This window comes from Pipistrellus kuhlii, unplaced genomic scaffold (genome assembly GCF_014108245.1).
Source record: "Pipistrellus kuhlii isolate mPipKuh1 unplaced genomic scaffold, mPipKuh1.p scaffold_m20_p_8, whole genome shotgun sequence".
Classification (NCBI taxonomy): Eukaryota; Metazoa; Chordata; class Mammalia; order Chiroptera; family Vespertilionidae; genus Pipistrellus; species Pipistrellus kuhlii.
Genome location: NW_023425584.1, coordinates 59,696,816 through 59,840,994, shown reverse-complemented (window position 1 = coordinate 59,840,994; position 144,179 = coordinate 59,696,816). Strand labels below are relative to the sequence as shown.

Genomic DNA, 144,179 nt, shown 5'->3' with positions numbered 1-144,179 from the left:
GCCCTCACCCAGGCTGTCCACATCCCCATGGCCCAATCCCTGTAAATGGGCAGCCGAACAACCCTCGAGGGGTCCCAGATTGGAGAGAGCACAGGCTGGGCTGAGGAACATCACCCCTACTCCCTGTCCATGAATTTTGTGCACCAGGCCTCTAATACACACACACACACACACATACACACACACACTGAGTGGCCAGATTATTATACCTTCAGAGATCATAATAATCTGGCCACTCAGTGTATTTTATTAATTCTGAGACACAATTCTTTCATGTTTTAATATTTCTGAAATCATGTAGCCTTACAATCAATGCTATCTTACAGTCACTTAGGCTTGGCAGAAGTTCAAATATAGTTGCCACTACTGCTTCAGCGAGAGAATATATACAAAAGAGACATCATCAAAACTTGCATAATGAGTACTATTGACAACGATAGAGGAGGAGTGCTGTTGTAATCAAAAGAAAGCTCTAACTGCTCCCAAAAAAGTCAAGTGACATGGAATTAGGACATGGACATTGACCATTTGGAAAACCAAGCCAAGAAGAATGGCAGATTAGTGTTCTAAAGAGCCATCTTGAGAAAGTACAGCATTTAGGCTTATTTTATGTGTGGAGGAGGGGGGCATGGAAGGGGTTGGAGGTTAGGAGGCGATTAGTGACCACAGACATCTGGACACCATTAAGGGTCCAAGGGGGATGGTGAGACTTCTTTACTTTTGGTCAACAAACTCCAGGTTTTCATGATCCCAGTCAAGATGTTCCTATAAATCTTTTGATAAACAATCGTTATTTTTGTACATGCCTTCCTTACCTTCTAAGGGAGGTAGTTTTGAGCAGGGAGTTATTTAGTAGTCCCTAAGCTTTTTTGATTCCTCTAATGATTAGCATATCTACCTGCAGGACTAAGCAGAAGTTGCCAATGAGGTTTGCCAACTGGAAGGCTCTAGCAAGATGGAGTCAGAAAGAGTGATTATTTTATTCAGTTACACTCCTAACCCTAGAAACTGATGTTTGTTTGGAGAGATAGAAGCAGAAGTTAATTAGACCTAATTAGAGACAGTTCCACGGGAGAGTTTACCCTTCATTAAATTTGTTCAGGGTCATGCACTGCATCACTACATTCTGGTCAATGGAGGACTGCATATTCCACAGTGATCTCATAAGATTACGGTGGGAGCTGAAAAGTGATATCATAGCGTACTATGTCCTAACATCTTAGCATACCACATAACACAAATACTGTACTTACCACCGTGTCATGGTTGCTACAGTTTTCAATACAGCACCATGCTGCATAGATTTGTAGCCTAGGAGCTGTAGGGAAACAGAATTTGTCACTTCAAAAGATTTGTCTGTTTATCAAAAGAATTATTTTAGGCTGGTTACTTTTAAGAAACAGCATATTTGGGGGAAGCTCTGAAAACCAAGTAGACGTTATCCTTAGTAAAAGACACTTAAATCTGTAAGGAAAACCTTCATTTGCTAGGGTGTGTCTCTTGCCATACCAAGAAGTGGGGGGTGTCCCTATCTCTAGAAACTCTTATCCGTGTAGATGGTCACAATTTAAAGCAACATCCTTATTGTTTGCTTTTTCCAACATCTTTTTTGTCTTCAGCTAAAGATAGTATTTATGGTGGTGGGATCAGACATTTTGGCTATTTACACAGTTTTCTGGATATCTCCCATATATACAAGAGGTAAACATGCCATTAAACTTCTGTTTTGCTCCTGTTAATCTGTCTTTTATATGGAGTGATCTCAACCAAGAACTCAGAAGGAAGAACAACAATTATTTTCCTCCCCTGCAGAGAAATAGGGCTATACCATATTGCCCATGTGTGTAGTGGGCTACACCATCTAGGTTTGTATAAGTGCATTCTATGATGTTCCCACAATGACAAAATCACCTAATTACACAGTTCTCATTAGGTGATGACGTATCCCCATCATTAAGCAGCACACGACTGTGAAACTGACCAGAATTCTGAAGACACTGGCTCTTTGGTCAATACATAATATATTCATGACCCACTGTACAACATTAAGTGGAAAAACAAGGACATTGATGACTTAAATCCAAAGTGATTTCAGAACAGTCAGACCTTGTTTATGATGTAGTTCTAGGAATATATGTTTCAACTATTTTTGTTTACAATTTCCAGTTTTTGTACACGTGATAAAACCTGCGTTTGTCCAAAGAACTCTTTCAATCAGATACAATTTTCAAAAAAAAAAAAAAATCTGTGACAAGAATGCCTTTTGGCATTGTTTAATCGGCAGCATTGATTCTCACTTAGTGAGTGATATATAACATAGTGTTGCAGCCTACAATCGATGATATTTTAGAAATACAGGAAAGTGGGGGGAAAATGAGAACCTTGAGTTCTAACTAAAAGTGATAATAGTGGAGAAGAGGACTGTGCACAAAGCTGTGAAGCTAAGTTAAGAGAGCTTCAAGAGAAAAGTTCATATTGTTTCAGAACAATACATGAATGGAAAAATGAACATTTCCCAAGAAATATTGGATGTCTACTTATAAAGCTTATTTGTTGATCTTTCCCGAATTTATTATACTTGGATAAATAGTAGATTGGCAAGAGACAGCAGGACCACTAAAGGAGAGTTGACATGCTCATCATTGGTTTTTGCAAGGATGTATTTATTTCAAAGACTTAAAATTACTTCTCAAAACTAGATCCCTTTTACTCATGCTCATTGCAAGAGACTGACTCCCCAGGGGAGGAGATCAAAGTTCAAGAGGTTGACATTTGTACAAGTTGATAGGGAGCTAAATTGGATGGGTAAAAGAAGCCCAGAAGGCATCCATGTTAACACAGTTCCTTGCCAGTGAAGTAGCAAAAATAGGAGGAAAATACAATCATATAAGAAGACTTTTTTTCCATCAACCCTAATACCCACCTATCTCCACAGTAGCTGGGATTCAATGAAGGAGGAAGGGGCTTAAGAAAACAGAAGCCGCTCCATTCAAGCCCCGCTATCAACGGGTTAAGCTATTGCTTGAGGATAAAGAAAGAGATGAAATTGGAGTTTTCAACTGGATTGAACTTATGATAACTGGAAATGAAAGAAAGGCTATGGAGTCTGCCTCAAATACTATTAAGAGGCTTTGAATTAGAAATTTGACAGAGCACAGTTGAAGGATGTGATTGGAAAAGATAAAAGTTCAGACTGCACCATTATTCAGTTACATTTGTGTGTCAAACATTTTAAAAATGTAATAAATTGTCCTCATATTCCCTTTCCTAAAAAAAGGCATAAAAAAAGAGGAGAGATTTGCAAAATCTATACTCTCATCCAGTTGAACTCTAACGATTTCACATAATCTCAGCTCCTAACCTAATTCATCAAGTACTTTGAATACAATGCTGCAATGCTTTTCTGGGCTGTATTTTCAGACAATGCTACTAATTATAGTGTTTGTAACAGCCTACTAATCTAACATTCTTGTTGAAATGTCAATAGCACCGCTCTTAATAATCTTTTCCCCAATAGTTTGTGCTTCTGTTAACTTACTTTGAATGATGTTAAAATTCATTCTTATTGTCAGATTTTAATTCTGCTTACATAAAGTTTTTTTTTTTAATTTGTGCTGAAAGATTGTGAAAACTGTATGTGTGTATTCAATCCAATTTGTTTGAATATGATGTAATAATTCATCAGGAGCCATAAAATAACTTTATAAAATTTTACATTGTGAAAACTATTGATGGCTGGGAAGTTTTTATACCATACAGAGTAAATGTAATGATTTCTAGCTAAACAGGTGATCTCGTTGATCAAAACTAATATGACAAACCAGAGCATATTGATGGGAGACTGTCAGCATCTAGAAGATACCTCCTGTGTTCTGTGACATAATAGCCTCCTTAAAGGTCTGATGTTTGGAGACATGGAAATGGCAGCTAGAAAGCTTCCATCATTTGCCATATGTCTAGGAACCATAGGAACAAAACTTTAAATCCACTAAGAGGATTAACACTCATGACAATGATATGGAATTTTTGGACTGGAATCCGATACTTTGTCCTATGGAGTCGAGGAATGAATCCAAGGGTAGAAGGTAGTATAGCCAAGGTGGAGATTTATTGAAGAACAAGTACAAACTCACACGTGAGAGGGAAAGAGTCCCACAGAATGGACTTCCAAGTGGGGACGGTGAAAGGGTCCCACCAACTTTCTGTTTCCATGGTCTATAAAGGTTGTAGTTCCTGTATCCTGATATCCTCTCTAATTGGTCAATATTTCCTTTCTAATTGGTTACTATAATGACACCTGAGGCCCTACTCCCTCATTGTTCTCTTATACCTTCTGGGGTTTTTTCCCTTCTTTATTTTGTAAATATAGACCTTTTTTGCCTACTTCCAGTTCCTTTGTCTTATGGAAATATACCTGTTGCTGCTTCCTTGTGTTATGGAAATGTAACTGCACCTGGATTCCTTCTGTTATGGAAATGTACCTTCTCACCTCTGTAGCCCTATATTTTTTTCCATGGACCACAATTCTAAAAATTCCCGAAAACTGCCTATTTCAACAGATTCCTATTTCAACAACATTCATAATGATCTTATGCAGGTGTGAAGCATGGGAGGAGGGAGAATGTAGTCCTATCCAAACTAGATGATAGTAATAGATAAAAGGGCCTTCAGTGGAAAACTGAGTTAATGATCGGTCTGGATAAGGTTTAGGCTCAGGCTGAGACCTGATGTCAATAAAACAACATGTTTACAAAGGACGCCCATGTTTAACTGATGCTGGCCTGTGTTTTGCTGGAGAATCTTTTCACTCTGTGAAGGAGATGTCACAGGAACGTACCACATCTCCTGGGACTCCGTTCCTCTTCCCATCGCATCTCTCTAGCTGACAGATCTGAGCTCTAGAAGAGAAAGGATTGTCACTACCAGTTTGTCAGAGAAGTAAACATGTAGGTCATTAGGAAGGAAGGGAGGAAAAATTCTGCAGATAGTGCAGATGCCCAGGCACCTGTGGCCCGAAGTAAAGTGTGCCCTGTTCACCAGCTTGGGGTATTTTGAAACTCCCAGAGATAAGCAAGACACATTGCTGAGACACAGCTACTATCCATGTTGGGGACATTTAACCCAGTGATACATGTATACCAATTTCTAACAGAAATTAATCTCATTCAGACTTTAATTGGGGGCCTCATAGGTGTCTGGCATGATAGTTTATATTGTGCAGGAGGAACAAGCTTTCCTCTCTCAAAGTTCTTCTGGATGGTCTAATAAATAGACCTGAGACAGATTAGCAAGAGAAAATAACCAAATTTAATATATATACATGTGTGTGTGTGTGTGTGTGTGTGTGTGTGTGTGTGTGTGTGTGTATGGAACCCCACATAGTCAGAGACCTCCACGTGCACAAGAGGTTCAGAGACAGAAAGGAAACATGTAAAGCAATGCATTGTGGGGGCTTCAAAGGGCCATTGCAGGATGATGAGAAGGGCAGATGTTTAGCAAATAAACACTTGCCTGCCATGTAGATAGGTAAAAATCATTTCTGGTGGGCCAGAATCATTGTGGGCCAGGGTCCTAATAGAAATTCTCCAAGATTGTTAAGGTGGGGGGCAGGCAGAAGTTTATCTTGAGCCCACAGGGCTTTTGTCTCCCTTAGCTCAAAATAAGCTACACCAGAGAGGTACATCCTGGAGTGGCTCCTTCTGAACCCCTACATCATAATGACAAAAAAAAAAATAGTATAGACAGAATCAGAAATCCAACTCACTCAGAATGTCAAATGCCCTTGGTAAATAACTGATGCAGTACAAGTGTGTTTCCCAATTCAAAATGATAAAAGTGATTAAGTAGGAATAGAATGAATGAAGGGACCTCACCACCCAACCAGCTCTGACCTAATCCCAGTAAATTAATTTTCCATGTGTTTGCATTCAATTAGCTACAAGTATAAAAGTAAATGATGTAAACTTCATGCTTTTACTTGTAAGAGTAACTATTTTATTACTGAATATGTGAAAAATCATTTTTGTAATATGCATGCTACGAATCACATGGCTCCAAAAAGAAATAGAGAGAAGCAGAAGTGCAGACAAGTATGAAATATTTTGTAAAAAAGTTTTCAATACTTTTTTCCATGGGTGTTTAAGTGTTAGAAACAAACTTGCTGATATTTGTGTTCCTCTATGTTTTACTAGAAATCCATTCCTGAATTTTTTTCTTAAACAACTCTTTATTAGTGGTGCTTAATGGCTAATATAATTATAATCAGGCTCCATAATATTTTCTTGCCTTTGAGTGACTTTCTGTGCATTTTTGACAAGTGAATCTCAATGAGTAAGTAGTTGTTACTGTGGTTAACAGTAAATGCCTGAATTGTATGACATTGATTATTCCTGTGCTTTATCAACCTCATTCATTGTCAATTTAAAAAAACCTGCTTTAGAGTTAAGAAATTGTTTCGCATCACATGAAATATAATATTTATTAATCTGAATGATGTAACACACACTAAGAGCACTTGTGGGGGAAATATGAAAACTAACATATTAGGCCATATGGGAGGTTTCACACTTGCTTCTTACATGCAAGCACAAGAGCATGAACTGAGCTGAAGGGTCTAAGCTTCTCCTGGTGGTAACTGAATCAGGGTGCCTGTGAAATGTATTGTACATGAGTGTATATACACACAAGTGGGTGACAAATACTGTGGATAAATTTAGCCCCCTGACCAAATCATGCTGATATGAAGGCTAAACCTACCAATTGTGAGCATCCATGTGGCTGCAGATACAAAGGTGTTGGCGAATTTCCTTTCAAGATATTTTGGTGTTGCTTTTGCTTCCTGCCAAAGACAAAATGCTTAACTTCAGCATTTTGCTCTATAAGGTTTCTTAAAGATCCATAGTATAAATGAGACAATATATTAAATAATTTCACACCATGCTTTCCTGAATTCTGCTACTTCCCCGTATTTTTCGGACCATAAGACGCACTTTTTTCCCCCCAGAAGTGGGGGGAAAAAGTCCCTGCGTCTTATGGTCCAAATATAGCCTACACATATACTTTAAAAAAAAAGTTTTTTTACTTGCCTGGCTCTGTGTGGTTTCTGTGTGCTTGCCCGGCTCTAAAATGGTTCTAAATGCTGCTGTTTACTTTACAGGGTTGATTACATGTGTTTATGACTGTGATGTTGGGTTTTAATGCACATAAAATATTTTAGGACACTATTTGTTTCAGAATCTTTTTTTCTTCATTTCCCTTCTCTAAAAACTGGTGCGTCTTATGGTCCGGAGCGTCTTATGGTCCGAAAAATACGGTATATTAAATCTACTTGTCAGTCAGCAAGTTCTCAATGGTGCTTGGCATTCTTAGCTATATTTGAAACTGATTCATATAATAACATTCCATAATATTAATATTGTAACAAGGCCTGGACAGGTGCTTTCTTTTTTTCTATTCTACTTTATTTTGCTTTTAAACACCTCCCCCCTCCCCCCCCCCACACACACACAATACATAAGAAAAGTAGTAATCATATAACTTTAAACAACAGGAGCCATATTTCCCAAACCAGAGAGTACATGGCAAGCACTGTGTCTGTAAAAGATTCTCTGACTTCGAGATGTTCTGTCTGGAGAATGTTCTCTCTGAAAGCTTGAAGAGGCTATGACATCATTGAGTTCCTTTCTTTGGAAGAAGAAGAGCAATGCTGCCATCTTGAGTTTAAAAGCTAAAAGACAGCGTTGATATTTTCCTTAAGAGCACAAATTCTAAGTGACCTTAATCACACTGAAAAGGAAGACAAGGACGCCTGGGCTACAAAGAAGTAAAAGGCTCAGCTTCAATTCACTGCCTAACTGTAAAGTTAACTAACAGAGTGTTTACATTTGTGAGAAACACAGTTTGAATGACCGTTTATTGCTGACATTAAATAACTCGTGATTTCCATCATCACTTTGTGTGGACTCAGACTTCCTGCCAATGGAGACAGCTTGTCACTGATGAAAGAGGATGAGAACTTAAGGAAATGGTGGCAGAGGCTGTGATCTCCACACTCATTTAAAAGCCCTGGAATGCCGACTGCTGATGCCACTGAGGTTGAAAGAGTAAAAAAGCCCACAGATGCTGACCATGCACAAGTGCTCCTCCGTTCATGGTAGCTGGCTCCCAACCCCCCTCTGAGGTTCAAATAACACACTTGGGGTAGGACCAGTGCTTGCTGTGGGAAAGACCACACAGAACTTTGCCCTGCCTTCCAGACTCTATTCCAAAGCCACACATTTCCACAAAGCTCCAGGACTCGCCAGGAGCCATTTGAATAAGTTCTTCCACAATAACTCTCCCAGTCAAATATCAGCTAAACCATGGGCCAGGTTATCATGGGAACAGGCCATAAGACTGCACAGTCTGAGGAAACTCAGCCATATCTGCTTCACCCAGTTTGGACATTTCTAGATAGACATGCAAAAAAACTAACATGATTCAAGGAGAAAATTGTGTCTAGATTTCTTTTCTCTAGCTCTGGTTTCATTGAGGTGTACATCTACCGTGGGTATCAAGTGTCTTTGAGTGTCACAGAGCCAAACTTCAGAACCAGAACTGTGCCCCACCACTGCCCCCAAAGCACACAAAAATCCCGATTTTGGGCTCCACTGACCTTGAAAATACAGAGAGAATTTTGCACTCACATTTAGGCAGCTATATGCCAAATGACAGAGGAGAACATATGAGTTAAAAGAATAATCATGGTCCTGAGACAGTAGAACAAGATGCTACACATCTCTGCTGCTCTACCAATAAAGCCTTGGAAAGAGGTATTTTTGTCTCAATCAAAGGAATAGGTCCATCTGGCTTATTATGTAAGGAACAATGTAAGGCATGAGGGACAGTGCATGATCATCTGGGACAATCTATTATACTAGCAGTATATGCATCCTACTAGGCCAGTGGTTGGCAAACTCAACAGAGCCAAATATCAACAGTACAATGATTGAAATTTCTTTTGAGAGCCAAATTTTTTAAACTTAAACTTCTTCTAACACCACTTGTCTTCAAAATAGACTAACCCAGGCTGTGGTATTTTGTGGAAGAGCCACATGCAAGGGGCCAAAGAGCCGCATGTGACTCAAGAGCTGCAGTTTGCTGATTATGGTAGTAGGCAATAAACAGCCAGGCACATCACCCTATGATAGGCATTTTAGAAGCAAAAATCTCTTTGCAAAATTAAAAAGATAGGAAGAACACACACATACACACACACAGACACAGACACACGCATGCACATGCCCGCACGCACATGCACACACAAAATACAAGTATAGGATTTACCACTTGTGACACTTTTTTGACCAATGGTGTGTTAAGATAGAGTGGGGATGTAGGATATGGAAAATCTTAAAAGTTACCATGAAAGGACATAAAATATTGAGGTAAAAATACCCAAAATGTGAAAACCTAGGGGAAATTATTTTTTTAGGACTCAAGAAGAGCATGACATTGTGTCTGCATTGAGTTTACATTTCTGTGTGATTTCACAAGCAATTTCAGTGATGTAAGCTCTTTGCCCACCTCATTAAAATGAGGCTAAGACTTCAGTATGCGTTACAGCATAATGACTACATTCTATTTGTACAGGTTCAAAGTTTCTGGTTTATAATTTGTGTTTTAGCTCAGAGTAAACAGAATGAAACAATGAATTAATGAAAACACCCTTGAGGGGGTGTCCAACTGCTCAGGCTGAGTCTCTATTTATAAGAAACAATGACTAACACCTTCTTGGGGAAACTAACTACCTAACAATGTTGGATGACAAATGCAAAGAAAAATGTACAATTCCATCCCTAAAATAAAGGTAGTGATAACACCCTGTTTTATATAGGGGTTAAATTAAAGCATTTATAAGTGTTATTTTATGTTAAAATATTTTTCATACCTGGAAGCATAAATAGCTCCATGTTCATTTTCAATGTTTTAATCACATACATATCCATTTTTATAATTCACTAGCTATATAAGGTTTAAAAATGACTGAACAGTACTTTCACTCTGAGAACAAATAGTATAAAAAGGTATAGATTTCTGGTCCTCCATTAGGAGAGCTTGTCAAGCAAGTCTGAATAGTCAGCACAGATTTGTCAAAGCTTATCATCTATACATTTAAAAGCCTAAGTGACCAATACTACTGAACGACCAAAAGGAATGGAACTACTGGTCGACCAGTTGCTCTGATGCACACTGATCACCAGGGACAGAGGCTCAATGCAGGAGCTGCCCCCTGTGTAGTCAGTGCACTACCACAGCCAACTTCTCATGGCTAGCCAACCTCCCACTGTCCCTCCCCACATTAGACAGACCCCATTCAGTGACCAGCAGGCCCCAGCTGGCAGCCAGCAGGCCCCAGCCGGCCCACTTCCGATTGGGACTAGGCAAGACAGCCTCAATAGGCCCTGATCACATGCACAAATTTTGTGCACTGGGCCTCTAGTGGAATATATAAACCTATGGGTCTTTAGAAGTTGTTCATTAGAAGTTGTCATTGCCCTGATATGAGTTAAATTGTGTCCCTTCTCAAATATATGTTTAAGTGTTAAGCTGTAGTACCTCTAAAATAGCCTTATTTGGATAAAAGGTCACTGCATACATATTTCATTAAGATGAGGTGGTACTGCAATAGGGTGGGCCTATAATCCTGATCAGTGGGTGTCCAAATAAGAAGAGGAGAAAGAACGCAGACATATGAGGGGAGGATAACACGTGGCAATGGAGGCAGATGTGAAGTGCTGTGGCTGCAAGCCAAGGAATGCCTAGGATTGCCAGAAAACAACCAGAAGTTACAAAGAAGCAAGAAAGGATTGTCTCCTACAAGTGTCAGAAGAACTATTATAGGTTTAAATATTTTATATTTTAATCCATTACAATTTATTCCCCCATGCCCTCTTCTACCTTTACCCACCTCCTACCCTCTACCCACAATCACCGCACTCTTTGTTGTTCATGTCCATGAGTTCTTTCCTTTTTTCTCAATCCTTCCACCCACTTAGCCCCATCCCCACCGAGCTGTCAGCTACTGTCTATGAGTCTCTCCCTATTTTACTCTTTGTTCAGTTTGTTCATTATATTCCACATATGAGTGAAATCATATGATACTTGTCTTTGCCTGGCTTATTTCATTTAGCATAATGTTCTCCAGGTCCATCCATGCTGTCCCAAAGGTCAACATTTATTTTACAGTAGAGAAGTATTCCGTTGTTACTACAATTTTTATTGTAATGAAACTTATTCATTTGAGGCCATCTTCAAAAGGATCTCTAACATTTTGTGAGATGGCCTCAGTAGTCTGATGGCTCCCTTATTTTCTGGTGTTGCAGATGTTCCAGGTTCATCTTGTACAAATTGGAGCAGAATCAGCCTTCTCCAAAATTCTTTCTTTCTTTCCATAGGAAATCAGATTTAAAGGCCATAATTTGCATACCAAGGAAGCTCATTACTGCTCAGTTGCCTCATTATTTGTAGGTCTTATCAGTGGACAGAGTTAGAAGATAGTTCATGAGACTAGTATATTCATTTCCAATTCAAATTTAGCACTATAACATCTTCTACTGCTTAACATCTTTTGTATTATATCTGTATTTCACTTTTTTCACACCAAGAATTCTTATTATTAAGGACAAGTGAAATGGCAATTAGAATATTCCATATGCACTCATTTGCTTTAGGCTGTAATACATACAGAACCATATTAAATTTACCAGTCTAACACTATTTTGATTAATAAAAACAGCTAAATTTTTTAAAATGCTATCTCAGTTTTTTAGTATTTATTTTACATCTCTATCATCAGATGTATTGCTATTATGAACTATAGTCTCTCTCTTTTACCCTTCTTTCATTCTTAATTCTACAATTAACTATACAATAAAGCAATGACAACCACTGATCACAGTGGATGACTTAGGTCATTTTAATCATGTGAAGCTCATTTGCTAGTAGATTCCTTAGAAAAGTCCCCATAGAAAAATATTCTAGGTTGTTGACTATTGACATTTACTGCATTTTAATGACCTTTCCTATCTTTTCTAAATCATTTATGCTGCATATATATTTGTGTTCCCATTTTCTTTGCTTGAGAATCCTAAATATATTACTCAATTTTTATATAACAACGTATTGTTGAAAATCTTGTGTAATTTTAATTTTTTAAATATAAATCACATATTCTCTTTACCTAGACACTCAAAGGGTTTTTGGCTTTTTCGTTAAAGTCTGCTAATTTTACTAACTTAGGCTTAGTGTTAGTTTTTCCATATGCTTATTTAATATGTTGCTTTAAGTCCTCCTTCCCTTCCCCCATTTTTTTCAGAATAGATTTTGTCCTCCTAATGAATATTTTTAGATTTTTGTTTTGTTTTGTTTTTGTTTTATTTAGAGATTTTGAATCTTCTTTGAGTAAAACTAATACTTTCCACTTTTTAAAAAAATTCTTTGTATGACTTGCTTTTCTTTATCTTCAGCTTTAAAGGTTCTTTTTATCTTCCATTTCTGAAAATATTTATGATTTCTCTGTGTTTCTACTTTATTCTTAATTTATAAATTTTTTTCTAATTATTTCTTAAATTTTATCATCTCAGTTTTGACTTTGTAATTCTGATTTATGTTGTTCTTCATATCTTCTGTCTTTGTTGAGCATCTCAGCTTGTTAGAAATCCTTTTGGGGGATTGTTTTTTTGAAGCTATAAGAAAGTAATGCTCCTTTTAAAACTTTTCTATTACAGTGACAAATTGAGCTTTGTCTTTGATTTTTATATATATATATATTCTCTGTTGTTTCCTTTATGTGGGTTTCTTTTTTCTGCGCTTGAGAAGGAAGTTTGGCTCACATAGCCTTTCCAGCTTCACATAAATGTTAAAAACAAACAAACAAAAAAAAAACATATAAAGTATTGTGTTCTGAGCTTCCCCAGCTCTGTAACCTGCTCCTCCCTTTACCTGGACCATCTGCTTCTTTTGTGCCTGTTGTCCCCGTCCTCTCTCCGTGCGCAGGCCTGCCCTGAGAGGCATGTCTGGGGCTCAGTGTCACCAGTTCCTGGAAGCTAGATTGTGCCTGTCCCTCTATGGCTGATATGCCCTGCATTTACCCACTAGCACAATGAACCCCTTGTATTGCAGTGACTGTCCATTACATATTAAGGAGTCTCCACTTATTATCATCTGTCAGATGTTGGATCATTTCCCTTTGCTTTCTCCGGAGCAGATAAGAAAACATATAGGTATTGTAACTGTTAGTGGTTATTTAGGGAATATATAGCTTTTTTGTAAAAGTTGGGTTTTTCTCTCTAATGACTTGACACAGTTTAACATGGGCATTCAGGAAGGTCCAAAAATATGCTGCTGATGCCACTGTGCTCTTACCAGTTACTTCCAGATTTTTTTTTAAAACTGTTCATTCCTTTTGTCCCTCCAAACCCTCTTTGGTTTGCCTGTTTAATTGTACTTCATCCTAGTATCTATATAAAGCTTAAATGATGCTTAACAGGGTTTCTCTTAGGCGGTTTTGTAAGATCGAATTTTGTATAAGTGTGTGAAAGCTCAGATTTTATTTCCTGTTGAAAAGTTTCCTGTTTTCTCTCATTTCTAGTTGTGAATCTACTAAAGTAAATGCCTGTCCTTAATTAGCATCAGTGTAGCTGTATGGAAATTTTTCTTCTCTATATTCTCTTCCCATCAATTTGGAGGCAAATGTTTATATTAGGAAAAGTCCAGCTTCTTTAGGGCATTTTTAAAATTCCTTTATTAGCCAAAATCGGTTTGGCTTAGTGGTAGAGCGTCGGTATGCATGTACCTTGGTTGCGGGCACATCCCTGGTAGGGGGTGTGCAAGAGACAGCTGGTCAATGTTTCTCGCTCATCGACGTTTCTGGCTTTCTATCTCTCTCCCTTCCTCTCTGTAAAAAATCAATAAAATATATTTTAAAAATAAAAATAAAAAATAAAATTTCTTTATTAAGTCATTTGCAAACCCAGTATTTAAGATTTGCTATAAAATTGGAACTTGTTTGACATTTTTTCATTTTCATATCTATTTGTCACATTGTGAAAATGTCATTATAGGGTGTAAGTGTTAACAAAAAAAAAGGAGGTAAAGAAATAAATGTGATAAAATTGTCATCAAAAGGAAAAAGATAAAGAAACAAAAACTTATAAATAAGATTAGAAATGTGATTTTATTAGTAATATATTGATGACAACATGATATATCAATAAACCTGTTTTTGCACAAATATTCGAGTCTCTGTAATACACATCCATAAATATTATATATTTTTCATTGATTTTTATTTAATATATATATATATATATATATATATATATTACTTCAGAGAGGAAGTGGGGAAGAGAAATAAAAACAACATTGACGAGAGAGAATCATTGATCAGCTACCTTCTGTACACCCTACAATGGGGATCCAGCCTGCAACCCGGATCAGCACTCAACACTGAGCCACTCAGCCAGTCTATTTCATTGATTTTTTTAGCGAGAGAGAAGAAGGAAGTGGGAGAGATAGAGAGAGAAAGATCATGCAATAGCAAAATATCTATTAGCTACCTCTTGCACAACCCCAACCTGGGATCAAACTGGCAACCTGGACATGTACCCGGACTGGGAATTGAACCAGAAATCCTTCAGTACATAGAATGATGCCCAATGAACTGAGCCACACTTGGCAAGTCATCCATAAATATTTAATAATTCTTATGGTAAAAATTATACTTCATTGATCAGTTGTTAAGCATAAAATTTTCTCTGTGAAAAAGTATCCCTAAAGTGATATTTCATTTTTGATGACCTGTGATTTATAATACCAATGGGGCTTCTAGTTTGTGTAAACATCTGTAATGGCTAGCATGTGTTTTTTTTTAATTGATTTTTTTATATTTCAAAACATCTAAGTTTGGAGTTCCGCTTGTTACAATTCATTTCCTTCCTACAAAATGTGCATCATATGGATCTTGAAAAGCACAACTTATAAAAAATTTGCAATTTAGAAAACTGATAAAATATTCATAAATGTACTAACAAGATCTCCAGAGTAAAACTCTAAAGCCTCAGAGAACAGGGGGATTGGGAAGTTTGTGCTGAATCGGTATCTGCCTGTATCAATCCTTCATTTGCTAATCTTCTACGTCTTCCACTTGTCAGTGATTATTTCCGCTCTTCTCTGTAACTACTCCCTTAGTGCCTTCCTCTCGGAGTTATACAACCTGACTGCTTTACTAATTCATTACAACTTGATGTGTTTTATTTTGTATTATAACTTCTATAACAGTAAGCATGGATGTTCATAATTTCTGGGAGAGAGAAGCAATGTTCTAATGATAAGACACATTGATAAAAAGCTGAAGACTTATAAGTGAACTGAAAAATCCAAATTTGGATGCATATTTAAATAAAGTGCACCAGATCCCTTCCTAATTCAGTAGTCTTCGTGTTCTGTTTTAGATGGTTGGATTTAATTATGTAAATCAGGCCCAAGTTTATTTATAGTTCTACATTCATCATATTTGGCTTCTCTTAATTTTTTCCAGGTGAATCAAAATCAGTGCACAGTATTTTGGCAGAGGTAAGAGGCTCCTGTTGCTGAATTCCCCATTCTCTCAGGCCAGTTTATACTTTAAATGCTCATGATATTATCCTATGTCTACCCCATGTCTGCCAACTACTTGAAAAGCCAAATTGAGGAGGTTGTAATTAAATCATAATTAGAACTTCTGAAAATAATAGAAGAATGATTCCCAAACATGTTATAAAGCTATTTAGCACACACAGTAATGAAAGATTCCCATTTCACCCATTACCACAGGATTCTTATCTCGATGTAGTGTGAACACAAACTTCCTACCAGTGGACTCTATGGGCTCTGAGTTGGCCATCAGCAAAATATTCCACATCTTCAACATACTCAGATCTCTGAACATCTTACTGCCCTACCCCAAACCAGATTACTTTCTAGGGGCATAATTTACCCTGTAATACTATCAAGATGTGACACAGTTTTCCCCTCTAATAATCTTCTCACCACAGGATAAAAGTTAGTTATATGTAAACTCATTGATTAATCATCATATGTTAGGCATTTACATCTATTAAATTCACTTAATCCCTAAAACAATTCTATGAGATAGCAACTATATTCCTAACAAGTGATGAGGAAAGTGGGATCCCAAAAGCTTAAGTTGGCTCACCCAAGGTCACCACATCTGCTAAGTAGCAGAAGTTAATTTGATTCCAAATCCAAAATATTAATTTCTTTGCTTTCATGCCTCCCCAACACAGTAGATATCCTCACTGAACTTTAGTGTATATTCTAGAACATTAACTTTCCCTTTTACCTCAACAGCATAAAGCCCAAACTAATAGGCAATATCACTCTTTCTCTGTTAAGGTCAACTGTCTCCTTGTCACCATCCCTTATACATTGCAGAACTAGATTCACCAATCAACATTCATGTCATCATTCTGGGTGATTCCTATAACCATGTAAAAGATCAATCCAGTTCCACTCAATGACTTATTCCTGATTTTTGCATGTTTCCCACCTATAACCTCCTATCTTCCCAATGAGCTTGCCCTAGTCATCCACTGGAACAACTCCTTCATCCCTCCCATAAATATCACTAATCACTTGATCCCTCCCATAAATATCACTTTGTCTTTCTGCTTTCTCATCACCTGAATCTCTACTCAACCTTCAGCATTAATCAGGACTACATTTCCCTAGTCAATTCATCCTTCTATTCTTCAGATGGTTATTATCCCCTCTTTTCAATTTTTCAACATCCACTCTTCATTCTCTCTTTTATAGCATGACTTTGCCTTTTATTTCCTGAGAAAATAGAATCACTTTGAATAGATTTCTGAATCTTCCTACCACTACATACATGAACTGGCCTATATTTATACCCCTTTATTTAATTTTGATTATTATAACAGTGCTTGAAATTCATGCAGCAGGGGGAGGAGAGGTCCCTCAGCCCAGTCTGCACCCTCTCCAATCTGGGACCCCTCAAGAGAATGTTTGACTGCCTCTCGCAATCCAGGCCCACTGGCTCCTAACCACTCACCTGTCTGCCTGCTTGATCACCATTACCTCTCTACCTGCCCGCCTAATCACCCCTAACCACCTCTGCTTGCCTGCCTGATTGCCCCTAACTGCTCCCCTACCAGCCTGATTACCCCTAACTGCTCCCCTGCTGACCTGATCTCCCCTACCGCCTCTGCCTCATCCCACACCGGTACCCAGGATTCCCTCCACTGGCCAGTCACAGGCAACTGGGACTTGGGCTTCCCTCCCTCTGGCCAGCCTCAGGCACCCAGGACCTGGGCCAACTGCAGCCACAGGGGATCTTAGGTTGGTGGCTTCACTCGGGTCACAGCCCCTGGCGCCCTGAACTATGGGGCATGCATATTGTCCATCTCCTGGGCTGGGCTGCAGGCGCAGATACAGCTGCTGGTGCCTGGGACTGCAGGGTGTGTGGCTGGTCCCTCTCCAGAGCCACAGGAACAGATGCAGCCACTGGCACCTGGAACCACAGGGCAGGCTGCTTATCCCTCTCCCAGGCTGCAGCCCCAGACATTGGTACCCAGGATCTTGGGGGGCGGCTTGTCCCTCCCCTGGCCTGCAGCCTGGCTAGTCCTCATCCCTCTCTCACAAGCTAATTTGTGCTTGGCTGGTCCCCATTTCTCTCTCCCCAATGTTAAGTGTCTGAACAGTTATGGCATGAAGGTGTGAGGGCCTGACAACCATTTGCATATTAGCTCTTTATTATATAGGATTATGCATTCAACTTACTCTTGTTGAAGGCCCACATCTTTGTGCACAAGACCTTCCATCTCCTTCTAGCCATTCTAGCAAGGCCTGTGTGCCTAGGAGTCTAGTCCATTGAAGATACTCTGATTAGGATTCAATTACATATTTTTCTAGTCCCAAAATCACCTTCTGTCTTCCCAGTCCCTTTGAGCCCAACCCCAATGGTCAGTCCTCCTTTGATCCCACCTCTCTCTAGCACTGTGCTCAGGAAATTATCCTACTTTAAAAGCACTTCACTTTTCAGAGACTTTCTGAATTTTCCCACTTTTCAAACTTTCTCAGTCTTTTTTAATGGATTTTAATGTAAGCAGCCATATTGTAAATAAGAAGGGAAGCTTCAGAAAGTATTTCAAAAACCATATAAATATTACATGCCCACTTTTTTATTATTTAGAAGACAGCTGTTTTTCAAAGGCTGAGGCTGGAGAGGAGTATTTTCACTGAAATGTATACCAAAATGTCATCTGCACCGAAATGGGAGAAAACTTCCCCATCACTGGTGATTAGTGTACACATCACCCATGAATTCAATGTATATATTCATTTTCCCAGAGATTGCACTGAACTGTTGTCAGATATATAATATTCAGGCTTCATAATGTGTACAGGAAACAAATTAAAATCCATTTTCATGAAGACTGTGGAAAAAAGCAGAATGTCATAACTCATTTTTGCAATGAACCTAACAGGCAAGTACTGCATTAGGCTGTGTGATGGAAAATTATGTCTATTCCATGAACTTAAGCTTCCAAAGTGTTAAGTCAAGATCTATGGGAAATATGCAGTGTCTGCACGTGCAGAGGGAACAAGGGGAATGTGAAAGAAACACAGTATGCTTCTCTGAAATGTTTGCAAGAATTTAAAACTTACTCCTCCTCAGTTGAAAGGCAGAGTTTATTTGAAGGAAGCTGCACGTATTTCTGAGATCCCTTCCTGAAGACGCCTTTTATGTACCTGGATAAAAAGCCCATGTTCCCAAGGCTATGCCATTTTAGTTTAAGAAAGAAAGTGTTTGTTGTTGAGTTGGTGCATACTATTTAAAAATTAGATTTGATTTTGAAACATAAAAGATATTCTTTTTTCTCTCTTCATCTTCCTTGAACTTGTGTATTTCTCCTCCTGGGAGCTGGCCTCACATGGAAAAACCCTGGTTGGGTGGAGTGAAGTTGTGTCAGCAGCTTTGTTTGCAGCTCACACACTGACACGGGGTGGCTTGGTATTAAATCCATATTTAATCGCTCATTCCCAAGACGGATGCATGAGCCAAACCAACAAAGGAGGAGCACATATTCCTGCTGTAAATAGCTTCGGACAGATTGCTCTTGAGTAGAACATCAAGGTCAACTCATCATTGTTGACTTCATTTTCTGTTTTCTGGGGAAAATTTATACGATACTAATTGCTTTTTAAATTACACAAAGTGTGGTCCAACCATTCAGATTAGATTTGTGCCTTCTCTGATTCTCTTGCATGAACTGTTTCAAGGCCATGGTGTTTTCCATTTTTGCAATGAACCTGAAAATTAGAGGCAAGTACTGCATTAGGCTGTGATGATGACTGTGTTACCTATACTTCTCTATTTGAACTGATAGTTTATCTGCATTCCAAATCATTTAGTAAAATGTATTCCCATGAAGCCATTACCATGATTTTCATTAAAAAGAGGTTTGCTTTCTAGGAGTCAGGGGTTTTCAAAGGCATGTCATCGTGGGACTCTCAGGCTGGAACCCTACTAGGGGCAATGAGGACCCCTCTCTAATAACAGAACTCTTCTTTTTGGGGGCCAGTGCATGCAGCCTTCTTCAGTCATCACTTGGCACACCCCCTTATATCTAGTTGGGAGTGAGGTGTATGGAGAAATCTGTATATTTTGGAAACAGGTCAGATCAAGATGTGTGCTTTGCATATTATCTCACTCTTCTTCTCCCCCAGCTCCATGGAACATTATTCTTGTGCTTCTGAACACTCTTTCCTTTTACACCCTTTTTGGAATATTTTTCTCATAATAGACTTATTACTTCTGGCTTATGCAAGAAAACCAATCCTAGTTTTTTATTGATTTTTTACAGGGAGGAAGGGAGAGGGATAGAGAGTTAGAAACATCTATGAGAGAGAAACATCGATCAGCTGCCTCCTGCATACTCCCTACTGGGGATGTGCCCACAACCAAGGTGCATGCCCTTGACCGGAATCGAACCTGGGAACTTTCAGTTCATAAGCCGATGCTCTATCCACTGAGCCAAGCTGGTTTCAGCCCAATCCTATTTTTAAGAAGGGCATTTAGGCAGCCGCCATTTTATTTATTTATTTTTTAAAATATATTTTATTGATTTTTCACAGAGAGGAAGAGAGAGGGATAGAGTTAGAAACATCGATGAGAGAGAATCATCGATCAGCTGCCTCCTGCACACTCCCTCCCTGGAATGTGCCCGCAACCAAGGTACATGCCCTAGACCGGAATTGAATCCGGGACCCCCCAGTCCACAGGCTGACGCCCTATCCATTGAGCCAAATTGGCAGCCCAATCCTATTTTTAACACTAATACCAAATTGCTTTTTCTTTTATCCTTTGAGTCATTTTCCTGAAGTGGATGAGATATAAGCCCATATGCCCATAACATTTTGAGCATGGTCCATTTAATACCTATTTTTATTTGTTTTGGTTTTACAAATGAATGATTTAGCTTTGTTTATTCCCAGGAAATAAGTCTAGTCACAACTACCAAATACTTTGCATCTTTTAGCAATGAAACTAAAGGTTATAGTCACATTCCTACATATGAATATGAAAACCTATGCTGTGAATCACCTCAGACATCTTAAAAAATAAAAATAACATCATGGATGGGATTTTAAATTACAAAAACCTATATAATAGTCATAACAAATCTGAATAACTTCGAAATACATTACCTTTGTAGTTTGTGTAATGTTTTAAGTAAAAAAACAAACAAAAAAACACAAAAGTTTTATATCCAAATTCTCAGTCATCTATACTAATAAAAGGGTAATATGCTAATTAGACCAGATGTCTTCCAGATGACCTTCTGGACATCCTTTCAGACAAAGCCATGGTGGTTGGGCTGAGGCAAAGATGGTTAGGGATGACCAAGCCGGCAGGGGAGAGCAGTTAAGGGGATCAGGCCGGCAGGGGAGAGCCATCAGGGGGATCAGGCTAGCAGGAAAGAGCAGCTTGAGCAATCAGATTGGCAGGATAGAGCAGCTAGGGCGATTAGGCCAGCAAAAGAGAGTGGTTAGGGAGGTCAGGATGGCAGGCAGTGAGAGGTTAGGAACTAGCGGTTTCTGATTGTGAGAGGTATGTCTGACTGCCAGTTTGGGTCTGATCCACAGGGATCCCAGGTTGGAGAGGCTGCAGGCCTGGCTGAGGGACCCTCCTTCCCATGCATGAATGTTGTGCACAGGGCCTCTAGTTTTTAATAAAAGGTATATCAACATAATATCATTATTTCATCTTTAGCTCACAAGTAAAATTCATACCACATTTCCTAATATGAAATTAAATTTTGGCAGTCAATAAATAATATCACACAACATAATAAATCTTGAATGGTTCACTTTAATTAAGCATTACATGAAAATACACTAGATAAAAAAGCAGATATTAAATACATCTCCTTAAATAATTCTTAACATCCCAAGTTCAACAACTAAGAATTGTGTTCACGCAAGTCAACATTCTACAATCACTTGTAACATATACAATATAATTTAAAATAATCAAATCACCTGGAATTTTAAAGTACGAGAATTCAGAGGTCTCTGAGAGTTAAGCATTTTTCATTCTGTGAGCCAATGTACTTAGGAGGCAGGAATATTGATAAGTTTGCTTTGTGTAGAATGAAAGCATATGGATTTAATTACTTTTACATGTAGCACTCCTGAAATCAGAGCCAAGATTAAACGAGGAAAATATGTATCCTATACTAGTTTACTCTTGAGAACTATTTTGACTAGCATGCAACTTTTCCTATTTTGTGAAATTCCTTTTCTCTACTGTTTAGTCCATGACCCAGGACTTAAACTTTAGTATTTCTTCACACTATACATGGTAGGGTAGGTGCCCTGCTTTGATCTGGTGGATAGTTATGGAGATGGTGGAAAAATAAGGGCACATCTGAGAGGATAAAATTCAACCGATAATGACCAGTTATGAAAATTAGTCTGGACGTTTTATCAGATTATCAAAATTATAAATGGTGGGCGGAAGCCTGATGCAGATTTCTTATAGTGGCTGTGTGAGCTCGGGCAAGTCAGTCTGTGGGAATCAGTATTTTTAATTTAGAGAAAAAGTTTGGGTCATGATTATTAAATTATTAACACTCCTTTTAGATGAATACTTACATCACTCTAAATTGCATACCTACTTTCAGATACTGCTTTGGCAACAGTGAAAAATATCTGTTTCAATACGATTTAAAAGAGTAAATGCACTACTAACACTTGAAAAATATGATGCTCTATAAACCACTAGAATATTGTTATCCCTGAACAGTTTATTTCTTTCATTTAGAAAACCTTAACCTCCTTCTGATCTAAAATGCTGTGTTGTTTACTTATGTAACACTATTATTTTCTTGATTATTGAAACTTAAATTCTGCATAAAAATTACTTTTTATTACTAATACTTAAATTTCTAGGGAAATGTTTTTGGTAATATTTTCAAATATTCATTAAATTTCTATTTCCTTTACTTTGAAGTGTCAGCATTCTTTAAGTGATACAATTTAATAATCTGAAATCTATAGGCTTATCCTATGTTAATTTAAAATTCCCTGATAAATTAATGAAAATTTAATCAACAAATTTCTACATCAATGATTTTCAATCTTTTTTATCTCGTGGCACAGATAAACTAATTACTAAAATTCCTCAGTACACCAAAAAAAAATATATGTTTTGCCAATCTAACAAAAACATTTTTTTTTAATTCATTCACACTGGATGGCTGTCATAGTGTTGGCTCTTGTCATTTTTTTATTTAACAATCTAAGGCACATGTGTCAAACACAAGGCCCGCGGGCCAAATCCGTCCCGCCAGGCCTTGCAATGTGGCCCGCACCGCGCTGTCATCACTGCACTCTGCTGCGTTTCCATCACAATGATAGTTTATGACTGTTCAGTAAACCATTCGGCCCGTGATTTAGGCTGGATTTTAGATTTTGGCCTCTTCTCTGATTGAGTTCGACACCCCTAATCTAAGGGAAAAGAGGTCAGTGTCCGTGACTAAATAGGGAACATGTTTTAAAAATTCTTGTAGCATACCAGTTAAAAACCACTGATATACATTGATATTTGAGACTTTTGAAGGAAATATGGGGTAACCATATCCTTTAAATAGATGAATATATTCAGGAGTCTGTGGACAGGCTTGGTTATCTCCTTGAAATCTCATAAGGTAAAGAGTACTATATTTTTGCCTAGCTCCCAAAAGTCAGCTTTATTTCTGCTACAGGAGAAGAGTTGACTTCATTCAACTAGATAATTCAATCAGCACTGGTTGCTATAAGCAGGAATGAATATATATATATATATATATATATATATATATATATATATATATATATATATTTTAACCAAAGTAAAAGTATTCTTTTGAAGGAAATTGCTTGTTAGATCTTTGCAAACATCTCAATTTCCCTTTATATCCTACCTCACAAGCAATGCTAAGGAATTAGATTTTTTTTAGGAGGTCCCTAAGTACAGGTCACCTCCATATTCTCTTTTGAGTGCTATGACCTAGACTGACCAGGAAAGCAAAGATTTCTTCTTATATATGTCAAATAGCCATTATCAACCCTATCTATATTAACCTCATATATATTCGAAATAGGGAAATATAGGGCTCATGGTAGTCAATAATAAAAAAAATGGACATCTATTAAGCCATATGTGCCATATAATTTACATTAATTAACTTCACTCAATTCTGACAACTTAGATGTGATAATGGTAACCCAATGAATGTGATAATGTAGAAGAAAATGATCAGGAAGCTGAAATATATATTAATGTGAAATCTATGACACATTTATGATGTCATAGCCATAAAAGTAGCTATCCTTTTTTTCTATTTTTCCTTTTACTTCCTGGAATTTGCAAATATCTTTTTAGCTTGAACAGCGAATTTGATACAATAAGCACTTAGCAATCTATTCTGGTAGGCACTGTGTTTGGTACTATGGGGGACACACAGATAAGGCCCTAAATTCCATGTTGATAATACATGTTGCTGGTAATAGTGTCAATTTCATGAAGTAGTCTCCTAGTTCAGGCTATATAAAAATGTTGTTTATTTGTCTGTAGCACTGATGTGACCTTAGAAAGGAATCCATGACATTTTTCTTACCTTGCACATTCACTGTACCGAGATTAATTCTCAGACTGACTATCTTTCTGAGTGACTATCTCAACGCCTATGTTCCATAACTGCTGGGCTTTCTAATATTCTAATACTAAATACAAAGCATTTGACTAAATCCTTAAATGCTATGAATTCTGTTTTTATTTTATAGATGTCTACAGCTATTTCTTAAGTGAAAGATAATCTCTGGATAATAATAGGTGATTGTAGGATCTGAGAGGTAAAACGTGTGTGTAAGAGATTGATATATAATTTTCCCCTTGAGAAAATTCTCTGGGGCCACAGGAGAGCATGAAATGGGTATGAGGCTTTTGGAGGGCGGCCCACTTCATCAGCTCTATCAAATCAATTCAGTCACATGCTCAGAGTGTGGCAACTTACTTGATTTCTCTGAGTCTCAGTATTTTTATCTGCAAAATGGGACTAATAACTACCCTGATGAGTTGTTGTAAAGATGGAAATAACATTTGTAAAGATCCAGCAGAGAGAATAAAATAGGTGCTTAATAAATAGTAACTGCTTTTCTCATCCATTATTGCATTATACATTGGCTAAAGAAGCATTTCAACTCCAAGAGTGTTCACTTGGTCTGTGATAAACTATCTGACCAGTTCAAGTATGAATCCAATTAGTACAGGGATATGCAGAGATCTAATAAGTTAAAGCTGATTGGACTTTTTCTACAAATTACCTTCCTACACAGCTGTTTTCCAAATATAAGCTGTAAGACTCTGGGTTAAAGAACAAAAAGAGCCTTTATCACCTTTATGGCTTTAGTTTGGAAAAGAATCTATAGTAATAATAGAGAGATATGCACATTATCTGTTACACTGTCACATCACGAACAGATCAGCAGACTGTGGCCCCACCCTCTGCTCAGGCAGCTCCAAGGGCCGGGGTAGGATAGGATACAATAGGAGGAGACAAGACAGGAGAGGGGAGGAAGGCAGGTCTGCATGCAGACAGGCAGAGAGAAGAAACAGAAATACAGAAAGTGAATAAGAAAAAGACGCAGGAATGGAAAAGGGAAGGAAACATGGCGCTGCACGCAGGAGGTGGTGACTGCATGGGAGAGTGGGAGAGCAAGGGGGAGTAGGTGTGCCTGGCGAAGGGTGCAGCGGGGCCCCACTCCCCAATCCAGACGCAGAAGGAAGGCAGAGCTGTTGGCAGGGAGGCGCCCATGAGCCCGGGACAGAATGGTGGACAGTCGGAGGCCTTCTGGGTGCAGGCGCTCCTGCTTGGCAGCAGCAGCAGCGCCCAGGCTACTAGGGCCTCAGCCACCCAGGCAGGGAATGGGAGCAGGACAGTGGAGGGGAGGTCAGGCAAGCGGGGGAGCGGTGAACACCTGGCTGGGGCTGAGCCCTGGGCTGGGGGTTAACGCCCCCCTGAATGGAGCTTTAAGAAGGAAGGAAGGGAGGGAAGAACCGTATAAAGGAGTCAGTAGAGAGCAGAGTTAGAAAAGGAAGAGGGTGTGTGTGTGAACTGTAGGAGCTTTAATTAAAATGAAGGATAGTCGTGTACTGGGGACAGATTTTAAAAGTAAGTGAAAAGAACAAAGATAAATGATGGTGAATAATTAGGCAGGTGGATAGATAGATATTAAAACAGTTGAAGTAAGTAGCGAAGTATATATGAGAAAGATAGGATGGGAGAGAAAGAGGGAGAGAAGAAAAGTTTTAAAGAGGAGCTGGTAGAGCTTAAAAGAAGAATGGGAAGAAGGAAGAAATGGGGCAGGGAGCAAAGCAGGTCCGAGGGAGGAAGGAAAAAAAAATTAAGGTGGGAAGGAAGGAAAAGGGAAGGGAGGGAAGGGGTAAAGATAAAGGAAAGGAGGAATGTGGGGAAGGAAGGAGGGTAGGAGAAAGATGGCAAGAAGGATGATGGAACAGAAGTAGGAAATAAGGAAGAAAGAAAAGTTTATAAATGATGAGTCAGTAGGAAAAAGTGTTCCATAAAGGAGAGAGAAAAATTGTGTGAGAGGAAGAAGCCAGCAAGGAAGTCAAATGCAATTGTATGTGAAGGGGATAAGATTTAAAGAGTTAATAGGCGTGACCAGGCCAGCAGGGGAGGGCAGTTAGGGGTGACTAGCCTGCAGGGTAGGGCAGTTAGGGGTACCAGGCCAGTGGGTTTGGGGGGGGGGTAGTTAGGGGGATCACACAGGCAGGCAGAGTGGTTAGGGCAGGCAGGCAGGTGAGGGGTTAGGAGCCAGAGGTCCTGGATTGCAGGAGGGATGTCCAACTTCCAGTTTAGGCCTGATCACATAGGATGTCAACTGACAGTTGGACATCCCCTGAGGACTCCCGGATTGGAAAGGGTGCAGGTCAGCTGAGGGACTCCCCCCCTCTCCCCCTCAACCCCGTGCAGAATTTCTATAACTAATGTTTAAGTATATCACTACCATGGAATAGATATCTTTTTGGTATCACTGAAACAATAAAGCAACATGAAATTTAAAAAGACAAATTTCAGAGGTCTGCTCATAACAAAGTGCCTGTGATTGTCACATAAGCCTAGAATAGGTAAAGTTCATTCATATTAAAACAAAAGGCAGAATTCTTAAAATGTTTCAATAATTAGCATTCTACTTAACTACTCCTCAGTTGACCAAATTACTGAATTACTCCTCAGTTGACCAAAACTCTAGCTTACAAAGTGCAAATGAAACTGCTTTGAGCTAAAGATCAATTTAGAAGAAATAATACTTCCCAGCAACCGTTCATTTAAAAACATGAATCTAGATGTACAATCATATATAAATTCAATTATTTCCATAATTATTGTTTCTAGATGGTTTCCTTTTTCCTATTGGGAACAAACATACTTAAATAACATAAACGGCACAGTGAAAGCGATCACTGATCACCTGACTGTCAGAATCCTCAAGACATGATAAAGGGTATTTTAAAAGGAAGAGCATTCTGATGATTAGAGCTTTTCATTTGAGGCAGTTTATCTGTAGTTCAAAAACCACTTTCAATGTTTTCACTGGTTAAGCCCCAAAGCATACTTTTTATGACCAGCAGAAGCAGCTGGCATTTAATTTAAAATAAACTATTCTAACTATAAATAACTGGATACATAATTTTAAACCTATCGCTAACATTACTGAATTAATAACTAAATACTGTAAGAAGTAGAATTATCAAATCACTTTTGAGAACACAGTTCTGCTTGGAGGACTCCATGGAGGAAGTGCCTCCTTTTCAAGAAAGGAGTGACGTTTCTTTACTTTTCGTTCCATTCTTTCCTGCCTTTCTTTCTTTTCCTAAAGAGAAAAGAGAAAACTATAAATTTATATATATGTATAAACAGAACAAAATAATCCATTATATTTAAATTTCATTTCCCAGTTTAATTGGTTATAAAGAAATAGCAACTAGGGAATATTGCTAATTTATAAGTATACAGTCTACCAATAGGTATTAATGCATCAATTAATTTTTTAAATATTAAAAGTGATATTTAAAAAGAATTATGTAAGCCAGGGAAAAAACCCTGTAATTCCATAACCCAAAGACAATGATTGATTTTAAGTTAGTTCTCAGAAATGAAATTATTGGTTACAAAGGCTGAACAGGCCACGGCAGCAAGGAATACTTCAGACCTTTTACAAACAGTTGAAAATTGAGCCTCATGTTTCTTTGCTTATTTTTAAGCTTGAGCCCTTTTGTAAGTTTTTTTCTCAATTATTTGGGTCATCTTAACTGTATGGGTATCAGCATTTTTAATTTTTAGCAAGTTACATCTCTCTATATATAAAATCCTAAACCACGGGTCAACTGTTCGACTGGTTGCTATAACTTGCACTGACCACCAGGGGGCAATGCTCAATTCAGCGGGAGCGCCACTCAGTTGACTGACAGGACTGGATGCCAAGCTCACAGCTGGCAGCAGTGGCAGGCACAGTGGGGTTGGGATGAGCAGGAGTGACTCAGCGCCCAGCCCAGGCTCAGGCTCCTCGCTTGCCACACTACTACATCCCTCAGGGGATGTGAGACTGCCGGTTTCCCTGGCCTGCAGGTATCAGGCCGAAACCAGCAGTCTGACATCCTCTGAGGGGTTCTGGATTGCTAGGACACAGGCCAGGCTGAGGGACCCCACCAGTGCACGAATCCGTGCACCAGGCCTCTAGTTATCATATAATAAATATTAGCTTTGCAGCAAACATTTTATTTACATTACGTTTAGTCCTTGATTTTTTACAAAAAAATAAGATAAATATTTCAGGCACACACAACAGTTTAAAGAGTGATGTGATCAAAACCTGTGTAGCCTTATGAAATAAAACATGCAGCCAGGGGAAGGAAGGCCCATTCTTGCATGAATCTTCGTGCTTTGGGCATCTGGTATAGAATAAATGCATTAGCAAACAAAACCTACCAGCCATTTTTCATATTCATCAATAGCTTGTTTATCTTTATCTCTTTTCTCAGCTCTTTTCAGTTCTTCTTTCCTTTTCTCACTGATTTTCTCTTTTCCCTTTTCTTTGAAAAAAGCTTCCTTTTTTTCATTCCTATGTAGGATAGTATAAAACACTGGAAAGTTAAAGGAGAACATATAATAAAGATTTCCTAATATATCTTGGAAATAATGAGATTGAAATGCACTAGTAAATTTCAAGTAAATAATTTTTAGAAATCCTAGAGTGCTCTCAATTCAAATAGGTCAGAATATTATTTTGGATTACCATTTTTCCACAGCAGTTTGGTTGTCTTTCTTTTTCTCAGCAATAGTTTCCTCCTCCTTCTGTTTCTTTGCTCTTTCATATTCTTTTTCCTTTTTATTTTTCTCTTTAAGATATTCCATCTTTTTTTCCTTCCATCTTTCAAAAGCCTGAAAAAGTCCAGAATGAATTTCTGATTTATTAAAAATCAGTAAAAACACAGTCAATCACTAATTTAGATTTCAAATATTTAAAATAAATTAATATATTCAAAGCTGTCTAGTACATGTTGTGCTTCTTTTCTCACAGCACTTTCTTCTTCAGTTTTTTTCTTGTTTTTGTCCTCAAGCCTTTTTTTTGCAGCTATTTTCTTAGCTTCCTTTTCCTTCATAGCCTTCCAGGCCTCAAATGATGCTAAGGCTTCTTCTCTCTTAGCAGCTCTTTTCTATTTTGGAGAAAAAGTGGATAGTTATATATGCATGTACAAATAGCTAGACAAATATAAATACACCCCCAATTATATTTAGCTTTACTTTCCTAGATATGCATCATATATAGAAATTATGTTTCAGAGCAGATAATTTATTTAGAATGGTTTATACAAATTAATTTATGAAAAATATATTCTGAATTATTTGTATTTTAAAATGTCCTTTACAAAAATACATTTTATCAGCTATTGATCTATTACTATTCATGGGAAGGAAAACAACTTTTTGTTCAAAGTGTACATCTGTAATAGGCTCAGTAGTACTGTAAAATGTTCATAATAAAATACTTAAGTAAAAGAAAAATAGCAAAGTGCTAGGCTTATAAAGAAAGTCTGAGTAAGGAAATTTGGCCACAACACACAGTAAGCTGCAGATTTTGCTTTGAGCAGAGTTTTGTTTGACATCAAAGCATAAAATTCTTACTACATAAACATATTCCAATGGTGAACATGTGGCAGACTGGAAAATATGTAGGTGAATGTTGATAGCAAGTATGTTATATTACTTTACTTACTTCCATCTAATCCCAAAATATCCCATGCCTGCCTTAATATTGGTTAACATTAAGTGACATAAAGCTTTATTATGTAGAGAACATAATTTAGTAGTAAAAGGACTACCTAACTCACTGAGTTGTGAAGATTGAATGAGAAGCGTCTGGCACTGACCACAGCAGTAAGATGCTGCAAACGTGGTGACAGGTGTACAGACATGCCCCATTCAAAAGGCTGCTCCACACAGTACTGTGTTTGGGAAATTTCTAAACCTACTTAAGTACTATACAGCATAATGAAATGTTTTTGTTATTGCTGGTTTTTTTTCAGGACTTTTATTTTAGAAGGTGGGAAAGAATTCAGCATGTTGTAGGCTATCAAGTAGGACTTAGAGGCAGAGCATGAAGCACAGGAGAGAATTAAACAAGAGTTCAGCTCCAGTCAATGGGAAGGATATGGATCAAGAGCTCAGGTAGGGCCTGCTCTTAAAGATACGTATGAAATCCAAGTTAGAAAAAGGAAGACTGAAGGTTAATGTTGATGACCCTTTATATTCTTGGCTAAATTGTAAGATTGAAATCAATTTTTAAGAGTGAAGTAGGTAGGTAGTCACAAGCAATAACTAAGTTCATAATCAGTAGTGCCAAAGCTATTCCACACACATAAAAAATAAAAATCTGTGTACCTGCTTTTCATGTAAAACAACTATATTTATATCAAGCTAAAAATGTATACAGCTCCAGAGAAAATCAGAAATCACTTCTTTTATATACAAGTTACTCTGCCATTTAAAAAACAGATGATTTAAAAATACTTAATATTGAGATATTTTACTGACTTAAAAATCTAGAATATTTTTTATTATGTTTCACAATACCTGCTCATTTTCGATCTTTGAATTTTCACTTTCAATCCTTTTAATTCTGTGCTTTTCATGTATTTTTAAATTTTTCTTCTCTAACCATTCCTATGAAAACAAAAATAAAGCTATGATATTCAAAGTTTCCCAAATGAATTTGAGTTCTTATATATTTCTGAATATTAAAAACTATAGAAATCAAAATAGATTTTATGAATTCTATATAAACCAGTATCATTTTTCTTTTTCCAATAATATTCTAATATATAAACATTGCTCAGGTTTTATAAAATAAATATTTCCCAATAAGTTAAGTATTAAATCATCATTTCTGACAGGGTAATTTTATTCCTTGATAAACAGGTAACCTTATGTGATTATTCTTTTTTTAATATATATTTTATTGATTTTTTACAGAGAGGAAGAGAGAGGGAGAGTTAGAAACAGTGATGAGAAAGAAACATCAATCTGCTGCCTCCTGCACATGCCCTACTGGGGATGTGTCCGCAACCAAGATACATGCCCTTGACAGAGTGGAACCTGTGACCCTTGAGTCCGCAGGCTGATATTCTATCTACTGAGCCAAACCGGTTAAGGCTGTGGTTAGTTCTTATAATTATTATTATTGTTGTTATTACTTTTTACCTGATAAACAGCTGCTCTTATGTTATCTGCTTTGTTAGGTTCTTTGTTCTGTTTGTGTGAGGACTTTTGATCCAAGACTTTCAAAGTCCCTAAGTAGTGAGAAGAGGTGGTTTTCAATGGAGTTCTTATAGAACTAGAATTCTTTAAAAATTCAGAGGTCATTAATCTGAAAAATAAATAATAAATAAATAAATAAATAAAGATAAAATATTAAAATTGCACTTCATTGAAAAAGATATGTTAGAATTTGCAAACTATATTCAAACAATAAATTATAATTGATTTGAATATCATGTATGGTCTTTTCTTATTATACAAAGAGACCTATTCAACATATTTAAAATTTTATAACTCCAGTTATATAGCTTCAAAGTGACTGCTCTTTTTGGTATTTGCAATGCGAACATTTTTAACAATGTTCTGTATCACAAATACATTGAAAAAAACCCACAATATTAATAAAGTAGGTTTTAACAGTTTCTTATTTTATTATGTAAACTATTCTAAATATAAAGTTAGAATGGTAACCTCTATTTCAGGGGTTGGTGGGAAAATCTGGCCCATTTTCTATTTTGGTAAAAAAAAAAAAAAAGTGATCATCTGTTTTGGTAAAGAAGCTGACCAAGTCACAGCTACATTCACTCATTTACATCTCGTCTGTGGCTGCTTCCTGGCCTCTGTAGCAGAACTGGGGAGGTACAACCCAGGCTGGATGGTCCACAAAGCACAACATATGTACCACGTGGCAACAACAGCATGCTGACCCCTATTCTAGTTGATTAACTATCATTTGATTAATGATAAAAGATGCCGAAGGTTTGATTAACATTTATGAGTTAGTGTTCATTATCACCATCATCAAAGTTTAACAACTTAGTCCATAGAACCTCAAATTTAAGTATAATTTTTCATGTTTTAGAAAAAAAACAACAACAGAGAAATATAATGCTGGACCTCAGCTTTATTACCACTTTATATCTACTGTCTCAGGAAAATCAGGAGAAACTCTATCCCAGAAGGAAGGTAGAGTATGGAGAATCCTAACCAACTAGGGGTTTCTATCATGAAGAAAGTACTCCCTTTATCTCCTAAGATGAAAATTAAGAGAAAATCAAGTAACAACAAGTGCAATTTACTTTACAGACGTTCAATTAAAACTAGCTTTGTGTAATGTAAACCCAGAAATAAGAGATGATGAGAACTTGATTACCTGCCAGAGGCACTGGATGCTCTATTATTTGCTGACTGTTTACTCTTCTTATTTCCATCTTCAGGTGTTTTCTATTAAACAGAAAAGGCTACAGTTGGATTACTTCCCATAGCTAGCACAGTGAGGCTCAGAAGTCAAACTGTCAGTAGTAAACAAATGTTTCTTAAATTTCCACAGGGTGTCAAGTACTCACTGAAAACAAAGGATGTTACATTTCAGAGAGAGCTGACTATCTATATAAAAGGCTGTTACTGACCATACGTCTGTCCAACCATCTAACCGTCCAGTACATGACACTCACTGCCAATTTAAAAATAAATGTTGACTCGCACATGTGTGATAACATATACCCAACTTCTCATTATTGATGAATACACCATGCATCCAGTCATGCTATAAATGCACAGACAGATTACTAAGAGAAATTATGAATTTGAATGTGGCATTTGGTGGGAAAGTTCTCCTTCTCGGAGGGGATTTTTGACAATGCTTCAGTGTTGTGCTGCATGCTATGCGATCGGCCATAGTACAAATGAGTTTGAAGTACTGCAGTGTCTGAGGATGTTTCTGACAGTTGTCTCTGAAAACAAATATGAGATCAGAGGATTCTGCTTACAGCGAATGGTTTGTAAAACCGGGAGATGGCGAACTTGATGGCAGTTTTTATTTAGGAATGGATGTTATTTTCCCCTGTGAAATGATTTGTATTGGATCTATTATTGAAGCTACCTTTGAAAATAATATATCTTAATATTATTTATATTAAAATATTATTTATATTAAAAATATACCTAAATATACGGTTCTATGTCCTAAAAACGAGCATGTTCATAAATTAAATAAAAAAATTTTGAATATACTTGGAGATTTTCACACCTATTTGAGTGATGATTCCATTGATTCAATGGCTGATGCCAAAAAGGAAAATTTTCCCATGGAATTTCTTAATGCCATGTCATAAACTAAAATTGAAAGTAGGTGCACTCATCATACTACTGAGAAATCTTAATAGTAAGTGGGGTCTTTGTAATAGTACTAGATTTATTATCTCAAGATTGCAACCTAACATAATTGAGGCTGCAGTATTAACAGGATCTGTGGAAGGAGAGGTTGTTCTGATTCCTAGAATTGATTTGTCCCCGTCTGACACTGGCCTCCCATTTAAATTAATTTAAAGACAGTATTCCATGATGCCAGCATTTGCGATGACCATTAATAAATCACAAGGACAAACTCTTGACAGAGTAGGAATATTCCTACCTGAACCCATTTTTGGACATGGTCAGTTATGTTTTGCTTTCTCTTAAGTTCGAAGAGCATGTGACATTAAAGTTGTAAATACTTCATCACAAGGGAAATTAGTCAAGCACTCTGAAAGTGTTTTTACTCTTAATGTGGAATACAAAGAGATATTAGAATAAGTTTAATCAATTTCTCATTCATTATTTATTCCAATGTTGTTTTTATATCATGTTTTTGTTGTTTTTATATCATGATTTGTTATTTTTATATCATTTCATGTTGTTATTGTTTATTAATCAATTTATATATGATTTTCATATATATTTTACTTATTTTCTTTCATCTCTGACACTTCTATTATAAAGGGCAAATATTTTGTATTTTAATTTTAATATATTATATATACTATTTTGGCATGTAATTCTTGCAGTAATGTAATTACTGCACGAATCTTCTAATTAATTTCCTTCCAATGTGCACAAATCTGTGCACTGGGCCACTAGTAAAAAGATAAACAAAGATGACTCATGAAAAGAGTCCAGTGACAGTGACTGGAGCTGAGGAAAGGGAGGGCCTCTCTGAGGGCTAGACATCAGAGCTAAGAAAAATGAACAGTAGAAAGGAGCCACCTGAAAGTCTGTAGGAAGAAGGGTCAGAAGTGCCAAGAGCCTGGGAAGGGAAAGAGTTTGGTAATTTTGAGAAACAGAGAAAGATGAATACTGCTGAAGCCCAGTGAACATTGGGGAGGGAGGAGGAATATGTGGACCATGTGTGTTACAAAAAGAATCCTGGGAAATCCTAGGGAATAGTGAGTTTGCACGTATTCTCAAAATGAGAATCCAACAAAGAGACCTTAGCAGGAGAGTAATTTGATTCCCAAATAAGAAAGATCACTCAGTAGCAAGTAAGAATAAAGCTAAGGATAGATTCAGTTAAAAGAAATATGATCTTGTCATATGTAAATTAACTATTTTCATTTAGAATTACTTCTGTTAGACATTTCTAAGATTCTATCTATAAATTCCAGAATACCATTCTTCCTTTTTAGAAATAACTTCTCTACTCTACACAGACAGATGAGTTGCTAGCATTACAGATATAAACATATCCCTAATCTGGCATTTGTCTTTATTCCTAAGGGAAGTGGTTAAGGACAATATATCTGAAACAAGGCTTAATGAACCTTCTCTATACATTTTAATTAAAAGCTAATAGTCTGAATTATAATAAAGTCCTATTCAAGCACAAGTTTTCAGCTAGCACTGTAATCTTTCCCAATAACAAATATACATAGCCATCAGTCAGTCAACTGCAGCTATAAGTGATAAAGACTAAATTCAGGAGAAATGCAGACTAAAATTGCTATGCCATAAATTTTAAAAGTACCACACTCTGGTGCAATGTAGCATAGGGACAAATAATCCTACACACCACAGATTTGGCTCTAAATATTACAATAAAATGTTTCTGATAATGACCCTGTCCATCCATTTTAACATGCATGGATATTGGTAAACACTTCTTCTTAAAGATTTTCATTAAAAATTGATAAAATGTTTAAAGATGATATTAAAACCTTGGCAATTGTTCCAGGTGGCTGCATTTTTAAATGAAGACCTATAGAAACCTATCCACTTATGTGTATGTATTTCTGATATATATAAAAGTATATTATCATATACTTCTGATAATTTTAATGAAAAATAAGTTTTATTATATTCACTATTATATTTAACTTCCGTGAAGTTAAAATTCTATTGAATTAAGAACCACTTGATAAAACCATAATCAAAGATGAATTTTCCACAGATAATTCAGAAGTATCAAACATGGAAAACAAAATAAAGTTGTATTTTGAGCTTTAAGATATAAAAGGTATAATTTTATTTGAATACCTTTGCAGATTCAATTGCACTGGAAGATCTTAAATTCTGCTGAGATAGTGGTGGGTCAACTGTTAAGTCCTCACTCATTACCAACTTAGCTTTCTCCTTGTTTTCTTCAAGGTCATCAGAAGTCACTTGCCCTTTTTTGGATTTCTCAAGTGCAGAAGTAACAAAGTCTATCAAAAGTGAATTATCTTCATTTTTGTCTGATTTCAAGGAATGATGATTTTCGGTGAATTCTTCATTCTGATCTATTTTGAGACAGAGTAATAGCACTAAAACTCCATTGTGAATTAATAAGGTAGATAAGAGATTCATTTGCTTCCCACTAAAGGTTATTAATTCCTTTTTCTTGCAAAATAAAATATGCAGAAATCTATCATACTCAACTTGAATAAACTTTTTTCCAGTGAACTACAAAAGAGAAAATTGTTACTCAACCAAGTAAAACATCTGACGTTCCAAACGCTTAGAAAATTAGTGAACAGTATGGAATAACTACCTTATACCAAAGACACACCAAAAGTGCTAGTTGATCTATAAACCAAGTAAGTCAGATGGCAATATCAATTGTCTTTAAAAGCCTGTTTCTTGTAAAAAGAGGCACTGCAAGTAAGAGGCACACATACCTACCTTATGCTACTTCCGTTCTTAGTAGAGCAGATGTAAAATTGTGTAAGTGCAGGGAGAACCAAGAATGCATGTCACTCTAGTATAGTCCACCACACAGAGAAAAGCCACCCTAGTCTAAAGAGTTTTATTCCCACTAAGATGCAGTGTTGCCTCGGATACCAAGGGGGCACTAAAGGCAATTTATTTTTGCGTTATTATTATATTATAAACAATAATTTGATATAATCACCTTTTATAGATGTTTTTTCCCCAGATACTGGTGAAAGGAAATCTCCAAAACTTTCTTTAAGGGATGATGATGATAAACTTGTTAACCATGGATCCTGCTTAAAATAAAAGATAATAAAAAAGTACTTATTATGTTAGGTCAGTTCTCAAGATTTATGGAGGACAATTGCATTATTAAAACTATTTCATAAGTCTGACACCTGGATTTTTAGGAGTTTGCTGATGCAACACCAAAAGCTTGTTAAAATAGTGGAGGTTCAGATGTTTTACTTTCAAGCTTCCATGTCTTGATCATTAAAAGGGATCACTACAGCCTTAGCCGATTTGGCTCAGCAGATGGAGCATCAGCCTGTGGACCAGAGAGTTCCCGGTTCGATTCCGGTCAAGGGCACATACTTTGATTGGGAGCTCCTCCCCAGCCCAGCCCTGGTCAGGGCTTATGCAGGAGGCAACCAGTTAATGTGTTTCTCTCACATCGATGTTTCTCTCTCTGTCTTTCCCTCTCTTTCCCACTCTCCCTAAAAGTCAATGAAAAAATATCCTTGGGTGAGGATTAACAAAAAAACAAAAATACACACACACACACAAAAAGGGGTCACTCCAGAGCTATTCTAGTTCTTTAACAAATACCTCTACATTTGTTTTTAGCAATTTTTAAAATTTCTGCTACTCTAAAATCAAATCTCATATGTATTTAAGGTAAAGATTTGATATCTATTTCTCTAATTCTCCATTCTAAGCATAAAGATAAAAATCCTTACTTTGAAACAAATATTAGTAGGTGTCCAAATGAAAGCAATTATAAAACCAAGTACATAGCTACTTACAAATATATAAGATTTTATGCACCTCAGTTTTCTTCAAAATTCTAAAAATTACACTAAATGAAATCATTATATTTGTGTGTCTAAAATAAACATTTCTTTATAGAACAGGAACCCAATCTATAGAGCAACTACTAAAATATAATGCAAATAGGTACAGGCAAAAAAGCAACAGGAATTACAAGGGAAAACAAAAAATATGTGACTGACGCTTATAAAAAGTCAGTAAAGAAGTTATAGAGGAACAGTAAGAACAATATCAATTAAAACAACAACAACAACAGTAAAATAAATACAAAGCAAACAGTAACAAATTAGCTCTATATGTACTTAAGATTAAAATGGACTGAAATAAAATAAAATCTTTAAAAAAAAGTAAATAGACTAAATATTTATGAATGCTCTAATGGACTCATATATGGACTACCACTAAAGGAGATTGTCAAACTTTATAAAAACATGACATTCAACTATTATTACAAAAGAGTCACTTAAAGAAAGAGGCACAAATAGTTTGAAAGAAAAATGATAGAAAAAAATTTACCATGCAAACAATCATCATAAGAAAGTTGACACATCACACAAAACAAACTGCAAGATAAGGAATATCACCAGATAGAAACATTTCATAATGCGAAATAGGGTCAAGACATAGTGTATGATATGTCTAATAACAGAGTCATAAAATACTGGCAAGCTGAAAGGAAGTACAGACAAATTTGCAAGCATAACGGGAGATTTTAACACCTTTAGGCGGTACTAGGAGAATCAACTAGATAAAAGTCAGTGAGAATGGAGAAGATGTGAATGATACTGCCAGGCACCTTGAGCAAAATAAAATTATAGACAATTATATCTAACATCTGCAGAACACATATTATTTTGAAAAAGCAAATGGAACTTTCTCAAGATACACTTAGGCTGGGCCATAATAATAACTTAACAATTTTTTAAAATTTGAAATTATATAAAATATATTCTTTGATCACAATAAAATTACAATAAAATCATTTGTATTGATTTATAATTTATCTAGAGAAGGTCCAAATATTTGGAAATAAAATAATTAGGCACAAAATAACTAATTGGTCAGAAAAAGTTGTCATAAGAGAAATTAGAAAATAGACAAAGAAATTAAAATAAATGGCATAAAAAAATTGGGTACTGCTAAAGCAGCACAGAGGGAAATTTATAGCTTTTAATGGTTTTATTAAGAAGGATGCAAAAGGCTTTTTAAATCAGTGAACACATTTTAAAGGTAAGCAAGTTAAACCCAAAGAAAAATAATAGAGTGAAGATCAGTGAAATTGAAACAAACTATAGAAAAAATTAACAAAGCCAAAGTTGGTTCTTTGAAAAGTTTAATAAAACTGAGCAATGCCTATCAAGATTTAACAAGAAAAATAGAAATTATAAGTTCTATCCTATATAATAAAAGGTTAATATGCAAATTATCCCCTCAACCGGGATTTCAATCGGCCTGCACCCTCCCATGTCCCCTCCCTCTGGTCAGCTCGGCACAATAGATTGGCACTGATCAGGTGGGCCGGCCAGACCCCATCCTTGCACGAATTCGTGCACTGGGACTTTAGTATTAGAAATAAAAGATAGAATGCCAGGATAACACAAATTTCTTAATGGAATTTAGCCAGGCACCATGTAGTTCCATTTCCCTGATCTGCTAAAGCACATTAGGGAGGAGGAATGTTCTTCCATACTCATCCCCTCTGAAATGTGAGGTGGAAGTTTGCTAATGTTAGTGAAGTGTAAAGACGGGAGCCACATGTTCTCCCCTAAAGATGATACATAGTAAACTTCCTGATGAAATCCTGAAAGATCACAATTACTTCCATTTTTTAATGGCCCTGAAAATATAGGACAGTGCCATCAACATTCAATAACTAAAACCAAACATTCAATAACTAAAACCAAATGAAAACACTGACACTGGCTACAATGTCCTTAGTCGGCATGGATAACAAAGGGTCACATAGCAAATCTTATAAACTCAGGGGAGGTGGGCCAAAAGAAACTGCATAGGGTGGTCTGAACATAAATTCCTAACTAAAAGCAGTCACATCCTAAGCCTAGGGCTTCCTTGACAAAGGTCAACCTTTACCTTAGGTGAGCCTATTATCTTTTTGCATCTAAGATAACATACCTTGGAAATGTCAATTCTCAGGGCACACCCACCTCACCAAAGCAAGAGGCCACAAAACCCCTCACTGTTACTTGTTTCCTGAATACCACCTCTGTGTGTAGTAAATGTTAATTGTTAGCTGTCCCAAACCCCGTAATGTAGAAGTATGCCTCTCTCCATTTTACTTTTTATCCAGATTTCCCTGCTTTGCTTTCTCCTATTCCTGAATCATTATACTACCAATGATTTCATGTATCCCTCCTGAGGTTCCTCCTTGGATTCTAATGTATAAAATAAGCTGCAAAACTGGCATTTTCCAGAAAATGTTCTCCATTTGTTGAGATTTTGCTTTGTGGCCACTGTTGTCAGTTTGGCTCAAACAAACACATAAAAATTCTCTACAGGTTTGGCCATTTCCTACACCAATAATGCAAATTATATAATGCAAAAATACATAAATAAAATGTAATACAAAAATAAAAATATAAAGTCTTATAATTAAAGTTATGCAATATTGCATAGATTCAAAAGAGCAACATTTTTTTTTTTTTACATTCTACTTTCTTTGAAATTGGATGCACATTATAATTACTATTGTGTTATGGTTTAATTGGCAGAATTTTATTCTCTCATGGCAGTGCACAATATAATGCTGTATCTTTGCTACATCTTACAATTGATGGCGTTTCAGACTCAATGAAATACAGTATATTAAAATAAACCATAGAATTATGTCTATATCCACTGCTGAAGAAAACATGTAACATACACACATACATGCATAGAAATTTTCTCTCTCGTGATTAGATGCCAAGGCCTGGATTGGAGAACACAGCTTGGCAGTTCAGCAGGAGTACTAACCTCAGGATCAAGGTCTTCAGAGAATGTTTTTTCCTCAGCTTCTGGCTGGCTGTCATTCGGCTCTGGGAGGGATGGAGGTGCAGGATGTGCCTCTAATTCTTCCCGGAGGGCAGCTTCTTTCTCTTCTCCTAGTCCATCTTTTTCTTCCTGGAGCCTGTGCTTTTTCAACATGCTCCTTGGCCGAGGTGAAGGTGTGAAGTGGTTTTCTGCTTTAAGGCTGCTGCTGTTTTCTGCTGAAAAATACAATGTTTTAAGATGGGTGTACAAAACCCCACAATGGCTTCAACAGCACCCCCAGGTGCCACCCACGCTTCCTCCTGTGCCCATGCACCTGGCTGTCTGTCCCCGGGAGTCCAGAGGAAGCCCATGGCCCTTCTTTACACAGAGCTCCAGTGAGCAGAGAGAAGCGACAGTTCATAATCCACATTTTTAAAAATGGCTGCCATCCTGGAAGTAACTTTAGTTTTGTGAGAAGTTAGCTCCTCTACGTTACGAATTCTCATTGCATTAAAATAAATACTAAAAACAAACAACGCCGGGCCCTATACAATGATGGGACTCGTCTCTAGCAAACCTTAATTGAGTCTGGGCCCTGTACATGTGACTCACATCCCTGGACCTCATAACTAGGACTGTGATGGTCCTGTCCAAGGACTTCACAGGTTGGGAAAGGAGTGGAGTCTAAAGAAATACATTTAAGACAAAGGTGAGAGCTGTTACAGGTATGGAGGTAATGTCGGTACAGGGGCTGGGAGTGCTCGATCTCATAGGAGGAAGCAATGAAAAACATTATGATTTGAGCCCTAGCTGGTTTGGCTCAGAAGCTAGAGCCTTGGCCTGTGGACTAAAGGATCCCAGAATGGATTCTGGTCAAAGGCACATGCTTGGGTTGTGGGCTCAATTCCCAGTAGGTAGGGGGGCGTGCAGGAGGCAAAAGATGTTTCTATTCTCTCCCTCTCCCTTCCTCTCTGAAATCAATAAAAATATAGTTTTAAAAATAACTTGATGACTTGAGTTGTTCTTTGAGTTCATGAAATTTCTCAAGCAGTCATTAAAAGAGCTCAGTTATTATTTCAATTACGTCTAGGTTTAAAATAATAATCTAATGCCAGTATACTTTCAGCCTTCAAAACATGATAACAAATTTTTGTATTAATTTTTGCCTAAATTTTACCTGTTCATATATTCATTTTTCCATTGTTCTATCAATGCAGTCTTCTGACAAAATTTCAAAACTAGACTAATTAACACCTTCCTCCTTTCTGCCTATAAATGGACTTACGAATGCTGCTAGAAGAGTCTACAACCATACCAGTTGGTACCAATGTAAATGCTTTATTGTCAACTTTAGCTACATCCTAAATGCTCAATCCAGATTCCAAGAGTCATTCTAGATTGTTCTCTCTGTTCCACCAAATCCAAGCATCACTTAATAGAATTGTGGGGGTGGGGGAGGGGAGATAAGGAGTGGCTCCCTAATACACATCAAGCATGTCAAACTAATGTTATCAGTGATATCTACTCTGTAAAAAATTTAATTTACCAGTACAATATTTAAGGTTGATAGAAAGGAAAGATAATTTTATGCCAGTTAACATCAAGTACTATTTTCCCTGTAAAACAGAAAAGAAGGAAGATCATGGGACACAAAACCCTTAACTTTCCATGCCTATGTTTCTGTGTGGTGGCTAGGGGACCCCAGAGGATGGAACTTTGGCCCACTGTGCCTGGAGCTCAGTGGAATTATGGAGAAACTACAGTAATTCCAGTTCACACCAGGAATTTACTCTCGAAACATTGAGTTTCAGGGGATTTTTCTTAGGGAATAGAGAAACTATATGGAGAATCCTCTTTCTAATGACAAGTCTAGAGGCTTAACAGCAAAAACAACAAAACTCTCTTCTTTCAACTATATATTGTAAATGCAAAACAATATTCTGGCAAATGGGGGCAGGGAAATTATTTTTAAGGACTAGTTCCAGTGCTGCCATAACTTCAATCCCTGGAGTATGAGATGGATTAGAAAGGATTCCATTGCAGTTTCATCCCTAAAAACAAAAGTAAAGTCATAGACTCAGGCAAGGCTGGACCCAGGAGCTTCCGGAGGCACAGGGGTGGATGAGTGAAGGTCCTTCAGCCTTCCATCAGGCACCAGCAAAGATGCTACACTAAATATATCTCTGGAAGTCCAAATTATGGGTTTCCTCCATGGTTCTATTATTTTTATTTATGTGTGTAAAGTTGAAAAGTTAAGTCTGATTATTTCCCCCCTCTTAAATATGAAGGCATTTTGTGCCTGGTTATCTTAAAATAACTTTTTAAGAAATGCAGTTATAGTGATCTAACAAATTACCTGAAGATGTGTTTTTGAGTGAAAGAATTCTGGGTTTAGGTTTCATTTGAAGTTTCTCTTTTTCAGTTTCCTGGTCTTCATTTTGAGACTCAGATAAGAAATTTGCAACCCTGTCTTCACAGTTCCCAGGCGCCATTTCCTCGTCTCTTTTATTAGAGAGGCTTGACTCCTCTGTCATTGGGTCACTATTTGATTTCTTAGTTTTCAAAAAGGACAGTTTAGGAGAATTATTTTCTTCATCATCTGATATCTGGAAATCATTCATTGTTTTCTTCAGTGAATTTTCATCTATGGAGGTGTCAGAATAATCACCTGAGGAAACTGAAAAACAGAAGAAAAAAATGTCTTCAATAGTATATCTTAAAGTTTGGAAGGTTTCATTAATCAAAAGGTTGCCTTAAAGATTATAAATAAACTTAGGCAGTTTTTATTAGTATTTATAAAATACAAATTTCAATTTCATTAATTTATTCAAAACATACTTATCAAGTGTGAATAGTGGTGCCAAGCATTGTCCTTACCCTGAGAAAAATCATCCAAAGTTTCCTCAAAATAACAGAAGGCCATGAGATATTTAGATTATGAACTGTAAAATGTTTATATATATAAACAACTTCATTAGATTTTACTATGAGAACAATAACACAAAATGTTAACTATATGGCAATGATGAAATGAATGATTCATTTAATCATAAGCATTTTTCACTGAATCTTAATGCATAAAACACTGAATTCCAAGTTTAGAATTCTGTATTTTTAATTCTAAATGTTAATATTTTTATATAATCAAAAGAAACCAAATTAAATAATACCAGTATTGAAAACTGAGCCCCTATAACAGCCAAAAAAAATCTAATTTATAAAAAGCATTATAAAAGTGATTTTGATGTGCATGGAAGTTTAGTTCTATGGCCCCTAATTATTAATTCACTGCAGAGGCTCATAGCATTAGTTGATCTTAAAAATGAAACTTAGTTTACTGCTGACAAGCATCCTTTTACTGCAAACCTCCTGCCAGTTAATTTATATTTTCATATTCACATTCAGAAACAACCAAGGATAATCATACAACTTCTTGAAAATTAAGAGTGAATTTTTACTCGATAAAAAGTTGGAAATCTAAACCTAGTGAATTCGTAAATATAATTTTAGCATAGTAATTTTTTTGAGGCATGAACTAACTATAACTAAGGAAACAAAAAGAAGAAAAGTGGTTTCTGTTCCATATTCTCACATACCAATCTCATCACTATCAAAGTCATCTGAGTATTCAGAGCTCCTTTGTCTGGCTGAGCGAGCTGTAATTGCTTTTATTAGCTCATCCTGAAATAAAAGAATTAAAATCAATTTCCACCCAAATATGAGGTATCATATTTAGAATTTTTTAAACGAAAAGTGCTTGCTTAATGATGGCTTTCAAACTCAGGTTTTATTCATCTAATAATATTCACTGAAAGCCAACCTATGCCAGGAACCCAAGTCCCAAGACTCAATGCAGAGCATTACAGATAAGGTTCCTCTCCTCACGGAGCTTACAGCCAAATTGGAGGAGATAAGATTATCAAATAAAGTAATTGAGGAGACTCAGGCAGGATGTATTATAAACTGGCATCTTGAAAGAAACTGGTACTTTTAAAGACCTTTTGTTTCTGAAGATTGCAGTTATGGATATAATCAACACTGCAAATTTAGAGGCGGAGTTCCATGTTGACTGGACAGAGAAAACTTCCATGTTGTTATGCTACAATAAGGAAAAACCATACAACATGTATATGAAAACACCAATTTAAAGTTGCTATTCAACTCTGAAAAGCTAACTTAACTTTTAAGTAAGAACCTATCATTCAGGCTAGTTTGGTAATCTTAAACACACAGAATGGTTTGTAATACCACAGCCCAAATACAACCACCTGCAACATTTTAGAAGCGATGTAAGTCTTACTCCAGCTTTATATAGGACTCGTTCAAAATTTAGTTCAAATCAAATATTCCTAACATAGTGTTTACTTATCAAACCATTTCAAATAATTTACCTGAAAAGTAGTCCTTTTGGTGACTTTTGGACTCTTTGTATATGCCAAAGTTGTGCTAAAAACTTCACCAGACATAGTGTATGGGATTCTCTTTGTTTTCTCCTGTTACCTTTATAAAATGTTTAATAAACAACAGTAATAATTCAACTTCTGATGGTGGCTGAAATATTAAAACAACCAAATGAGACATTTTTGCATGCTCCAAAGCCAAACAAAAGCAAGAAAAGCACCATGTAAACACTGAGGTACGGTACATCTACACTGAATGCAGAGTTCTTGTAAAGATGTATCAAATCATCATAACAAGTTTGTTTTAAAAAATATATTCAAATTGAAGTTATCTTAAAGTAATTTTGCCACAATATTTTAAAGATGAACCAATAAATGAATGTAACCTTATACAATAAAAGACTAATATGTAAATTGACCAAATGGTCCAGGATGCACACAGACCACCAGGGGGCAGATGCTCAATGCAGGAGCTGCCTCCCCTGGTGGTCAGTGAGCCACAGATGGCCAGTGACGTGGTGGTGGGGAGAGCCTCTTCTGCATCTGGGACAGCACTAGGGATGTCCAATACTGCCAGCTTAGGCCCGCTCTCTGAGCCTAAGCATCAGATTGACATCCCCTGAGGGCTCCTGGACTGTGAGAAGGGACAGGCCAGGCTGAGGACCCCCTCCCTAGTTGAGGAACATCTCCCCACTAGTGCACAAATTTCGTGCACCAGGCCTGCAGTATCAGTAGATTAACAGGATAAAATGCTGCCCACTAAACGACAAATATTCTTTTTTACCTGTCTTGCATTAAAAAATTACTGCTAACAAAACAGTCATACTTGGTATTTAAAAGGCTACCAACCAAGAGGATTACCTGCATTAAAAAAAAAAAAAAAAAAAAAAAAAAAAGATAACACCACCAGAAGGAAAGAAAAAGAAAAAAAGCAAAAAAAAAAAAAAAGCTTGTATTGCTAGGGAAAGAGAAAGATCCTAAGGCTAGCCTGCAAATAGCGGCTTTATTTTTTTTCAAGCCACTGTTCCCTCTTACAAGGTGTTAATAGGGTAAGAAAAAAGGAGCCCCGCGGTGGGCTGCTGCATTCAAGTGCGTGTACAGATGGGCCCTTGAGCGTTTCCCATTCGGAGCGGAGGCCGGGCCCGGGAGCCCGCAGCCGCCGGGGAGCGCGCAGGGCGGCCAGGTGGCGCGCAGGTGCCGGCCTCCGCGCTCCGCGCCGCCCGCCGGCGCCGGACCCTCGCCCTCCGGGCTGCCTCCGCCCGTTCCTCCGCGACCCCCCGCCCCCCCCACCTCCAAGCCCCACGCCCTGTACCCGCTCCTGCCGAGGACTCTCCGGGAACCCAGGTCCCAGCGCCTGGCCTCGGGGAGGAGCCTCCTCCCAGGGCCCGGGCCTGGCGCCTCCGAGGCTGGGAACTGGAATGAGCGAGGGGGCGGGGCCAAAAACGGAGGTGGTTGGCGGTTGCTAGGAGACAGCGTCTCCGGAAGGAAGTGGCTTCCCTACCCGCCGGGTCGCTCCGGTACCCAACACCTCCTCAGGGCCCCACGCGTCGCCGGGGCAACCGTCCAGCTGGAGGAAATGACATCATCCCGCTGGGTCCTGGGGGAGGCGGCGCCTTGGCCGCGGGGGCTTCCGTTGTTGCCTAGGAGACGGGACCGGTCCAGCTTCCACTCGCGCGCCCAGAGCATCGATTGAGCCGGTGGCACGAGGGCCTCCATCCGCACCTGCTGCGTGAGCCTTAGTTTTGCCACAAATAGGACGTGAAGCCTGTGACTCGGCCTGGCCGAATGGTGTGCGGACGAATGGGACAGGAGAGCACGGCGATGACGTTTGCAGACGCGGGAGTCTGACTGCAGGTTTGAATCTTGGCGCTCCTTCCCTTGTGCCCCTGTGGTGTCTGAAAGTTAGCATGGCTGTGCCCCAGTTTCCTCTTCTGAAAAATAAATAAATAAATAAAAGGATGGGAGATAATAAGAATGGCCAGCCCTCTGAACTGGGCGTATAAATGAAATAATACAGGTGGAATACTTGCAAGAGTGCCTGGGATTGAATTCAGTCAATATCAGATACGCTCTTCATGCAACTCAGCCACAAAGGTCCTGGACAGAAGTCACCCCTTGTCCACACTGCTTGAAAACTCATTCCAAGTGTTGGTAGTTTTTGTTTGGGGGATCAGTACGGCGGAAGACTTACAGAAGGGAAAAATCAGTATCTTGAGGAAAGACAACTATGACACTGTTTAAATGTGTTCATCAGCATCTCATGAGTGAGGGACACTGGCTATTGTTAGTCAAATTATGCCAGTATGTATTCTTTGATAGTATCACGTAGAGACAGACACATAAATTACTATATCGCAAGAGAAATAGGATTTCTCATTCAAACTCAGAACTTGTCGTCCTAAACAAATTATTTTTGTTACTAGAGTAGTGCCCTTAGTTAAATGCCTTCTACAAATATTGTTCTAGACAAAGATGCATGTTCTGAATGGATACTATCTCTACTCTCTGTATAGTGCTGTCTTGTGCCTAGTATAATTCTGCATACTTAACTCATATCTTTTAATTCAGTCTTTCCAAAATTCTTTAAAAGTGCTGCTTTTTATATCTACACTAGTGACCCAGTGCACAGATTTGTGTACATTAAAAGGAAATTAATTAGAAGGTGGTCTGTAGGACAGGACTAGGCAAGGTGGACAGGACATGCCCTGGAGCCAACCTTCCCCGCGGCCCCCCCTCCCCCTCAGCACACCTGGGGTGGCGCCTTGGCTCAAGACGTCTGCAGAGTGAGTGGGGTCCCTTGGCAGGTGGAGTCCCTCAGCCGGGCCTGCTGGGATCAGGCTGAAACCGGCTCTCTGACATCCCCCAATGGGTCCTGGGGTGCGAGAGGGCGCTCTGCAAAGTTGCTGTCATACAGGGTGTGGAATGCAAATGGAAGTGTGCAGTAAACGATATGATTCACGGTCGGCAGTGCCCCAGCAACAACATAACCCATGGTCAAAGGTGGAATTGCTTGGCCCCGTGAGGAATTGGGCTCCCTCCTCTATGATTTTGGAGTGTGTCACCCAGGAACCGCCACTGACAAGTCACTGCAGCTTGGCAGCTCCTGCGAGAGCGTCTTCCCCCTGGTGGTCAGTGTTTGTCATAGTGGCAGAGGGACACTTAGTGCCTTTTATAAATATAGATTTTACATGAAAAAAAACAGGCGATATGATAACATCTTGAGATTCAGGTAAGTTTGAAAATATATTATTTTCACCTGTGAAATCTCCCAGACAAGACTCGTTTGTTACATAGACCCTTATACTATTGTGGTTTTAAGAAATCTTCATTTTTAATAATGTTTTGTATATACAAAAACCACATTGTTCTTACTTAAGGAGCTGATCTAGTGCTTTATTTCTTTCCTGATCAGTAGCACACGCTGTATAATTTATTTTTATGTGTCATTTATCCCATGTTCATCTCCTCCTTTCATTCACCTGTTTAATATTGCTTGGCCCCTTCCTGCTTTGTGCTCCTTCCTTTTCAGACAAATCTGGTTTTGAGATAGAAAAGAAAAATAACTAATTTACATGTTTTGGCACAAAAACTTTGAGTTTTGGGGGAATGAAGATCTAATATTAAAGAAAGCCCAGGCATCGTTTAGTAGGAAATTTTCTTGTAAAAGGTAATTTATTTCAGGATTTTCAAGGGAAGAAGGGCCAAATCCAATGTTAGTTGATGAGAATAAAACAAAATTTCAACACTATTCACAAAAACTAATTTTTATTTTGCATTACACTCATTTTCAAATTCCATCATCATTATTATCATCATCATCATCCTTTGGGAAGACTTTTTTCCCAGGAGAAGGAAATCTCGCTGCATGCATTAGTAACCACATTCCAGCAGATGGCAGCAAAAGATTTAGTACCTGGGACTATATGGCAGGAAGATACTCATTAATATTTTTGGAATATTTTACTTTCCTTAGTGATTTAAAAATACATTTAAAAATAAACTACTTTAGCCGAAACCGGTTTGGCTCAGCGGTAGAGCGTCGGTCTGCGGACTGAAAGGTACCGGGTTCGATTCCGGTCAGGGGCATGTACGTTGGTTATGGGCACATCCCCGGTAGGGAGTGTGCAAGAGGCAGCTAGTCGATGTTTCTCTCTCATCGACGTTTCTAGCTCTCTATCCCTCTCCCTTCCTCTCTGTAAAAAAATCAATAAAAATATATTTTAAAAAATAAATAAATAAAAATAAAAAATAAACTACTTTAGAAACAATTTCACAGAACTTTTAAAATCATCAGCTTTTTCTTTATATTATAAAGTTAGAAAATTAGTGTTTTAATGTGACAGTAAATATTTTGTATAAATATTTTTGAAAGACTGTATAAGCTGCTTACCTGCCAGTCCATTCCCTACTCCCCAGCTCAGCCGTGATCATTGTTAATAGGTAGGATTCTTTTCCATACTATCTTTCCTGTGCATATAAAAATGTTCACGTTACATGTGTTCTTCTATAACCAGTTTTTTTTTCCACTTGAATATCCTTTTCATGTTAATCAACTACTGAATTGTGCATAATTCTTTGATTATATGATTATGTATATTTAAGAAAACCCTTAATATTACCTGTTAAAAACTAAAAAAATATTTGTTTATATTTTTTTATTTCACAAGTCTGTTTGTTGTCTCCTTTAAATATAACTTCATATATTAGTACAAATAAAAAAATGAAATGTGAAATAAAAATATAAATACTTTTTTTTTTTAGTTTTTAACAGGTAATATTAAGGGTTAAAGGAAGGAAGAATTATTTAAATATAAGGAAGATGTTCTATGGGTAAAAATAAAACTTTTCAAATTTCCTCATTATATAACTATTATTTCTAGCATTAGGAAGAAACTATTCAATATAGTTCTCCTAAGGAAATCCATTAGGTCATAGGAGGTAAGACTAACATAAATTGAAGCTCTTTGTGTTTACAATGGGCTATGATTAATGGTAAGGCATTGCTAAACTTTTGTATGTAACTTTACAGGCACTATATTTGTCCAATCATGGGTTTGATTTTTGGCATTCTATGTATATGTATTATAGTCAAACTTAAAATAAACTTTGATAAAAACTTGGTTATGCAAGTTTCTTAACCTTAAAATAAACTTTTGTAAACCCGGAGTAAATATCTAAGGTGATTCTATTATATCTTGGCCTGGATTCAAACATCAACTTTTTATTTTCTAGCAGCAAGTTCATGCAACCCAGAGCTCACTGATTTTTTTTTTTTTTCTGTTAGAAAGAATGAATAAGGAATATAACCTCTAAAATCTGATACCAATTTTTTCCTGCATTATACATTACAAGATCTCTTTTCCTTCTATAACTAAAGCCCACAAATATTTTTGCTAATTTATTTTCATTTTTTAAACAAATTTTTCCCCTTAAAAAGCCAATATTACACGTGTTAAAGACGTTTTTCCCTGCTAACTGTAAGTGAATCTGGTTTTTGTTTTTGTTATTTGCTGTAGATTGGGAGTGATGTGTGTCTGGGGTTGGTAGGTAATAGATAAAAATCAGTGATGCATATTAAATTATAGGTAGTATAGATTTTGTATTTTTTAAAATATACTTTTATCAATTTCAGAAAGAATGGGAGAGAGAGAGAGGAACATCAATGATGAGAGAGAATCATTGATCAGCTGCCTCTTGTGTGCCCCACTCTGGGGATCCAGCCTGCAACCGGGGCATGTCCCCTGCCCAGGACTCAAACCATGACCTCCTGGTTCATAGGTGGATATTCAACCACTGAGCAGCCACCCAGGTGAGGTTGTTTCTTATAGTTTAAAAAAGAATTGCCATTCTAGTTCTCTACTGGACACTATGTTTTGATTTTGTCCTTCAAAATCTTTGTGTACAAAGATAGATAGAATGACCTAGTTATGGTTTAACCTGTGCAAAGGAATAATCCCTTCTAAAGTCTGAACACTGCTAACCCAGTCTGAGCTTAGGTTAGCATCTTCCTAGGAGATGGGTTGTTCCACTCTTGGTTCATGTTGTGAACTTGTAATTAACCACATGCGGTGACTTTTCTATATGATTCAAAAGATTCTTTGAACCTAAATGTAGGATTTGATATTTTAATGTATTAAATAGCATTGTATGGTTTGGGGCATCTTTTTTCAATCTTTCAATCTACAGAAAACTTTTTCAGTTCTTTTTAATTGCCCAGACTACTATTTTTCATTTTGTATTATCCTGAAATTTAACAAGTACATATGTGCATGTGGCATGTGTTCATACAAGTTGTTTCTAAAAAGTATCACTAGGAGTTTTAATTTATGCATAATCTTGGTTGCCTTTCTAACCAGGTGTAATGAAAGGTGATTTTGCTGTTTTCCTCAGGTGGTGAATATAGACTGCTCTTTTAGAATTGAGAGCCTGAGCAAAAAAGAATCTCCTAGGTTTGTATGAAACCTGAAAACTAGTTTTCCTAAAACCATAATACTGAATCTGTCCACCATTACTGAAATATAAGTCCACTCTGTATGACAATTTTATACTAGAAATTACCTAAACACTTTAAATAACTAATCTTGCAGGTGTCTATATAAGTAATGAAAATGTAAATAATAGTTAAAGAAATATAGAACTCTGTGACTACACAACTGCTTCTGAGCCTGCCTTCTCACTCTATCAGGCAAATCTATATTTTATTATTAACACACACTTCATTTTGGAAGCATCTTTTAAATAGAAATGTCAGTTCTTCTAATCTTCCCACACAGCATCATTCAAAACCCTTCCCCACAATTATGTACTTCACAAAACCTTTCTTAATTGACCAAGTACAATGTGGAAATTGTCTGTGGGAACCTACTTTTATTCCTCCATGTCCTGATTTTAAAATAGAGAGATTTCATCATTATTTTGATTAATTAAATAAAAAAGACTAAAAAGAAAAAGATTTCAAAAACACAAAACTAAATATAATATAAACATTCTTTATGGTCTATTTTTTTTTTATTTTTAGTCTGTTAACTCCTACCTTTGTCACATCAAATATTATAAATGTTTGATCTGTTAGTCAATGTCTTACTCATTATAGGAATACAATCTAAAACACTCATAGCAAGAGAGAAAGAGTCAGTGCCTAGTTCCAAAGGACAGACTGACTCTCTCGTTAGGGGCTAGTGCAGCTGATGACTTTAAGGTGAAGCCAATGCTCATTTACTATTCTGGAAATTATATGGCCATTAGGAATTATGCTAAATCTACTCTGCCTGTGCTAAATAAATAACAAACAAACAAAACCTGGTTGACAGCACATCTTTTCACAACATGGTTTATTGAATACTTTAAATAAATATTTAGTTGAGAAAACAAAAGATTCCTATAAAAATACTAGAGGCCAGATGCACAAAATTCGTGCAAGTGTAGGCCTTCCTTCACCCAGCTGCTGGTACTGGCTTCCCTCCCGCACCCAGGACTTGGGCTTCCCTCCCTCTGGCTGCTGGCAGGCACCCGGGACCGGGCTCACCTCATAGACTAAGACGCCCGGCCTAATTAGCATATCATGCTTTTGTTATTATAGATGACTGCTCACTGACAATGCATTTGGTTACCCAAGAGTTCTGATGGAGATGGACAACAAGACTAACTTTGTTTCAATATCTGCTTAAAAAGCATCTACTTTCAAGTTTTATTATTTAAGAATTCAGTTGAATTATTTAAGTAACTGCAGATGTGGTGGAAATAGCAAGAGAACTAGAAGTGGAGCCTGAAGATGTGACTGAATTGCTATAGTCTCATGATAAAACCTAAAAAGATGTGACTGAATTGCTATAGTCTCATGATAAAACCTAAAAAAAGTAGTTCCTTGAGACAGAATCTAATCCTGTGAGGGCACTGTTAGGATTGTTGAAATGGCAATAAATTCAAAATATTACATAAACTTAGTTGATAAAGCAGTGGCAGGATTTGAGAGGACTCAACTTTGACAGAAGTGCTACTGTGGCTAAAAACTATCAAACAGCATCACATGCTACAGAAAAATCATTTGTGAAAGGAAGAACCAATGGGTGCATCAGATTTTATTGTTTTGTACTATGGTAAGAACTGCCTCAGTTACCCAACCCCCAACAGCTACCACCCTTATCAGTCAGCAGCCATCTACATTGAGGCAGGACACTCTATCAGCTAAAAGGTTATACTTAGTGAAGGCTCAGACAGTAGTTAACATTTCTCAGTAAAGAAAATATTTTAAAATTAATATATTTACATTATTTTCTTAGATATACAACTTTTTCACTCTTAATAAACTGTAGAATAGTATAAATATAATGTCTATACATACACTGGGAAACAAACAAAAAAAGCTTGGTGGCTTGCTTTATTACAATATTCACTTTATTGTGGTGGTCTGGAACCAAACACACAATTTTAGATAAACATCTTGTTTATGAAGATGTGTCACATCTGCTTCTAAAGAAACTGACCTAAGACACTCTCTTCATTGGAGTTGGCCAATCCATACCCTAATGCCCTGTGTTATCATGACTCAGCTAGTTCCTGTGACCTTTTAGCTCCCATTTATGCTATTAATGGCATATAAATCCAGGGTTCAACTTTTCACTTCCATGGAGATAACTATGATCTGAATGGTGGAGTCAGCATGATCATTCTGGGAAGAATTTAGATCCCAAAAGTCTTATAGCATGCTTACATAAATGTTTTCTTTTCTTTTTTCTTTTCTTTTTTTTTATAGAATAGCTTCTACTAAAAAAAAACAATAAAAACATACCTTTACTATGTTATTAAATGTTGAATAGATTATAAATTCAGGAGTCTTAAACAGCATTATCCAAGAGGAATTTATATATATATATATAAAAGGCTAATATGCTAAGTGTCCAACCAACCAACCAGTCGCTATGATGCATACTGACCGCGAGGGGCAGACACTCAATGCAGGAGCTGCCAAGATGCAGTGACTTGGCAGCAGTGGTTCTTGGTGCTGCACCCTAAAACCAGAGAGGAGGGAGCCCGATTTCTCACTGGGCCATGTGATTCCACCTTTGGCTGTAGGTTATGTTTGTTGCTGAGGCACTGTCCGGCCCAATTCTGGTTTACTACACACTTGCATTTGCATTCTACACCCTGTATGACAGCAACTTTGCAGAGTGCCCTCTTGCACTCCGGGAACCCTCGGGATGTCGGAGAGCTAGTTTTTGCCCATCCCCACAGGCCTGGCCAAGGGATGCCATCTGCCATTGGGACCCTGCTCACTATGCAGATGCCAAGGAGGGAGATTGGCTCCAGGGCGTGTCCAGCCTTTCTCACCCAGTCCTGCCTTGCCACCAGCCACTTTTTATTAATTTCTGTTCAATGTATATGAATCAGTGCACCAAGTCACTAGTTTTTTATATAAAAGTAATCATAATAGATGTAAACTAAAAGGCAAGGCAAAAATAGTAGTATACCAGGCACAAATTAAGGTTTGAAAAAGCTCATTCCAAATGGGAAAATATAATAAGCTTTTAGAAGTAGATAAATTTTCTAATATTATAATAACATTTTGTTCATTAATGCATATTTCTAACTTCCATTTGGGCAAGCAGTTTTTTATAGTGTAGAATTTATGATTACATAAGCATTAAAGATTTTATCTACTTGTATGCTATCAGGCAAATCTACCTAAAACATTTGTGGTTTTGATGTGATATGCAGCTATGAAGCTTGATTTCTTTGCAAGTTCTACAATTTGTTTAAGTTTATTTACAGAAGGAACACTAAATTAGCTTGTTATACTCAGAGTCATTCAAGTATGTCCAATTTGCATACCCATAATTTGAATCCCACGCATTCAATTTAATCTTCTTTCCATTGCTTTCTCTGGCTCCCTTCAAAAGATTAAGAATGACATACATATTTTTGGATGTTTCCTACGATATGTCCCAGAAATTTTAATTCAGAATATTTTTTGTCTTTTATTTTAAATCTTTTTCCCCCCCTCTGGAGAATGGTGAGAATCTGAAGGTATGAGCATCTCTAAGGATTTTGCATCTATTCCAAACATGCATGCTTATAGAAGCAACTGTTACAATGTCCATTCTTTTAACACAGGATTCCATTTAGAACTTTAGCATGGATATTGGAGGTACTTTCAAGAGATTTTTATATTTTTATTTGGATATTGCTATGGTTTCTGGACAGCCCTTCGTGTATTTCTGTGGTCAGCCTTTCATATTGTCAGAGAATGCCACTTTATTTTACTGAATAACTGTTTAGACATTTACTCCTCTCTATAAAAATTCTGGTAATTTTAGCCTGAAGCAAAAGGTCTGTTCTTGGAAATATTTCTATTTTAAAAAGAACTTTAACTTTTAAATCAAAGTAACTAATGTATAATATAACAATAAAATAGTATTGAAAAGCTTCTAATAAAATAAAATGGTTCCCTCCTTCTCCCAAACCACCAGTTCTCACCCTCAGTACTTCTAGAGTCAAAGAACATTAACTGAGGGTTTATTAGTAATGATTTCCCACAAAAAATCATCTCTAAAAATATAACTCAACTCCTATACTTTGATTCATAGTTTTAAAACATTTTCTATCTAATTCCTCATGTAACAGACATGATTTAGCTTACTCAGACCCTGCCACCAATATCTAATTGTATTAATTTTGGATTATTCAACTACTTTTCTTTAAATTAAAAAAATAAAACAAAAACCAAATCTCTCTCTCTCTCTCTCTCTCTCTCTCTCTATCTCTATCTCTATCTCTCACTGTAGAAACACATATATTATATAATCTAAAGCCAAAAGAAAAGACATAAAATTGGTTTGTTAGCCCAGTATGGCAACAAGGTCACCAGAAAGATATTGTGTCATTTCTGCTAAGATTTATAATACAGTATCCATTAGCAGCATATTGTTATAGGCAGCACTTCAGATACTTGTTTTGCTTCCTATTTAAATTTTTTTCTGGAAAATTAATAATATTAATAATAACAATAACAACAATAGTTATCATTACAATAGAGTTTAATAATTTCAGCCTTTCTCTAAATTCCTTCTATGCACTTTGAAATTCTTACCATGCTAATAAAATTATTATGCCCATTTTATAGATGAGGAATCAAAAGCACAAAGAGATTATGTCACTTATCTGCTCTAGTTACTATAATTAGCAACTTAACCCTCTCAACATTTAGTGATGAAAAGCAACTGTTGTTTATACTCATGGATTCTGAGTCAGAAATTGGGACAGTTCCCAACAGAGAATGCTTGCTTCTCTCTATTTCAAGAGGCTAATGCTGACACTAAGTTATTCTACTTTTCTTTTGCTATTGACTTGTAGTTTCTTTCCACTGTGCTTGGAAAAGTACTTGAAACTTCTTAAATTTATTAAGACTTGTTTTTGACCATACAAATAATCTATCCTGGAAACTATTTCATGTGCTCCTCAGATGAAAGTATATTCTGCTTGTTTTATACAATATTTTGCACATGTATTTTAAGCCTTTTCCAGAATGTCATGTAGTTTCTAATTGTAGGAGGGAATTAATTTAAAGCCAATTGGAACCAATGTTCCATCATCATCATCTTTTATTAATATTTACTGAGTATCCATTGATATATAATATCTGCTTACATTTGAGCAGTCCAGGTCCCTGTCCCTGGAGAACCTTTGAACTGCATTAAGGAAATGTAGCACATAGGACAAGTACACAGCATATGGTGGGGGCAAGGAAGCTGGATATGTTTGTTAGGCTTTGCCAAACTCTTGCCTATAGGAAAAATGTTCATACAGTAGTTTTGATTCATGAGAAATAGGACTTGAGCAGATGTAGAAAAAATGTTTTAACTCATTTCAGATGTGAGAAGCATAGCTTGGGTGAAATTTTAGGCTATAGAAGAGAAAACTCCATGCAGCAGATAACAAACACATTAACCTGACTCAAAAGACACATGTTTATAGGTCATCAGTTGAGTAGAAAGGAGGCTTTGCCACAATTGGTAGGATGGCCTGGAAAATTAACCTACAAAATGATCTGAGAGAAGGAAATAAAACAGAATTTTAAAAGCAAAGATAATAATAATAATAATTGGCATGAAGGTAGAAAGATGAATTCTCTAAGTCAGAATATAAAAAATGAGAATAAGAGTATTCATTAAACACACACACACTGAAAGAACAGTGTAATTAGAGAAAGGAGGAAACCATATGCAAAAATAAGAAAAAGCCTATCTGAACATCTCATATTTTTAGAGGAAGCTTTTCAGGCAAAACATCAGAATATAATTTCAAGTTCAAAGTGGTTGAAGGCAGAGATGAGATTGTGGAGCATGCATTGAGTGGTTTGGCATGAATTTGCATGTTTTAATTGGCATATCTATAAAAAGGATTCTTCTTAGAGGCAGCACTGGCAGAATTGCTAAGCATTCCGACAATGGAATCAGATTGCCCGAGGTGAAATTCGGTTTCCCAGATCTCAGATATTTGACACTGGGAAAATTGTTTTACCTCTGTGTGCCTTAGCAGTGTATCTACCAGGCAGAAGATTTCAAGGATTAAATTTGTAAATACATGTAAAGCACTACAACAGCATCCGTTACATAGCCAGAAGAGTCATTGATTGCTATTATAACTATTTTGATTAATTTTCCTTTTCCCAATGCATGAAGACATTTTTATACATTTTTTAATATCTACTTTTCTTGACTTGAATCTACTTATTCACTCAACAAGGTAAGAATCCTATGAAATGCCTACCTCTGGGACTATGTAAGATATATAAGTAGATGACAATGGAGAGCTTATATTTAGTGAGCAAAAAAATGACAGTGGCATACAATTTTTATTTTAAATCATGTGATTTTCAATGCCTTTCACGACTGTCCCATCCCTTATCATTCAAACTGGTTAATAGCTTTTTATGTGCACTGCCTCCAGTATAGGTTTGTTTCTTCCTATACAAAGAATAATATAAGAGAATCAAACACTTATCTTTGAACTTGAAAGTCTTAAGCATTGATTAGCAAGACTAAAATCTAAAAGATTCATAGGTTAGGTTTTAATGAATAAACTAGGAGTGGAAAAGAACATAGAACAAGGTGAAACATTTTTACTCTCCTCACATTAACAGAAAATACCATATTTTAATGAAGTCAAGGATAGGACTGGAGCTTGGTGAAGAGAAAGGAGAAAAAGAATTTAGAGCTTTATGAGAAATGCGTCCTTCTATCTTCTTAGGCCACATTCTATGTCCTGCAGGGAAATGAGAGAACAGCAGACATTTAGGGGAGCCCAGAACATAGAGGATTTGTGCCTTTTCTTTCAGAACATGTCTAAGGTCACTGCATCCTCTCAGAGGAGCTAAGCATGGAGCTGCAGTGTGGATTAGCAAGTAAGGTAAGGCGAGACAAAGGGGGAAATAAGTCTGAGAGGGCCTTCTTCAGGCTTTGGGAGTGTTTTCAAAAGTTTCTGATGCTCCCAAGGAGGGCCCAGAGTGAGAGAGCCAGAGAACTGAGCAAGTCTCTGCCACTTGAATGAGGAGGACCCAGTATGTCAGCTAAAAGCAAAGGACATGCAGGGGGGAAAAGGCCAATAGCAGAATAGGTGCCCCATCATGTAACTGTGGAAACATGTGGGAGCAGATGAGGATCCCAGAACTAAGAAGGCCCTCTCCCTACCTCTTCTCTTCTGCCTTAGACCTGTGGTACTATCTGAGCCCCTCCCCAAACTTGATGTTATCCAGAAAGAAGAGGAGGGAGGGGAAGAAAAATAATCCTGCATTGACTACTGAGAGTTAAAGAAAAGACTGATTTTTAAATCTGGAATTGACAGGTTTCTAAATTTGCAAGATTAAAAAAAATCTTGTTTTGTTTTGCTACTGAGAAGAAATGGAAAATCATGAGCAGTGCAGTGTCCAGTTACAGAAAATTACCAATGTGTCTTTTTACATCCAAGTTGTGCACATCACCATCATCCCAGCTACAGTTATGACACTTCAACAGCCTCAGAAGTGGTATGATTAGGCCTCACAATCAGCGATGGAGAAATAGGCTGTTTAGGAAAAGGGCAACATGATCCAGAATGATCAGGAGATGGCAAGTCATGGCAAGTGAATTTCAAGTAGGCAGTTACAGGAGGGAACCCATTTTGAGGTTGAATCAAGCCTCAAGATGTAGGCATGTGTCAAGAGGCATGGTGAACAAAGGAAAACACTTTGGCAATAGTGAAAAAAGTTGTTTGGAACTAAATTTCTGATCTCTGCACAATTGAGAAAAAAACAGTAAGGGACAACAGATAGATTTTACAACTCTTGCAGGGCAGTAACCTGGCTCTTATACCGAAACCAACATTTTTCAGAGAAGTAGCCAAAAACCTACTTACACTCTTCTGTATCTGAATCTGGGTTCAGCCCTAACTGGCTATACAACATGGGACACAAGCATTACCTGTAACATTGTTTTGAAACAAGCTCTGCTACCCTAGAGATAGCTGAGTACTAACCATTCCTGTTCAGCCAGTTTCCTGTGTTCAGCAGAGGCACAGACAAATGATTCGGGACTGGGGTAACCAAGGTTATGTGAAAATGAGATTGGAGGACTTTCTGTCTGATTCTGACTTTCAATTCTAAATAACACTTCAATGCTTCCCCTTCTGTGCTACAAATAAGGATGGTATTTGGCATGTTTGCTTTTCCCAGGAATTTTCTATTTTGAAGATTCCCCCCCTCCTCCCCACCACCAGACTCATGTCCACTTCTGAGTGTCTTTTGCTTAATGTTTTCTCTGTCAAAGTTTCTAATTGTATAGGTGGTTTTGTTTTGTTTTGATTTGTTTTCATTCCTTTCAGAATTCTCTGGCAACTAAGATTTTAGAAGCCAGTTCAAAGCTGTCAACACCATAATGCTAATTTTTGCTCTTTAACAGTCATACATTTAGAACGCTTTATATTTTAGTTATTGAAAAAAAATGAATTTGAGGTAGCAGAATATTAAAGAGGAGACTTGGAAATTCATTATGAATTCAGAGTCCACGTTGAGGGTGTCATCATTTTACCATTAGCACGCTGCTGCAGTATTGAGGACAGAGCTTAGCACAGATGCTGGCTCACTAGTAGACATCCCAGTAAGTGGCACATTCTCGTTCTCTTTTCCCTTTCTCAATGATGATCTATTAATGATGAATATTGAATTAATTTTTGCTAAGAAATTCAACTGACTCTACTTTAAATATCTGGCCATGTTTCACCTTTTCCACTGCTGCCAGGCCACTGTCATGCCTCCCCCGGATTACTATTGCAACAGCCTCCTAAGTGACCTCTCCTAAATGACCCCTCTATTCCACCCTGCTCCAACATGCCGGCCTCTGCATTTCCTGCCTATGCCAAGCACTTTGCTTCCTTAGATTCCCTGCACTGGCCATTATCTCTTTCTGAATCACCTTTCCCACAGATGTTTCTCATGGCTTGCTTCCTTTCTTCCATTTTGTCTTTATCAGTTGTTATCTTCCAACAAAGTTTGCCCTGATTATCTTATCTCAAATTAAAAATAGGTACTTCCCCACACCCCCAACTCATTCCTCTTATAGTATTCTGATTTTTTTCCATAAGAGTTTCATCTTTGAACATATACATGATTTATTTAATTTTTAGATTTATTGTAATTGTCTCTCCACCTCCCAACCCCTCCCCCCCCCCAACAAGAAAGAAATTCTTTTCCTTTATTTTTTATTTTCTTCAAATGAATCCCAAGGGCCCAGAGTACTACCAGGGATAGAATAATCTCTGAGTAAGTGTACAGAATGAATGAAAGATAAATATCTTTTGTATTGAAAAAGATATGAAGAATTGATTTCAGGTTTTGGACATTAAAACTTGTTCCTTTCTTATTATTTCATGATGGTTGAGAGATTGTCTTGCTTAGTTCTATACTGGAATTAAATTATGTGTTAATTTTTTTAATTTTTGTAAGTGGGATAATAATAGAGTGGTCATGATCACACTCAGTTTCATAATGTCTTTCAAATGGGTTCCCTTATCTGTCAGCCTCCCTTCCTAGGGTTAATGTGATTCTGTATGTGGGCTGTGACCAAACCTATTCATTCCACTCAGATATAAAATCGATCTTATGGTCTGATGAAGTTTGCAAATACAGTGTTTTCCGGGTAAAAGAGCCAGTGAAAATGAACATAAAAGACAGCTCTTAAAGCATTTATCACAGAATCAGTTAAGAATCTATATTACGTGAATTTGGGGTCTATTAAACTTTTGTTTTTGCTACACATAAAAATGATTGGAAGATGAAGTGTATCTTAGACATTCTGTAAGACTTCCCAAATAAGCTTAAGTTTGGTACGAGGAGAGAATGACCATTTGGTAGAAATTGTGAAATAGTAAAGGTATGAGTGTGGGTGGACTTGGGAGACATTTGACTCACTAATCCAGGAGCTCTTTGAATAAATCTGCCTTGTACACCAAGACTCTTGGATGTTTACCACATGACAATATTTGTTTCATTTGGGGAAGATGGATTTGGCAGACTCCCCCCGTTGTTTCTTGGCATGGTGTACAGGCCTTGAGGTTATATTCCATTAAGAAAGTATGTCCACTTTACAAGGTAAGGAAATGGAAGTTTGAGATAATCTGAGAATTTATTTTTTTTCTCTATTTAAAAATATGCATATAATTACCTATTAATACTTTTTTTAAAAATAGAAGATTGTAACCAAATGCCTCAAGAACATAGAAAAAGTTATAATTAGATAAAAAAGGGTCAAAGGGTCAAGTGTCTGCCTTACTTTGAGGAGTTGTCACCATGTCTTATCAAAGGAAGTTGGTCACACCTCTCTTTTCTTTTACTTCTCAAAGATAAGTAAGTCTTTGAATTTTGAAATTAAATGAAGAAGTCTCACCAGAAAATGACTGAGAAATTGTGTGACATATGACCACATGATGTATTGTATAAATTTAGTAGAAATTCAGGGGGGGAAATCACACTTTGTTTGAGCTCTATTTCTTTAAGTTCTGAATATTTATTTTACTGCTCTTATAAAGATTCAATTAATTAATAGGGCATGGTAAAAAGAAGAGAGTGCACCTGATTTTGGCAAAGATTTCTAAACAGCAACATTATTATATAAGCACTTGGATTATATGAGTATATTATAAATTACATCTGATTAATAATAAGATTTTAATATATAGCTTAGCTGACTGAGCAAGAATTGGAAATGAGAATGGTAAGGAACAACTATCTTATATAGAGAGCTATGTAATCATTATATATTTGAATTTAGTATGTAATACATTATTGGATAACTTCTGCTATTGGTACTTATTATGTTTAATCTGTATTCTAATGATTATCTCCCTTGAGGCCCACTATGAGACCTCCTCAGAATTACAAAGGTAGTTAGCACGGGAGAAAACATGTTTAAAAAATCATGTTCAACATCAGAATCTTATATATTAATGAAAAAAGTTATCTTTTTAATATTATGAATTATAAAAAGAAAAGCGATCCTGATAACAGTTTGGGTAATGGAAATAGGCAGATAATAGTGTAGTAAAACATTTGGGGTGAGTCATGCAGTAGACAAGGTCAGTCACACCTATTTGTTACTATTATTTTCTTTGTGTGCATGCAAGGCATGATTTTTACAAATAGGTAGCTCAATTGCATATGGCAAGTATCAGTCAGAATATAATCCCAAATCTCTATAAGAGTTTACAATACCCTACAAGATCTGACCTTGGGCTATCTTTCCTACTAGTCTGTGCATCACCTTCTTCCAGCATCACTAGCTTTTACATTGCAGTCCTCTGCCTGGCATCCTCAAGGCTCACTTCATATTTACTTCAGTCAGATTTCTGCTCAGAAGTAAGGCCATCAGAGAGGCCAATTTGACAATTCTTATAGCAAATATTCTCTATTTTTCTTTAGGCACTTATTGCAGTAGCATATTATATATTTAGTTGTTTGTTTGTTTTTCTGTGTGTATCAACAGACTATACAAAAAGAGTGGCACTGTCTTGTTCAGTGTCTTCCAGAGCTTAGAACAGTTCTGGTCCAGGGTAGACACTCAATAGGTAAATAATGAATGATGGATGGATGAATGAGTAATGGAGGAGCCTCTGGTGTTATGGGATACACTGAAAAGAACACTTGCAATATCATCATTCAGATAGCCTGATTATACTTTTTATAATAAAAACTTAAGTTTTTCTCTGAATGTCTGAAAACAAAAATGAAAAACAAATCTTCAAAATATTTTTATGAGATTCAAACCAAATTTAGGCTTACACATATTGCAAAGAATGACATTCAATTAATCTGGTATGATCTATGTCAAACCACTGAGCTAATTCTCATATTTGAACACATTTGAGTTAAAAACAAGGATAAAATACATATATATACACACACACATATATATGTATATGTATATGTATATGTATATGTATATGTATATGTATATGTATATATATACACAAGATTGTTTCCAAAGTAATTATTTGTCTTTTTATGAATATAGACATCCTGAAATGTATATTCAAGTCTACTCAAAGTCTTTAAATAATTAATTGTAGAGTTTTTCAAAATATCAAAATGTTGGAGAAACTTTTAAGAAAATACATTTCTCATAAGAATATTTATTTGTCATGTTTTTCAGACACCAAATTTATGACTTAGCTGATAATACCAAATTTTAATTTAAAAGATACTTATCACCTGTTATTCATTGTTCTGATGAATCTACACATGAAGGAAGCTGTATGTAGCTATTTAATATATGTATATAATTTTTTTTCTAAAGTATTGGGGTCAATTTTTTCAAGTCACATGAGCTAAGTTAGAAAATACATAGAATAGGCCCATGGTGTTCTGGAAATGCTGCTCCCCAGCCCGCATTAGATTTATAGTTAATTAAACTACTTTATTTTGAGAATATCGCAGGAAAGATCAGCTACTTGAAACTTTAAAAATGACAACTGCCAGCATACTTGGACATACTTAGATAAATTGCGAACTTTTCAAGGCATCAAACCTGGGATACTATGAAAAACTAATTGGTCATTGTGCATCTATAGTTGAACATTAAGCAAAATTAGTCATTGTAGGGGAAAAAAAGAATCAGTATTCACTTACTGTGGCTTTAACAGATAAGTCTCTTTAAAATTATTTTTAAGAAATAATTAAATCTTTGTGCTGAATTAAAGTTAATTTATAAATAAAAATACTAATTACAAGCTTGTGAACTGCTAAAAAACATTCACTTTTTTTGGGGGGGAGGGGTGATGTCTCAGAGGAAATTTTATAATTTAATGCTTTATATATATATATATATATATATATATATATATATGATCAAACTTTTAGAAAATCACTTTGAAAAATTTTAGGGTAAAATCTGTCTCAGTTTACTTTAAAAATGGCATTTGACATCAAATTTTCTTATTTTTACCAATATTCATTTGTAAATCTTGTTTTTCTGCACTTTTGGCTGTGAAAATGTATCATTGCAACAGTTTGATGATGAAAGGTGGCTCTGTCTTCAAATTTACTTAGTACTGAAAATATTGTAGCAAGCAACTCATTCTAATTTGTAACTATTTTCTGATTGCAGTAAAAATAAAAAAAATTTCTTTGATAGTAAAATAATGTTTTTCTTTATAAATTTACTAGAGGCCCAATGCACGAAATTTGTGCAAGGGGTTTGGCCCTTGCAGCCCTGGCTGCCTCAGCCAGCCCTTGCAGCACTGGCTTCCTCTGGAATGTTGTCCAGAAGGACGTCAGGAGGTCATTTGGCTGTTCAGTCTAATTAGAATATTAGCTCTTTATTATATAGGATAATTGCTCTGTATATTTTTGAAATTTTAAATATTAAAGGATAAAAGCATATTTTATTATACTAAATTATACAAAAAATTAAAACGAAAAGGACTTTTATGAAACTATTATTTATGAAGTCAAATTCCTCTTGCTTCACTTGCTGCTGTATCATATTTACAGCAGAATCCAATATCTAGAGGTGTTCTGAGCCACTATTACTTGGTATGCAAAAAGTTTAGTCTTTCTTTTTCTGAACTCCGTGCCCATTCTGTCTGCCGTTCCTGGGAAAGGGGCAAGCTCACACATGATGTATTAATGTGAGGGCTTGTCGGAAGCTCCTCACTCCTGCTGCTGGGGGACCCATCGCTTTTATCATCCTTGCAGGACTGACCCCCACCTCCCACTGGCTGCTCTCCCTCCGGGTAGTATTTTTCTCTCTGTTTGGCCTAATAGCTCCTGTTTTTCTCCCACCAGCTCTTAGATACATTTCCCGAAGCAGAGCTGTTGGACATAGTTCTTTCCTTTCTAATGCAGATCTGAGAGGCAGGGGTGGGGCTTGAGGTGCTGAGGTGAAACGGGCCACTGAGGGAGCATGCTGGATAGAGTGTTGGCCAGGCTGGGCAGGTGTAGTCTCACTGTACCTGAAATAAGTCCCCTTCTTCCCACGCCTTGTCTCCCAGACTGGTCACTTCATTCTGTAACTTTACCCTCCCTCCCTTCTTTCTTCCTACCCTTCTTCCCTCCCTCCATTCCTTCCTTCCAGTATATTCTGAGCTTCTATGTGTCAGGCATTATTGATAATAGACCCTATTATCAATGGAAACATATCTGCACCCCAGTGTTAACAGTATTCATGTACTTTCCCACAAGAGTGTGTGTCATCCAGGGCATTAAACTCAGCCTAAATTTTAGAAAGAGGAAGCCTCTCATTTCCTCAACAATTATCAGGAATTCCCATGCTTTGGTCTTTTGCAATCCCAACAGGATATGGAAACAAATCTTTGAGATTAAAAGATGTGTTGCAACAAATCTTTCAAAGTGTCTGAAACACACACAACCTGTTCTTTCAATGGCTCAACAAGTCTATTCATTACCACAAAAAATCTCTAGGGGGCAGTAGGGCTCAATATTGCAGCTTTTAAGGTGTTAAATATTCAAAACCACAGTATGATTTTTGTGCATTGATTAATCTCTATCTGGTTAATGAACCATTTCTAGGAAGAAGGTCACTAAAGGAGAAAGCAAATTGTTTCATTTTATCATTCCCTCTTTTTTTTCTTTCTTTCGTTCTTTCTTTTTCTTTTTCTTTTTCTTTTTCTGGCATTTGACAAATAGATGATCCTCAAGGTGCAGAGTCCTTCTTAGTTCGGGGAGATTTAGAATTGATGGCAGAGGGTACTGGATACAGAGAAAATGCCTTAATTGGAAGTTTGTTTTAAACATGGAACAGAGTGCAGTCTCTCAGAGGGAAGGCGGGGGAGGGTGGGTGCATAATCAACCAAAAACCTTGTATACATGTATGTATAACACATTGACACAGACAATTTGGTGGTGAAGGCCTGGGGCGGTGGGGGGGGGGGGGGGGGTGCGGATGTGGGCTGGAGAGGGTCCGTGGAGGAGGGAGGCATATACTTATAACAATAAAGATTTATTTTTTTAAAAATAAGTCTCATTGAGGAAGCAAAAGGAGAGAAGATAGGAATCCCTAATACTGGTTGAGAAGATGGTTGGCTTTCTCCTCCTGGATTTTAGAGTGTTTAGAGCCTTAAGTGAATCAGAAAAGTTTGTAGGCAAAACAAAAAAAAAAGCAAAAAAAAACTATTTATACATCCAACAACCTGATTGGATCTCCAGGACTTATTCTGAGTAGAAAAAAAAGAAAAAAAAGAAAAAGAAAAACCCACAAAAAACAATCCCAAAGGTGATTCTATTTAAATAGCATTCAAGTATTACATGATCTCACTCATACATGGAATCTAATGAAAAAATAAATTGATGGACAAAATAGATCTAGAGACACAGAAGCATGGAACAGACTGACGAATCTCAGAGGGAAGGCGGTGTGGGTGGGAAGAAAACAACCAAAGAATTTGTTTCTATATATGCACAACCATGGACAAGACAGTAGTGTGGTAAAGGCGGTGGGAGTGAGGCAGGCTGGAAGGAGTCAATGGGGGGAAAAGAGGGAATACAAGTAAGACTTTCAACAATAAAGATTTAAAAATAAATAAATATCATTCATGAAATGACAAAACTGCAGAAATGGAGAATGGATTAGTGGCTATCAAGCACGAAGGAGAGTGTGGGAGTAAGAAGAAAGTGTATATACTAGTAGCTAATAAGTTCAACATTAGAGATCCTTGTGGTGATTGAATCACTACCAATATGCTGTTTGTGATATTGCATTTTTTATACTTTTGTATTCCTCTAGTTTTCCCATTGGTGGGCATTGGATAAGGGGAACATGGCATCTTTTTGTGTTATTTCTTACACTTGCATGTGAATCAACAATGATCTCAAAATTAAAATTTTAAATGAAAATATGTGGAGCTAATTCAGTAGTTTGTTGTTGTTATTTTCCTGTTTTTCAAAAAGTGGCAATGAAAGAATGGATTGGAAGTAGGATACTAAAGGAGGAGGACCAAATAAGAGACCAAAATTAAATGATCAGCCATTAGTTCCTTCCCTCTGAGGAAAACCAGCTCATCCTCAGTAAATATTCACTCCATTCATTTCTTAGTATGTTATTAGAGTAGTGGACTGTAAGTTAGTGGCATAGGTATCTAGAGCTACCAGATACCAAGATACTACTATCCTTTACCAAAAAGAACTAAATCCTTCCTTGTTTAAGGTTTCTTGCTCTGTGGTACTTCAAGACCAGCAAAATGGGAACATTGGTTACAAAACAAAAATGAAATTTATCTTGTCTCATTTTTTTAATAGCAGTAACAAATGGAATGGGACATAAAATGATTTTACTGTAAATATATATGAATGACACAAATATATTTTAAACACTATAGTCTTGCTCTAATCTTAAGGTAAATATTTCAAAGTATAATAGTTAATGTTTGTCTAACTATCTCTGAATTAAAAGAAGAGATGAAGGAAAGGTGTAAGAAAGGCTTGTGATATTTCAGATACATAGTGTATTTCATACATGAAAAACAAATTGGTATGCTATTTGCATATATTGTGACTTCCATTGTATTATTAGTGTATATAGTAGACACTATGGAGTGTGAGATATGATGACTTAATACCATCACTAAGTACATGTTTATTTGAACATAATAGCTACACACGAGGACAATTATGATAGAGTTTTCAATTATACATAATAGCAATGAACAGAGAACTGGCATCAAATGTAGGGAAGGCACCATTTCTTCTTTGATATTCAGAAGTAGTTGTCAAGAATTCTATGTAGAGAATACAGAAAAAAATCACAAAATAAATAATTTACTCATAGCCTAATTACTTTAGAAAACCACTGTTAAACGTTGGTATGTTCCTTTTCCAGTCATTTAAAAAAAAATAGATTTCAAAGAGGAAGTGAGGAGGAGAGAGAGATAGAAACATCAATGATATGAGAGAATCATTGATTAGCTGCTTCCTGCAAGCCCCGCACCGAGAATTGATTCACAACCCGGGTATGTGCCCTGACCAGGAATCAAACCATGATCTCCTGGTTCATAGGGCAACACTCAACCCCTAAACCACGCCAACCAGGCTCTAGTCACTTTTTAAATGCAAATATTTTTCTTTATTTAAAAAATTGATTTATGGCTATAGTCTATGTATCATGTATTTTTTTTTTCAAATAATACATTGTGGCAGATTTAATTCCACCTTCCTTCCCTGTCTTCATGTTATTCCTGTTCACTAAGGGGTGTGGCTCAGTTCTGCTTATTGAGATGTGAGAAGATTCCTGCCAACTATGGAGAATACATGCATATTTATTTTGTGCTAAGAGTCAAGCACACTGGGAGAAAGACTCTTTTCACCAAGTTTGCTACTTGACTCCCTGCCTTTGAATATGGTTTTGATATCTGCCAAAGAAGCTAGACTGTGATTATAAGAGGATGAGTCAAAAAAATGAGCTGTCAGTGTGATGCTCGCAGTAGAGCAAAAATCGTGGACAGCCTGGGTTCTGGATGTCTTTGCTCAGAGCTGAACCAAAGCCCAACAGCAGACATATACCTTGGACAAATAGTTAGTTGGGAAAAATAACCCAAAGTTTGTTGAAGTCACTAGTCATTGGTTATCTGTAACTTGATATTTGAAGCAAGTATGGTCCCAAGCATGACACATTCTATTGGGTAATCTTCATATATGTGGTTATAAATGCCATGGAATGTTTCAGAGAGGATTCACCATAGTTATTTATTTTTCTTTGTCTGCTATCGCTGGACTGGAAGTCTTTAAATTTATAGGTCATATAAGAGGAATCAACTCTGCATACCAATTTCCTGGCCTTATATCGTAATATCAATATTTTTAGGTAACTTTACCAAAGTGAGTTTACCAGTTCTAAAGACATCATAAATTATAAATTTAAATACATTTCAAGTAGTTAAGTTAGATAATTTTATTTGCATATATCTGAAGAAAGAATTAACATTTTCAGGGATATTATATGATTTTCCTAAATCCACAACCAAAACCAGGACTAAAAACTAAGCTTTCAGGTCTTGATTATTTTCTTCTTTCAAATACCCTACATCCAGTCCTCTGTAAGGCCTGGGGAACAGCATGGGAAAAGACGGAGCTATGGAAGATATTAAATATGACAAGCTTTTTTTTAAGACTGTCTACTGCCTTTTTCTTTAACAGCTTCTCCCTTTCTGGTCTCTTTACCTCCATCTGTCAAATATGTTTTGCTAAGGAGGTCCAAGTAGGATCTCTCTGCTCAGGGTAATCTGATCAATTACATCTATCTGAGAGTATTAATCTTGTGGTGTGTTTCTCAATGCTGGACCACAGGATTTTAGGACCATAGGTCCCTGAGATCATTTTAGTGATCCATAGGGTCAAAACTATTTTTATGGTCATTTGCCTTTTTTCTTCTTCATGTTTTATCTGTAGCAATGATGTAAAAACAATGTTAGGTAAAACTGTTGTCATCCTTCTATACTAGTCCTCTCTGTACATTTTACTGCCAAAAAGTGGCTAATTTTTTAAAGTTTCACTTAAAAATGTCCTTAATGAGGCAATAACCATTACTTATTGTATTAGATTTTAATCCTTGAGAACAAGTTTGTTTGTTTTTAAATAGTCTTTGTGACAAAATGAGAGATTGGCATAAAGAAATCTACTGCATACCTGGGACAATAGTTGCTTTTAGGAAAAGCTCTTGTGTGATTAAGTTTTGAACTAAAATAGCTGCTTTTATATCAGAACTACATTTTTACTTGCAAGAATAACTGGTCAACTATGACTTTACACTTAGGCATTTGACAGTTATTTTTTGTGAAAGTTAACAGAGTGAATCAAAGAGTATTTTTATCACTGATAAAATACAGGCAAAAATTAGTTTCAAGCAAAAATTAACTTTGAGGCAAAAATTAGTTGTCTAAAACTTGTCTCAGCACCTGACAGCTTAACAATTTCTCAATACTTAAAGTCGTTCCTAATGAGATTGATGGTGATATTAGTGAATATGATAATCTGATATTGTATATTGAATCTGGAAGATCTTTCAAGTTAGCAAACCAATATTTTTCAAATTATCAGGGTATGGTATTAGAAAGTAAGCATGGAGAAGACCATTCAAAGTGCAAGATAGACAATGGATTTTAATATGTTGGAACAAAAAGTTACTGCTGTGGCTTCAGATCCCATAATGCAGCTAATCTTTCAAAAGATACAACTTGTTAAATTTTGGTGTAGTATCAAGGCAAACATTCACCATTATCTATTAAAACACTCCTCTCTTTCCCAACTTTATCTGTGAGAGGTCATATTTTATTCAACTACTTCAACCAAAACAACACATTAAAATAGTTTAAATATAGAACTAAATATGAGATTGCAGCTGTAATGTATTTGGCCAGACACCAAACACATTTACAAAATGTAAAACAATGCCATCCTTCTCCACAATTTTTGTTTGGAAAAATACACTTTTCATAAAATATGCTTTTTATGATAACATCTAACAGATTTGTTATTATTTTAAAACACATTAAGAAATATTTTTAAATTGCCTCAGCTTTTAATTTCTAACACTGTATATATCCCACATAAACAAAAGTCTTTGGGGATCTCAAAAATTTTTACGAGTGTGTAAAGGACACTGAGTTCAAAAATTATATTTTTGAAAATTGTTCTAGCATATTTGTTCTTCTAAGTAACAGTTGTATTTGCACTGCCTTTTTCATCCAAATAGAGAATTTTAGTGGTCTTTGATATAGCACTGGGAACATGAGGCAATAATAATAATAATAATAATAATAATAATAATTTGTTTTTATTAGAGAACATTTTAGTGCCTCTCTGCAGCATTTTTTCTGCAGAAGCATCAAGTGATTTTTTGTGACAAGAAGCCCCTCTGCCTTGAGGATCTAACAGATGTTCCTGTTGCACTCATTGCTTACAAAAAGGACAATAGAAAAGCTAGAACTGGACTTATATTTATGAGAAATGTTACTGATGGAAAGTGACTTAGCAGATACCAATCCAAGTCATTTGCTATATAAATAAGGGAACAAAGGCCCAGAAATGCTATGTGCCTCCTTTATTTATTTTTTAAAATATATTTTATTGATTTTACAGAGAGGAAGGGGAAGGAATAGAAAGTTAGAAACATGAATCAGCTGTTACCTGCACAACCCCTACTGGGGATTGAGCCCGAAACCAAGGTACATGCTCTTGACCAGACTCAAACCCAGAATCCTTCAACTTGCAGGCTAACGCTCTATCCACTGAGCCAAACCTGTTAGAGCCTATGTGCTTTCTTTAAAGTGACATGACAAGTACATCTCGAACTAGAACCCGGTTTCCCGAACCCCTTTGTCTCCTTCTATTCTATCAGATTTCTCAAAAATAACTTTGTTTCAAAATTGCTTTTTTGCTTTTGACATTATGATGAGGTTGACCTTAATCTCATCTCATTTTAATGACTTCATCTTGCACATGACTTTTTGTGGGTAGAATTAAACACAATTACTGGTAGTCAAGCCTAAATTCCCAAACTATGGTTAACTCAGATGATGAGTAACTGCAGGATGACCTTTGCTGATCAAATACAGAAACAGAAGGCCCCCAGGTTGTGGAGAGTGAGAAGCTGCTCAGTGTATGCGTGCATATCCGTGTGTGTGCAAGTCTGCTGCTGCCTGGGGATTTCACTGTGGGGCTCACTGTGACTTCACATCAGTGGTTGACTCGCAGCTTGTGTGCCTTGACTCTTCACTTTTCCATATCCTTCCTTATTTTTTTTCCCCCATGACATGTTTAAGGCCAGAATGCATTTTCTCTCCAGAAGCTATGTCACGCAAAGCAAGCAAATTATTCTTTCATACTTATGCATTTTTTTTGTCACTGAGAATTTTTCATGTGTTGAAATTTTAATTTTAAAAAATGATCATCACTCATGTAGAAGATTCCTTTCTATATGAATCACTTTCATCTTTGCTGTCTTGTATTGGACTGCTCACCTAGAACAGAGAGATGTAATTGATCATAAAGTAAGTAAAATAAGAAAGTGTGGACAAAATAAAGTACATATGATGCCACAGACGGGAAAAAAAAAGTCGCTCAGAAATATCTCTCTTAGGGTTTATGTGGTCATAGCAGCAGTTCTATACACATGTGAATGCGTGTAACCAGCAGAGAGATGAGTATCGGTGCTCTAAGATGTGAACCTTTTACAATCATATCCTTCTTTTATTAGTGTTGACTATTCAACAGTTTAATTCAAAATACAAACTTAATTTGAAATTAAAATTTCCAATATCTAGTGTGTGTGTGTATGTGCATGTGTGTGGGTGGTGGTGGTGCATGTGGTGTTTATTCTGGAAAATGGCCAGCATTTCACCATATGTTCTCAAGACTCAGTTATTTAAAAAGTTGAAAACAAAATTCTGGAACCTTCAGGTAGTCAAATGATCTTCTTATACTGCAGCTGATAAATCGCTTAGTGCTATTGTGGACCTAACTATATAAAAATAACTAGAACTCCTCCTGCCTTCCCTTGCCAACACACAAATACCCATAGAAACTCAATATTATCCTAGGATAAAAACCAACACATGTTCTCCAAGGTATTTGTATTACTTATATGGCTAAAATTTATTTATTTTTATAACTATCCTTGGTTATTTTTAGTGATCAGCAGGCTCATTCTGTTCTCTACAAGAATTCTCTCTGCAGAGCTTGCTATCTCTGTTTGATGGATTCCTCCATACATTCCCCAAAGTGGAGTTCAATATAAAGTTATTGTATCTGGACCCCATTTTAGAACAATCAATTACCCAAATGACTAATAAGATTTTTTTTTAATTTCTTTATTGATTAAGCAAGGTATTACATATGTGTTAATAGGACTTTTTATAAGTCAGCCTCCCTCAAAGAGTTATCACTAAAGATAGAATTATAGAAAGGTATTAAGGACAAGTTACTAATGTGTTTCTTTCTGTCTTTTCAAATTGATATTTTAAAGCCAGGATCTTGGTGAACACATTTGTTTTATTATTTGGGACAAAAATGATAAATAGAAAAGCCTACTTTGATATCAACAATATCAAAGCCTACTTTGATATCAACAATTATCTCAAATTTTGAGATCATTTCCATGTTATCTAAACATCTCCACAACTTTGCCAGTAATTATGCGTGCCTATGTTTAATATTAATGAGGGTATGATTTATGCAAGAACCACAAAATGATGTAGCCACTCTACTTGGCAGCTGTTTCCAAACCAATGCTCTTTCAGTCAATAACAGGATTGTCTGGGATCTTCAACTTGAAAATAACAGCAACATTAAAATGGACTATATGGTTTTTATCCTCCATTCATTCATTTGATTATTGCTCACTTATTTGGGGATAATTTATTTTTTAAACACTTGAGATTAAATATAAATTAAAAAGAGAAAATATATTGCCTCTGCCCTCAAGGAGGTTGCAGTTCAATAAAATATGAGACCACCCTGGTTAAGGTATTAGTTTGTCAGACTGCTTTGGTAGCTTCTAGTTTACGTTACTGGGAATTGTACTCAGTGTGTCAAAGCTTAGTTTGAATGAGTAGCTTGAAGGAAGAGTAAAGTGGACTGAATGTAGTAGGATTATTTCACAGTTATTACAATATCTGCCCCTCGCAACATTCTCTCTATCATCTGCGTAGCAAAGTTGGGCAGAAGAAACCAAAAGCCAGAGAATACCCCCCCTTTTTTTTTCTTTTCTTTTTTTTTTTTTTACTTTTTAAACATTTCTAGCACAATTGCTAGAGGGTTTATTGCTAGAGCGCAATTGTGAGAACATATAATTTCATGACTAACACTATTGCCTTCGGGAAAACAAGATAACACACCCATAAAAGATCTTGGACATGAGGAAAATTTCAAGCTCTTTGAGGAAAATTTGGTGGTCTTCGATATTTTTGTTTACTGTTCGATAGCCATTCTATCAGTCCCAAACAGGCCCCAGTAGTAAGGGAACATGGACTTAAGTATAGAGAGCTGTGTGGATAGGAATCAGGAATCATGGAGAGGCATGGCCTTGCTCTGAGCCCCATGGTGCATTGCTGCCTCTAGAACCAGGGTGTATTTAGTCCCTCCCCCACCTCCTGCCTCTCCACCTCTTCCCTGTGGCTATCAGTACTCCTTACTGATATTGTTAGGTAAAATGGGCTATTTTGAAGATTTATATCTTGGTGTTTACAGCTCTTCCTGGTCAAAAGGGGGCAAAGGACTGGTTGGATATACATCAATGATTTTGGAAAAAACAAAACAGTAGGCTTCTGAGAGGAAATCCCTCACTGCATATATGCAGTGTCAATATTAGACAAGAAGCACATAAACACCATGACCTCTATTAAGCTTCTAGTCCTTCAAGTGATAGTAGTGATAATGGCCAAGAAGAAGGGGAAAAGTAAGCACTTGGCAAATTAAAAAAAAAGGGGGGGGGGGAAGCATGGAAAACACATGTTTATCTGGATCCCCAACTAAATAGACTTCAGAGAATATAGGATCATTTGAAATGATAGGCAAATTATTATGTGTGTAAATGTGCATTTTCTACTAGAAAGGTTTATAACTTTAATTAACCCCTCCAGGATACCCTGACTCCAAAATGTTTAAAACTACTGTTGCTGATAAAGCAAAGGGTGGATGGTGAGAAAGGATTGTTTCTTTCTTAAATGCAAAGTAAATGTAATAGGACACTAAATGAGAATAAAGAAGAATTATATTCATTATACGTTGTATAAAATATTAATAGTATGTTTATAATTATTTTTCTAAAGTATAAATTCAGTCATTCTGAAGAGATCACTTTTATAGTTTTGATTTTGTCTCTAGGTAAATGTTACCTTCTTTTATTGTTACATAGAGACATAGAAATTTTGTTGGAAACAACTTGGCTATTACAAACAAGACTCTGGTAATAAAAAATGGACAAAATTATGTAAGCAGGTTGTGTTACCCAATTTTTATCTAAAAGAGTTGTTTCTTTCTGGGTGCATTTCTCATTCATAAGAGACAAAAGGAACCAGGCAAAACCTACAAAATAAATTCTTCCCAATTAAATTATGATTAGAAAATATTTCTGTCAATTCAACTAAAAATATCTTTGTATATATGGCTATTTTGTGAAAAATGGCATTTAATTCATTAGTTTCAAGTTAGAATATTCACATTATACATTAAGAGATACGTAAACATTTTTGTTGAATTATAAAAGTACACTTTATCATAGAAGCCATTCACTTTCCTCAAAAATAGTCTGAGGAAACAGGTGTAGGATAGATTATATTCCATTTAAAACATTGCTTGCTTTACTGTTTTTAAATAGGCTTATGTGAAACTGCACCCGCTGGGAAAAATAAAATAAAAATGAATCATACACTCAAAGGGCATTGATCTAAAAATATAGGTCTTGTGAAATGGATAAACATATTCTATTTAGCAAAAGTCATCAAGTGAGAGGATGTTTCAATCCTTCCAAACCATTTAAGCCTCCAAGGTTGTTAATTAATTTATCAGTCACAGAGAAGGCAGCCACTCTAGTGCCAGTCCTCAGGGGGGAGCAGAGCAGATAAAAAGTGATCCTGCTGAGGATGAATAGAGATGAAGGGGCTTAACCTCTCAGCAGGAGAGAGAGGGGAGCATATGTGAAAACTCACAGAGGAGCTGAGCCTTAACACTTGATTTCTAACAGGAAAAGTAGGCCTAGCAGGTCCTCAGAAAATACTTTGCCCAATGATGGGCATGCTGTTCTTCAGGCATGAAACAGGAAACTAACTAATGGCTGCATGACATGCATTTGTTGTCACCAAGAGGGTAAACATAGTTCTCTACAGGAATGAGAAATAAGCATTTCTCATGTTGACTTTCCCCAATTATTATGGAGAGAAAGCAATGTTAAGAGAAGCAGGGGTCTACTTGTAGGGAGGAAGATAACAGAAATGCACTAGTTTGTCTTTTATTAAAAAAACTTTTAACGGAGACCTTAACCAGCACATAACTTTCTCTGATAAGTATATTAGATATATATATTTCAGAGTTCTGATAGCTTGATATAAATAGCTATCTTGCCTAACAAAAGGCTAATGGTATAAATAAACACGTTTATAGTGGTGTTTTAGTGTGAGAAAAAAGAAAGCAAGAAAAAATATTTTAACTCTTTTGATAATACTGCCTACTAATAAATAATTATGTATATATGCAGTGATGTAATCAATATTAGGGACAGTGAGCTGTGTTCATTTTGAGTCCAGGCTGTTTAGGGACATGTTGTCATTGCAGAATTAAAAACAATAATAAAACCAATAAAAGTCAGGATGACATTTATTATCACTATATTCTGGCAATTATAAATATTATCAGTAATAATACTCTTCAATAATAATATTAGTAAAAATACTGTTCCCTGCCCCCCCCAAAATCCTTCTCTATACAAATGTCCTCATGACAGAGTACGTATCTGTATGTGCAAATACAAAACATCTGCACACACTCATGTATGAGGGTTCCACATACATGGAGATCATGCTTTAATGAGAAGTTCATTCACAAGGGAATTGATAAAATGGCCTTCTCAAATATGACCTGGTCTAGGGTTCAACACAAATCTTCCACATTATCATGACTAGCATGTCATTGAAGGAATAACATTTTACAGTTGATCTCTAAATTCTGTGAAGAATCTCCAATTAATAGATGAGAATATCAAGGAGGATTATGGTTGCCAACTAATTTTCCTAATGTCATCCATTTAGTAAACCATAGAGTAGGAAATGTAATTCAAGTCTTATGAATATAATACTTTTATTATAATAAAATATTATTTTAGCATAAAGTGCCTTATTTTCATAAACTCATTAAGTGTTTCTTAAATTAAAATCTTATTTTTTTAAGTTAATGTAGATAGGTATATAAAATTCACCCAACTTTCTTTGACTGAAATTAAGGGAAAAACTAATTTTAAATTAATTTCATTTCAGTTTTTAAGAAATTTTTTTTGCACAATAATATGTGAAGTCTATCAAATTACAGATGCCCCAAAATTTGTTTTTTACCTTATTAAATAAACAATGCAGATATATGTATAACATACTTATAATCATGAATATATACACTTTTGCATATGTGGTTGTATGTATATTTGTGTATATATCTGCTCCCTAATACATACTTAATGCGTCAATAGTAGAAGGGATCTGAATTGTCATTTTTATAGAATTTGTAATGAGTTGAGCTTAAGAGATTTATTTTCTCACACACTATCAGAACATAATTTCTGAAACACCTAATTGACAAACACAAATATCTAAATGTTCAGTAAATTAAAGCAAATGTGTCTGTAATATTGAATTCCTTTTGGTTAAAAATATACCTAATTTAATTAGTTTTAGAATAAGTACTGTGATAATTTTGAGTGCATTAAAAGAAACACTATCTTGCAATAATCATTGCAATGAATAGACTTTATTGAGGTATATAATCAATAGGGAAAATGAGCAACTAAACCATACTCTATTTTATATTATTGAATTCAGTGCTCTGTATAGGGGGCTGTGGGAACATAGGGAGAGACCATGCACATCAAATCAGGTGTAATGAAAAGTGGTCTGAAGTGGGTTATAAAGGTGAGAATTTAGCTAAACAAAGCAAAGGGTGGGTAGAGAAACTGGTGATTGAGAGAGAGGGAAACAACATCATGGATGTTGTGAAGGTATAATGGAGTGTGGTAAGTCTGGGAAAGCAAGTTGGTTAGGGCTGAACCATAGGTTGATGGATCAGTCTTGAGGAGTTGATTTTAGGAGATATAGAAAGTAAGCAGATTTAATGTGTTAAGAAAAGGAATTTGAATTAATTTGAATCTCTGAGGAAATAAGTCCTGAACAAAAATCTATTCTTTCTTCCTAGATCATAGCTTGGCTGTATGTTAGCCTCTCTCAGAGCAGAGTGTACCCATGTCATTGAATTCTAGTGAGAAGTGAACCGTGAGAGGTGCCTCTCCTATCGATGGCTTTATTCTCTTTTCTGCTCTGGCCCACTGAGATAGTGATACTTTGAATACCCACGAGTGCCATATTGTTGACGGTGCCAGAATCTCTATGAACCTAGCTGCTGCCAGCTTAACACTTGATCTAAACTATTACATTACCAACTGGTTATTACAACTGGGCCTAGTTATTAAAGTAGTTTGGACAACCCTAACTAAACTGGGAACACATTGAAATATTTTGACCTGGGTTACATTATAATCAGATTTATATTTTGTAACTGTATCTTTGTCAGCAATGATAGGGTATGAGAGAATCTTTACTATAATAGGCAGATTTGATGAGGACCTGGACTAAGGAAAGGTTCCCTTCCTTCCTTCCTTCCTTCCTTCCTTCCTTTCTTCCTTCTTTCCTTCCTTCCTTCCTTTTTCCTTCCTTCCCTGTCTCCTTTACTTTCTTCCTCCTACTTCTTTTTAAATCTTGGGGATATGAGATGTATTATGCCAAATAAAAAGGCAATGGCACTTAGGATATGTGGGAAATTCACAAACCCAAGACCTTTAGTGGGTAAATCTCTAAGAACTAGTGGTTGATCGGATAAGGTGAATGAAAGACAAAAAAAAAACAACAACAGCAACAACAACACACAAACATCTAGAATGACCCAGAAATATATGGTTGTATAAGTGGTTCAATATTATGTAGGGAATTTACAGAAGCACAGTTAAGAGGAAATTAAGAGGAACAGTAAATAAGTTCAATATTAAGCATATTGACTTTGATTTGGCCAAGGAAGACGTCTAAAAGATAAGTCGATTTGAAGTTCAGAAAGAGGTCTGGGCTGTTGACAACTTTGTACTGTCATTGTGTGAAGTGATAAACTCTGAGTAAGGGGATGTCACAGGCCCTCAGACTAGTGATGGGAAATACTGATTTAAAGATGGACGGAGAAAAGCGATTAACATCAGAGTGAGAAGGAGTGGCCAGAAAGATGGGGAGGAATGCCAAGTAGCCTGGGTGGGATCACCAAAAGCTGAAGAAAAAGAGGATTTCATGGTCCAAAACTCCACAAAAAAATTAAGATAAGGACTGAAAATAATTCATTAGATAATGCGCCAAGGAGATCATTGTTGACTTTGCTAAGAACAGTTGGAAAGAAATGGTGGTGACAGAAGCTTTATCACAGCTTGAGCAATGACTGGATGGAAAAGGATTCCACAGTACAGATAACTGTTTCACACAGCTAGTGACTGGGCAAGAACTACAGAGGAATGTTGGATCAGGAAAGAGATTAAATTTTTGTTTTGAATCAAGAACTTTTCATCATATTTACACTATGATAAGAACAAATCTAAAGATATGGAAGGAAAGATGATATATGATGGCGTGAAGTCCCTAAAGAGATGGGGGAAGGGGTAGATTTAACTTCCCTTTCATGTTACTGAGAGGGAAGAAACTAAGAAGACAGGAGGTCCATGCAGACTATGTAGCAAGACAGTTAAGGGAGACCTCCTATGAATGTTTCTCTTCATGCGGTAAATAAAATGAAATGAATGAGGTGACAATGAAATGATGTAGAAAATGAAACCATAGGTGAGAAAGAAGGTGATGAGGTAGTAGATTGATATTAAGGTTAACAATTGAGGGCAGAAACCTGCTGAGGGCAATGGGAACACACACTGACTAAGACATAATGGAGTTTGCTGGATTGCATCCAGGTCTCAGATAGGGCTTGAAACCATAACTGCAAGGCGCCTATCCTCACTCCTGGGTAGTTTTCTCCAGCCTTGCAAGATAGTGGGGATACACTAGCAGAACCCTCAGAAGATGAATATTCAATCTGGGCTTGAGATTTGTAGGACTTTTTAGGTGAATGAAGAAGACAGCAAAAGAGGTAAATAGTGATGAGTAGGATCTCTGCTAAAATGTGTGGGTGTGGATTATAATTTTGGTCAATAAATTGCTTTATATTGTGTTATCCATAGTGTGGAAATAATGGGTTGGCACAAAGGGCAGAAGTAAAAGCCTGTTTTAATGATTGACTTTGAGTCTATGAAACTTTATTTAAAATATAAAGGAATTGCCCTACCTGGCTTGGCTCAATGGATAGAGCGTCTGCCTTCAGACTGAAGGGTTCCTGGTTTGATTTCAGTCAAGGGCACATGTTGGGGTTGTGGGCTCCATCCCTAGTAGGGGGTGTGCAGGAGGCAATGATTCCTTCTCATCATTGATATTTCTCTCTCTCTCTCTATCTGAAATCCATAAAAACACACACATATATATAAAGAAATTGCCAATGTATTTCTATGTGCTCTAAGTGGGCATACAGTACTTTCTTAAACTAACATTTATCTGCCTAACAGCTCTTCTAAAACATGACAGCTGATTCTGCCCATTAGTGTTGGTTTGGCTTCCTATAAAAAAACAGCCTAAGTTCTTGAACTTGAAATGGTGGGAATGCATTTTTGCTTCTCACATGTCATGGGTTTTATTTAGCTCCATTTTGCTCTCAGGGGAGGCAAAGCACCAGAGGGGATACATACCTATTTGAAAATTTTTATATTGGCTTTCTTAGTAAACATACTTCTCATAATGCAAAATCATTCTATCTGATTTTAAATTACCGAGCACATAATCAAAAGGAGCATGGTGCTAAATGTATACTCAGAATGTACTTTACATTTGAAGAGAGATTCTATTTATTTATTTTTTTTAGTAGTAATAGAAAGTGACATGTCTTTGCCACTAGCTTACTTTTCTGTGTTGCCTCTGTTGCCAATAGCTACAAGGTTGTGTGTTGATCCTAATGGATGGTGACAGATATTGTTAATTAGGTTGACATGAATTCTCTTGACCACCCCTTTGTGAGTAGGTTGTGAGATGGGGATGTTTCTCATAGTCTTAGTTATGTGCTAAAGTAAACATTACATATGTTGTTACTGACTTATGTGAGTCTATTCACATTTTTGGTGTGGGTGCTTAGTGTTTTGCGTGTTTATAAGCGTAATTGAAGTTATACATATGTATATATGTAAGTAGATATGCATGCTTTGGGACTAAAGGACTAACAACAAATTATTATAACTTATGGAAATAAATGAACAGTTATTGAGCATTTCTAAGACAGTTGTAGTGCTAAGTAAGAGATATACAATAAAATTTGGTTCTAAAATAAGCCCAACATTGCAACTTTATTGATGTGGTAGTTAAGACTAAAAGGCAATGTAACTACTCAAAACTACATAATATCTACATACAAAAGCTTAAGTGACCAGCTCACTGGCCGACTGGCCAGTAGCTATGACACTCACTGACCACCAGGGGGCAGATGCTCAATGCAGGAGCTGCCAAGCTGTGGTCACTTGGCAGCAGTAATTCTCGGGATGATGCATCTGGAACCAGAGAGAAGGGAGCCTGATTCCAGGATGTGTCACCTGAGAACTGCCCTCTTGCAATCTGGGACCCCTTGGGGGGATGTCAGAGAGCCGGTTTTGGCCCGATCCATGCACCAGGCCTCTAGTTAGGTATATAAGGGCCAGAGAGGACATTAAAGTCTAGGATGTAAACATACACTCAACTATTCTTTAAAAATTTTTTTAAAAGCTTATAAGATTGATTAAAGTTAACTAAGCAAAGAAAATGTATCCCACATTTTAAGCCATATATATTTTAATTTCATAAGCCATGGTATCAGATAGCAAAACTTTGTTAACACTTATCTGCAGCAAATTACACCATCAATGCAAGCATAATGTAAAGCTATGTTCTTTCTCATTTTTATATTAATTGATTTGTAGTTATATTTGTTACCTATGTTGGCTTTTTATTTAAAGAAATGTGATTAGAAAATTAGGAAATTATACATGAGAATTAAAAGTTAACAACACTTAATATTATCTAATCAATTTAACTGGCTATATTGAAGGCTATAGTGTGGAGTTCTAAGATCTTCAAGAGAAAGTTACTTTCATTCTGAAAGGGAAACTAATAAGAAAGGTTTATCAAAAGAGGAATATTCCATGTTAAACTATAATTTATAACTATAGTGGGCGGTGATTAGGATTAGGTGAGGTCTTGAAGGTAGAGGTTTCAAGAATGGAATAAGTGCCCTTATAAGAGTCAGGAGAAAGTTTACCTTTCCTTTTTGCCATGTGAAGTAAAAAAATAAAGGGGGGGGTGGGGTGGGGGCAAGATATAAAAAGAAGTTGGCAATCTGCAACTTGAAAGAGGGCTCTTACCACTCTTACCAGAACTTGACCATGCCGGTTCCATAACTGTAAGGAAAAAAAGAACTCTGCTGTTTATAACAAGACTACAGCACTTGTTTTAGTAGCTGAAACTGACAAAGAGAAATACTTATAATGTGTTTAAAACAGTGGTTGACACATAAGAAGTGTGCCACTAAATGTGTGATTTATGTTCAATGGTTGGGTTGAAAGGAAAAAGATATATTATTTTTTCTGTATCATTGTTGTTTTATAATATTCTGTAGCAACAAGTTCAGAAACTGGCACGTGTTTATCACTTCTGTTAAATTAAATTTAATAACTTTTATAATTATAAATATGATGTATGGTGAATGATACTTAATATATATGAAGTTTTCTCATTTTTAATGTATTTTAAAATGTGCTTTTATTATATTTAGGTGCTAGGCTTTGGGTTTACCAAGATAAGACCAGGTTCTTTTTGTTTGTTTGTTTGTTTGTTTGTTTGTTTTGTTAATCCTTACCAGAGGATATTTTTTCCACTCCACTCATTTTTAGAAAGGGAGGAAGAGAAGAAGGGAGAACAGGGCCCAGGGTAGGGAGGGAGGGAAAGAGAGAGAGAGAGAGAGAGAGAGAGAGAGAGAGAGAGAGAGAGAGAGACACAGAGAGACAGAGAGACAGACGATGTGCGAGAAACACATCAATTAGTTGCCTCCTGGAAAGAGTTTCTGAACTGTGACCCATGTACCTGCCCTTGACCAAAAATCGAACCTGCAATTCTTTGACCCTTTGGTGCCTGGGGTGACACTGACCACTGAGCAACACCAGTCAGGGCAAGACCAGGTTCCTATATGCAAAGAGCTCACAGCCTAGTTGGGTAGACAGACAAAGAAGTAATTACAAACAAATGCTAAATACACAAATAGAAAACAGAGAAGACACTCCCTGGAAGGCTAGATATTACAATAATTCAGAGCACAGATAAATGAAAAATTACTTCTATAATAGAGATTATATCTGACTTGTATATTTTTGAGCTCTGATTGTGTTTTATTGATTTTTTACAGAGAGGAAAGGAGAAGGATTGAGAGTCAGAAACATTGATGAGAAAGAAACATCAATCACCCTCTTGCATCCCTCCCACTAGGGCACATGCCCTTGACCAGAGGCACATGCCCTTGACCAGAGGCACATGCCCTTGACCAGAGGCACATGCCCTTGACCAGAGGCACATGCCCTTGACCAGAATCGAACCTGGGACCCTTCAGTCTGCAGGCTGACACTCCATCCACTGAGCCAAACCGGTTAGGGCTGAATAATAGTTTCTTGATTGATGTATATTGAATATTACTAATCTGAAATGTATGTGATCTATAATTAAAATTTCAGTGACCATGAAACTAACTTTTTGAGGTTTTACTCAGAATAAATTCCTCCATGCTTTCTTTTAAAAAAACATAATTACATTTGGCTAAAATTTTTTGTTCTTTGTTGAGATTATAGGCATACATTTCATTTTTTTTTTTTTACTAAGCTATTTCCCTCCTTTTAAAACATAATTGCTCCTTAAAAGCTGAGCAGGATTGTTTTACAATCTCTACTCAACCTCCTGAACTAGCGTTAAAGTGCAGATACAAGTGGCATGAAATAGCTTTGATCTCTTTTATTCTGATCCTCTAATAATTGTCCCACTGATGTAAGGAAATAACAGTAGCCAATGCTCTAGTGATAAGCATTTCAGAATTTTTTTTTTTTCTCCTAGGGCCTAAAGGGCATTGAGTTCAACTCAGAGCAGCTGCAGGATTATGGGAATTACAGTCTAGCACTACTATGTTTTCACATATAATTTTGTCTCCAAATAATTTATTCCCTTTGTATAAACATCAAGGATCATCTTTTTATCTTTGGCTCTGAATCTTACTAAAATCATTACATCTTGATTTTTATTAGATTTTATGATCTCTCTGCTCTTTTCTCTTAAGCAGATCTCTTCACTGATATAAAGTTCTCACTTGGGCCTGAATAACAGTAAATACAATAAACCTATCTTGTTTTGAACATTTGTGTTAAAGATCAGTTTTCTAGGATACTTAGTAAAGACACTAAGGAAGAGTTTATTCAAGACAGACTGCTGAAATAAGAGTTTTGCAATATGGGAGATCAGGCTTAAATTCCGAGTAAGGCAAAGTGAGAATTTTCAGTCATGAAGCAGGGGGGAATCAATAATGGCTGGGAAATGACTAAGAAGAAACATTAAGAAAAGGGAGATTCTTAGTGAAGAGAGACCTGGGTGATCAGGAATCTGGGGTTGGAGGTGAGGAATTTGATCTGATACTGAGGGTTTCCAGATATCAGGGTGATGTCTTTTGGCTCATCTGACAGTAGGATTCTTAGGGAAATTGAATTTGAATTTCTATTATCTATGAAATTTTACTATGGCAGCCTGAGCTGACTATACAGGCATATATAAACAATCTATATGGGAAAATGACTGGGCTTGTTTGAAGAGAACAAGGCCAGCCTGGTTAGTGTGGCTTGAAATGGAGGCTGAGTATCAGGTAGGACCGGTTCATGCACAATCTGAGAGCCACTCAGGAATATGGCTCTTAATACAGAGATCATTGGATGATCATTGAAGAGTTCATGACCTGACACATTTGCATTCTAGAAAGATCACTGCCTACTGTGCAGATTGGGGATGAGAGATGAGAAACTGGGCAAGAATGGCTCCCAGGTTTGGACCATTCACAGCTCCATTTACTGGAGAAGGGATACTGAACAAGGAACAGGATTGGAGGGAAGGAAGGAAGACGTGAGTCAGTATTAGACCTACAAACTTGCCTTAATTGTGTCCCTATGCATAACTCTTATAGGCCAGATTTCAGGTGGCATTTTAAGTTCATTTTTAACATGTCAGTTTTAAGATAACCTGAAAACATTCAAGTAACAATTTCTAACAGTTATACTGGTTTGGATTTAGAGAGAGGTCATGAACAAAGATATATATTTGGGAGGTATTTGCTGCTAATAGAAATAGAAAAAAAAAAAGGAGAATATAGAATAGCAAATAAACTCCATACTTTATATACTGTATACTCCATACTTGCCAAATAGAAGTCAATGGGTTGCAGAGGTCAGGAATGGACAAACGAAGATCCCTGCTTTCACTTCCACCCCTTCCATTTCAGCAGAGAACTATTGCTCCTGTGGCTCTTTGATAGAACTGGCCATGTGGAGGTACTGGTGGAAGATTAGAAAGCAGGTAATGGGATAAATCTGGGTACTTCAGCCTGTATTAGTTTCCTATTTTTGCTGTAACAAGTTAGCACAAATTTAGTTACTTAAAATAACTTCATTATCTTACATTTTGGGATGTTAAAAGTCTGAAAAAGGTCTCCCTGAGCTGAATCAAGATGTCAGCAAGGCTGTGTTCCTTCCAGAGAATTGAAGGGGGAATTTGTTTCTTTGCCTTTTCCAGCTTCTAGAAACCTTCTGCATTTCTTGGATCGTGTTCCTTTCCTCATCATTGCAGCTGGAAGCACAGCATCTTCAAATATCTCCCTCTCACTTGAACCCTTGCTTCTGTCTTTACATCTTATTCTCTGACTCTTTTCCTGCTTCTTTTATAAGCACCTTTGTGATTATCTTGGGCCCATCCAGAAAATTGAGGATAATCTCCCCATCTCACGATCCTTAATTAATCACAACAGCAGAGTACCTTTCGGTATATCAGGTAACATATGCATAGGATCTGGGGATTGGGAGGTTGACATTTGTAGGGGCCATTACTCAGACTACCATGCATCACCTGTCACTCATCCATTCATAGCATCATCTCCTGTCAGAATTCTCCTCCTGCTGAGGTCTGAGTTCCTGACATGTAGATTCCAAAGCAGTGTCAGCTCCTGGCAGACAACCTTGGCTTTGAGCTTTGAGAACATGCTGTTCTATCTTTGGTTGGTCCTTCAGAGGTAGAAGATGCTTCCTGATGCTGCTGATATTGGAGTCACCTCATTGCATCTTATTCAGCTTCTCCAGTCTTCCGTTACAATGATTACCATAGACAACATGTAAAAGGCCTCTCATGGAGTCTGTTTTCCTGGCTTGCTGGCACGTGACAGGTGAGGACTGATGGCAGCTTAAATTTGAGTAGTGATGGAGGTGGACACATTTGCTCACATTTTTAAGTAAAATAATAAAATCAAAATGATTACTTTGGGGGAAAGTTTCCCAGGTCAAAAATCCTGCCATATTCAATCATGTTACTTTTTAAAAGTGTTACTTATTCTTCAACCAGGAATCAGGGATATGTTAATTGTGTTTGTGGAAATTAGAGAAAAGATGGCCACAACTTCCTCTCTGTCTTTTATTAGGTAGTTGAGAAAGCATAATTAAAGATTCCATTAAGTACTTTTTGTTATTTGTTTGTTTAAAGCAAGACTTAAATTTGAAGGATGAATTAAAACCATCAGAAAATATTCAAGTAAAGTGGCTTTTAATTTATGGAAGAGATCTATAAATAGTAAATTTAAAGAACACTAAAAATACACTGTGCCAAAGATACATTTCAAATTTAATAAGCCATGTGTTTTCTTTGGGATATGGACAACAACAACAAAAAGCATTCAACATATTTTAAGACCCTTTAAAAGAATTTTATTACAGCTGTTTTAACTTTATCCTGGAAACCTTTGCTTCTTTTCATCATCAAGTTCTTGATGAGTATATTATCTGAAGTTATTAGGAAATGAACTCACTGAAACAATTTGGTGAAACAGGTTCTGACCACTTGAGTTCAATCCCAGTTCTACAGTCATTGACTGTGTGATTTTCAGTTGTTTAAGCATCCTGAGCCTTGGTTCTCATTAATAACACAGGATCGATTTAACTTAATTTAGGAAATTGTTTGGGGATTAATGTAAAATGTCTAAATCTGAGGAGGTGGGCAAAAATATCAGAGATATTATTGGCATGATTTTCTGATAGAAAATTCCAGTATTAAAGCTAAAGGTTAATTCCTAAGTCTCTTTGCATTCTCTATCTAGCATTCTCTTTGTGAACTTTCAGGTGTCCATTAAACATTCCAGTAGAAAAGTAGAGGAGAAAAATAGATAAATACATATGGATTTTAGGGAAGAGATCCAGGTGGAAAATATACAATGAAATAATCACCACAAAGATGGTATTTAAAACTATGAGACTAGATAAGCATGGAAATGAGTACATATTGAAGAAAAATGTTTTAAGAACTAAGCTTGGCAGATTGTGCACCAAGATGGTGACATAAGAGGCTCCTGAACTTCACTCCTGCCAAGAATTCACAGAAGGAAGATATATTCATGGGAAGCATTGCCTCCCTCTGAGAGATGCAGACACTAGCTGGTTGCACCACATCGAAAAACTAAGAGAATGTCCACATTACACAGGTAAAACAGGCTGAATCCGGTATTACTACAGGACTTCACCTATCAAACATATACTCTTGTTAATCCTCACCGGAAGGTGTTTTTCCATTGGTTTTTAAAGAGAGTGGAAGGGAGGGGGAGAGACAGAGAAAGAAACATCTATGTGACAGAGATATCAATTGATTGCCTCCCACACACGCTCTCTAACTAGGGCCAGGAATCCAGCCAACCCTGAGCCAAACTGGCCAGGGCTCAGACATATTCTTGTGATTCCAGAATTTATTTTTTCATCTCTGTCTTATAAGATATAATTGTCAACCTGTATTTTTTTTTTCTTGGTACTTCTAGTGAAACATATCATTGTTTTTTCCCAAACCAGTATTTTTTTTTCTTTAGTATCTAGATGGACTTACCATCCATCCAGTCACCCAAGCAAGAAAGGATGCTGTCATCTTGAATATACTCCCTTTTCACTGGCCATACTTCAGTCTGCCCCTGCCCTCATAAAACAGATTAATTCACTTAGAAACAATCACCGTTATCACTGTTTTCTGCTGTCTCTCCATCTTATTGACATTCTTTAGAAAAACCTCTAATCAGCTTTTATATCCACCTTATCTTAGGCAAAGGCAAATTTTAAAAAGCCAATGGTACTATTCAAATATGTTACTATAATTACTTTTTTTTTCAACCATGAACTGGCCACCCAAGAACAGAACTAAATAAGTCAAAGCAATATCATTAAATAGTATTATGATAGAAATAATAAAGATAATACATTCCTTTTACTTGTCGATCTTTTGTGTGGTAAATATAAGGACGAGTATACAAGTTTGAGACCCTATATCTATCATTTAATTCCTTGTTTATATGAACTCACTTCTTTAAGAATTTATTTCCATGAAATCATCAGTTCCAGATTTAGGATTAAGGGAAGTAAACTGAGATAGGTATTATGACTGGAAACTAGGTGATTTATAGTTTTACTGAATATTTAGAAATGCCATTCTCCCTAAAACTAATTTTTTAATCTAATGCTTTATGAAGATTAAATAAAAGCAGCACTCAGAATGACAGGCACCAAAGAACTGCACAAACATTTCCTTAGTGTTGGCACTAGGAGCACTTACTTTTTTCAAAATATTCGAGGTTGGCGTCATTGGGAATGACTGGAAAGGCTAGAAGGTTTCAGAATGTGGCTTCAGATTTCTCTTCTCATTACCTTGAAATAAAATCAAACATTGCATGAAATGTTCGCACAAATGGACCTTTTAATATTCTGAATTAAAAGCATATAATCTGAGCCTAGAAACTGGCTTTGAAATACTTATTCCAGGAAAATAATTGGCTTATTCTAATTACAAATCTAGAACCCAATTTAAAATAGAAAGAATTTAAACTTCATTACAAGAATCAAAATTTTCTATAGAATTATACATCTTTGTGGCTATATGAAATAAAAGTGTAGTCTCCAGGAAAATTGGAATCCAATGTTAGATGGCACCTTAGTGGCATCTGTTATTGAATGGTAGATTGAAAAGGATGCCCATATAAAGGCATAATACAAAGCATTCACACATAGACTTGAGAAAGAATGAGATATCAAGAATAAGAAAATTTAGTTTACTTTTCAGTCTCTTGTTTTCTCTAAATTTTCTTTTAAATAGGATTGATCAGTCATTCCAGAATTACAATATAACTTTTTATATTTGTAGATTTAATTGTAACACCTAATCCCCATATTCTGGGAATGTTATTTATATGACAAAAGGTTTCTGCAGATGTGATCTTGGATAATCTAAATTAAGACTATCCTGTGATATCTGGGATAATAATCATGCCATTCATTATAAGAGGGAGGAAGGAAAGTCAATAAAGGTGACATGAAGACTGAACCTAGACATTAGAGGGAGGGAGGGGTCCCAGAGCCAAAGAATGCAACAACCTCAAGCAGCTGGAAGAGGCAATGCACACATTCTTCTCAGGATCCTCCAGAAGGTGCTAGCACTGCCATCTCTGGACTTAAAGTCCCAGAAGACTTAGTTCCAACTGTTTACCTTCAGAGAATTGTAGCAATTTGTGATAGGAAATTAACAAAGTATATATTACTTTTAGATGATAAAAAAATGTTATTTTACTATAAATAATAAGTTTTCTATACTTTTCAAGTAATTTTTATTAAATTGAAAAAATTATGAAAATCTCTCTACACATGTCTGTACCTGTTGCCAATTTGACCTACAGTTTAAGATTCACTGGAGAAGCCGAAACCAGTTTGGCTCAATGGATAGAGCGTAGGCTTGGGGACTGAAAGGTCCCCGATTTGATTCCAGTCAAGGGCAAGTACCTTGGTTGTGGGCATGTCCCCAGTAGGGGGTGTGCAAGAGGCAGCTGATCGATGACTCTCTCATCGATGTTTCTAACTCTCTATCTCTCTCCCTTCCTCTCTGTACAAAATCAATAAAATATATTATTAAAAAAAAAAAAAAGATTCACTGGAGAAAATGGTCAAACTGTCCTTCCTACTCTCACACAAATTGATAGGTTATTTAATTTATTTTGGTGGTGGTTGTTAATCTTCACCCGAAATATTTTTCTCTTGAGTTTTAGAGTGAAAAGAAGGGGGAGAAATATATATATAGAGAGAGAGAGAAACATTGATGTGAGAGAGAGAGATATTGATAGGTTACCTCCTGAATCTGGGCCAGGATCAAGCCTGTAACCCAGGTACATGCCATTGACCAGGAATCAAACCCAGTACCCTTCAGTCTGCAGGCTGATGTTCTATCCAATGAGCCTAACCAGATAGAGCCAAACAAATAAGCTTTTAAAGATAAAAGAAACAATATGGCCCAATAACTTGCCATCAAAGCAGTCTTCATAGAACCATAGAACACTAACTTTTTATATCTTAACGTCATCAACAACAACAAAATTATCAGATCATGGGTCATGTTTATACATGTATATAGCTTAGTATTTGTCTGTTCTCCAATTCTTTGCATATTATTCTTCCTTTATGACCCACATCCCTTTGAAAAGGAAAATGGGGGGAGGGAGCGGGCTTGCAACCTAGTTCAGTGTCTGGTAAAACCGTAGTCTTACTTCCCCACTCTGACGGGTGGAGCCGCAGAGCCTAACCCCAGGGCCCGCCACAGCTGGCTTGGCCAGAACTTCGGGGCCCTCAGGAGCCTGTCACAGGAGAAGATATAGAGGCCAGAGCCTCCCCACAAGTTCAGTTCAGGCTTTGGATCTGGAATTCCCCTGGATTGGAGATCTGCTAAATAAAGGTTAAACTTTCCTCCCTCGGAGTGCTGGCTGATCGTTCTCCCACAACATGTTCATATTCTGTGTTAGAAAGTCCTTTATCTGCTATCTCTCCTGTGATATGAGGCGTTTGGGTGTAGAGTCCCACTGAAGCCAGAACCTCCATCTTTGTGTTAAGCCCTCTCTCTCCAAGTGCTTACAGAATAGAATATTATGGGATGGCAAGAACTTTAAGTCTCAAGAGATCCAAATCTCAGTGTGATTTTCCCTGTGAGAATTTAGAGTACTTGTCTCATGTATAACATCTCTCTAGTTCCATGTCTAAAAAACAAATGTGAACTAAATAGGTTTAAGATACCTTCAGGTTCTAAATTTGTTTTGTAAGTAGCCCTTCTTTTGACATTGTTGACACTCTTCTGGAAGCCTTTCTAGATAAACTTTTTCTAGAACTTTTACTACTTTCCCATCGCTTTGAATATGCGTATATTTAAACAAAGAAATGGATTCTGTGTATATATTTATCATTTATAATTGTCTGTGTTTAGTCTCTCCTGTGAGAGCTGGTACCAAAATTATAAGCTTTTATTCTCCTCCTAGCATTTGAGTAAGCATTACTTGCCTTGAAAAGCTAATTTGTTAGTTTTCTCTCTCTCTCTCTCTCTCTCTCTCTCTCTCTCTCTCTCTCTCTCTCTCTCTCTCTTTCTTTTTTAACTAAAGAAAAATTTCTCTAACTTGTTGCCAGGAGAATTTCATATTTCATATGGCAGAAATACGAAATACATATTTTCTGAGAGCAGTTTTACTCCTTTATCAGAGGCTTCATTTTTGAACGTCACTGATCACAGATGTCTCAGTATTCAGGTTGACTGGAGAAGGCTCTGGTCCCCGGTCCATGCTCCCAATGCTTGTAACCTAATGTTCCTAGCACCGTGATAAGCAGTGCAGGAGAGTCTGCAGCTGGAGCTTGCTGAGAGCTGAAAGCTGCCGCCACGCCTTTCACTGATGGAAAAATAAACAGCACTTTCTAGCCTAATGCAGGCAAAACCTGTTTTTCCAGAAACAGTATACCCTGATTAACTTCCATTGCAGTTTTTGTTATGAAATATGTGTGTTTAAAAATATGATCACTTCAGATTATACAAAAGAATATATATATATATATATATATATATACACACAATATATACACACATATATATGTATGTATGTATAAATATAAATATAAATATAATCTCAACATTTTGTCCAGGACTTTTGAATGTCACTTTCTACATATAAGTGGGTCTAATTCTCTTGTTTTTCTACTCAGATTGCCTGAAGAAAAGCCAAAGAAATGGTCTTAATTGCTCTTGAAGGCAATGATGGATGAAGGAAAGACAGGTAAGGAGAAAAAAGAGATTAAAAAAATGTGAGGAAAAAAGGGAGAGATTTGTAACTACTTAAGAATATGTGGTAAGAATGATGCAAGGAGGACATAATCCTATGAAAATAAATGCATTCTGAAAGTCCCATTAATGGGTAGAAAAACATAAATATTATTTAATCCTAGGGAACTGAATAAGATAATTGCAGGAAACTACCACTTTCTGGAAAGCTTTTCTATAGTACTTGTGAATAAATGTCTTATAGCAGTAAGGAAAGGACACCTTAATTTCTCTCCCTAGAAAGTCAACTCAGTGACCCAGTTTCATGGGGATTTAAGAAAGTTAACTTGTAGACATCACAGAGGCCTAATCAGATAAAAATCCAGTAATTTGGGATTCCTCAGTTTCAAAGTCATTATATAAGACAAAAGGCAGATCACTGTTATTAAATTGATTATAACCATTCTAATGGAGAAACATAACCACAGCAAAGAAAGGAATAATCAGAACCTTTATTTTGTGGTTTCAAAATTATTTTTAACAAGAACATCAAAATACATTTAAGACAAACTAACATGAAACCAAGAAAACTTTCAATAGACACTTAAGACATCTGTCATAGGGCACTGGTATTATGATTGAGGACTTATTCGCATAGAGTTTCATTTCAAGTTATATTTGTGAATGACTATCATCTTTTCCTTTCAGCTTATTATTTAGAAGCAGTTCCCTAATGGATATAAGTATCCTTTCTAACCATATCTCCTCTATCAGCACCAGAAACCTAAGACAATATATATTTTGGGGGCAATTTGGTCACAAGACTAACATTAGAATTTTTATTTTTTTTATTTTAAGTCAAAAAGAACCTGGCTATATTTCTACCTTGGGTCTTTGTCTTGCTTGCTGAAGCCATAGAAAATAATTTTAATCACTCTCTTAGTGACTGCCCTTCAGACATTGGAGGGCAGTGGTTCTTTACCTTCCGATTAAATCTACTCACGTATCATAGATTAGATTAAGTATCCCTATCTCTTTCCATCCTTCCCCACTTGGGAATTTTCCAACTTGTCTCTATCTCTCTTTAGAGAACAGCCCTCTTAACAGACAGGGCTCTAAATACTAGATAGAACTGTCAATTTAAGCCTAAACATGGATGACTAAAGCTTGCCATTACATTTGGGGTTTTCTGGAGAGCTTCTTCATTAGAGTAATTTATTTTAAAGATAGAATAAAATGTCTCCAGTTCTTTGTCAGAATCCCCACTGTGTAGAAGTTTCTGTGGCCTACATTAAGTGCTATATATTCATTCATTCATTCATTCTCCTTAATTCCATCTTCCTCTTCAACTACCATTTCAAGCAGTTTATTCAGTGATGGTGAATCTGCAATTTACTTCCGACCATCTATTACAATGAAAATCACAAACCTTTCTGTGGATTAGCAGTAGGAGATCATTATCCTTGATTTCTTTGGCCCTCAATAGAGATTAGTGCACTGTTGGTGCCAGCAAGTGTTAGGCAACATTAAAAAATCGGTTTTAATTATTGAAAATACGTGGGTAAATTCTAAAATAATTACACAATATTGAAATTTAATTCATTGATGTCTGTAAACATAATAAGGATTTGGTTTGGTTTTTAAAGCCTTTTCCTTTGTGTTTTATGGGATTTTAGAAGAATTATTATTTCTCATTATTTTTATGAATCTGTCTCGCTGGTCTGATGCTAAAAACTAAATAATATACTGTAGTATCACGGATGGCTCTGCTGGGCTCTGACTCATTCCCTAAATTAAGAGATGGCTCTGACTGTTTTCTCAAGGGTAAGTTCTGCTTCTACATCTGAAATACAAATTAAGACACTGACTTTAAAAAGATGCTAGGGCATGAAGAACATGTTCAAGGGCGGAAATGTAAAAGAGACAAGCTGTTGTTGATAGATCCAAAATGCAAATGTTGATAGATGCAAGTGCTGGCCTATAGGCAATATGCCCTTCCCAGGAAATACGTGCAAAAAAAAAAAAAAAAAAAAAAGTCCTCTTGGATTCAGGCAGACCCCAAAGAAAAGTTGCAGTTTATGGTTTGCCCTTGCCAGTGTTAGAACAGTGGCTAGAGTGTTGGCCCCTACATTGAAGGGTCTCAGGTTAGATTCCAGGTCAAGGGCATGTACCTGGGTTGCAGATTGGATCCTCAGCCCCAGGTCTGGGCATGTGAGGGAGGCAACCAATCTCCCCCTCCCCACACCCTCACCTCCCGCCTCCATCTTTCTCTCTCTCCCCTTGCTCCATCCTTTCAACTCTCTCCAAAAATCAATGGAAAAAATATCCTCCAATAAGAATTACCATACATACATACATACATACATAAAAGTGTCTTGATTTTAGTCATGCTAATTAAAACATCTTACCTATAGTTTTAATTTACTTTCTTCTGCTTTTGTCTGAGAATTCAAAAGCTATTGTTTGAAAACCAAATTTTACTCACTTTTTTTTTTTGTATTTAAGCATCTCTGTGGTTATAATGTTATCCTTACTTTCTAGGTCCAACCATTTTCACAACAGTCTCTCCAGTTTTTTTTGTCCTCTAACAGATAAATACAAGAGATTTTCTTTGAAAGGACTTGTTGAAAAATATTAGCTGTCTTAATACAATATCAGGGAAGAGTCAGTTTACTGTCAAAATTGCACTCTAGTCCAGTTATTTAGGTGTTTTTATGTTTTGTTATTGTTGCTTGGTTTTTGTTTCTCTGTGATATGAAAAAATTAATTTGCCCCTTTTAAAAACACTGAAGAAATATTTTATCTGACCTAGAGCTTTGCTAATATTTAAATGAATGTGATACCATTTAAAAATATTTGATGGAAGGAAAACACCTTTTCCTTGGAAGGAAGAAAATTATAAGATTAACCAAAGTGATTAATAACAAGGACAGTGACTGTGCATGTTGATGATGGATAGGAGCCAAACATTGATGTGACTCTTCTTGGGAAATAGAAATAAGCATGGCTTTCTGACACTTTTTAGTAGGATAAAAAAGAGAGAAGACTAGTCCAAAAATAGAAGAGCCAGTGATTGCCTTTGGAATGAGTTTTCTAATAATTGCTTAAGAATAAGCTGAAAGTTATTTCTTTCTGAGTCTTGAGAGAAAAATAGAAATAAATTAGACACAAAATTGTGATAAGTGACAATGTGTAAAAGCTACTTAATTATAACTGTGTAAGTTCTAAGACTGATTTTCAAGATACCTCTATCCTTCTAATATTTTTCATCACTCAAAATGGCTTTTCCCCTTAGTACATATTTTATCCATATTTCAAAGGCAGGGTCAGGCAGCACTGTGTATGACTTTATCTCATCCCACATAGGCTTATCCATTTCAAGTTTCCAGAAGAAAGTTTCTGTTCTTGACTATAAGAAATTTTTTATAGAATCCCTAGCCTTCCCTTTGTCATCACATGATTAAGAAAAGGCAAGGATGATAGTGGTTGCACTTGACTTTGGTGAGAATGATCTTAATCACTGTTGAGGTTCTCCATAGGGAACAGAAATGACCATGGTTATCTGACTAGTAGATGCAAGTACTTACTGGTCCTCTCTCTGTGATGGTCCTCAGTGCCCCTCTTAGGTCAACCTTCCCCAATACAAACTACGCAGGGACCAGTTTGATAAAGTAATTCTCAATGACAAGTAAAGCTCTCGGGGAATGGATGGAGTTTTATTAATATATAATCAAATTCCTATTAACTTTAAGTCATTGTGTATGAGGCCGGGATATTTCTAAGGCTGATGGATGTCCCTCTCACAGTGACACTTCTGGAAATGAGTTCTCTAGAAGTATTCGATTCAGTCCTACAAATCCATGGTGAGAGACTGGTTCCTTTGGTCCATAAAATGTCCCTAGGCCACATCAATTCTGTAACCTTTAGAGAATTTGCAAGTGTTCTCTTGGAGAGTGAAGTCTATTCTGTTCTCTGCTATTTCAGTGTATTGATTTATCAGTTTAACCCAAATAAGTAGTGGTTCTTAACTTTTCTGAATGATGGACTCATTTTTAAGGATCTGGTGGAAATTGGAGCTATTTTCTTTGGGAAAAGTACACATAACACACATAGAAAATATTGTACTAAATTTCATATTATTGTGAACTAGCCTAGAATATATCCATGACATGAAAAATTACAACAAAAACTATGCCACAGATATTTCAGAGGCATGGAGAGATTGGGTCTAGAAAAGAGAGTTCTGAGAAGTTTCTCTCATGGAAAATGGAGGACTGATATTTACCTATAAATCATTACTGACTGTCTACCATAAGCACCTGTTTTGACTCTTGGGCATCTATTCCGATAGGACAGTGCCTCTACCTTCCTATTGATAGGTGTTCAACTTTGCCCTTGTATACAGGGAACATATTTCTATGAACATGGCTGGGGAGAAAGGCCAAGGATGAGAGGACATGATTAGATTATGGAAGATGGAGATGAAATTCAAGAGTATGTCACTAAGACTACTGGGAAATTGCACTGAGATCAGCTTCGCAGCTGCGACTCACTCTCAGAAGGAACATGCATTTATAATGTTGGGCTTCAGGTTCCAGGTGAACTATGTTGATTGCAAAATGGCCCCAGTTCCCTACCCCGTTCCCATTTCCTTCTTAATTTATATTCTTTGCATTGTGATTTTGCAGCCTTTCCGTTCATGAACTAGAATCTATTTCTATACTCCTTAATCTGGCTTCAGTTTATAACTTGCTTTGGTCATTTGAATATGGAAGAAATGCTAGTATGCCAGTTTTGAGGCTGAACCTCATCTTCCCACCTCCTTCATCCTTCCCTTCCCTTCCCTTCCCTTCCCTTCCCTTCCCTTCCCTTCCCTTCCCTTCCCTTCCCTTCCCTTCCCTTCCCAACTCATACATTAGGCTAGTTGAATATGGATCTAAACATGCAGGAGGATTGTAAAATTGACTCATCTTCCCTATATATCTTGATGTCAGAATGATGTGATATGGAAAACAGGGAATATCTCCCCCTAGAAATGCAGGCCCAGGCTTGGCAAATTCCAGCATAACATTCATTGAAAATTATTAATTCAGGAATTACATTAGGTCTTGAGAATATAGTAGGAAGCATAGTTCTAAAAGCAGTCATCTTTTGGTAGACCTGAACTTGAATTTACTTCAGACATGCTCTACTAATTTACTTAAACCAATTGGCACACTTCCCTTATTTGGGTATCCTCTATTCCCAACTAGAATTGTGCTTGACTGGACTTTTTGGAATGATTCTATTGGCAGTAATGCTGAATAGGAACTTAGTTTTAGGACTATGACCTCTTCAGAATCTTTACTCTTAACCCCAAAGTGAACTCCAACAAATTTTTTCTGGGCTATGATTTACTTAAATTTTACTAGTTCTTATCTTCTTCCAGGGTTTAGGCACTTTGGTAGGTATGATTTATAGAGGTCAAATGTTGTTGCTTCCAAAACATAAGACTCCTGGGTGGAAGAAACGGAAACACTTCATGCCAAGTTTTCTGATCTTCCATCCAATGCTCTGTCACAGTTATATGATTTAGGAGGAATTATTTGACCTCTTTGATCTGGTTTTATCATTGGAGACATTTTGTTGATGATGATTTGATTGCCTCATACAAAAACAATGCTGTTGAGAACTTTAAAAGTTCTGTTTCACTATAAACAACGATTTTCATTTTTCTTAAATTGAGATTTTTTTTGATCTGCCAAAACAAATGGCACAGGCAGCTGTATTGACTGTCCAGCTCTCACATTAAGCAGAGTTGTTAAACACACAACCACACACACAGGCACACACACAGAGACAAAACTCTGCTTACCACCAAGCACACCTACATTCATTTTTAAATTACATTGTTTTTATCTTGTTTTTTGTGAATGTGAGAAAAAACATAGAAGACTTCAGTTTCCTTGTATCCCTCAGTATCAGATGAGACCACTGGGAGAATGTACCACACACAAAAGAGGCTCTCTTGGTCTATCACTGTTGTGGACTTCTTAAATACAGAATAAAGTTCATTTACAAGCTTTAAAATGGCATAGAGAGGCAGTGAGTATGTTGAAATATTGCTTTCTCTCTGATTATAAATTATTAATATGAAAGCGGGAACAGTAATAAATCTGATTTACTGTGTGTATGAGTCTGGGTTCTCCAGAGAAACGGAACCAATAGGAGATTTATTATAGGAATTGGTTCACATGATTAAGAAGGTCAGCAAATCTTAAGATCTGCTTTCTGTAAGGCGGAGAACCAGGAAAGTTCTTGGTGTGAGTCAAAAAGTCTGAAAACAAGCTCACCCATGTTCAAAGACAGGGAACATAGATGTCTCAGCTCAAGGAGAGAGAGGTAATTTGCTCTTCCCCTGCCTTTTCTTCTATATAAGCCCTCAATGGATTGGGTGATGTCCATCTACACTGGTGAGAGTGATCTTCCTTACTCATTCTACTGTTCAAACACTGATCTCTTCTGGAAGACAGACACATCAAGAAACAATGCTTTACCAGCTATCTGGCTATCCCTTAGCCTAGTCAAGTTGACACATAAAATTAACCATCACCCTACATTCTATTTTGGTCTTGGAAAATGAAAAAGCTTATCCTGTCCCAGATTTCTCATTTGCAGTATGGATTGGGCAAGTCATTACTGGTTTTTTGTTATAGTTGTTTTCTGAACTGAATACCTATACATTGCTAGAAAGTGCCAGGCTTTTGATCTTTATCTGGTATGTTTTTATTTTTGGCTTGAATTAAAGTAAAAAAATATTACTTAAGGCTTTTCCCCCATTATGGTACTTTATACCATTAAAGAATGAAGAGAATAAAGGAAATGCAAAAGAGTATGCAAAGTCCTTACTTAATCTAGATAAACTCAATTTCATGGCAAATGTCATTTTCATATGACCTTTCTTACTGATGAAATAAACCAATTAAAAATTTACCAGATTTTGTTGACATATAAATTTGACTTCATTTTAACTGCAAATCATTGGTTTCTGGGTACTGGGTTCTTTATCATTTAGGTTTCACAGTGTTTTATTGTTCATGAATTAGCTAATTTTGTGCATCATATCATAACATACATAGAACCCATGGTCAAATATCAGAAACTGTATTCTCTGAACATTAGAGAAAAGTTCACGGCTCTATACTTAATGGTTTGTTGTGAATTTATAGTCTTCAAACTTAGCTTAGCACAACTTAGCAATTCTAGAGAGTTGGGCAGAATATTTGGAAGTTCGATATCCTAAAATGGTTGAGAAGTTTAGTATTTAATGTAGGATTTGAGGAAGAGTGGACTTTCAAAAATTTTAGCTTGAGCTCTGGCCTGTATGGTTCAGTTGGTTGAGCGTTACCCTGTGCACCAAAATGTCGCCAGTTCAATTCCTGGTCAAGGCATATGCCCAGGGCACATCTCCACCAGATATTGTTTTTTTTAAAAAACATTTTTAAAAAGGTTTTTGGGCCTGTTCCTTTCCTAGAATTTTGCAAATTACAACCTCAGCTCCCCCCCCCCCCCCCCCCCGTATTAGGACTTGTCTTAATAAAATTTTGTTTTGTTTTGTTTTGTTTTGTTTTATAAATTGAGCTCCTAAGCTTAATAATCTGGATCATAAAATTTGGACAATTTTCTTGAATGCTTAAGTACTTTGTTTACAAAGTTTGTGTGGGTTTCACTTTCTAATTCTGCATTTAAGTTACATAGAATAAAATATTGTCCATATGCTAACCATCTGAATATCTGGTCAAGTATGAAGGGGATAAGTTCATAAGAGAATGAAGGGATGGGTTTGGAGAGGTTGGGAGAGAAACTTATTTAACTAAGACCAATTCACTATTACAAGATCACCAATGTCAAGTGTAGTGATCAAGAGGCCATATGTGTCTTTCTTTACCCTGTCTACTAAAGCCATTTATTTTCCACTGAAAATCCAAGGATAAATAAAACTGCTGCTTCTAAAAGGTGAGAGGTTTTCAAGAATTGTTGAAGGGTGGAGGGAGAAACATAAAACTTAAGTCTTCTAAAGGTAATTTAGGTGATATCCTTAAAACCTGTGCTCTTATGCAGAAAACAAATTATAGTTTAATTTTTCTGTTTTCTAGAGTTTGGACCTTACATACTTGAGCCTCAGTCTTCTCCAATTAATGTTCCCAAACAAGTTCTCAACCAAATTTTTTCTGGCTGAGTTCTCACAACATAGCTCTTGAATATCTTTCTCCTGGAAAATCAGACATCCATACCTCTCTTGCCTTATTTCATTACTGTGGTGTCTATTGAGTGCTAAAATGTCAAGGTTATATTGTTCCTTGTGACAATAGGGCCCTGATGTTGGCAGTCTTTCTCCTTTCTCTTCTTTAAAGGTGTCCTTCTCTCACAGGGTCAGTGAGGTATGACAGAGCCAGTCAGTTTATGTGCATGACAGTTTTTACCTCAGAGGGAGGGATGCTCAAGATAAATGTATATCCAAGAGATAAATGATAGGCACACAGCCTCTAGTTTCTTACTTTGCTTAAGAGCTTTGCATATGTCATCTGGCTGGTTTGGCTCAGCAGTTGAGCATCAGTCTATGAACCAGGAGATCACCAGTTCAATTCCTGGTCAGGGCACATGCCTGGAGGCAGCCAATCAATGATTTCCTCTCATCATTGTGTTTCTATCTCTCCCTCTCCCTCTCCATTTCTCTCTCTGAAATAAATAAAAATATATTTAAATAAATAAAAGCTTTTACATATGTTAAATAATCTCTTCTAGGCGTGCTCTCCTTCTCCCTGTAATCACTGATTCTTTGGTTTCATTTTCTCGCTTGTTCATTTGTACTTTTCATCCTGTCTTATGAGACTCAGTTTTTCTTTAAATTCTTGGGAGAACAAAGTTATAACAAAAGCCTTGAAACCCAGGGCATCCCCTTGACTTCAAAGTGAAGCTGCTTTCCGCAAGCACCGAAATAGTCTTGAGGAATAGAGTCCCTGCCATCTTTCCATCAGCAATTTACTATTAGTCTCCTCTCTATTTAAGAATATAACACACTCATCAGACTTCTTTTGTAAGCTATGCTTCTATTCTCAGTTATCACATTCTGAATATCTTTCATCTCATATTTTATATTATTTTTCCCCCATCTTTCCTAATCACAAAGCTAGTTAGCTCATTGGGGCAGTTATTTTGCTTTATCTTTGAATTTCCAATGCTCAGCACAGGGATAAAGCAAATGAATACAAGTCTTAAAGCTCTCAATTGCTTGTATGTCAGCATCTGTACTCTCTAGTACTAGCATATTCTTTCCACATCATCTTAGAGAACATTTCAGCCTCCCTTTTCTAGAAAGCACCTATGTCTAACTCAAGGTATATTCATGCATATCAATAGTCAATAGACTATATTCCCTGTGGTCTGATATAATCCACTTACACCAACATACCTCATCTTCACTCATAACTCAAATAATTTGGATCCAGCCAGAAGGAATAGCCTCCCTTTCCTTCATTTTCTCTTACTGAACCGCAACTTTAATGTGCACACAGTTCCAAAGTAAAAAATATTGAAACAGAATAAGAAAAAACAAAAACAGCCCAAGAAATGAATCTCTTCAAGAGTGTAAGGAACCGGAGCAATTTCCTAGGAAACTCACAATAGATTAGCCCCAGGATGCTCAACAGAAAATCTTTGTACTCTGGAAATTAAAAATCAGTGGTTGGATTTATTATAAGCCCAAGGTCTGTATCTTGTCACATGAGACAATTCACAAGAAGAGGAATTTAAAAGAATAAAATTGGCTAAGCCAGAAGCATGTTTCACCCGATGTCAACATTCTGTCAATACCCTGCTTAGGTGCGCCTTTATTTTGTATCTGCTTTATCTCTGAACTCTTCCCTTCTTCAGACACCAAGACAAAAACTCAACAGGGTTGTTGAAGCAACTTTTATCTTGACAGCTTTAGTATTTCATCATTATGCCTTTGTTTCCATGGAAAATGTCTTCCCACGCTCTTAACTGAAAATGACTTTCTCATTAAGCCAGAGCTTTTGCCTCTTTTTACATAACAAATGTATACACAACCCACCTGCTTCTGGGTTACTTTCCATCTGTTCTTCAAAACAAATCCTATTGCATATAAAAACAGCATTTTTCTTTTTATGGGAATTATGTCTTCATGTAGATGGAATTTGTAATCAACTTGGGTTGTCTTTTTAGACAACAGACATATTTCAGGAACTTCACGACAATTGATTTACAGAATATCCTGGTGATGAAAGGCTCATTATTCTATTTGTTTTATAAGAAAATATTTCTGATGGATAAAGGGCAATTGAGATTTTATAATATGTAATCACTTTGATTGTAAGTTCAACAAAAGAAGAAGTCTCCTTTTTAAAATTATTTTTATTGTTGGCAGTACTACAGATGTCCATGCTATGTTTTCTCCCACATGCTCCCCACAATCTGGTTCACTTCCTGCCCCGCAGGCCTTCACCACTGTGTTCTTGGGCAATACATATCCTAATATATAAAAAGCCTGTAGCCATCATGACCTAAACAACCTGACGGACAACTAAACAGCAGGCTGTGTGGGTGACCAGGCAGGCAGGGGGTGTTATTGAGAGATGACCAAAGAACTGAACAGCAGTTTGCATGGGGCAACCAGGCCAGCAGGTGGGTTAGTGAGGGACAACCAAACGACTGAACAGCAGACTGCGTGGAGTGACCAGGCCAGCGGGGAGGGGGGAGGGGCTCAGTTGGGGCTGACCAAGATAGAAGCGGGGAAGTGGGGGGCAACAAGGCTGCCAAGGAGTTAGTTGGGGGTGACCAGGCCAGCAGGGGGGTAGTAAGAGGCATCCAGGTTGGCAGTGGGCAGGTGGCAGTTAGGGGCAATCAGATTGGCAGGCAGAGGTGGTTAGGAGTGATCAAGCTGTAAGGGGGGGAGGCAGTTAGGGGCGATCAGGTGAGCAGTTAGGAGTCAGTGGTCCCAGATTGTGAGACAGATGTCTGACTGGGATCTGGCCTAAACCAGCAGTTGGACATCCCCCTAGGAGTCCCAGATTGGAGAGGTTGCAGGCTGGGCTGAGGGGACCCCCCCATGAATGAATTTTGTGAATCAGGCCTCTAGTATGCATATAAGTTCTTTAGTTAGTCTCTTCCTGCCTCCCCCATCCCCTTCCCTGTGAGATTCCCCAGTCTGTTTCTGGGTCTATTTTGTTTGCCAGTTTATTGTGTTAAGTGTATTCTCATTATAAGTGATATCATGTGACACTTAACTTTCTCCGACTGGCTTTTTTTGCTTAGCATACCTTCCAGGACCCTCTTGCTGTCTCAAAAGGTAAGATAGCCTTCTTTTTTTTATAGCTACATAGTGTTCCATTGTGTAAGTGTACCTCAGTTTTGTTTTTATTTATCCCTTCATCTACTGATGGGCACTTGGACTGTTTCCAGATCTTAGCTATTGCAAATAATGCTGCTAGAAACATAGGGGTGCATATTTCCTTTCAAGAAATCCACGCTATTTTCCATAGTGGCTGCATTAATCTGCATTCCCTCTAGCAGTATACTAGGATTCCTTTTTCTCCACATTCTTGCCAGTACTTGTTGTTTGTTATATTACTGATGTTAGTCATTCTGGCAGGTGTAAGATGGTACCTCATTGTTGTTTTAATTTGCTTTTTCCTGATGATCAGTGATGATGAGCATTTTTTCATGTTTCTCTTGACCATTTGTTGTCCTCTTTGGGAAATGTCTCTTTAGGTCCTCTGCCTATTTTTTAATTAGATAGTTTGTCTTCCTTTTGTTGAGTTGCATGAATACTTTATATATTTTAAAAATTAACCATTTATCAGATGTACCATTTATTGACAAATATGTTCTCTCATACAATGTGTTCCCTTTTTTTTATGCTGGTTTCTTTTGCTGTGCAAAAGCTTTTTAGTGTGTGTTGTTCCATTTGTTTATTTCCTTTGTTTCTCTTGCACATGGTGAGTATTAGAGAAAATTCTGCTGCATGAGATGCTTATTATTTTGCTGCCTATATTTTCTTCTAGAATTCTTATGGTTTCATGACTTATATTTAAGTCTTTTATCCACTTTGAGTTTCTAGAATTTTTATGGTCTCATGACTTATGTTTAAGTCTTTTATCCACTTTGAATTAAGTTGGTGGTCTAGTTTTATTTTATTTTTTTGCATGTACCTGTCCACTTTTCCCAACACCATTTATTGAAGAGATGAGACTATCTTTATTCCATTGTACGCTCTTGCTTCCTTTGTCTAGTGTTAACTTAGCATAATTGCTTGGGTCAATTTCTGGTTTTCTGTTCTGTTCCATTAATCTATATGTCTGTTCTTGTGCCAGTATCAAGCTATTTAGATTATAAGGCTTTGTAGTAAAACTTGATATCCGGTACTATGATCCCTCCTACTTTATTCTTCTTTCTCAAGATTGTTGTGGCTATTCAGGGTCTTAGAAATCTCCTTCTTAAATTAGAACCCAAGTGGAGTTGAAAGTCATACAATCCTTGGGGTGTCAGAGCAATTAGGACATTGGGATCTACTGTGTTCTTAGCCTTGTATTCCTACTAGAATTTGAAAAGAAAGCTATTTATACTCTTCCCAACAAATATACATGCATTGGAAAGCTTTCATACTTGTCAGGGTCACTTTGTTCTGCAGGGTCCACAAATCATAACCCTAGTAAAGAATGTTTGATTTAATCTAACTCTTCATTTTTGATGGAAAATAAACTGAAGCTCACAGAAGCTAACAGATTTATTTAGGGTTATAATTATTTATATCTTATAAATCATGTTTTCTTTTAATGAAACAATTTTTTCCATAATAGATTGTGTTTTATTATTTTTAAATATTGGATGTAATATCTGCTTCTTTTATTAATGAATGCATTTATAATTACATTAGATTCAGTCACTTTTATAAAGAAACCAAATCCCCAGAAATTAACTAACTGGTCTTCCAAAAGTTACACAGGAAGAGAAATATTCAGAATATTTTCAAGTGAAGCCTCTTTTATGATATCATCTTGCCTTTATGTTTCAATGATCTTAGAACTGAAACAGTTGTTTCATTATTACTATTACATTTACAATTATTTTACAATAAATAATTTAAAGAGATATCAAAGCCTTTAAGATTATTTCTCCAAAGGCAACATTGGTTTTACTTTTCTTTGATATTATCTATCTTATTTTTTACTACTGGGTCACATAAAACGTTAAGAAAAGAAAAGTATTTGAAAAAATACTAAAAGGAAAATGAGCTGAAAAATTATAATTTCACAGCTTTTTTCTATTCCTTTATGTACAAAGTCTAATAATTCTTGTCTTTCTAACATGAGGTTGTGCAGTGATTTAGGACAACATTCATCATTTTAATGTTCTCACTCAGTTGTAGGGGAAAATAAAACAGCTGAATTTATGCTAAAAATAAACCTCACAGATTTGCTGGATTGCTCGACATTCTAGTTTAAACAACTGTCCTCGCTCTCAGAAAGCTAATCCTGCCTGGCTTTTCACTTTCCCAGGAGATTGTTCTAATAGATTTTTTAAGCTACATGCTGGATAATTGTTTCCACAACTAGCACAGATTGGTTTTCTCCAAATAAAAAGATGAAAATAAAACCTCTATCCAATTAAAATAGAGCTATTAATACCCTGCTGTGCTGGAAAGGAAAAGGCTGCTCTTCAAAAGTCTGCCATTTGTCACAGAAGCATGAATTTTCACAGCAACTGAAAGAATTGGGTGAAAAATTAAAAGTTTATGGAGAATGAGAAAAGCTGACAATTTAGCTTTTGTAAATAGGCACATGTGTAACATTAACATCCCTGAAGGAGGGGTGTCTTCACACTGACTCTGCTGACATTCCACCATGTGGAAGACGCTTCAACAGGGAAAAGCCCGAGTTCACTCCTGTCATTTGGTTATTTGTACCATACACTCAGCAATGGGAAAGATTAGCCCCCTCTGATGGAGTAATTAGATTTAGAATATTTTTTGTTTCCTGCTCTTGAATGACTTTCTGGCATTTAAATGACTTATTGCTTTGTGAACAATGTGCTTTGAAATTTATAGGTAATCTAGCTATTTTTTATATTTAAACTCAAATGGATATTCAAACTTTAGGATTTGAATTGCAGTAAAATAGCTGTTGATGTGATCATGAGTATCCTATTTCAACAGCCCATTTCTTAAACACTTTGGTGTAAGAACACCAAGGGTTTAAGAAAGAAGGCACATTAATATCAGCTCAAATATCATAATGGGTGAAGACATTATGTGACAGTGTTTTTCAAAGACCTGTATTAAAATATTCTCAGTTTTTAAAATTGTTTTTAACATTGATTCTTGAATTCTATTCAAAATACAAAGAATCAGAATATATGAAAACAGGTACCAAGAATATGTAATTTTAACAAACACACCATGGTAATCTTATAAACAAAAAAGGGATGAATGCCATCTAATAAAAGTGATATGTAAATTGACCATCACTCTAACACACAAGATGGCCATCCCCATGTGGACACAAGATGGCTGGCACAAGATGGCCAGCAGGGGAGGGCAGTTGTGGATGATCAGGTCAACAGGGAAGGGCAGTTGGGAGAGACCAAGCCATCAGGGGAGGACAGTTGGGAGGGACCAGACCTGCAGGGGATGGCAGTTGGGGGGAATCAGGTCAGCAAGGGAGAGCAGTTAGGGGCAACCAGGCTGGCAGGGAAGGGAAGTTAGGGGAAATCTGGCCAGCAGGGGAGAAGTTAGGCATCAATCAGGCTGGCAGGGGAGTGGTTAGGAGGTGATCAGGCTGGTAGGCAGAAGTGGTTAGGTGTAATTAGGCATGCAGGCAAGTGGTTGGGAGCCAGCAGTCCTGGATTGTGAGAGGGATGTCCCACGGTCCGTTTAGACCCGATCCCACTGGGTGCAGGCTGGGCTGAGGTATACATACACACCCTGTGCACAAATTTTGTGAACTGGGCCTCAAGTATGAATATAAAATGGCAGAGGGGAAAATATGAGAGAGTCCATAAATGTGCCCACCCTTTTGTGACCTGCACTGAGATGGCAAGTATTTCTTGTTAATGAAGGACCAAAAAATGGGGTCAGCAGTCCTGGAGCAGTGATTCTGTGTATTGTCAGTATGGATTATGAATATGCTAGAAAACAAAAGAAAAATATTGGGATATTTTATCCACTTAGACCTTCAGGAATATTTCATTTTAAATTTACTAAAAATAACAAAGCACATTTCTGATAACTGTATCATTCAAGGAGTGTAAATTACTTTTCAAATTTTAATTGAGGCCTTTTTATTCAAATTTAAAAATTATAAATGAAATCTTAAAAATCACTACTCTGTAGAAACAAATTTTTATTGTATAAAGTTCAAGTGCGCATAGAATGTTCACATGATAGCTCGTGTGCTAGGCCATAAACCTAGTCATAGTACATTTCTAGTAAGTGAACTCAAGAGTATCTTCTAAAAAGACAGATGCCTACTTTACAACACAAAGCCTGATGTATGTTTATATTAATAAATAAAATGTAGTGAGAAAATTATCAGAGGCTATGAAAACTACTGAGTGAAAGGTGGATGGAGAATAGGATATTTACACAGCTTCAAATTATCTGTCCCCAATTACCTACTAGTTGCAAATGGAAACTATTAAATTTAAAGTGGATCTTGACAAATCTCACATTAACCAAGTCACCCAAATTAACATGTTCAATTAAATGGGCAAAACAACACCATGTATCTCTTGTGATGCACAAAGGACAGTGAAAAACAAGACTAGTAGCCATACCATGAGTTGGTGAGAATATGGAGCAAATGGAATTTTTCACTGTTTGTATAAAGTAAATTGTTACAATTACTTTGGAAAATTGCATGGCAGTCTTGTCTAAAGCTGAACATATGAATGCTTACATTATAGCAATTTCACTCCCTCAGTACATACCCACCAAAATATACATACAAAGTAATTTTTTTTTTCATATTGGCCTTAAATTGGAAATAACCCAAATGTCCAAATGGATAAATAAATTTAGAAGCAATTAAATTGTTATACCATGAAGTAGTTAACCACTGTTATCATATATAATATTGTAAAACAGATGAGCCAACATAATGGTAAAAATAGACTCGAACCTGCATTCTATATGAGTTCATTTATATAAAATCTAAAACTCAGCAAAATTAAGCTAGAATATTAGAAAGCAAAATAGCATCCAATTTGGGGAGAAGAAACTTTTCTTGGAGGGAGGTCATGAAGGAAGCTTCTAGGTGCTGATAATATTCCTGTTTTTTATCTAGATGGTGATTACATGGATGTGATCTCTTTGTTATAGTTCATTGAGCTATTCACATAAGATGTGTACACTTCTCTATTGTATGTTACAACATGTAATAAGCAAACATGTAAAATCCATGTTAAAAATTCTATCAAGAGACAAAAAAAATACTAAATAACATGGAAATAAACACTCTTCATGACTGGGATAATGTAGCATTGTAAAAGAGCCATTTTTTCTTAAATAAGTTATAAATTCAGTGCCCTCCTGAAAATATTTTCACAGAAATTTATAAAGGACTAGAAGAAAAAGATTAATACTATAAAATGATACTGGATGAAAATAAAAGCAAATAGATTTGTGATGTTAGGGTTGGGAAGTAGCTCATTGAGAACAAGAGAAAAATGAATAAATGTACAGCATAGATATTTACTCAGAACTTGAATGGCTAGAAAGTGTATGAGATTATGAGTGCTAGCAGTAGTAATTAAAACAGTGAGATAATTCTGTTTGACTCATCAAATGAGACAAAGGTGGAAAGTAAAATTTGGCAAAGACAGAAGAGAACTGGAACTCTCCTGTATGTCTCATGAGGATGCAAACTGGGTTCAGTCTGGAGTTCAATCCAGCCTTTTGGAGTAAAAATAACAGTCTATCCAGAAACAGATTCATTCAGAAAACCATTCCACACACTTCCTCAGGACTTGGTCTGGACAATCATTAAACACATTTGCAATAGAATGGGAGTGATGGTGATGGATAAAGAGCAAAATTAAAGAGAGAGGCCTTACAAAGACCAATAACACCAGAGCACCATGTACAGAGTAGTATAATTAACTCCACTTTCTGCACCTTAGGTGCAGGTGAGAAATGGGAAAATAAATGAAAGATAAAGAAATCATATTTACAAGTTTTATTATTCAACACTTACCTTCTTATAGGGACATTTTTAAGTTAAGAAGTAAATCAAAGTAATGGCCATTTTATTAATTATACTATCTTTGTGTTTCTTCAAGGGGAACAAATAGCTATTAGTATCTTTGAGAACTGGTAATTTTCGCTACACACTTAAAGCTGAAAATTTTTGAACAATGTTATAACTCTTTGGATCTGGCCCTGGACTTCCTTTTGCCAGCTGGCATAGTAGAGTTTTGATTTCTTGAGCTGCGGTAAATTAGGCAAATTGCTCTCTTCCTCAGTTTAACAGCTATGAAATAAGCACAAAATTGAAGGGAAATTTAATCAAATTCATTCACAGAACTTGGCATATAGTAACCTCACAATAAATACTAGTTACAAAATTTAGATTCTGTCAAGAATGTCTTTATTTCTTGGATTCTTCTTAGTATTTTTACTTATATCTTAGATTTATTTATTTATTGATGCTTTTGTGAATTATTCAGATCCCCAAGTTTTCCCTCATTTCTGCACCAATCTTTCCTAATACTTTCTAAGTATTGGTGTGTGTGTGTGTGTGTGTGTGTGTGTGTGTGTTTCATTCTCATAGTTCTTGAAATTTATTTTTCAAGGCATACTTTTTGAAAACCTGATCACAGTACTTTTTTTAAATTATAATTTTATTTATTTGAGAGAAAGAGAAAAGGAGAGAGAGACAGAAACATCAATGAATAGAGAATTCATTGATCGGCTACCTCCTGCATGCCCCACACTGGGCATTGAGCCCACCACCCAGGCACATGCCCCGACCAGGAATCGAACTGTTACCTCCTGGTTCATAGGTCAATGCTCAACCACTGAGCCATGCCGGCCGGGGTACAGTACATTTTTATTGGTAGTAAAAGAATATGGAAGTGGTTTGGTAAGGGCAGCTTTTATTAGGAAATGCAATAATTCCAGGAAATATGTTTTATTACAAAAATTTCAATCAATATTCCTTAATCTGGAAAGTATCCACATAAAACAACAAACCAGATTCCACCATTTTGTAGTCTCTTAACATTTCAAAATGAAAGTAAAAAAAATAAATAAATAAAGCTTATATATACAAGTGGAATCAAAGAAAGCTAATTCTATTAAGTACTGTCCTTTATTTACAGAAGTAAACTTGATAGATGTTCAGGGGTGGGGATTTCACTATTTTTAAAAATAAAAAGAGGTAAACATTTTTACAAGAATGTAATAGGGTAAGGGGTGTGTGTGTGTGTGTGTGTGTGTGTGTGTGTGTTACTTTTTAAAATTAAATGAGTAAACAAGCAAGGGCATACTCAAGCTGCTTAACAAAACCACCCTGAGATGGCTAGCCCAGGCTGCTCCTTCTGCTGATAATGTCATACTGACTGAACTCCTTGGTGCTGTTGAAACCTTTCTGTTTGCAGTGTGTGGGTCTTGCCAGCTTTATACTGTATTTATGGGAGAGCACCACTGGAAATACCTGTTCTAGGACAGGGTTTGTATTGAATGGGCCATTGTGTTTATATATACTCATTTCCCCCAAAATGCTATCTAGATAAAGTGTCTGCTGGGAAATTAACTATGCACTACATTTTTAAAATACACTACTTGCTGTTCTGAAAAACTGCAAACAATGTCATTAGTGTTAGGGTGTTTAAACAGGTGGTATGGATTTCCTTTAAAAATGGGAAAGATAAAACTGCATTTATTCAGACAGTTTTCTTCGTAGGGTTGATTAGTACGTACTTCTTCCTATTTTGTAGAAACTATAACATCCTAAGTTAACCCCAACTTTTAGGTGGATGGATTCATTCTGATAATATGAATCTCTTGCAAGATATACAAGCTCCAAATTATTCTCTTTTCCAGTTCAGTCTGTGCTAAGTATATTATTATTCCATGTGTATTTGAGATTGCCCATTATTCTCCAAATAATAGCAGCATGTGACCTCCTATTACTTCTGCCCAATCTGCTTGCCTCCTTCCATCTATCCATCTATCCATCCATCCATCCATCCATCCATCATCCATATACTGTAACTGAGACTCCATGGTAGAAGGCAGGGCCATGCATTGGCCGACCCACACAAATGGGGAGGCTAAGGAAGGAACATGGGGGCACTGTCAGAGGAGGGTTTTCCAAAGACTTTCACAAAGGAACATAGGACCAAGAAACAAATGTGGGACGAATATCATTTCAGTGCTTTCAGCTGAGAGCTGAGCAGAATTACGACTTGGACTTCAGTTCGGTTCTTATTGAAGTAGCCCCGAAGGAAATCCTGTGGCAGAGGCTTTTCAGGTTTTCAAGAAAGTAACTTTGATTTGGGACGTCTGATATTAGGTGAATTCAAAGGTGAGAAATTGACGTCATTGTGTTTGGTGAGGGAGGTGGGAGCAGCATTTTCAATTCAGAATAAGACTGGTTTGAAAACTAGTGATGAACCTCAGAAGTAGGATGATAAATTTATTTATCATCTGTGTCCACCTAAAGCTGAAAAAGCTCAACAATTCATTAGCAATTCTTCCTTTGTCTTTATATCTCATTATTATGTAATTGTTCCATTTTTCTAAATAATGTTTCCCTAAGTTCTCCATGTTATGGGTTGAATTATGTTTTCCCCAAAGTAATATTGAAGTCTTAACGCCTATTACTTCAGAACATGACCTTATTCGGAAATAGCATCATTGCTGATGTAATTGGTTAAAATGAGGTCATACTGGAGTAGGGTCAGGGTGTCCTTATAAGGTGATGAGGTGAGGACTCAGACACTGAGGGGAGAGGGCCATTGAAGAGGGAGGCGGAGACTGGAGTTATAGCACCACAAGTCAAGGAATGCCTGGAGCCTCCAGAATCTGGTTAGACAAGGAAGGATCCTCTACTCATGCCTGGGAGGTAGTAGAGTCTTGACAACAGGTTGATTTCCAGCTTACTTGCAGGCGTCTTCAAACTATGGCCCGCGGGCCACATGCGGCCCGCAGAGGAGTCTGATCCGGCCCGCCAGGTTTTTTGGGCAGTGAGCGCAGCCGAGGTGTTACAGTAGGAATTAGTAGTTCATATAGTCCGGCCCTCCAGCTCTCTGAGGGACCGTGATCTGGCCCCCACTTTAAAAAGTTTGAGGACCCCTGCATCTAGAGTGAGAGAGAATCAACACCTGTTGCTATTTTGTGGTAGTTTGTTACAACAACCTTAGGAAACAAATACAGTCCTAAGAGCAGGGAATGTCATTAGATTTACTGATGTACTTTACTTCCTGGCTTGGCGATTCCCACAGAGATTGAAGCTCCCTGAGGCCAGAGACTATGCCTGACTCATCTTGGTCTCCTCTAGAGGAAGTCTCCTTCACACAATGGGACCTAAAATATTTCTTGAATAGACATACAAAGTTTTACGTTTTTATAAGAGTCTATTATTTTCCAAATAAATTTATGAGTAGGCTGATGAAGACAGTCCTACCCAGAAAATACTGTTTAAGTCTATTTTACATACCCTCAACAGTTCTATCCCCAGATAGTAGACAACTTTTTATTTATTGCTATTCTTAGAAAATTGAAAAATAATTTAAACAATTCACACTCGGGCTACTCAGATCTGTGAGAATATACAATGTCCTCACAGTTCTTAGCAGGTTCATGTCTAAACTTGGGAAATAAATGTCTATGGTGACTTTATGTTGGGGAACTCAGTTGCTTCCTGAGTGCTTCCCTTTCCCCATCAATGTCTTTCAACAGGAAAGATGACAACCAGCTCTTTATTGTCGTAGCTGCTAATAATCTCAGCGGCACAAGAAGTTCACTTTAAAGGGTTATTGTTTAGTAAAGATAATAAAAAGAACGAACAAAAATTCCCAAGGACACAGCCATCCAGCTGGTGTTACTATGATTCAGAGAACAGAAGCCATGGTGTTGCCATTACCATAAACATGTCTCCTTTTTATTGGCAGATGTTTCCCCTAAATAAACATAATCGGGATTTGGGAAGAATTGCCTTGGCAGCACCAAAAATGGATGAGGAGTCACTAATCCTCTTGTGTCCTAGCTGTTTCTCCAACTGCTCTGGGAAATACATTTATGAGAGTGCGAGTGCGGAAGACAGGCAGCTGAGAACATTGATGAGCCACATGTTGCTTTCACAGCCTCATCCATCGGAGAACATTTGTGTTTTTTCTAATTCCCATATCTACTACAAATGTGCATAAGAACCTCTTCATTCCATATTACTGTATAATCCCTCCCCAAAATGCTGGTATTAAGAGAAAGCTAATATTTCAGTCACCGATAATTTTGAGTTTCTTGTGTTTGCATGATGAGTTTTGAGGTGATATTATTGGTTTAGTTATCAAAAACTAACATAGAGAAATTTGCAAGAAAGAGAGACTCACTCATTTTCCTACATAAAGTAAGATTTACATAAGGAGTCAGTAAGTTATGGGGTAAGTCTGATTAAATCTTCCAGGGCTCAAGGGCAGGGTATAGAGATAATCCACAAAGAGCCAGCACACCTCTTCTCTCTGCCTTTCATCCTTACTCATCCTGCTTTTTTTTCTCAGCAGGCTATCCCTCTGTACTCTTTCACTAGGATAGCCCCAAATGACATCCCTTATTCCCAACTCTTTATACTTTTCTATTTCCAAGGATGCCACCAATTAACATTAAGCTTCTGTGAATCTTAGTCCAATTTGTGAGCAAGCCACTCTGACTAGCTTAGTTCTTGGGCCAGATGTCCATGCAGTCCACATAGGCAAACAGTGCAGCCAAGGCTCAATGCTTTCATGGGCTGGTGGAGAAGAGGCAGATTGAGAGTAGAGTGGACATCTAAAATGGATTTCAGAAAGTGCTCAAAGATGCATAGCAAGAATAATCCTTTCTAGTTGCAAAGTGTTGTAAATATAAGTTGAACAATAACCTGGTCATACCATTTGGTTTATTTATTAATTGTTTTACAATTCCAACATTACACTTTCCAGTATTTAGAAAAAATTTTACATTATGTATGTGAGTAGAATTGTATTATTTCACTTGATAATTAACAGTGATATGCTAGTGGGTGATATTACCTCTGTAAAAATAAAGAAATTCCCATGATGCTTGACCAATAGGATTTTTCTGGTATAGACTTTTCTAGTCTTGCTTCTCTAAAAATCAAAAATTCACAGCTTACTTTACAGTTCCTGAGAAAATTCAAGTCAGTTCTCCTAGATAATTGGTATCTGTTATAAACTAGTCTTCCCCTATTCATTTTTTGTTGTCTTATCAAACTCAATATTATAACTATTAACTAAGGATTTTAACTACTCCTCTGGGAAAATGTTTCACTTGATTAAGCTCTGTTCTCTCCTTGATATCATCTAAAGTAACCAGGCTTTACTTGACTGTGTTTCACTTGATTAAAGTCTGTTCTCTCCTTGATATCATCTAAAGTAACTTAGGCTCTGCAACAATGATTCATATGCTTCCCACAGAGACAAGAACAGATGTACTATACATTTTTTTTTTTATTTCACAGAGATCCAGAGTATTTGAGTATGAAAGTCTAAATGAAAAAGGTCATCTGTCTGCCCTATATCAATAGACTATAAAGGCAACCCAAATATAGAATGTTTATAGAGTAGAAAGTATAATGTATTATGCTTCCTCAAGTATTTATTAGCTCATAGTTCATACTGATAGTTGACAAATAGGAAGAAAGCCTGAATGCTATTCTCGTATACAATGAATATTTTACATGTAATTGTTTCTAATACAGTGCCTAACACCTAAAGAGGTATTTGATATTTGTTGAATAAATATAGGTGGGTAACTTGGAGTGTAACAGGAATAATACAAACAGAATGAGAACACCACACAAACTCCCTATTGAAATCCACCGACATTATCAAATAAGTTAACTAGACAAACTGTGACATCAACGTGGGACTGGAGTTCAAAGTAGGATCCAAGAGTTAGCAGAGCCTGTGTCAGGGAAGGAAGTGCTGGGATATAGACACTCATTCCTGGAACCCTGAATAGTATATTAATAAAAGGAAACAGCTCTACTCACGTCCACCATAGTCACTGCCAAGAAATTTGTGGTTACCTATTAATATTCAAAGGCACAAAATATCTCCAAACAAGATACTTGAAGCCAATTCTTTCATTCTGAGACAATGAGTGTGAGGAACTAGTCCAGAGGTCACCATTTGTGAGCCAAATGAGAAATGACATCAGCAAATAACTTTATTACAGTGAATGGAAGGCAGATGTGAAGAATGATGAGGCACAGATCTTCCAGAAACAAGTCTCAAGTAAAATTTGGCTTGAAGAGCTTTGAAAATGAATCCAGATTATTAATCCTGAAGATGGGACTCAGTGGTGTCAGGCTAACCGAAAATCAAATAGCAACAGAGATGTAATATGATAATTGCAGAAAGCTGGGTCAGGCTCTCCAGGGAGAGACACAAGACAGTGATATTAGTCAGATCTTCTGGTTGATACTTTTATAGAAAAGAGTATACAATGAGTCCAAATATTTTCATATTCGTAGGAATTAGGAGGAACATCTTAGTACTTAATACTTGGTAAAGATGTATCCAGTATTATTTAGATTACCAGTTACTAACAAATATTGTTCAGTTGTTGTGTTGCCAGTCTTACTGACATGATCATTTATCATCCATATTTGTTGTCCTGCTCTGCTGGACTATAATGTTCAGGAGGAAGAAAGTGCAAAATATTTCATGTGTTCCTATCCCTTCAAAATAGATCTAGGTATCCCTCAGCAAATATGGCTAAATTAATCTAAATGGGATAAACCACTCCAGTTCTGATTTGAAGAGGCATTGGGCAGTGGACTGCATTAGAAAGACCATCAGACAAGAGGGCTGGCTTGGCAGCTTTAGTGATTCCCTAACTTTGGGGCTTTAGTCTAGATGATTCCCTCCTCTTTCTTCTTCTTCTCCTCCTCCTCCTCCCCCTCCTCCCTCCTTCTCCTTCTCTTTTTATCTAGAATTTCACTCTGTTAATAGGACATGGAACTTCATTGACTGCTATTTTTAAATACAAATCTACTCATTCAAGATCTGTATATTGTTGAATCACAAGAGGTATTCTAGTGTAGATAAGGAAAATTAAGCTTCATGGCACCTTTCTTACATGAGCCCCTTGAGATCTGGGAGTTAATGGGACGTGTAGCATATTCTAGGTGGGAGGGGAAGTCAGGGAGCAGAACTAAGACAATGGTTTTGGTAAACGGACTAAAAACATTTCAGAAAAAAATCTTTAAGACTCAAAAAATCGTGTGTTTTTTTTTCTGTTGACATTCTAAATTATTATTTACATTCAAATCTAGTTTGTATTAGTAATTTAAAAAAAGAGAAGGTGGGAATTGGTAAGGTATGTACACATATAATACTTTAATTTAAAAAAATGAGAGAAAAAAGGAAACAAGAAAAAATAAAATAAAATAAAATAAAATAAAATAAAATAAAATAAAATAAAAACAAAAAAGAGAGAGAACCAGCTCTCCCAATTGTATAAACTTCAGGTCCCGCAGAACCTGAATGCAGGCCTAGGAACAAGTTTTTATAAATCCTTGGCCTTGACTTGCTCCTTATCTCATGGTTTTCTCATCTCCTACTCCTGTAAATGTTTCTTAAGCCTTTTCCAGATTCTATTTCACCTGAGATCTGGGAAGCCAGAACTGTCTAATATTATATGGCAGTGAGTCATCTGAAAGACCCAAGGCCTTGGCTCATATCTGCCAGTTCCCAAAACCTGAAGATCTGCACTCTATTCTCACTGTTCCCTACACTTTCTCAAGGAAGGTTCCCTGAGTTTGAGAACTGGCCTTTCTATAAAATGGAGAACATATTACGTGTTCTGAACCTCCCAGAATGATTAGTTGAATGTTAACAGCATTCCAGAGCAGTGTTTGCCTTACCACATGCAGATTGATAATTAGTTTGACAACTCTTAGCATGAGGCCTACACCCACTTCTGTAGCATTTCCCAGTCATTGTCTCCCACCTGTCCTGCTTTGTCATTCTTGGCATATAACTGCCAAATTCTGACAGTAGATCAATCTCTTGCTTCTTCCAGCCCATTTTCACACATATTTCAGTAACTGACCCCATCAATTTTACTTTTCAAAAGTGAATATGGAATTGAAGAAATCTAGTTGACAGTCATTTAAGGAATAAGGTGAACAGAAATTGATTGGAACATGATACTTGGTGACATTCTTATGAAATATGATCCTCCCAATATTAAAAATCTGACAATTGCAACATATTCTTTACTTTTCCTCTTTATATCTCTTTTTTTCCTATGTCTGTTATTAAAGCATTTTGTTCTTTGTTCCATTTTTAAGAGGCTATTTAACCTTAAGAGCAAACTTTTTCCATTTCATTTTGCCAAATGATTTATTTTAGTTCAAAGTTCCAAAAGGTCAATTTTCAGTTTGATTTTCAGATTACAAAAGAACTCAGATTGAGAAAATATTTATTTTACATTTAATTTACTAGTATACAGTATTGTAGAACAGTATTATATATGGACATTTTTATTTTATGTAAATTAAAAGATAGATAAAGTCCATAAAATCTTGTTAGAGCAATTAGGAGGATACTTTTGACTCCACTTCTAACTGAATAGTTCTTTTTTTTTATAATTATAGATATAAAATTTGTAAAGTCAAAGCATTGTATTCTTTGGGTGTTTAGGCTGAAATCTTTACAATAGTCAGGAAAAAAGAAACAAAGATTGTTTGGAGGAACCAGTGCCCCTTGACATGGTCCAGAAAGTGCACTGCCAATTATTTCTGGACATCATTGCTACTCTGTTAGGGGGAGCAGTTTGGGGCATTCTGGGTTTATGGAACAAAGGGGTCTAATGTCCCCTGAGGAATGTTTAAGCTTGATTCCTAACCTATCCTAGAGAAACCTACTAAACATATCTGAGACCACAGGGATCCTAATTTTGGTGATTTGTCTTTTGGAGCAGTTAGATGAGATATCAAGATTCTTTAATTAATTTTATAGTCTTCTTTTGTGTTTAAATTACATTAAAAAAAAACAAAAAAAACCAAGACTATGTATCCGATCTGTATCCCACACACATCTTTAGGACAATCTTGGGTCCTGTTCACATAATACTACCAAATATCAATGTATTTGTCATATGTAGTCACTGTTTATCATAAAATAATTGCAAAAATGGCAACAATTATCCATTTCTTTTTCCTGCTCCATAAATCAGGACTTGCCCTATATATATATATATATATATATATATATATATATATATATATATATATATATATATATATATATGGCAGAGCTGGCATTGTGTTGAGCCTAGAGCTCCAGAGGATCCTGCGTGTCTATGCAGAATCTCTCAGAAGACTGCTGCTGCCTTTCTATCATGCTCTAGCTATTCTACTGGTAGAGGAGAGGCCTCATCCATAATAGAGATGGGTCATTTTAGCTCCAGCCATCTTGGACCAGCCAGCTGATCACAGACAACCATGAGCAAGTCCTCCGAGATCAGCCAAATCCAGCCCAGATTAGCAGAACTGCCCAATCAATTTATACAATTATGGGATAAATACATGGTTTTTGTTTTGTTTTAATATACTATATTTTGGGATACTTAATTATAAAGTAATCACTAACTGATACTTTCTCATCTGATCTATTATAACTATATGTCAACAACTGTGTGCTAGTCAACAGAATGTAAAGATAATAATAATCCCAGATTGGTTCCATGATCTTAATTGGTTCCATTAAACTGGTTTGTAGACATCTGCACATTAAAGCATCTATGCCCTATAGTCTAATGTAAGATTGTCAGTCAGCTTCCCCAAATAAGTCAATGTTTTTCTAGTAGATAAAAGGAGATCATTGTTCTGAAGAGAGAGACAGAGACAATAGAGAAACAGAGACACAAAGAATTAAGTGCACTGTGGGACCTGGAGCTAGTTCTGCATGGTTTGACATAGGCACAAAGGAAAAGTGGGAATTCAACTGAGAAGGACTGGAGAGTGACCAAATCATTGAAAACCTTCTCTGTGCCTTACTAAGGAATGATTCCTTAGGACAGTTATTTTCAGTCATCTTCTGTGGCACCCTTGGGATCTGATGCTTTAATGGAATGTAGATGTTAAAGGAGGCTGAGCTGGTAGAAATTGGGTACTCCAATTATACGCCTTCATGATTTTGCCTATCACCCAAACAATAGATACTTCCCACTCAAAGTCACTTTTCTTTATTTCATATGTGGTGGTGAAATAATTTGGGGGGATTGGTGAAGGGAGAAGGATGTTTTACCTTCTCCCTGAGTTATCTACGTGGCATTTCTCTCTCCTTTCAAATTTCTCTATCAGCTGCTTCACAGTTTTGCTTCTTGTTACCACTGAAACTCCTGAGTGACATCCTTTAGCTGGGTACTGATCCCTTGATAGGTCATTGGTGGATTGGTGAGTGTCTGTTGGGCCTCACTTCCTTTTTTTCCATCTCCTTTTCTACTTTGTAACACAATAACAAGAGAATATATGAGAATCCACTTTTGCTAAAATGGTGGGTTAAAGGGAATGTCAAGGGAGAGGCTCTTACATTTTGTCTGGAGTACTGGAGACCAGTCTGATCTCTCTTGTGTTCCATTTAGGCAGAATGAAAATATCTCAGAATATGTGTTTAAAACTGATAATAATTTTGAAATAAAATTCTGCTTTTCTAAAGATATTTTATTCCACACAAAGATTAAAGACTAAATGAAAATAAATTTTAGTCATATATGGAATAAAGGGAAATATAGGTAAAGATTTTTATAACTGTATTTGGGGCATTTTTTTTTACTGAAATACTATATTAAATAAAGAGTCCATGAAGAAAAAAATTCTAAATGTAAGTTTAAAAATAAATTAACTTGAAAGACAAATTTTAAACTGTGTATTTTGAGTCATGAATATCTGATAATTAAATTCTTACTAAATTGATTCCATAGAAAATAATATTAAAGAGAAAGATACCAATGGAAAAATGGGCAAATAATTCAAATAATTGACATGCACACATATATAGGTATATTCATAGGCACTCATGTATAAAACAGATAAAGTAACTAACAAAAATCTCAACAGTGTGTTTATTAAAATACATTTTGAACATAAAATTTATTTTATAGATAAACTAGAGGCCTGCTACATGAATTAATGAATGGGTGAGGTCTGGCTAGACCGCTCTAATGGGGCCCATAGGCCAGGCAAGCAGGTGGGAGGGGCTGCAGGCAGTTGGCTGGCCAGCCCCACCCCTGACTGTGGTGTTGGAGGATGTTGGGGGTGGAGCTGGCCAGGGGGAGGGGCTGCAGATAGTTGGCCAGCCATTCCACCCCCAATTGGGGTGTTGGGGGCCAATCAGGACCTGGATCAGGCTGGTTGGCTGCTGCAGTGCGTGGCATAGTCACCAGTCGTTCTGGTCATTCTGGTTATCCTGCCATTCTGGCAGGTGGGCTTTTATACATAGAGATAATGAGTGATGTGACAAAATGTTTAAAATGCATTAATAAACCACAAAAAAACACATTACAAAGCAATATATACAGTATTATTCTATCTCATTAACAAATATGTGTCATATACTGGTATGTGTTAGAAAAAGGAAAAAACATAAAGTAACATTTTAAGAGTTATTTGTGAATAGTGTAATTGTGGATAATTATTTTTTTCTTTATCAGTTTATCTACTTTATAACTTAATTTTATATTATTTTATATTTCCAAAAACAATACAAAATAAGTGTACTTTTTTTTCTGATTAGACCAGGACGGAACAACTGAAGTTTTGGTAGCAAACAGAATTTGCTATAATTTACGTGGTTGGAGTGTTTGCATTTCTAACGTGATAGGTCAAACAGATGTCACTACTTAAAAATTCCTCTTCATGACACTAAGCAGATTGGTTTCTACGTAACCACTTTCCCAGAGCACTTTTCCCTTAAGAAAACTCTAACCACAACCATCTGCACAACTATGTCCCTCCTTGAACAAAATATTAATCTCATTTGAACATTTTAAAAATTACTCAACACTAATATTACCAAAGAATTGCATAAAAGGTCAGTTCATTAAATATGAAAATACAATTATCAGTACATTATTATTGATATGACATTTAATGTAAAAAGGGAGCTCATGGAATATTTAGTATAAATACTTTGCTGACTTAAGATCTCTTCTAAAGTTTTCTTAACATTAACACCATAATTCCTTTTCGGTTATTTATTAGACTTTAAAAGAAGAGTACTTTATGTTCTCTCTCCTCTCTTTTTTAATAACTTACACACTCCAGAAAATTCAAATGAACATGAAGACATAAACTATAGAACTACAGTTCTACTTGTTAGAATGAAAAAACAATAGAGAAAAAAGTATAACTCTGTACTGCTTTCAAGACAACTCATGACATACCAGCTCAACAACTTTTTTTCTCTCCTCTTGTAGACTGACAATTTCCATAGCTGCTCCAAGATGGATTTCATCTCCAAATGTTTAGAAACACCCTAAAGAAATGAAGAATCCACATGTGACAACATAAATGAAACTGGAGGTCATTATGTGATGTGAAATAAACCAGACACAAAAAGACAAATACTTCATACTTCATGATCTCACTTACATGTGGAATTTAAAAAGTTAAACTTACAGGATGGTGATTGCCAGAGGCTGGGGTTGAGGAAATGGGAAACTATTGGTATAGGGTACAAAATTATTCATTTATGAGTAAGTTCTGGGCAATGTACAGCATGGTGACTATAGTAAGTAATACTATTTTGTATGCTTGAAATTTGCTAAGTGAATAGATTGTAAGTGTTCTACACACACACACACACACACACACACACACACACACACATACCAAGGTAACTCTGGGATGTGTTGATTAATTTATTGTGGTAATGTATATAAAATTATTTGATATACAGTCCCCCCAAATCACATTGTATATCCTCAATGAGTGATTTTCAACCAGTGTGCGGCAAATATTTTTAAAACATACAATATCTGACTGTTTAGTCAGAGGCACTGACTTCTTTTCCCTTAGATTGTCAGATAAATAATAATAATAATAAAATGGCAAAAGCCAGCACAACCATCCAATATAAATGGATTAAAACATTACCATTCTTTTTGCGAGATTGGCAAAAAAAAAAAAAAAAAAATATATATATATATATATATATATATATATATATATATATATATATATATATATATTTCTCTGTGTATTGCAAATTTTAGTGATTATATATATATCACTAAAATTTATAGTGACTAATGTGACTGTCTGACTATCCGACCAGTAGTTATGACATACATTGGCCACCAAGGGGAAGACGCTCAATGAAGGAGCTACTGAGCTGTGGTGACTTGGCAGCGGTGGTTCTTGGATGATGCATCCCTGGAACTAGAGAGGAAGGATCCTAATTCTGGGCTGCATCACCCAAGAAACACCCTCTCGTAATCTGGGACCCCCCAGGGGATGTTGGAGAGCCTGTTAGGGCCCAATCCCTCAGGCCAGGCCAAGGGAACCTACCTGCTGGAGGGACCCCCCACTCACTCCACAGACACCCTTTGAGCTGCAGTGCCACCAAGGGCGGTTGGCTCCAGGGCATGTCTGGCCTGTCTTGCCCAGTCCTACCCCACTGGCCACCTTCTAATTAATTTCCTTTCAATGTGCAAGAATCCATGCACCAGACCACTAGTTAGTTTATGTGTGCCATGATATGAAAAAGGTTTAAATAAGCTGACCTAAATATATGCATTTTTTTAGTCAATCAAACCTCAGTGAACCTGGAAAAATAATAATGAAAAATAAATGAAGAAACAAGGATTTCTCCAAGTATCATGATGACCCTTATAGGGGTGGGTGGTAATATTGTGATGATGAGAAGGGCAAGGAGTGGGAGGGCAGCTTCTGGAATTCCATTAGTTCTGTTTCTTTATGTGAATATCAGTTACACTGGTGTGTTCACTTTTTAAAAATGCATACACTTATGGTGTGTTCCACAGTTTTATGCAATAATAGCCACATTCCTCAGTTTCTATGAAATTAGTTATTTGTTCTGTTTGCAAAGAATAACTTTGAAGAATAACTTTTCTTAACAATAACTTTTGTTAAAACGAATGTGGGAAAATATATTCATTTTACATTCTAAATTTATTGCAATGTTTTCATTGCAAAAGCAAAGTGCTTGGGGATATATTAATAACAACTTTATTAAATATAAGCTTTGCATACTTAGGGGGAAAAATCCACAAACATGAAGAGAATGCCTATGCCTAGATCATGTTGGCAACTAATTAGAGTAGATTTCAACAAATCATATTTAAATGCCTCTGAAGTTGGCATGGCTCATCTAACTAGTTTTCCATAATCTTGGGACCCAATTTTTCTTTTTTAGTGTGAAATTATTAAATTTAAATAAAGTAATTATACCATGAAACTTCAAAATCACAAAAGCTATCAGCAAAATGTCTGCTAAATGGCTTTGGATGTGCTAAGTAAGTATGCCCAAAAGTGCTTTAGACAAGGCTAAAACAAGTCAAAATCAGGACAACTTTTCTAGGAATAGGAAAGGCAAACATAAAGAAAGTCACAGAGACATTCAGGTCACTGTTGATCCAGTATGTTAAGATTCCTAATTTTCCCCAAACCTTAGTTTTCTTATCTGTTGAATGGGCATCCTTATACTAACTTCTTGGTTGATTTGAGATGAGAGAAAGCAATGAGCTTTGCAGTACCACGAAGAGCACCATGAAACCCTTAGAACAGTTATTTGAAAAGTATAACTGTTCTTCAAATGTTATTTCTTTTCCTCAATGTATTTAAATGTGTAAGTGAGAAAGCATTTTAAGCAGATTGATAATTTTAACTCTTATTTATAAATCATTTCTTATTTCCTAATATGACATTTTAAAATCACATCCTAATTTGTGTGATCAATTCAAATGCTGTTGCTATTGTTTATAATCACCAGTTTAAATGTGCAAATTATTTATTCAATATATCATTATGAGTTAGTCCTATTGTCTCATGTCTTCCAAGCAAACATAGTTGTTGTTTTTTTAATTTTGCCTCAGTCCTACAAGTGATTTGAACTTTTATGCCACTGTCTATAAATCATTCATTCAACAAATATTTCTTATTAATAACTTATTATGAGGAAAAATATTGTATGTTTTCATTTAAAATCTTATATATTTTAGTTTCCTCAAAGTGTATTCTTTCTATTGAATTGTATGGAATGAAACTGCATGTGAAACATACAATAGCTTTGTTAACATATTTTTCAAAATGCTAGCACTGTGAGCACGTGTGTCAGCATGGAACAGAGGTCTCTGCAAGGAGTCTTGTGTAACTGTGGCCCGCCTGCCACACCCCTCTGCTCTGACCTCTGGGAGGACAGCTGTGTGGTTGATGCTGTCAATTTATTCCATGTCCATCAACCAGAGTTGAAGTGGCATTTGATGATTTCATTCACTGGGATTCTGTGGGCTTTTGACCTTGAACTTTGCAAACTTGTGACTTATTTTTCTTTTGCAATCTTTGCCAGGTTGTCTTAAAGAAGAATTTCATTTTACTGTCAAAAGAAAATTGCTTTCAGTTCTTTCATGTGTCAAAATCCTGTCATTTCTGCAGGAGTGGCCCGTTGTGACTCAGGCTGTGAGGTTAGGCTTGATTTTATTGTCACTTTCTTTTCTTCCAGCTATAAGAGCACCCCTCCTCTGACTTCTTTATGTGTGTCACAGTGGGTATTGTTACATAATTGCTTTAATGAAGAATGTGAGCTGTTTTATCCTCTTAGGTTCTACTTGTCAGAGATAACTCTGCAACAAAACTTTTCCAATCCCTAAAGGTTTTATTTGACATTCTGGTGGGCTATTTGAAACACTTTATTTAAAATAAATAAATGTATGTTGATTGATTGATTGATTGGTGAGAATCTGGCTCTCTTTTTCTTAGAGTCTATGTGAACTCTAAATCATGGTGAAGAAGGAATATATGAATCTTTCAAACATCTCAGATTTCAGTGAATATAAGATTATCTCATTCTTTTGCAGTGTCTCTATAAAGCTTTTTCTTTGTTCTTCTTAAAGACAATGCATGTGCCTCTGTTGAGAAACACAAAATTAAATCTCAAATCCTTCAAGGAAAGACTGTTTTTTTTTAACTTGTTAGTTATTTAATTCACTTTACATGTGTTAAAATTTTATCAGTACTGTAGCCTTAAAAAATAAAAAATGGAACTGCCTTATGATACAGTGATTCCACTTCTGGGGATTTATCCAAAGAAACTTGAAACCCTAATTCAAAAGAATACACACTCACCTATGTTCATTACAGCATTATTTACAATAACTAACCTTTGGAAGGTGTCCAAGTGTCCATCAGTAGATGAGTGGATAAAAAAGCTGTGGTACATTTACACATGGGATACTACTCTGTTGTAAAAAGGAAGATAATTTTACCCTTTGAGATTGCATGGTTGGACCGGGGGAACATTATGCTAAATAAAATAAGCCAATCAGAGAAAGACAAATACTGTATGATTTCATTCATATATGGAATTTAATGAGCAAACTGAACCACCACACAAAACAGAGACAAAATCATAGCTAGAGAACAGGCAGGCAACTTTAGTTGGGAGAGGAGTTTTGGGGGAGTGTGTGTGGAGGGGACTGAGCAAAAACTAAAAAAAAAAAAAGAGAACTCATGGACATGGATGACAGTGTGGTGATTCTGGGGGCAGTAAATGGGGGTAGAAGAGGGCATAGAGGAGATAAATGGTGATGAAAACAAATAAGTAAAATGTTATTTGCATCAGAATGGAAAATAAAGCTAGTCTCATTTACCCCAGGCACAACCATCTCTTATCTCCACATCTGAGCAGAGCACTATTCTCACTCACACAAAACATTCTCGCAAAGGAAACCCAAGTCATCCCCCAGGCCTACTGTGTCCGGGTACCTCTGCAGCTCTGTCACCATTGCAGAGTCTGAAGGAAGTCGTTGGCAGTCAAACACACAGACCAACATGAGAAGATGCTTATGTCTCTCTGAGGTGTCACACTTCTAAGTCTCTCCTTGCTCAGAGCAAAAGATAAACCATTAGCCTGTTAACTTAGTATATTTTGAGAACCAGGTGGCAATTTCTTGAGTAGGCCTCCATATGTCTTAGTTGGCATAACTTCCAGAGGCTCCATGTTACATCCACCGTGGCAAATTGTGCCATAGAATAACAGTCCTGCATTGAGTCAAGAGACCCCTGCTCTGCTGTTACAGAAAACTGAAGAAGAACAAAGCAATACCAGAGAGAATGAGTTACATTTATTACGTGTGGTTCCAGAGGAAAATGTCTCTCAAATTCTGGGCCCCAACATGCAGGAATTTTCCCTATTTATATGTTTTTACCTTCTTTGTCTCCCAAATATGGAGACAAATTTCTGGCCCGTTTTGCAAGTTCTTAAAGAGCCCTTATGTGCTGATCCTTAAGACCTTAACCAGAGGCCTAGCCTGGCGCCAGCACTGATAACCTTGTCTGGGGAAGGTTTAATGGCCTTGCTGAAATGGGAGTAGTCTTATCAAGCAAGAATTTACAGAAGCCAATTAGCAGGGTTAAAATTTCAAACAGCAGTTTTCATATAAGACGGATGCTTCACTGCCAGGAACCTGAAAACAATTCATCCTCGGAAAAAAAAACTTCATTTTAAAAACATCAGTTAGGTCTCTAAGGTGCTAATATATGATTCTATCGGATTCATCAGTGTCAACATACTAGATAAAGATAATATCATGAAGGGAATATATTGTTCTAGGCTCTTGCAGGGCACTGATCGTTAGAAAAAAGAAAAACCTTTTAAAGAACAGTTTTAGATTTACCTCAAAATTTAAGGTGAGGTAAGGAGATTTATTATATTCTCTCTTCCCCCACAAGGCATAGCCTACCATATTACCAACATAACTTACCAGAATGGTTCATTTTTTATTTTATTTCTTTACCAAGGAGAAAAATACATTGATACATCATTTTTACCAAAATCCATAGTTACATTAGGGTTGACTCTTGCTGTCGTACTATAATTCTATGGGTTTAGGCAAATGTGTGACATGTACCCATAATTGTAATATGTGATATTTTTATTTCCCTTAAAATCCTCTGGACTTTGCATATTTATCTCTCTCCTGCCCCAATCCTGGCAACCACTGATTTTTTTTTTATTGTTTCCATAATTTTGCTTTTTCCAGGCTGTTTTAAAGTTGGAATAATCCTGTATGCAGTCCTCTCAGATTAATTTCTTTTACTCTGCAATAAGCATTTAGGTTTCTCAGTGTCTTTTCATAGCTTAATAACTTATTTCTTTTTAATGCTAAATAACATTCCATTGCCTGGACACACCAGTTTATTTAGTCACTTCAAGTTGTGGCAATTATAAATAAATATTTATTCTACAACTCTTTTTAAATATTTATACTATAAACATATATGGTCAGAATTTTGTGTGGATATCAGTTTTCAGTTCCTTTGGATAAATATCAAAGAGTGTAATTGCTGGATAACATGTTAAGAGTATGTTAGTTTAGTAAGAAACCACCAAACTATCTTCCAAAGTGGCTTTACTGTTTTGCTTTCCCACCAGCAACTGTGAGAGTTCCTGTTGTTCCACATCCTCTCCAGCATTCGATGTTGGCAGTGTTCTGGATATGGCCATTCAAGTGGGTGTGTAGTGGCATCTCATTGTTGTTTTGACATGTATTCTCGGATGACATATTATGTGGCACATATTCATGTGCTTTTCCACATTCCTTACATCTTTGGTGAGGGGTCAAAATCTTTGGTCCATTTTTTAATTGGGTTGTTTTCTTATTGTTGACTTTGTATATTCTAGATAGCAGTCAGTCTTTTGTCATTTGTGTCTTTTGCAAATATTTTTTCCAGTCTGAAACTTGTTTTCTAACTCTCTTCCTATTGTCTTTTTCAGAGCAGAAGATTTTAATTTTAATGATCTAGTTTATCATGTTTTCCTCTCATGGACCATGGCTTTGGTGTTGTGTAATGTTAACCTTACAATCTTCTCTCTTAAATGGGAATGATATTGGGAGATTTGTGTCTCACAGGTATGGCCAGGATGTCCTATGAACATATGTATCACAGTGTAACAGTGGCCAAGTTCATTGGGCATGCATGACACATACTGTACAAGAATAATAGTCTTATATTTAGGAAAAATAACTTCAGCCAAAGCCATAAGTTTCTCTTTTTTAAAATATATTTTATTGATTTTTCTACAGAGAGGAAGAGAGAGAGATAGAGAGTTAAAAACATCTATGAGAGAGAAACATCGATCAGCTGCCTCCAGCACACTCCCTATTGGGGATGTGCCTGCAACCAAAATACATGCCCTTGACCAGAATCGAACCTGGGACCCTTCAGTCTGCAGGCTGACGCTCTATCCACTGAGCCAAACCGGTCAGGGCAAGTCTTAAGTTTCTTGACTCTCCTCAGAGTAAAACAATCTAAGAAACATGGTATTATATCCAGCAAAATAATCACATTCATCCAGAAAAATATAACAATTGCATCCTTGTTTAAAAAAAAAAAAGGGGGGGGGGGAAGAAAATAGAAAATAAATTACTGATTTTAAAAAAGACAATAAAAACAAAGTTTGTCCCTGATCAGTGTGGCTCAGTTGGTTGGAGCATGTCCCAAACACCAGAAAATTACCAGTTTGATTCCTAGTCAGGGAACATACCCAGGTTGTGGAGGTTGTGGGTTAGATCCCCAGTCATGGTGCATGTGGGAGGCAACTAACCAATGTTTTCTCCTAACTTCTCTCTCTCTCTCTCTCTCTCTCTCTCTCTCTCTCTCTCTCTCTCTCTCTCTCAATAATAATAATAATAATAATAATAATAATAATTAAAAAAAAGTTCATTATTGCCAGAATATCAAGGAAAACATTCCCCAGAGAAAGGAAGGGAGAACTACAGTTTAAACCTGATCCAGTGTTGCATTGGAGTTGGACTGCACTGATTCAAGAGTCATTTGTGCTCCTATACTCCCTATTCCCTGTTCAATTACATCATATTGGTAGCTTGAAATCAGCCAAGATCAGGGAGCATTTACACAATAGAAATTGGCAAACATAGGACAGATGTTGTCAGGGCTCCAAAAGAGAAGATGCTGGTTTCAGGCTGAGTTCAGTGACCATCATAACTTTTTTCCTCTGCCAGAGCCTCACTCTCCACATGGGGCTCACCCTTCTCCTTCTCCCTTCTGAGTTATTTTTTACATAAATTTGTTTAAACGCATTTTAATTTTTGACCAAATATCCTAAACACAATTCATATGCCATTGCTCTTAACTTTAATAATTTTCCTTTTTTTCATGGCTTTTGTCATCGGCATATTAATTCAATATGTAGCCATTAAAAAAAAAAAAAAAAAAAAAAAAAAAAAAAAAAGGCAGCCCTAACCGGTTTGGCTCAGTGGTTAGAGCATCCGTCTGCGGACTGAAAGGTCCCAGATTCTATTCCTGTCAAGGGCATGTTCCTGGGTTGTGGGCATTTCCCCAGTAGGAGGTATGCAGAAGGCTGCTGATCGATGATTCTCTCTCGTCGATGTTTCTAACTCTCTATCCTTCTCTCTTCTTCTCTGTAAAAAATCAATAAAATATACTTTTTTTTTTAAATAATAATTAAAAAAAAAAAAAAAGACAATGTCCAGTCATTGTTAAGTGCACTGGTCCCGAAGTCAGATGAGCTGAGCCTGAATCCTGACTCTGCTGACTGGCTGTGATGTTACATGAGTTACTAACACGTCCCTTGTATCAGTATTTCCCAATGGTTTTTGTCTGATAATCAAATGCATACATACCAGTAAACAGTACTGAGAACAGTGCCTCACATACAATGCTAGTTCTTATTTAAGTTTTGTATCTGTACCACCTGTATACAAAGAGATAACGTTAAATTGCTTAGAAAATCTATTTGAGGAGTTACACAGTGTTCTTGAAATTTTATTTGCAAATTCACGCTTTAGTCACTACCTCCTAATTTGCTGTTGATCTGGAAAAAAATGTCTAGCAGAGAGTTTAACTTAGATAAATATTAGTTCTTCACTGCAAATTTAATTAGCATCTCTATGAACTCCTATTTCCTCCATTATACAATGAGGCTATTAATATCGAGCTCACAGCATTGCCTAGAGGGCTCCTTCTGAATCTTTTTAATTCAGGACAAGCATAGAAAACGACCATATCTGAGCAGCTCACTGGCATGAAGGGGCCAGGCTGCCTCCACCTCAATATCCTGACCCACCTGCACTCCACCCCCGGCACCCCAAGGAGAAGCTCTGGCCTAGGAAATCACATGCTGTGGCCATGAGTGCCACAGAGCATGGCACACAGATGACACCGCATTAGTTCCACTTGGTTAGCTCAAATTAATGAGACTGCGCTGTCCTGGATGGAAACTCACAAATAGCACAGAGCTGGGTGGTGTCTGCTGTGGATAATTTTTGTCATTGGGTTTGATTCTAATATGACTCCCCATACACACACACCATTCACATTTTACTTTCTATGAGCTAGGAAATTCAGTTATCAAGTGCTTGAAATTATGAAATTACATCAAGAATGCTAGCAAAGCTAAGAGTGGAGCTATTTCCTGGGGAAGATACAGAAAGCCAGCAGTGTTAAGAAGCAGAAGTCACAAGAAACAGAGGAAACTCTTGTGTTATTTCCCCTCATCATTCAGGAATGCCACTCCAGGGCTGGTTTCATGCACCCTGAGACAGGCTCGTACCTTTTCTGGATGCGCATTGTGAAAAGACCTTGAGCCACTTGGTTCTCTAAAACAGACTCTGTTCAGGAATTAAAATGCCTGGCCCAGTGTAACAGGCTCACCTTGAGTTATGATCTCAGGTTGAGTTACCAACTAAAGTCTCCTCTCCCGTGGCTCCAACAGGAAGCCTGCAGCTGAATGGGCCGCCATTGCCTTCTCTCTTAACTCAGCCTGACAGACATCTCCTTTGTCTCCCATGACTAAGAACTGCAGTTTCAAATTAACCATTTATGATTCCTTTCTCAGCCCCCAGCCATCAGTTTTAAACTCTCCTGGCATCCTTCTCAGGATACTTTTCTGCCTCTCCAAGTGACCTTTATCACAAGGTGTCGGGCAGCCCTTTTATCTTCCCAAGTATGGCCCACAGGCCCGCAGGACACGCATACCTTAGAGCTATAATCAGCACCAGGGTAGTTTCTTTCCCAATTATAACCCTGAACTCTGCCACAGCAGGTCCCCGCTGACAGCTTCTGACCGTTGAGATTTGCCAGCTACAAATTGAGATTTGCCAGGTTCACTTTGCCCCTCCAGTGGAGGGGCCCAGAGCAGTTCTTCTGTGATGGGTGGAAGCCCCCTCACTGGTCTTGAGGGGAACAAAGCCCTCATTTCTTCACCACGCTGTGGGCTGTGATGGGGAGTGGACACAGGGTACTGCTCTCTCCAAAGAAAGCCTCACCCATCTTCTACTGTCCCTACCACTTCAATCTCAAATGTTTTATGTTTTCAGTGCATGCCTCAGAGTTAACACAGAAGGCTTTGCAGCCCTCCATGAGTAAGTTCCTCATGGCTGCTGAGGAACTTACTTGGGAATGTGAGACTGGTTATGGATATAACTTAAATATACTAATAACAGCCGAATTACTAGTTACTTTTAGTAACATAATGGTCTAGACTTGTGACTTTTACATGTGAAATATAAGTGCCTTACTTTTAAACCTTACTTTTTAAAAATCATGGTTCATGTGGAAACTCCTCCAAAGCTAATATTATAATGTTGGGTAAATTCATCAGTAGATAAAAATCATTAGCCAATAGAATTTTAAATTATCCTAAAGAATACAATATCATTTTTAGAGTGTGTGCTATTGGAAATAATGCTTGCAATTGTAGTATGCAAGTTTGGAATTCAAGGCAATTCTGATAGGATAGTAAGGGCCAGATAAATAATTGTTCCTGTTACTCTAATCCTGGGAACTTTGCCAGACTCCAGCTGATTATGCTGCAACCAGGACATCCTGGTGCCTTGGTTGCCCAGCAACCATTCCCCTCCTTTTTTTTTTTTTTTTCTCTTCCAGAGGTGCGGAATACAATGTCATTTAGGATAGAAGTCGGCAGATAAGAAATTCAATCACATTACATCAGCCAGGACTTGTTTGGCGTGACATGGCCTGGGCTTTCATATCAGACAAGTCCAAATTCAAATATTGACCTTGGAAAATATAATTAACCTCCTGGGGTTTGCTTTAAAATTGAATATTACATTTCTGTCACATGCTCAAGTCTTTTAAGCGGATCTGTGCCACTCACAGTCCACTTCTCAGGAAGGCAGTCTTTGCGTGGAGACAGTCACTCATCTAATAGGTCAGTTGGCATGTGCTCCAGGGGAGACCAAATAAAGTGTTTCCAACAATCCAGTGAGGTATTCTTGGAAATCCTCTGCCAAAGGAAGGTGATGATAGCTAGACAATTAACTGATTTTTTTTTTAATTTGAAAAATAGTTACAGAGTGCCTATCCTATGTTGTATAAACTATGTCAGGCAATAGGAACTCAATAGAAAAGATAAACATGATCACTGCCCTCATGCAGGTTATATTCTAATGGATGTGATGGCAGTACATGAGTATATAGGAAATAAGTTGTTTACAGGCTGGAATTATTGCTAGAAAAAGCAAAGCACAAACAAACCAAAAAAAACACACCAAAAAATCAGATTGAGATGGAGCTGAGTAGATAGAAAATAACAAGAGGAGACCTATATCAGTGAGATCCCTGAAGTTCTCTTAAAGTGACATCCTATCTAATAAAAGAGTAATATGCAGCCGAGGCCGGTTTGGCTCAATGGATAGAGCATCGGCTTGGGGACTGAAAGGTCCCGGGTTCGATTCCGGTCAAGGGCATGTACCTTGGTTGCGGGCATATCCCCAGTAGGGGGTGTGCAAGAGGCAGCTGATCGATGATTCTCTCTCATCGATGTTTCTAACTCTCTATCTCTCTCCCTTCCTCTCTGTAAAAAAATCAATAAAATATATTTAAAAAAAAGAGTAATATGCAAATTGACTGTCACACCAAAACATAATATGGCCGCCCCCATGTGGACACAAGATGGCTGCTACAAAATTGCCTGCAGGGGAGGACTGTTGTGGGAAGTTAGGAGTGACCAGGCCTACAGGGGAGGGCAGTTTGGAGCGGGGGGGGGGGGGGGGGGGGACGGACACCCAGGCCTATAGGGGAGGGCAGTTGAGGGAGGCCAGGCCTGCAGGGGAAAGCAGTTGCAGGGGACCAGACCTGCAGGAGAGGGCAGTTGGGGGGGACCAGGCCTGCAGGAAGGACAGTTGGGAGCCAGCAGTCCTGGATTGTGAGAGTGGGATTGGGCCTAAACGGGCAGTCGGACATCCCTCAATGGGTCCCAGATTTAAGAGGGTGCAGCCTGGGCACACACACGCCCATGCATGAATTTTGTGCACCTGGCCTCTAATTTAAGCTATGATCCTAAGGAACCTGCTAAGAAAGGGCCCTGAGTTGGGTAAGGTGGGGTGGGGGTTGGGGGGAGTAGAATGGACCACAGATATTACAGCAAGAGGCAGGGTTGGGATATGACTTAAGGGATTTGTATATTGGTCAGAGTGTGAAAAAAAACAAACAAACAACAACAACAACAAAAAAAACACACACACAGTAAGAAATGATGGATTTAACTGGGTGAGGAGCCCCCAGAACAGAGCCCCAAGAGTTCCCTGTGTGGATGGTGTTCACACATCTCAGCTTTATAAAGGCCTGGTCTGGAGACCTTCCTGTGGCAGTGTAGTGCAAACCAGAGGTAAGTAATCCTGGACTATTCTATTTCTTTCCAAAGCAACCCATGTAAAACACCATAGGAATGTGCTAATAACCAAGGGCATTACCCTATAGTGAAAAGCATGTGACTACAAATTGAGTGCTAATTTCTCAATGTGACTATTCAGTGCTAAATCTCAGCACCAGGTGGGGAACATTCAGCAGTTGCTCAATAAATACCTGAAAAATCTGAGGGTATGAACAACTGAGTGGCCCAGGCACAAAAGAACTACATACCAGTGAGCTATTCATTAAATCCACACACACAGTTCCTAATTAATTATTGTTTGAAATACCCTCATGAAGCCAGGACCAAAGGTCCTATGAAAATTATAACTATTGTTGTTATAAAGTCTACTGTCAGACTTCTTCCATAAACACAGGTCCAGTCTCTTTACCTTAATGCCCTTCTTCTCTTTGTGAAAATATTTGTTGTTTTTTTTATTGTTATTTTCAAACTTATTTATAATAAGCACATATGACAGTTTATTATAGTATGTTAGAAGGAAGAAGAACTGCCTGTGAACCATGCCTCTATCATTAACTCCATGACTTCTGAGGCACAGAAGGGAAGTCTCATGACCAATTAGTATGCATGTCATTTAGAGGAGGCAAATAAAACGATGTGTACTGCTGTAGCAGATTACTGTGCACAGGTGCATCAGCTTTGAGAAGGACATGGACTTTTCCCAGTGGATACAGGCAGATAATATTTTTCAAACCTTTTTCTTTCTTAGGACCTAGAGCCCATTTATCAGGAAACTATGTCAGCCCCATCTCATAATCCTACCATCAGAGTAAACTGAGCATTCACAGTCATAATTCAATTTATTGAATATGTAGATCTTTTTATAATTCTCTCAATAATAACATACTTTAATACTTACGGTTTAAATTTGAAATTATTTCCAAAGCTACCCAAATTAACCCAAATAAATACAAGAAAATAGCAATTGAATGAAAGAAAAGAAAAACATTCACCACCACACTTACCAAATGATGAACATATCACCTTTGTGTAAATGTTTTAGACCTTACTCCATTTGATGTTAACATATTTCATATATTTTTTAAAAATAGATTCCAGAGAAGGTGTAAGGGAGAGAAAACACACACACACACACACACACACACACACACACACACAGACCTTGAGAGAGAGACATATATCTGTTGCCTCCTCCCCAAATGCATCCAGACCAGGGATTTAACCAACCAAAATATAGGCATGTATCCTGACTGGGAATTGAAGTGACCTTCCTGTGTACTGGATGATGCTCCAACCAACTGAGCCACACTGGCAAGGGCATCCTATATAATAAAAACCTATTATGCTAAGTGTCCAGTCATCTCTTCAACCAATCAAAGCTTAAAATGCTAATGATATGCTAAGGCCACTCAACCACTCAATATGATGTGCACTGACTACTAGGGGGCAGATGCTCCAACTGATAGGTTAGCTTGCTGCTGGGGTCCTGCCGATCTGGACTGAGGGAAATGGGCTGAACATGCCATGGTACTCTACTGTGACCCCTCCCTGGCTGGCCAACCTCCTGTGTCCCTCCTTGGCCCTGATTGTGCATTGATGGGTTCCCTTGACCTGGCCTGTGCCCTCTCACAATCCAGGATCCCTCAGGGGATGTTAGAGAGCTGGTTTTGACCTGATCCTACAGGCCAGGCCAAGGAACCCACTGGTGCACGAATTCATGCACCATGCCTCTAGCATTTCATATTTTCAAATGTGATTTGTCATACATGAACTTCATCAACCACTTTTCCACAATGTATCATCATGTAGACAATTATTTTTTGTTGTTAAACCCCAGTCAAGGATATTTTTTCTATTGATTTTTAAAGAAAGTGGAAGGGATTAAGAGAGGGAGAGAGAAAGGGAGAAAGAGAGAGAGAGAGCGAGAGCGAGAGCGCGAGCGCGAGAGAGAGAGAGAGAGAGAGAGAGAGAGAGAGAAATAAAAACATTGATGTGAGCTGAAACTGGTTTGGCTCAGCGGTGGAGCGCTGGTCTGCGGACTGAAGGGTCCCAGGTTCGATTCCGGTAAAGGGCATGTACGTTGGTTGCGGGCACATCCCCTGTAGGGGGTGTGCAAGAGATGGCTGGTCGATGTTTCTCTCTCGTCGACGTTTCTAGCTCTCTAACTCTCTCCCTTCCTCTCTGTAAAAAAATCAATAAAATATATTTTTTTTAAAGGAAAAAAAAGAAACATTGATGTGAAAGAGATGCATTGGTTACTTCCTCCATGCACCCCAACTGGGCCAGGGATGAACTTGCAACCCAGGTATTGTGCTCTTGACCAGGAATCTAATCCAAGAAACTTTGGTGCTCAGCTGACACTCTGACCACTAAGAAGCACAGGCCAGGGATATAGACAATTATCTTACATTTTTTCATAACAGATATACACACGCAATATACCAGAATTTAATTATATCAATTCCTATTTCTTGACAAAGAATGAGTTTTCAACTTTTAATCCTTATAAACAATGCTATGATAAACAACATCCTTAACTAAATTTTGAGCATATTTCTGACCATTTCCTCAAGATATGGGGAAAAACTTATTAATCAAGACTTTAAACATTTATAAACATCTGACATTATTGTTAAGGTGAATCCCAAGCATGCAAAACATTATGCTCCCACCTACACTGTATGACATAACCATATCTGAAGCTAAACCAAGGAGAAGGCATCCTGTAATGTTTAAGAGTAAACAGAGATGAAATTATGCATAATTTTAATTGCTGTGCTCATAGTAATAATTTAATTAGTAATAACCAGAATTTGATTAAAGATAAACATCTCAGAATTACCTTAGAAAAATAGCCTCTCCATTTGGAAAAGGGAGCACAGTGACAAATTCTAACTTTGGAGGATGCTTAATTACAATGTTACTTGACTCAGAAACGTAAATTGCTGTGAAGGATGTTCAGCTGACCATTAAAGGACCCAGTAGAGGCAGGAAATGACACGTTGGGCTTTTGTTTACTTATCCTACAGTCAGTGAGATGAACTGAGTGGCTCTGGTCTGCTCAGTGCTATTCCAGACATAAGAGCAAGTAGAAAAAGTGTAGATACATTTCTATCCTCTGGAATATTATTCAGTTAAGAGAAAAGATGTACACACAAAAAATCAACAGCTACATAAGAAAATATTTGAAAAATAACAATTGAGTTGTACAAGTCAGTATACATTATAGCTAGTCTGGGGGGGAGAAAATCTTGGGTAGTTTAGGGAAATGAATTATGATGAAAAAGCAAAATTTGAATTGGATGTTAAAGGATGGGTGGGATTGGCTAACACATGTGTCAAACACAAGGCCCGCGGGCCAAATCCGTCCCGCCAGGCCTTGCAATGTGGCCCGCACCGCGCTGTCATCACTGCACTCCGCTGCGTTTCCATCACAATGACAGTTTATGACTGTTCAGTAAACCATTCGGCCCGCGATTTAGGCTGGATTTTAGATTTTGGCCCCTTCTCTGATTGAGTTCGACACCCCTAGGCTAGGAGAAGAAGCAACAGGATCTAAACAATCAGAAAATGAGTGTGTCATCACTAATTTTCACTGGACCCCCTTTGATCAGATTGGAAAATTCTGTTGGGCACGTGTAGAAATAAAGTGGAAAGATCTGTGAGCATCAGACATGAAAGCCTTGGATGCTAGGATAAGAAAATTTCACTTTCACTTATAATTAAAGTGAGCCAGCCCTAGCCGGTTTGGCTCAGGGCACAGAACATCAACCTTAGGACTGAAGGATCCCAGGTTCGATTCTGGTCAAGGGCTCTCTCATCATTGATGTCTCTATCTCTCCCTCTCCCTTCCTTTCTCTGTAATTAATAAAAATATATTTTTGTTAGTTAATGAATAAATTAATTGAAGTGAGTCATTCGAAGATTTGTGTTTAAGGAAATAAAATGACAATCACAATTCCTCTGCTCACACAGGGTGCAAATAATAGTTATTGAAGATTTGCTCTTAAGTACGTAACCAGAATGAGAATTAGATTCTATTGTAAAGTCCCTGTACTTGCAAAGCCTACATGCAGTTTGGGCAGGATTATTCATTGAGGTGTTGACTTTACTTTGGTTTTGCTGCTGTAGACATATCAGGAATGAGGGCTCCTATGGGGAAGCTCCTTTTCTCTTGTTATGTGTTTCTGTCTTCGGGGACTTGAGCTAGAAATGCCCCTGGCTTCCCTACCTACTAGGAATTTAGAGCTCACGAGGAGAGAGGTAATTTCCCTGCAGTGTGGAGCCCTTTCTAGGCTCTGTCTTTCCGTCTCCAAGCAAACCTCGAGTAAATGGAAGTACCCCCTATGCAACCTCAGCATGGCCATCTCAGGGTGGAGTTGGAGCTCATCTTCCTCCTTGTCCAGCTTCCACATCTTCACCTCCCCAGTCTGTAATGTAGGTCATGCTGCAAATGCTTTCAAGATATTATGGACAGGAATCTAATAAACAGAATTAACTGACAAACAAAATAGATCCAGAGACAGAAGCATGGAGCAGATGGCTTAACCTCAGAAGGAAGGTGAGATGGGTGGGTGGGAAGAGATCAACTAAAGAAATTGTATGCATATATGCATAAACAATGGACACAGACAATAAGGTGGTGAAGGCCTGGGGTGGGGGACCAGGAGCAGGCTAGAAGAGGTCAATGGTGGAAAAAAAGAGGACATATGTAATACTTTCAACAATAAAGATATATATATTATGTCAGACTTCTCACCAGGGCTCACCCTGTACATGCTATGAAATTTGGTCACAGAATAAAATTGCAAATAAAACCACCAGAGAGTTATTGGTATTATTAATAAAAACATACTTTGTATCTTTCTTGTTTCTACCTCCACTTTTTGAATTTGTAATAACTTGAAAAAAAAATTTTAGTGGTATTGGAAATGATGTTATTATTTACCTTATCCTAGAAAATTTTATTCACATATCATCCATATTTGTAAATGTCATTAAAGAAGAAAAAAATCAAATACTATTCAAAATTAATGCTTTTATCTGATTTCATTGACACCAGCCATTTTAATCATGGTTTTGCCAGATTTTTAATATGAGGCCACCTAAAGGCCCTTCTAAAGGAAACTGATCTCTTTAGTGGGTATATAAAAGTCAGTTCTCCAAGTATAACATAAAAAGGTATTCTTGGTAATTTCATCTCCCCTCAGAGTGCGTGAGGCATCTTCACTGAACCCAGACTTCGAGGTTTAGCCTGAGTCTAAGAGGCGTGACACACTCAGACAAAATCATTCCCTAAAGCCCACTCGAAACTGCCAGGATTTAAAACGATTTTCATATGAAGCATAGCAAAGATCTTGATATACAGTGTTGTCAGCCCATCGCCCCCCGGACAGTGTATTTCTGTGTTTTTGCTCCTGGTCCTTCACTGGCTTGCTAAATAAATCTACTAGCACAGGCAATACATCTTCCTGTTTTAAATGGCCTAGTTTGTTGAAATGAAACTGGTAACTGGGGAATAAAGGGCATCCTAGATGCCAGGGGCCCAGTGCCTGGCTGCTCACGGATATTGAAGGCATCGGGCAGGATTTTCTGTCCCGGCTAATCTTTCATGGGAGGATGTCAACTGTACCTCAAGAGATGATTAATGAGAAAACAAAATGCCTGCTCCACCAATGTAGCATAAATAATTAGCCCATGAGTCCAGTTCAGGAAAAGCTGCCGTTTATGAACACTATATTAACCCCCCCCTTTTTTTTTTTTAACATTTTCTTACAAAGGGTTAATATTTCATTTTGATTTTGGAAAATTAAGCACAAGAAGCATAACTTTATAGTAACTAGATTAAAATGCCCATGCCAAATAAGATGTAATGAAGATATTTACCTAGAATAACAAATTATTCTTTATCTCTACTATGCTCACACATACTTTTAGAGGTTTTATGTAAATGAGCATCACAAAAGCCATTTAGTGGGAACTCTTCTTTAGTGTGATCTTGTGTGGTAACCATCAAAATATTCCTCTCTGATCTCCTCCTACAAGGAGCAACATTGGTCCTGAGACTTCCAATGGATACCTTTCGTTCCAGAACTACCCATTGGCCAGGTCAAAGATCCTTTAGCCCAGCATTGTTTCTACCCAGTACTCCTCCAGCCCCTCTCTTCTTCCACAGAAGTCACAATCTGAAGGTTCTCCCACTTTCTCTTGCTCCCCTCATAACAAATATCTTGCATAACTAATCCCATCTTGGTGTCTGCTTCTCTGTAAAACTAAATGCACACATCTTTGAAACATACAGAGCCCTCTGACCAGAAGACTTTTAGCCATTCAGAAAGTATTTAGTAAGCATCTAGTTGTGCCAGGTGATGTCCTTGTCACTGGAGACACAGATGTTACACAAACAGTGAATACATACATTAGATACAGATCTTATGCTATTGAGGATAATATACATTAAATAATTATAAGTGTAATGAAACGAAAAGAGTTTAATGGGAGCGCAGTTGGAGGGATTGAATAAACTCTAAGAGTTGAGGATGGTCACTTTGAAGAAGAGTTTTAAGCTGAGGCCTAAAGGAAGTGTGAGAGTTAGCTAGGCAAGCAGGAAAAAAAAGAAAGAGCTTGCTATGCAAACTCAGAAAACACATGGTTTGTTCAGGCAACTAACTGGAGTCAGGAATGAATTGAAAAAACATACAAGATGCACGTAAGTTCATATTATGAAGAATTCCTGAAGGATGTATATGAAAAGTACTTGCTGGATCCTCTCTTTTTTTTCCCCCAGGTATAATAATTGGATTAAATGTCTCATTTGAGCCTCCCCTTTCCTAATTCTATCTATTTTCTTCTACGCATACAATGATCATACAATAATAGAGCCCTGTGACTTATCGCATAGTGATGTCTTCCTATTTGCACAACTTTGTAATATTCAGCAGTAAGACTGATGGTGATACAGCAGATAAGCCAGACACTCTCATATTCTTCAGCAAAGACTTTCTCATATTGGTAGTTGCTGAACAAATATTTATTGTGAATCTGATGTGCATGCATACCCTTTAATATTCTAATGACATGAAGAATGGTATTAATGTTGGTAGAACAAAAATCCTTTATAATTGCCACTAAATGTGTTTTTCCTTAAGTCTATATTTACAAAGTTCCAAATGAAGCAGTCAATTGTCTGGTAATTCAGGTCTAACATAAAATCTATCTATCTATCTAAGAAAAAGCATCCACACAGGATACATGTAAAACATTTCTACAGAATTAAGAAAAGATACTTTTTCACTAGAATTATCCAGGGACTTGACTTAAAAAGACTCTAATTTCTGATGAAGGAAGATCTTTGAATATATCCAATGAAGTGTCATTTAAAATAGCACCTAAATTTATTACCTTAAAGTACTATGTATCATATATTTTGCTAAACATAATGATAAATCTGTCACCTTAATCTGATTTTTTCTATCATTAATTTTAATACAGCTCTGAGGCTAACAATGATGTTGCTAAGTAGGGTACACTAATTTTATCGTTAAGACTAAATGTTAAGGAAAATTATATCTTCCTTCAAGAAAATTATTGAAGGATAAATATAGTATAAGAGTGCCTGACAATACCATTTAAAGAATGTCAAGGGAACTGTTTTTTAAATAGAAAAAGGGCACAGAGACATATATACCAGTTAAATCAGCATCTACACTAATAAAAGAGTAAGATGCAAGCTGACCATACATTTGCAATGCCCACAGCCAATTAAGAGTGAGTATGCAAATTAATCCAACAAAGATGGCAGGTTAATTTGCATACACAGGTACCCAGTGGCCAGGGGTGGGGCACTGCTCCAGCTGCTCTGGGCCTCTGGGCAATGTAGGAAAGCAGAAAGGTGGATTGGGTTGGAGTGAAAAGACAGCTCCAGCCAGAGCAAAGGCAGTGCCAGCAGCCAGGGGAAGAAAGGCCCATTCTTGCACTAATCTTTGTGCACCAGGTCTCTAGTAGTATAATATGTAAATAAAATATAAAATAGCATTAAGGTATATAGAGAATTCTGTGTAATAAAATAAGAAGGAATTTAAGTGGCCATTGTGTATATAATCTTGGCATATTTCAATTTAAGTCCATAAATTACTAGAAAATTCCAACACTTAAGATATGTTAGAGAGAAAGAGAAGCAGCAATAGTGTAGAAACAATGACATGAGCAGTTTCTCTTGTTCATATTCATTCCAGTCTCTTAACATATAAGTAAAAATGTGTATTTGGACAACTACTGGAAACTACTAGGATTCAGAAACAAATTTATTTGCAAAGTATCAGTAACTTTGATTTAAATCAGGGCTCAGCAAACTACCTAAAGAGCCACAATCTTAGGCCTTTCTTGCCAGAAGGTTTCTATCACACTACTCAACTCTGCTGTTGTAGAGAAAAGCAGCCTTAGACAGTATGTAAGTGCGTAGATGTTGCTGTTTTCCAATCAATCTTTGATTTTTAAAAAAGGTGACCACATTTGGCCCTGGCCATGGTTTTCTAACAACTACACTACATAGAAAATAGCATATTTTAAAGACATGGCTGATTCTTTAAGCACTATTTTTTCCCCAGTATGATTCATATGTTTGAAATATTTTTAGGTTTTCAATTTTTTAAAATACACTTCAAATAAATTGATCCAGGTGATCTCTGCCTTAACTTGGATACTCTTGCTTTCATATGCAGTCCCCCAAATTAGACAGATATCTATTTGACACTTACTATAGGCCAGCCACTGCTCCGGGTGCCAATGAGACCCCATTGAATTAAAGAACCAAGGGTTCCTCCTGATGCTGCTTATATCCCAGAGGAGGGAGATGAATACTAAAAATAAACATGGCATATAAATAAGTTATATAGTATTTTAGAAGGTCATACTACTTTGGAAATAGAATTAAAGTGGGCCAGGAAGGAGGATAAAGCTGGTGGAGTGGAGAATGGATGGCTGTTTACTTTATCAAATAGAGGGTCAAGACTGAAGTCGGTGCCAAGGTGGAAGTAACAGCCTGAGAGATGCAGGAGTTAGCTGTGCATTTATCTAGGAAGATCAACCCAGTGCAGGAAAGGCTGGAGAAAAGGCCAATGCTTATGTGTTCTGTGAACAGACAGGTAGTGTGGCTAGAGCAAAGTGAATGAATGGTTAGCAAGCAAGGAGAGGAAAAGAGGAGCAGAACAGAAATAAGAAATATAGAGGAAAACAGGAGCTCTATGGAAAGTAACTTCACAGGGTGATCTGATCATAAATTTCCTTTTTGTAAAAAATATGATTTTATTCATTTCAGAGAGGAAGAGAGAGAGAAACATCAATGAAAGAAAATCATTGATTGTCTGCCTCCTGCACGCCCTACACTGGGGAATCAAACTGTGACCTCCTGGTTTATAGGTCCATGCTCAACCACTGAGCCAAGCCAGCCAGGCTGATGATGAATTTCTAACCA

The 144,179-nt window shown here is 36.9% G+C and overlaps 1 protein-coding gene and 1 long non-coding RNA gene across 8 annotated transcripts; one reads left to right on the top strand and one right to left on the bottom strand.

Annotated features, from left to right (window-relative positions):
* Positions 1-26,510: 26,510 nt before the first annotated feature.
* MAP9 (microtubule associated protein 9) lies at positions 26,511-46,250 on the bottom strand. Of its 7 annotated transcripts, none has more exons than XM_045576619.1 (14): positions 46,125-46,250; positions 44,804-44,963; positions 44,009-44,093; positions 42,769-43,089; positions 40,416-40,648; positions 36,592-36,688; positions 35,739-35,980; positions 32,602-32,672; positions 31,392-31,557; positions 30,765-30,854; positions 29,189-29,347; positions 28,927-29,072; positions 28,620-28,752; positions 26,512-27,504 (listed from the first exon to the last, which is right to left on the bottom strand). In XM_045576619.1, the coding sequence occupies exons 2-14, from the start codon at positions 44,876-44,878 to the stop codon at positions 27,382-27,384; spliced, it is 1,941 nt and encodes a 646-aa protein (XP_045432575.1). In that variant the 5' UTR covers positions 44,879-44,963; positions 46,125-46,250; the 3' UTR covers positions 26,512-27,381. The 7 variants fall into 7 exon arrangements, with proteins under 7 accessions (XP_045432581.1, XP_045432575.1, XP_045432579.1 ...); XM_045576623.1 differs by having other exon boundaries at positions 40,416-40,645; XM_045576622.1 differs by having other exon boundaries at positions 36,592-36,685; positions 46,125-46,249.
* Positions 46,251-46,355: 105 nt separating this feature from the next.
* On the top strand, positions 46,356-122,751 carry LOC123651772. The gene is made up of 3 exons (XR_006740682.1): positions 46,356-46,666; positions 92,506-92,576; positions 122,265-122,751. It is a non-coding gene; the product is annotated as an uncharacterized LOC123651772 (long non-coding RNA).
* The last annotated feature ends 21,428 nt before the right edge of the window (positions 122,752-144,179 follow it).

Bases quoted from the DNA above. Each gene is read 5' to 3' on its own strand.
- MAP9 (XM_045576619.1), bottom strand. From the start codon at position 44,878: ATGTCTGGTGAAGTTTTTAGCACAACTTTGGCATATACAAAGAGTCCA. The intron at 32,673-35,738 runs GTATTCAAATAA...TCTGTTTAATAG, and splicing joins GTGCAATTGAATCTGCAAAG to AAAACACCTGAAGATGGAAA. The intron at 29,073-29,188 runs GTACTAGACAGC...GGACTTTTTCAG, and splicing joins TGAGAAAAGAAGCACAACAT to GCTTTTGAAAGATGGAAGGA.